This window comes from Chiloscyllium plagiosum, unplaced genomic scaffold, assembly GCF_037043375.1.
Source record: "Chiloscyllium plagiosum isolate Xiang-an unplaced genomic scaffold, Cpla_swu_hap1 HiC_scaffold_38, whole genome shotgun sequence".
Lineage (NCBI taxonomy): Eukaryota > Metazoa > Chordata > Chondrichthyes > Orectolobiformes > Hemiscylliidae > Chiloscyllium > Chiloscyllium plagiosum.
This window is the reverse complement of record NW_028270176.1, coordinates 48,220,472-48,364,650: the sequence shown is the minus strand read 5'-3', so window position 1 is coordinate 48,364,650 and position 144,179 is coordinate 48,220,472. Positions and strand designations below refer to the sequence as shown.

General features: G+C 43.1%; 1 non-coding gene across 1 annotated transcript; it reads left to right on the top strand.

Moving 5' to 3' along the window:
- Window positions 1-6,937: 6,937 nt before the first annotated feature.
- Window positions 6,938-7,010, top strand: trnar-ucg (transfer RNA arginine (anticodon UCG)). The gene has a single exon. It is a non-coding gene; the product is annotated as a tRNA-Arg (tRNA).
- The last annotated feature ends 137,169 nt before the right edge of the window (window positions 7,011-144,179 follow it).

The following is a 144,179-nucleotide window of genomic DNA, read 5'->3' as shown; positions in this document are numbered from 1 at the left end:
TGTCTGTTTCTCCGATATAGTGTTTCGTGCAGTCCCTGCGTGGAATCTTGACAACCACATTTGTCCTGCATAAGATGGGCATTGAATATTGTTTTCTGGTGAGCTTTCCCTCAGCGAGGCTGTTGGTTTATGTGCTGTCCTAAATCCGTGTGTTCAGAGGAGTCTGGCTATCAGTTTCCAGAAATGTATTTTATTAAAGGGAAGCAAGGTGTTTCAATTGCTTTATGGTATATCCTAGTTGACAATTTAGTGTGCCAGACATCTGGGAATGCAGTTGTGGGATACATATTCTTGGCAAAGAATTTGTGTGGCCGTCACTAATTGGCACGGCCAGCTGTCCCGAGTAGCTATACGTACAGACTGAAAGCATCCTCGAGAGCAGCACAACAGTAATAGAACATGGCAATCAGAAGGCAGCCAGAGATTTTCTAGAAGCAGGGCACCCATCCATGGATTCCATCAATAAACACATTGATCAGGATCCAATCTGCAACACCAACAACTGGACCCAGCGGCACTGAAACTAAATCAATTCCAACCGCCACAGGACAGTAGGCTTCACAACAGGCTCTGCAACCCTGAGGATGTTACCCAGAACTGTGAGGATCCCACTTCCCAGCACCGCAAAACATTCCAACAACATCTCCATGAAGCACACGAGCTTCGCATCTTTCTGCTCCAAAGCACTCCGATTTTTCACAGCAGAGAATTGTACACTGAACTCCCGCGTGCAAGGTGAGGATGCCAAACCCAACACGATCAATAACGGCAGTGAGAGCGAGGGCAACAATTTCCATTGTCATATGAAAAGCCACAAACACTCTCTTTGAAAGGTACCTTTAAATATGAAAGTCTGTGCAGCAGTATAATCAGGGAACCTAGCAGCCTGCGCTGGGTATTCATATTTCAGACAATTTCCTTTGTTCACCGTTTTCACTGAACGTGAATGGATATTACTATTTCATTGCTGATACGAAACCAGATTCTGCATTGTATCTGCTCGCCGTTTTTGTTGTTGCAGTGGCGAAAAGGTTGGCAATCGCGATGAGAAATGTTTTTTGTATTTCTCGCATTTCCTTCATTACTGTCCTGGTGAAGGGGGCTGGTGATTGGTCCTCCCGATCAGATGGAGTCATCAGCGCATTGTTGACCTAATTTCATCACGAGTGCAATTGGTAAACTTCATTTTTCATGGATTATTGCTGTTCCGTATTGTTTTATGTTTGTTGAGCACTTCCTGTGACTTGGCAATGCACTAAATCTCCAGTATGTCCTGAATTGCCTCGCTGCCGTTTCTCTGAGCAGTTCATGACATAATCGGATTGCACTGTAACAAAGGCAGCATGCATGCTTCGGTGTGTCTGACAATGGTCCACCCTTTCTGTTTTGCTTCTGTTCCACATGAAGAGCTGTCAGTTTCTGGATTCGTTGGAGAGCTGAGGGGGGTAACATTATCCGTGCGGTATTATTCTTCAGCCAAACTCTTTGATGGCAAAGTTGGGAAGGTGCCAAACGAATGGTCATTGGCAGCAAAAGTCCGGAAAGACCCTCATCGCTGGGTCAACTCGTCCCATCCACCCTCCAGAAAGAAAGGCAAACGCGCTTACTGCCTAACAAACAGAGTGCATTTTTTTGCAAATGGTCCATTAAAACTGGTATTTGCTGCGGGAGCACATCAACGATGCCGAGCACGAAAAAATACCCTACTATCGAAAATGTCCCTGCTGAACAGATAACCGAAATTAATTGAACCATATTTGCCAAAATGTGTTCCTTATCTCTCCGAACGCTTCCTGTGTATACACCCATTCGGGATGCCATTGAATTTGCCTTAAATGTGGCAAATCATTCTGCACACACAAAAATGTCTGAGTGAACTCGCTGAGTTTCTGCATGACACCATGGCCAAACTTTGGGCCAAAGTTGGAAACTACGACTAGAATAGATGGCTCTCTGATTAGCCGCAATGCACAAAGGGCGGAATGGCCATTCCCCACTTTGTAAATCTTCGAAGACAAGTTGAAAATAATCTGCAACGAAAATGTTCGTGTGAGGATTTACTTGTGAGGATTCGGTACTCTCAGCACCGTGGCCCGGATCGTATTCCCGCTCATGGAATGGTTGTATTGTTCAGCAAACGTATCGGTGTACCAGTACTTCTGCCGATTTTCCGATGCTGGCAGGTCATTGGTTTTGTCCAAAACATTATGAAGGTTAACATAAAACAAATAGCTGCAGTAGCTGGAAATCTGAGCCAAAAACGAAAATTGTTTGCGGAACACAGCAAGACTGGCAACAGAAACGTCGACTTTCCTGCTCCTCGGATGCTGCCTGACCTGCTGTGCTTTTCCAGCATAACTTTGATCTAAAATCAGGTTCCAGCATCTGTCGTCCTCACTTTTACATCGTTCCTTCAGTGTCGCTGGTTCCCTATGCAAGAACTCCATCTCTAGCGGTTTCATGTCTGTACCTCCACGCTGAGGATTTGAAGCGTGAAGAAAAGTAACTCACCCCCTCCATCTCTGGGGTAATTAGGGACTGAAAAAGAATCGTGTCACATTGAAATATATCGAGATGCGACTTAATGTTTGTCTTTTATTGGGAACCATCTCTTTCATTGTAACCATCAGGAAAGAACATTTCGTTCGCCAGAAAAAAAGAAATGAATATGTCACTATTTGTTTGCTTCAGGTCCAAGAATACTCAGACCAATAGCTCCCTTGCTTACCTCTGCTGGTCATGTTCGCAAAGAGATCTAGCAAATTGCCAAGTGTGATTTTCCTTTCAATAAATAATTTTGACTCAGTTTGGCTGCAAATATATTTTCCTACCTTTGTGCTTTTCTTCTTTTACATTGGTGTCTCGCACCTTACAAATGACAGCAAAGGTCTGAAAGGAGATGGAAGCATTTAGCTCATCATGTCAGCCAGAGCTTTCAATGAGATCACGGCTGATTTAGTCAATTCTCAACCCAACTGGGCTGTCTGTAGTCATGGCCGAGTGGTTAAGGCGATGGATTAGATATCCATTGGGGTTTCCCCACGTAGATTCGAATCCTGCTGACTACGTACGAATACTTTCCTGCTGGAATAATTTTTGCTCAAAGTTCAGAAAACCTATTTTGCAAACCAGCCCAGTAATTTGATTAGACTTGGGAAACTCGAGTTCTTCATCAGAAACGTTCCATATTTAAATCATTATCTCTGTTTCTCTTCCCAGACACATTGCTCGACACATCGGGTTTCTGCAGCTGTTATTGAACGTCCTAAGCAGAAGTGCTGCTTTTCATTAGATTCCTTTAATCCATGTCCTCTGTTCTCTGACTCGGGTCAGTGGCAACACTTCCTCCTGCTCTTCAAAGTGCTCATTCCCCACCGCTCCCTCTCCCATCATTACAAACAACCGCAGGAAATTGCCACTTAACCATCTTTGTTCCAAAGTGAAACTCACCAGCCTCGGGAATCTCTCCACCAAACGGGACTTCTCATCCCTGGACATGGTGCAAGCCAGAGGATTGTGAAGAGATACTGTGAAAATATATTCAGTTGGCAGTTGGAAAAATGTTTAAGAAGCAAACCATATAATTTAGGCTCCAGCTTTGGAAATCTTGAGAAACTCTTTGGGAAATGGAATCAGAGGAGGATGATGAAGTGTGAACTGTCGGACCGAGTAGAGGACGGGACATTGACTCTAATGTTATAGGGACAGGAACTGATCTGAGACATTGAAAGAATTCTCGCTCACGTACGTGAGGAATGCAAACTTCATCTGGACTCTGGGACAATGAAAAACTCTGGAACACTCAAGAAAAAATCCAAATACTGACTGGGATCACGACAGTACGAGTACTATAGATGGGTTAGTTTTTGCCCAGTGTGTGCAGGAGGGCCTCCTGACTCAGTATGTAGACATGCCTTCAAGGGACGAAGCCACTTTCGATTTAGTACTGGGTAACGAGCCTGGCTAGGTTTTAGATTCGGAAGTAGGTGAGCACTTTGGAGACAGCGATCACAATTCTCTCAGGTTTACTTTCGTGATTGAAAGGGATAGGTGTACTCCACGGAGCAAGAGGTTCAGCTGGTGGAAGGGAAATTACGATGTATCGAGGTAAGATTTAGGAAGCGTAGAATGTGGTCGGAAACTGCAGGGGATGAGCACATTAAAATGTGGAGCTTATTCAAGAAAAAGCTCCTGTGTGTCCTAGATAAGTATGTACCTGTCAGGCAGGGAGGAAGATATAGAACGCGTGAGCCGTGGTTTACTAAGGAAGTGGAATCCCTGGTCAAGAAGACCAAGAAGTCTTATGTTAGGATAAAATGTGAAAACTCAGTTAGAGCGCTCGAGGGTTCCAACGATATCAGGAAAGACCTATAAAGAGAGCTGAGAAGAGCCAGGAGGAGACATGAGAAGTTGTTGGCAGATAGGATCAGGGTTAACCCTAAGGCTTTCCATAGGTATGTCAGGAATAAAAGAATGACGAGAGTTAAATTTGGGACAATCAAGGATAATAATGGGAAGTTGTGCGTGGAGTCAGAGGAGATAGGGGAAGCACTAAATAAATATTTTTTGACAGTATTCGCTATTGAAAATGAAAATGTTGGCGAGGAAGGTATAGAGATACTTGCGTCGAGACTAGAAGAGATTGAGGTTCACAAGGAAGAGATATTCAAAATACTGCAGAGTTCAAAGTTTGTGCGAAGATTTATAGCTCGGGTGCTCGTTGTTGTGGTTCTGTTCGCCGAGCTGGAAATTATTGTTGCAAACGTTTCGTCCACCTGGCTAGGCGACATCATCAGTGCTTGGGAGCCTCCTGCGAAGCGCTTCTTTGATGTTTCCTTCGGTGTTTATAGTGGTCTGTCCCTGCCGCTTCCGGTTGTCAGTTTCAGCTGTCCGCTGTAGTGGTTGGTATATTGGGTCCAGGTCGATGTGTTTGTTGATGGAGTTTGTGGATGTATGCCATGCCTCTCGGAATTCCCTGGCTGTTCTCTGTCTGGCTTGCCCTATGATAGTAGTGTTGTCCCAGTCGAATTCATGTTGCTGGTTGCCTGCATGTGTGGCTACTAAGGATAGCTGGTTGTGTCGTTTCGTGGCTAGTCGATGTTCATGTATGCGGATTGTTAGCTGTCTTCATGTTTGTCCTATATAGTGTTTTGTGCAGTCCTTGCATGGTATTTTGTACACTACATTAGTTTTGCTCATGTTGGATATCGGGTCCTTCGTTCTGCTGAGTTGTTTGTCTGTGCGTGGTTGTTGGTTTGTGTGCCGTTATGAGTCCTTGGGGTCGCAGTAGTCTGGCTGTCAGTTCTGAGATGTTCCTGATGTATGGTAGTGTGGCTAGTCCTTTTGGTTGTGGTATGTCCTCGTTCCGTGGTCATTCTCTTAGGCATCTGTTGATGAAGTTGAGTGGGTATCCGTTTTTGGCGAATACCTTGTATAGGTGTTCCTCTTCTTCTTTTTGCAGTTCTGGTGTACAGCAGTGTGTTGTGGCCCTTTTGATTAGTGTCCTGATGCAGCTTCGTTTGTGTGTGTTGGGGTGGTTACTTTCATAGTTTAGGACTTCGTCTGTGTGTGTGGCTTTCCTGTATACCCTTGTAGGGGATTCTCCATTCGGTGTTCTCTGTACCATCACGTCTCGGAATGGGAGTTGGCTATCCTTTTCTTCTTCTCTCGTGAATCGGATTCCTGTGAGTGTGGCGTTGATGATCCGGTGTTTTTTTTTCTAGTTCCGTGTTTTTAATGATTACAAACGTGTCATCGACATATCTGACCCAGAGTTTAGGTTGAATTTGTGGTAGGACTGTTTGTTCTCACCTTTGCATGAGTCCCGAGATTGGTGATCCCATGGGTGTTCCGTTGATTTGTTCGTATATCTGGTTGTTGAATGTGAAGTGTGTTGTGAGGCACAAGTCCAGTAGTTTAAGGCCCGATACCCAACATGAGCAAAACTAATGTAGTGTACAAAATACCATGCAAGGACTGCACAAAACACTATATAGGACAAACAGGCAGACAGCTAACAATCCGCATGCATGAACATCAACTAGCCACCAAACGAAACGACCAGCTATCCTTAGTAGCCACACACGCAGACAACAAGCAACATGAATTGAACTGGGACAACACTACTATCATAGGGCAAGCCAGACATAGAACAGCCAGGGAATTCCTAGAGGCATGGCATTCATCCACAAACTCCATCAACAAACACATCGACCTGGACCCAATATACCAACCACTACAGCGGACAGCTGAAACTGACAACCGGAAGCGGCAGGGACAGACCACTATAAACACCGTAGGAAACATCAAAGAAGCGCTTCGCAGGAGGCTCCCAAGCACTGATGATGTCCCCTAGCCAGGGGACGAAACGTTTGCACCAAAAACTTCCAGCTCGGCGAACAGAACCACAACATACTGCAGAGTGTGAAAATAGATAAGTCAGCTGGGCCGGATGGGATCTATCTGATGTTGTTTCGCAAAAGCACGACAGGAAGGTACAAATCAAGTTGATGCAACAACGGCTCGTTTTGAGCCGCTAATTTGCAGTGAAGTGGCGGCGCCAATAAAAGGTGTCACGCATCTCGTCTAATTCCACATCCTGAGCTCGAAATGACCGGAGGTCTCTCGCTGAGTATCTGCAGGGTCTTGTTTGGACGACACCATGACACTTTTTCACTGGAGTGGATCATGAAATCGCGTAGTGACTGTGAATAAAACGATGGAAACTTCCAGCAGAGAAGGAGGCGACCCTGAAGCAGGCAGATGAGGACAAATGTTTCTCCTTTACCAGTGAAAGGCACTGCTTCGCAAATTGGAAACTTCGAAGTGAAGCAATGTTGGTGATTATCTTCGCTGCTTGTTCACCTTTTTAATTCTGATTCCGTGAAAGTCCATGACATTACATATCGACATTCTGCCAAGTGCAGGCTTGTCTCTTGGGCCAGTGGCGTAATGGATAACGCGTCTGACTTCGGATCAGAAGATTGTAGGTTCGAGTTCTACCTGGCTCGAGGGGGAATGTTTTGCTTTAACTGTGGTATACGTTGACGCTCCCCTGTTAAGTTCTCTCGGGACATCGCCTCTGTGCTTCCGCATGTAAAGCTTGCATTTGTCCTATTGTCCATTTCAAATTCCAGCTCTCCACAACGGACACCTCCGTCAGTTTGGCGGTATCTTCTGGTGTGTCTCCCTCTGTGGGTGAAAATGAGCATGAGTTCCTCAAAAGAGTTACAATTCGTTATACTTCTGTCCCATTATTGTGCCATGTAAGAACATAGGATAACCTCATTGACATTTGACCTGGAAACATTAGAACACACGAGACTTTGGGCCAAAGTTCGAAACTGCGACTAGAATAGATGGCTCTCTGATTAGCCGCAATGCACACGGGCGGAATGGCCTTTTCCCACTTTGTAAATCTTCGAAGACAATTTGAAAAAAATCTGCAACGAAAATGTTCAGATAGAGTGTTTTATTTACACCAAGTACGATAGTATCTATCGCCTTGTCTTGTTATTTACTTGTGAGGATTCGGTATTCTCAGCACCGTGGCCCGGATCGTATTCCCGCTCATGGAATGGTTGTATTGTTCAGCAAACATATCGGTGTACCAGTACTTCTGCCGATTTTCCGATGCTGGCAGGTCATTGGTTTTGTCCAAAACATTATGAAGGTTAACATAAAACAAATAGCTGCAGGTGCTGGAAATCTGAGCCAAAAACGAAAATTGTTTGTGCAGCGGAGCATGACTGGCAACAGAAACGTCGACTCTCCTGCTCCTCGGATGCAGCCTGACCTGCTGTGCTTTTCCAGCATCACTCTGATCTAAAGTCAGGTTTCCAGCATCTGCAGTCCTCACTTTTGCCTAGTTTCTTCAGTGCCTCTGGTTCCCAATTCAAGAACTCCATCTCTAGCGGTTTCATGTTTGTATCTCCGTGCTGAGGAGTTGAAGAGTGAAGAAAAGTAACTCACCTCCTCCATCTCTGGGGTAATTAGGGACTGAAAATGAATCGTGTCACATTGAAATATATCTACATGCGAATTAATCTCTGTCTTTTATTGGGAACCATCTCTTTCATTGTAACCATCAGGAAAGATCATTTCGTTCGCCAGAAAAATAAATGAATATGTCAATAAACTTTGTTTGCTTCAGGTCCGAGAATACTCAGATCAATAGCTCATTTGCTTACTTCTGCTGGTCATGTTCGCAAAGAGATATGGCAAATTGCCAAGTGCGATTTTCCTTTCAATAAATAATTTTGACTCAGTTTGCCTGCAAATATCTTTTCCTACCTTTGTCCTTTTCTTCTTGTACATTGGTGTCTCGCACCTTACAAATGACAGCAAAGGTATGAAAGGAGATGGAAGCATTTCGCTCAAGTCACCGGTAGCTTTCAATGAGATCACGGCTGATTTGGTCAATGCTCAACCTGAGCTGTCGGTAGTCATGGCCGAGTGGTTAAGGCGATGGATTAGAAATCCGTTGGGGTTTCCCCACGTAGGCTCGAATCCTGCTGACTACGTTGTGAATGCTTTCCTGCAGGTACAATTTTCGCTCAAAGTTCAGAAAAACTATTTTGTGAACCAGGCCGGTAATTTGATTAGACTTGGGAAACTCGAGTTCTTCATCAGAAATGTTCCATAGTTAAAACATTATCTCTGTTTCTCTTTCCAGATACACTGCTCGACACGTCCTGAGCAGAAGTGCTACTTTTCATTAGATTCCTTTAATCCCTGTCCACTGTTCTGTGACTCGGGGCACTGGCAATATTTCCTCCTGCTCGTCAAAGTGCTCATTCCCCACCGCTCCCTCTCCATCATTAGAAACAACCGCAGGAAATCGCCACTTAACCATTTTTGTTCCAAAGTGAAACTTATCAGCCTCGGGAATCTCTCCATCAAGCGGGACTTCTCATCCCTGGACATGGTGCAAGCCAGAGGATTGTGAAGAGATACTGTGAAAATATTGTCAGTTGGCATCCTCCGTGCTTGGGATCCTCCTGTGAAGCGCTTCTGTGGTGTTTCGTGTGGCATTTATAGTGGCCTGTCCTTGCCGCTTGCTGTTGTCAGTTTCAGCTCTCCGCTGCAGTGGCTGGTATATTGGGTCCAAGTCGATGTGTTTATTGATGGAGTTTGTGGATGAGTGCCATGCTTCTGGGAATTCCCTGGCTGTTCTTTGTTTGGCTTGCCCTATAATAGTAGTGTTGTCCCACTCGAATTCATGTTGCTTGTCGTCTGTGTGTGTGGCGACTACGCATAGTTGGTCGCTTCGTTTCGTGGCTAGTTGATGTTCCTGGATGCGGATCGTTAGCTGTCTTCCTGTTTGTCCTATACAGTGTTTTGCGCAGTCCTTGCATGGGATTTTGTATACTACATTTGTTTTGCTCATGTTGGGTATCGGGTCCTTAGTTCTGGTAAACTGTTGTCTGAGTGTGGCTGTTGGTTTGTGTGCTGTTAAGAGTCCAAGTGGTCGCAGTAGTCTGGCTGTCAGTTCGGAGATGTTCTTGATGTGTGGTAGTGTGGCTAGTCCTTTGGGTTGTGGCATGTCCTCTTTCCGTGGTCTATCCCTTAGGCATCTGTTGATAAAATTGCGAGGATATCCGTTTTCGGCGAATACCTTGTATAGGTGTTCCTCTTCCTCTTTTTGCAGTTCTGGTGTGCTGCAGTGTGTTGTGCCCCTTGTGAATAGTGTCTTGATGCAACTTCGTTTGTGTATGTTGGGGTGGTTGCTCTCATAATTCAGGACTTGGTCTGTGTGTGTGGCTTTCCTGTGTACCTTTGTGGTGAATTCTCCGTTAGGTGTTCTCTGTACCATCACGTCTAGGAATGGGAGTTGGTTGCCCTTTTCTTCCTCTCTCGTGAATCGGATTCCTGTGAGTGTGGAGTTGATGGTCCTGTGTGTTTTCTCTATTTCCGTGTTTTTAATGATTACAAAGGTGTCATCCACGTATCTGAACCAGTGTTTGGGTTGAATTTGCGGTAAGACTGCTCTAACCTTTGCATTACTGCTTCTGCTATGAGTTCCGACATCGGTGAGCCCAAGGGTGTTCCGTTGATTTGTTCGTATATCTGGTTGTTGAATGTGAAGTGTGTTGTGAGGCACAAGTCCCACGATTTAGGAAGATTAGGTAAGATTTAGGAAGCGTAGAATGGGGTAGGAAACTGCAGGGGGTGAGCACATTAAAATGTGGAGCTTATTCAAGGAAAAGCTCCTGTGTGTCCTAGATAAGTATGTACCTGTCAGGCATGGAGGAAGATATAGAACGCGTGAGCCGTGGTTTACTAAGGAAGTGGAATCCCTGGTCAAGAAGAACAAGAAGTCTTATTATGTTAGGACAAAATGTGAAAACTCAGTTAGAGCGCTCGAGGGTTCCAACGATATCAGGAAATATCTAAACAGAGAGCTGAGAAGAGCCAGGAGGAGACATGTGAAGTTGTTGGCAGATAGGATCAGGGTTAACCCTAAGGTTTTCCATAGGTATGTCAGGATTAAAGGAATGACGAGAGTTAAATTTGGGACAATCAAGGATAATAATGGGAAGTTGTGTGTGGAGTCAGAGGAGATTGGGGAAGCGCTAAATAAATATTTTTCGACAGTGTTCGCTATAGAAAATGAAAATGTTGGCGAGGAAGATACTGAGATACTTGCGTCCAGAGTACTGGAGATTGAGGTTCACAAGGATTAGGTGATAGAAATACTGCAGAGTGTGATAACAGACAAGTCCCCTGGGCTGGATGGGATCTGTCCTAGTATCCTCTGGGAAGCAAGGGAAGAGATTGATGAGCCTTTGGCATCGATCGTCAAATCATCGTTATCTACAGGAATAGTGCCTGTGGAATGGAGCATAGCATACGTTGTTCCCGTGTTCAAAAAGTGTCGTAAAGACAACCCTGGTAATTACAGACCAGTGAGTCTCACTGCAGTTGTTCGTCACGTGTTGGAAAAGGTTATTATGGATAGGATTTATGACCATCTGGAAAAGAATAATCTGATCAGGTACAGTCAGCACGGTTTTGTGATGGGTCGGCCTTGCCTAACGAATCTTATTGACTTTTTTGACAAAGTGACCAAACAGGGAGATTACAGTAAACCGATTGATGTGGTGTATATGGGTTTCACAACGTTGTTCGATAAGGTTCCCCACAATAGGCTATTGTACAAAATGCGGTGGAATGGAATTGTGGGAGAGATTGCAGCTTTGATCAGTAATTGGCTTGCCAATAGAAAACAGTGTTGTCGTTAATGGAACATGTTCTTCTTGGTGTCCATGTACTGGCGGCGTACCACGAGGGTCGGTGTTAGGTCCACTGCTGTTACATGAGATCTAACCTTGCCAATCAGTCTCCCATGGGGAACATTGTTGAACGCCTTACTGAAGTCCATATAGACCACATTTACTGCTCTGCCCTCATCAATCTTCTTTGTTACTTCTTCAAAAAAACTCAATCAAATTTGTGAGACATGATTTCCCACGCACAAAACCATGTTAACTGTCCCGAATCAGTCCATGCCTTTCCAAATACATGTACATTCTGTTCCTCAGGATTCCCTCCAACAATTGGAGTATTCTTGGCAGATGCAGTTTCATGTCGGGATTGAGTTTTTTGAAGAAGTAACAAAGAAGATTGATGAGGGCAGAGCAGTAAATGTGGTCTATTTGGACTTCAGTAAGGCGTTCAACAATGTTCCCCATGGGAGACTGATTGGGAAGAATCAAAAGACACGCTACTATTAAAATCGATAGAAACACAAAAGATGTGCAGTGCAGAGGAGTCTCAGTGTTCTTATATATGAAACGAACAAAGGTTAATCACATATTTATTTCTTGCTGGCAAAGGAAAGCCTTTTCTGATGCTCACAATTAAAGAGATGGTTTCCAAGAAAATAGGAAAATTAAGTCACCAGTAGAGTAATCAATTACCAAGATATCCCTCGTGATGTTTTATGGGACATGTGGAATTATTTGATTATTGTTCTGCAAACGTTTTTACAATGGAACCGAGAGTTTTAGATGGGAAGTTAAGATCACGCATGACTATTGCCATTTTTGTCACTCACACACAATATTTTTTCCTTGTACGATTTATTTCGCTTTGTGGTTACTGCGAGTGGGCTTGTAAACTACACATGCTTGTGAGTTCATGCCTCACTGTTCCTCAAATCCAGCCAAACAGACTTTACATCCTTACTTCCTGAATCAAGGTAATCTCTAACCATTGCATAAATGTCATTAAAACTTCGGTATTTCACACGCCTCTGTATATTATCTTACAATATTAATTGATCCTTTACTGTATTGCAGTTGCGCATAAGAAGAGAAAAATTGAATAGAGAATTGTGGACCTCCGCTTCACACACCCGTTATTGAAGCGAAAATGCAGATTACTGCCCATAATACGATCGTGGAAGCATGTGCCAAACCCTCAGGAATCACAGAATAAGTGTAGTGCCACAGGGCATGTCAGGGACAGCACCAGAAAGACAACAGAAATGCTGCTCTGAGCTCCTATTTTGGATATATTTCTCAATGAGCAATAGAGTGTCACATGTGTTCCATCAGGAGTTACCTCACACAAGGAAGTAACCAGTGCTGCAGATGGTCATATCATCCGAGTTCCAAGCCCTGGAATCAGAGACATTCAATATTCTGTGCATAACTGCAAGGAACAGCTGTCGGAGGCGTTTATAGTCCATGTGAAATTATGAATGCAGCTCTCTAGTTGTCAGCCTCTTTCTCCTTTGTCGTGTTTCGTGCAGTCCCTGCGTGGAATCTCGTCAACCACGTTTGACCTGCACATGATGCGGATTGGGCCTTGTTTTCTCGTGAGTTGTTGTCTCAGTGAGGCTCTCGGTTTCTGTGTTGTCATAAGTCCGAATGTTCGGAGGAGTCTGGATATCGTTTTCCAGAATTTGTTTTTAATACAGGGAAGCATGATTTAAAAATTACCTCAAAGCATATCCTCGCTGCGAACTTTGTGTGCCATGCATCTGCGAATGAAGGTGTGTGGATATTGGTTCTTGTCAAAGAATTTGTGTGGACGTCAGTCCAGCAGTCCCTTGTAGCAATACATAAAAACGGCAAGGGCCACACATTCGACTAGAATAGCACAACAATAATAGGACAGGGCAAGCAGAAGACAGCCAGACAATTCCTGGAAGCAGGGCACTCATCCACGGATTCCATCCGTTGGACCCAATCTGCAATCCCAACAAACGGAAGCAGCGAGAATGAAACCAAATGAATTCGTAACAAAACATGAGAGCAGCGCTTCACAGGAACCTCTGCAGCGCTGAGAATGTCACCCAGACAGGCGAGGAAAAGTCTGCAAACCATCTTCCTCGCGTCACCGAACTTTTCAACAAGATCTCCAGAAGCATCCGAACTTCACATCTTTCTGCTCCAAAACACTCCGCTTTTTCACAACAGACAATTGCACACTCAACTACCGCGTGCAAGATGAGAATACCAGCCCCTACACTACCAAGGGCGGCAGTAAGAGCGAGGGGAAACAGCTGCCACTGTCATTCCACAGCTACAGACGCTCTTTTGGAAATGTACATTTTCGTATGAATGTCGGGGCAGCAGTAGAATATGGGAACTAAACAGCCTGCGCTGTGTCTTCATATTCTGGACAATGTGAGTTGTTCACAGCTTTCCCTGAAAGTGAGTGGACGTCGTTATTTCACCGCTGTTGTGAAGCCAGATCCTGCACTGAATCTGCTCCCTCGTTTTTTGTTGTTGTTTTGGGTAAAAGGTGGGCAACCGCAACGTGAAACGTTGTTATATTTCTCTCATTTCCTCCATTACTGTTCTGGTGAGGGAGGATGGAGATTAGCTGGCTCGATCAGATGGAGGCACCAGCGCCTTGTTGACCTAATTTTATCCAGAATATAATTGGTAATATTCACTTTGCATGGTACAGTTTTCTGTTATGTTTTATGTTACTTGAGCACTTTCTGTTACTTGGCAATGCACTAAATCTCCAGAATGTCGGGAGGCTCCGTTTGGAATAGTTTCGGTGCTATTTGTGTGAGCAGTTCTTGACATACACGTCTCGCACTGCCTCACAGACAGAAGTAATGAGTTTGTGTGTCTGATAATGACTCTGCCTTTTGAGTTTTGCACCTTGTCCACGTTAAGAGCTGTCAGTTTTTGGATTCACTGGAGAGTTGAGGGGATAACACGATTTGTGAGGTTTTTTTAGTCAACAAATTATTTGATTGTATCAAGGAATGTATCAAGGAGAATGGTCATTGTCTGTAAATGTCTGGAAAACATTCCTCTCTATGTCATTTCAAAACATTACGCCTCAAGAAAAAATAAAATTCAAATGCGCTGACTTAGTAACAAACAGCATGCGTTTTTGCAATTGGTCTATTGAAACTGTTGTCAGGTCCTGGAGTATCACAGAATTTCCGAGCACGGAAGCAAACCTTCCTATCCAACTTGCACCTGCTGAACAGATGACCGTAACTAATCTAAACATATTTGCCAATATTTGTCCCTTATCTATCCGAACACTTCCTGTCTGCATACCCATTTAGATGCCTTTGAAGTGTTGTGAGCGCACAAAACTCTGCCACTCAATGTGGCAACTTATTCCACACGCACAAAAATATCTGTATTAAAAACAAGTGTCGCTCACATCCCTTTCAAATTGTACTGCTCTCACATTAAACCTCGCTTTAAACTCACGTGACTTCTGAAAAAGTGTAGATTGACTATGTCCTCTGCTCGTCTACCTCATGATTTTGTAAACTTTTCCAAGGACATCCCTCAGGCCTGCAGCTCCGGGGAAAACTGTCGAAGAATATTCAGCTTCTCACTAATGTCCACACCGTGCAAACCTTTCAAATCATTGTAAATATTTTTTTTAATTATGCGAAGGTATTCGTAGAAAGCGCCAGGGGAAATTGCCTGAAGTGAAGCGATGCTGAAACATTAGTCTTGACAGGTTTGGCGCTTAGTAATCGTCAGGGAGCGTCGCCGAGTGGTTTAATGTAGGTAAAAACAATGAATGCAGATGCTGGAGACCAGATTGAGGATTAGTAGTGCTGACGAGCGCAGCAGTTCAGGCAGCATCCGAGGAGCAGTAAATCGACGTTTCGGGTGAAACCCTGTATTCCTGATGAAGGGCCTTTGCCTGAAACGTCGATTTTACTGCTCCTCGGATGCTGCCTGAACTGCTGTGCTCTTCCAGCACCACTAATCCAGAGAGGTTTAATGTGCTGGGTTTAGGGTCCAGTCTCTAGTGCGTCGTGGGTTTGAAACCCAACTTTGCAATAGAACAGCAGCAGGCAGCTTTTTATGACAGAACTACACAGGTCCTGATATTGTTTTATGGGTGTGTTTGTTACTCCTCGGGTCTCTCACTCTCTCTGCGATAAACACGGGTACATGAGCAACTGATTCTTAAAATAATGAGAACTACTGCTGTCCACATCCTCTCGAGCACTGTGTGTTTGGATGTGCACACGCACAATTTTGCTGCCAGTTGCTGTGTCTCAAATGGTCAGTGCATTTGGCTGAAATGTTGGTTCTCCTAGCCCAAAAAGAGCACAGAGCTGTACATCTCTATGACTCTATGACTCTAAGTATTGAGACCGACCATGTACTGACAATACAACCACGAGAACTCATCCATGATTGACCCTGAGTCCGCAGTGAGTGAAACGGTCACGTGCAGCAGAATGTGACCCCACTCTCTACAAGCCCCTGCTGCCACCAGAAAGGAGCCACTGCTGTTTCAATCAGCGGCTTCCTGCCCAGACCTGGGACGCAGCTCATGGAAACTCCTTCCTCAGGAACGGCTGTTACCGTGTGAAAGGGTAAAAAATTCTAATTCAAATTGGAAATGGCTTCAGAAGATTGTTCCTGTTCTTAAAACATTTTATAATCAGAATTCCTGTCTCGAATTTAGAAGTGGTAAACTTTGTAGGCAGGTAGATCAAAGAAAGTGTTGATGGTGAGGACTCTGTCTCTTCAGCAGATGGGATTCCCTACACTCTAATCAGAAATGATTTGGTTTCCTGAGGTATTTTCCCGATTGATTTGCAGTCTGCCAGATTGTCTAGGAATCACTTCGGCGACCTTAGGATCATGGTCGAAATATGAAAATATTAACAGAGAATCGTAAATCCCGGGGCAAGGCCTAAATGGATTGCAATGGTCTGAAGGAATAAATCTGAGAATTGAAAAGACTTGAATAATGTTAGTTGCAATGGGGAGGAATGAACGAGATTTTTGAAAATTGCCGTGTCAGCTGAATTAAACTCAGTATGAAATGATAAATTAACCAACACCAATCCTGTCCTGGCTCGCTCAGTCGGTAGAGCTAGAGACCTTTAATCTCAATGGCGTGGGGTCGAGACCCACGCAGGGCGCTGTTGTTTGTTAATATGTTTGCCGCTCTCCATTAATGTTACAAGAGCGAATTCGCTCACTGAGGCAGGTTTTGTTGACACATTTTTCCTCCGTTTTTGATCATCTCTTGGTTTCTGAGTGAAAACTGTCTCCACTCTACTGCAGGTGCAAGAGACAAGGTTATCAGTTCAGCCGAATATACTATAAACGATGTCCCTTCCAAAACGCGAGGTACCATTCCAAACGTGCCCCAACCAATATGTCCAGAGACGTCGAATGCGAATGGCCACATGAGAGTGACAGCTGCGTGTCAAATGGTGCTGCAAAAGAATTAACTGAATGTGAATGCTCTGATGGAAACCGAATGGAACTCTTGCAGAAATTTTCCTAATTCACTCGGTAAATGATGCTGTTGTGTACCGATATGGGTTTACATCATGAACAGCTTATTATCAGTAACACGGGTGGGGGTGATGCAGGATCATGAGGGTTCTGTGTGAGTCAGAAGTGATTTGTTCGAACAGGGAATTCAAACGTCCACAGAGCAGACATAGCTGAATGGTCCAGGTTCACACTACTCCCTTCTGTTTCAGTACCAACAAAAGAAATTGCGGGAAAATCTCAGCAAGTCTGGTAGAATCTTGGAATGGAAAACCGAGTTAAGTCTTCAAGACCAGTGACATTTATTCCTCCATGTCCATCTCCGTCTACCTTTTTATTGAATATGTCCTGACTCCCAACTTTATACTCAGTTTCTCTTTTATTACTCCGTCTCCAAACATTCTCCCAGTCTCCAAATTTAATAGCAGAACTGTTTCATCTCTCACCTCGCCGAGTTATGAGAGGAGGACTTCGAAATGCACGATTAACTCTGTTTCTATTCTATGAAGATTTGTTTCTCTTCTTGTGGCTAATCTGAATGAAAACCATTTTCTGCTTCCACAGAGAGCACAGACCCGGTTCTGCCAGAAGGAATCCAGTGATTGATTGCTGGAATCTTAGAGTCATAGAGATGTACTGCAGGGAAACAGACCCTTCGTTCAATACTGTCCATGCTGACCGGAAATCCCAATCCAATTTGGTCCGTCTTTCCAGCACACGGCCCATATCCCTCCAAACCCTTCCTACTCATATACCATTTAAAATGCCTCTTAAATGTTGCAATTGTACGAGCTTCCACCACATCCTCTGGCAGCCATGGCAACACATACACGAATAAATTGTCACTGCAAATCCACTCTAAGGATCTCGCCTTTCTGAGCTGAAACTATCTCGCTGTTCATTCAATGTCGCTATGTCTAATTCTTGGAACTCCCTCCCTATCGACATCATGGCTGTATCACTGTGTTGAGTACTTCGAGGACGAAGTAAAGTAACTTACCATCTCAATCTCTTGACTAATTATGGTTGGGCAGTGAAGCCTATGGCAAAGAGTGACGTGCATTCTTCAGAATTTCGTTTGAAAAAGCTGCAGTTTCCAACTGGAAACCCAAAAGTGATCCGGAACAAATGTAAAGTTTCGAAGGGAAAGTAGGATAACCTGAAAGTCAATTATGACTGGGATGAATGAGGCAGAAAGTGAGTGAGGAGCTGTTGGCACAAGGATGAATGTCAGTGCTAATGGTTTAGCCCTTACTGCCCACTGTTAACACCGACTCACACACCACTCCTGGTAAATTCACCACAATTACCCTGGTCTCTTGGTATGAGTTTCCCTCTGTGCATATTCACGCGGTAAATCGGCCCAGGGATGATGAACGCATTCTGTTTATCCTGTCAGGTTAAAGAGGTGAAGGCATCAGTTTGAAATCAAAGCAAGAAGAGATTGCATCTTCCTGTACATTTTCATTGGAGAGTCACGAGCTGTGAACTTCTTTCCTGCACAAGCGGACGTTGATATAAATTCTCATCGATCAGCTTTATTACAGAAAGGTGGTCCGATTAACTGTGATCAAATACTTCATTAAATGCCATTATTGATTTGAAGAACAGTGTCTGTGGTTTCGTCAGTTAAAGCATTTGATAATAACTAGGCGTTAATGGTGTCAAATGCTGTCAAATGTTCTGTACATTGAAAGTTCATTGTTTAAACTTCTTGTAAAAGCCGTATTGTTTATCCAACATCGCGAAAGTGACGGCTCAGCATGCTTCTTGTGTTTGAGCTCAGACCGTTGTTATTTCGTGCTACCAAGCCCTACCGTCTGATGTGGACCCATTAATCTATGTTCTATCCTGCTAATTCAACGCAGAGTTCTTTTTACTCTGTTCGACAAGGATTTGTCTATCTCTTCTACTATTATTCTCTGTCCGTCTTTTCAAGTTTTTTGGGAATAATAAAGAGACGCAGGAGACACTGCAGACTTGCAGGACAATGTTGTAGTAATAACGCATCCAATGAGATAATGGCTCTCATTGTCTGCTGTCACCATTCATTGATTTTAGGAAAACAGCAATGGCATCATAGAAATCCTACAATTGTAGTGAAACTGCTTTTTTTCTGGTCTATTATGAATACTATTTAGAATTGTAAAAGCTCATAACGTTTTGAGTGAACAAATGTTACCTGATCTCATACCCAAGTAACACAGACATTACTTGGAGACTGTGAGCCCAGTTCTACACATTCTGGCCGAGGGGGCGGAGAAAGCCACGGAACAGCCTGCGATCTTAACACTTTTCCAAGAGTAGAAATGAAAAATGAGGGATATTGACAGACAGCGAGTGGGAGAATGTAGAAGAGAGTGAGGTTGTACAGAGAGACAAAGTGAGACAAACAGAAATTCTCCATTCACCATGGTGGCTCATCGACATAAAGGAGAAGAACAAGACAATGAAGGCCAGCCTTTCACCAACTCAGGGCAACAGCAACAGCATTACAGCCGATAAAGGAATTTTGCATTTTTACAGATGACGTCTGTCAGCTAATGAGAGATTCTGGTAAGTATGCTGTATCGCGAAGTGAAATTGACAATTACCCCGGCAATAAAACAATAAAAAGCATAAGTAGCCTGAATCTGTGATATGATACATTAAATCTCTTTGTCTCCACAGATGCTGTCAGGCCTGCAGAGTTTCTCTGTCAATTCCTGTTGTTGATTCAGATTTCCTGGATTCGCACTTCTTTGTTTTATGCTAGTCTGAATCCTGTTTGTGAGAATACTCGATAAATTGCCAGCTCCACACAACATTCCCTGCTTTGGGAAGGTTGTCAACAACAAAAACGGTCAGAGGAAATCCCCCATTGCTACAGCAGTGAGAGCACTGAGTCCTTAACAGTAGACTTCCATGGAAAGTGAATCATGGCGCTGTAAGTTTTCTCAATGAATCCACTTTTACTTTTTTTCATTTGTGATCATTTTCGCTGCACATCAGTTTCTTTTTTTCTTCCATTTCTGTCAGCTTGTAAAAGGCCTTTCCGCCCATCTGCAGTGCGGGTCATTGGACATTCATCTTTTATATTCAAGGGGCCACTATTTCTTGGAGGACCTTCTGCACTGCATCTCGGGTGGGGTGGGTGCGAGACTGTACCACTATATTCATCTGTCTCTAGATATCGGAGAAGGGTCTATCTATTCCACACCACGAGGCTTCCTCATCACTCTTCTGAATCTTGGTTATTATTACCCTTGCCCATGGCACCTCCTTCTTTGATAACAGGAAACCGATATCCCGTGTCAGGTGTACCTGCAGCCATGGTGAATACTACTCAGTGCCAGGAACTGGGTACACAAGGATCTCTGCGTAAACATTTATTGCCTTATTTATAGTCGTCCTGGGAACCAAACGGGCATGGTTGGCATGTAAAGGTCAACTTAACATCCTTGGTTAAGATTACGTCTGCGGTTGTATCCCAGACACTCCTGCCTTCACGACTCGTCCTGCCATGCAGGCCCATATTTCTATGAGTCTTCTAATCACTACTTACAATTATTTGGATCCGGTGTTGTCCAATGTCTCCTCAAGGTCAGCTACACGTTTGCAATGGCTGGCGCGTATCAACGTGGCTCTTTCGGCGATCTTAACAGCTGTCTGTGTTGTCGGGAGCACTTGGAACGGTCCCAGCCAGCTCTTCGCCTTCCTGCTTTTGCTCCTGAAGTCTTTCACCACTATCCAGTCTTCAGGTTCTAGATTGTGCATCTTCCCTTCTGCTGGTTGGGGTAGTGCTGCCCTTCTTTTGATTCTGTATTTGAGACAGAAGTGTGGAGAGTTTTATACCGTAACATAACATCTCGTCCTCACAGTGGTCTGTTATCTGTCTTACAATCGGTCTTGGCCAATTGCTGTATTGGGCGACCTTCCAAACAAAATCTCAAACGTCCTAAGATTTACTCTTCCTCTCCTTCATATACATTAGCACAATTGGAAATGCTTTTGTCCATGTCACCTCTAGTTCCTCACAACATTTTGCCAATTTATTTTTAAGGGTAGAGTTCTCTCTTTCCACTGCCCCACCGCTCGCTGGGTGATAGGCACAATGTTGCCTCACCTTTATTTCCATGTAATCATTGATCTGATGTCGGGCAATATTTATAAATGGCTTTCCATTGTCGCTGCTTAGCCTTTCAGGGATGCACCATCTCGGAATTATTTCAGTTAGCAAAGCCTTGGCTACTGCATTGGCATCCTGTTTAGACGTGGGAGCACTTCTACCCCTTGGGAAAACATCAACTATTATCAGACAATGCCTTTTCCCCTCGCTGGGTGTTAGTTCAATAAAATCCATCTGTAAATGTTCAATGGGTCATTGGGATTGGGGGTGTTCTGCCTGATTCATTTGTATTCCCCTCCCCACATTATTAGTGGCACAGAAAACACATTATTCACTTTTTTTAAATGAGTAATGAGTAAATCCCTTTCTGTACCAGCGTGCTGAAATATTGTCGAACATCCCCACTTTTGACACATGGTCCTTACCGTGTGTTACTTTGGCATAGAAAGGGAATAAAGATCGTGGCAGACAGGGATTACCATTGGGGCCACACTACACCCATTCCCTCATTCTGCACCCTGCCCTTGTCCATTCACGCTTCTCCTTCGATGTGGCCTGCGACTGTAACTCCCATCAGTCTGCTTTGGATTACAAATATTTGACATACACATGACAAACTGATCACTTGGCGGCTGATTGGCTGCCGTCCTTGCCGCTGAGTCTACATTTTCATTGCCTTGAGAAATTGAATCATAATTCTTCCTGTGGGCTTCACATGGACACACAGTGATTGATTTAGGCAATCGGACTGCTTTCAGGAGGTCAGAGATCTGGCCATGTTATGTGATTGACTTTCCAGTGGAGGTCAAGAAGCCCTTGTATTTCCACAAGGACCCAAAATTATGTACAACCCCGAATGCATATCTGCTGTCGATGTAAATATTCACTGTTCTGCCTTCGGTCAATTTACATGCCTCAATCAAGGCAATCAGCTCTGCTGCTTGCGCTGACAGATGAGAAGGAAGTGATCCCGCTTTGACTACCTCGTGGGTAGTTGCTACAACATACCAGACATTGGCCAATCTCTTTGCTTCTGAATGCTGACCTATCCACAATAAAACGTCGTATCCAGATTCTAAATTGGTGAATCCTACACGTCTGGTCTCGGGCTTCCAACCTAAGAACTTCAACTGTTGTTCCACAAGTTGTTGTTTTGCGAGACTAGATGGCAGAGCATCGCAAGCCTACCTTTCTCACATTGTTTCTCTGTTGATGCTGCGATTAAGCATTCGCTTCCATATTGCCGAAGCGCTGAGCCCCCCCCCTCCCCCCCCCCCCCCCCCCCGGTTAAAACAAGAGTCTCCAGACTCCAGTGCCGAGCCTCTTGAATTATGGTGGGGACTCACAGTAATCTTGAAAATGTCACGTGAAAGTATACTATTTGCCTTTGAATGGAAATGTGAAGCAGAATTGACTGTCGGCGTGTAACGGTACACAAAACAATGCATTTGCTAAATCCACAATAGAGAGCCATTTACATCCGGTGGAATTTGAGCCAATATAATATAGGGGTTGGGAACATTTGGAGTGTGTGGATCAACAGCGTTCTTTATAACCTGCAGGTCATGAACAAACCTCCATTCCCCCGATTCACATGGAATGTTTGCCTTTTTGAACGAAAGAAATGGGTGTTCTCACCAGTGATTATTCACGGGGGATTATCATTCCAGCCTATAAGAGAGATTCAAAGACTGGGGTAATTCCTTGCACAGCCTCGGGTTTTAACGGCTCTTTTGCTTTGCAAGGACGATACTCAGACTTAGGGGTTATTCTTAAGGGTTCGTATGAGCCCCACATCGTGTTTGCCCTTTGCCCTGAAAACAGTTGGGACCCTTCTTAATCTTGTGTCCGAGACATCTACCATAGGTAAACGCCAGACGACACTCCTGGTGGGGATTACCTGGACAGCCCTGTCTGCCTGAGTTAGCCGATTTAGTATCTTCCTATACGTCCTTATAACTGCATTGAAGCAGATAACCACACCGACCCTGAAGTTACAATCTTTCGTTTTTTGTGCCTGTCATACCCATGGTCCCAAATTCTGACACCTGTCGCTGGATGCCTTCGCCAATGATCCGTGAGGAAAAGTTGTGGATGCAAATCTCATCAGAGTCGAGTTTTAGTTTATGGTTTGAAAGGTGTTCAGACCAGACTCGGCTGCTCATCTGCAAAACCTTTAACATTCATGCAAAAATCCAACTGTCTTGAAATGCAACATTTTCCTCTCAGCGATGAATAACTTCGATGTATATTTATGGTAGAGATTGATAAATACGTGTTAGAGACTTAGCAACACGATGATATGGATACGCTGGAAAAAAGACATAAAAGTGCTTTGTGAGCTATGATGGTCCAGAATGGCGTGGCGGGGCAGGAGTCGTGTTAAGAATGGCCTACTTCTGTTCCTTTCTGCTTGGGTCTTTCCTGGCCCAGGTTTTTAAACAATCACAATGAGAACAATGTGAAGCTAAACCAATTAATATGTTCTGTCTCACCTCCACTTCGCTACCCTCCAAGCTGGAATAGATAGCTCCTGTTTCAGCTTTAGGTCAGACAGTGGAGGATTCTCACAAGTTCTCTGACAGGCTGAACATCCCTTCACATAGGTTTCAAAGTGGACACCTGGAGCAAGCGATTACATGGATTCTGGGGATTCAGGGACAGATTTCCCTTTTGCTTCGCTAGAATTCTGGTCAAGGTAATGAAAGTGAATTTCTGATATTTTGAAACTTACTCTGGATTCTTGCGACTTTACTAATTAAACTAAAATTCAATTTACCCTTGCATAACATGATTAATTTTTCACTATTTATAAAAAAAAAACATGCGACGTGTCCTTGGATGTAGTAATGCAGAGGATTGTTGACGTTGTGTACAGTGTGGGTCATTGTGCCAAAGGATGCTGGTGAAGTACCAGTGAATCGAATTCTCTGACGAATTGATACCGATAGAAGGAAAATCCCAGTACAGTGGCGACATGACTTTGCCTGTGATCAACGCAGGAAGCCACGGTAAACGAATTCAATTATGCCTATTTTCACCAAATTTTACTATGTCATTTTCCTGAACCTGATGCTCCATAATCGATGATCCATCATCAGTATAACTTTCTCTGCGCTGTGTTTCATTTCAGATCTTCAGCAAAAAAGGAGTAATTGGTTTGAGGGGCCCAGTGGTAAGATCAGTAGCCATTGGTCATCAGTACACGGCAGCTCCAGTGGTGCAATTCGTCAGTTTGATGTAATTGCACGACAGACTGGAAGTGAGTCAGGTGCCAAAGCTGCACATTCGGTTCTCGCCAGGTGTTGGTTTTACTGATAGTGACCAGAGATGATTGCAACTTCAAGCTGAAGAACAGTTCAAACACCGAATATTACACCGCAATAAAGTTCATTTTGGCCCTAACGTTGCACCGACCTGTGATACCAATCTGACTAGTATTTTACCATCATAATCCGCAAGTTTATACATTGACCATTCATTGACCTGAAAGTTGTTGAGTCTACGAGTGTTGAAGGCAAGGCGTTCAGCACCCTTACTCCTCACTGTTAAAGGAACCTACCTCGGTATCTATCACCCTCAATTTACATCGATGTGCCCTTCTGTCAAAATTATCATTTGAGGAAAAATGCCTTCACTGTCCACCTTATGGCAACTTCTGATCATCTTCTATGTCTCTCTAAATTCAGCCCTCAAAATTCTTGTCGCTATCAAAAACCGCCTCAAGTCCCTCAACCTTTCCTCGTAAGACCATCTCTCCATAGAAGGGAACATCCTAGAAAATGTCCTCTGCACCCTTTCCAATGCTTTCACATCCATCGTATAATTTGGCGACAAGAAATGCACGCAACTCTACTAGTGCGGCCACACCAGTTTATTTCTGGAGCTGCAAAGTGATCATTTCGATCTGAAACTGAACCACTCTCCCAAGAAAACCGAACACACCGTACTCCTTGCAAACAAACCTGTCAACGTGGGTGGTAACTTTCCGAGTTTTATATACAAGGGGAACGAGATCGTTCTGCACATCTACACTTCCAAGAATATTACAATTAGCCAAGAACTCTTTATTCTTGTGTTCCTCCGAAGTAAATTATCACACACTTTTCCACATTAAAATCCATTTGCCACTTCTGAGGTCAGCTCTGCAGATTATCCATGCCCCTCTGTAACCGTCAGCAGATATTGGCACTATTGACAACATCGTCGATCTTAATGTCATCTGCAAATTTACGGATCCATCATTCCATGCCCTAATCCCGGTCATTTATCAAAATGACAAACCAACAGCGGACACAAAAAGGAACCTTGTAGTACACTATCAGTTACTGAACTCCAGGATTGTCATTTCCCATGAACTGCCACACTCTGTCTTCTTTCAGCGAGCCAATTTCTGATCCAAACCGCAAAACCATGCTCTATCCCATGACTCTGTATTTCATGCAACAGCCGACAGTGCCTTACTGAAAACCATATCCACCACATCAACCACTTTACTCTCATCCACCTGTTTGCTCACCTTCTCAAAGACCTCAATGAGGTTTGTGAGGCACAACCTGATATTCATAAAATCGTACTCACTATCCCGAATCAACTTCTTCCTTTTTCGATGATCATAATTCCTATCTCTCATAATCTGTTCCAAAAAGTTAGCTGCAAGAAAGCTAAGGATCACTGTTCTATAATTACTAGCATTGTCTCCACTCACCTTCGTGAAGAAGGGGACAATATTTGCTAAACTCGGGTCTTCTAGCACTAATGACATAAACACTGACGAAATAAAGCTTATATTCAAAACGTCCTGCAATCTCCTCCCACGATTCGCAATGAATCCTCGGATACATCCCATCAAGTCCAGGGGACAAACCTATTTTTAGACTTCCATGAATTGCTAACAATTCCTCTTTATGAATGTCAATTTCGTTTATTCTAATAGGTTGCATCTCAATATTCACTTCGGCAACATTGTCTTTTTCATTTTTGATATGATAAAAAAAATACATTCAGCGTCTCTGATATCCTTGGACCCCGCTGACAACTTCGTAATTCTGTTCTTGACAGGCCATAATCATATGCCAGACATTCTTTTATTCTTGAACTATCAATTGAAAGCTTCAGGATTCTTCCTGCCAGACCAAGACTTCTCATGCCTTCTCTTCGCTCGAAGTAGCTCTCTCTTTTGGCCCTTCCTGGTTAGCTTTTAATACACAAGCGTCCTACCTCAGCCTTCCTATCTCATGTTTACATACGCCTCCTTCTCCTTCTTCTCAAGAGATTCAACTTTTTCAGTAAACCCAGCTCCTTGTGTCGACCTCATCTTCCCTGCATGATGCATACATACTTACCAAGGACATGCAGTAGCTTTTCCCTGAACAAGCTCCATATTTCAGGTGTGCACAACCCTTGAAGTTACTTTCCACACGCGGTGCATCTTAACTCTTGCCTAATCGCATCATAATGGCCTTTCTCCCCGCGATACCTCATGCTCTGCAATAAATACCTATTCCTATCCATCACTAAATAAACATAACCGAGTTGTGGTCACTATCAACAAAGTGCTCACTTACCTCCAAAGAGAACAGCTGGCTGAGTTCATTACCCATAAGCAAATCCAATGTGGCTTTGCGTCTTGTTGGCCTGTCTACATGCTGCGTCAGGAAACCCTCCTGCACACATTGGACAAAAACTGACCGATCTGTGGTGCTGAACCGATAACATTTCCAATCAATATTTGGAAAGTTAAAGCTCCCCATAACAACTACCCTGTCACTTTTGTTCCTATCCAGAATCATCTTTGCAATCTTTTCCTCCAGAAATCTAGAGCATTTTTGTGGTGAGCTCTCCATTCCTGATTCTATTCTCAGTCCATTCTACTTCAGCAAATTCAGTCGCGTCCTCACCAATATCCTTTTTGCTACCATAATACTGTCCTTGACGAATAGTGCCACATCTCCCCCTCTGAAACGACTCTCCTATTCTGACTGAAAAATCGAAGCTGAGGTACCAGGAACAACCATTCTCTTCAGTCCTCCGTTCATGTTTCTGAAATGGCCACAACATCGAAGTCCCAGGTAACAACCCATGGCACCTACCTTATCCCAGATGTTTCTGGCGTTGAAGCAAACACACTTCAAGACACCTTCATCCTTGCCAGTACACTCTTGTAAACCTGAAACGCTATTTATGACAAAACCACTCACAACCACTTGCAAACTGGAGCTACAATTCAGGTTCCCACTCCGCGGCTAAATTCATTCAAACCCTCATGAAGAGCTTTGGCAAATTATCCCCTCAGGGTATTGGAACTCTTCTAGTTCAGGTGAAGACCATCCTGTTTGTAAAGGTTCATCGACTCCAGTATGAGCCCCAACTATCCAGGTATCGGAATCTCTCCCTCCTGCACCATCCTTCAACAACATTTTTCAAATGCTCTCTCCCTACACTTCACCTCACTATGACGTAGAATGGGCAACAAATCAGAGAGAACAACTCTGTTTGTTCTAGATTTAATATGTCACCCTCGATCCCTGAAATTCTGCCATCCGTCCACATCGCTTTTATTACCGATGTTGGTGCATATGTGGTCAATGACTTGGGGTTGCCCACCCTCTCCGTTAAGGATCCTGAAAACACGATGCGAGATATCACAAACCCTGGTAGCTGGGAGACAACACACCAATCACGAGTCTGCCCTATATCCACTGAATCGCAATCTGTTCCAATCAATATGGAGTCCCCAATAACAAATGCTCTCCTCCTCCTCCCCCGCATCCTTCTGTGAAAAAGGTGCAAACTCTGTGCCAAAGAACTATACCCTATGGCTTTCCCCTCGGAAGTCATCCCACCCAAACATAACAAATATGGTATACATGTTACTGAGGGGCACGGCCACAGCAGATGCCTGCACTGTCTGCCTGTTAGCGTTTCGGCTTCCGACTGTATACCATCTATCTATTTCTTGTACCTGAAGTGTTACTGCCTCCCTATAACTTCGCTCAATTCCACTCAGACTCCAAATGATCTGACATCAAGCTACGGTTCCTGAACGCAGTTGCCGAGGAGCTGGAGTTGGGTGCACTTCCCGCAGATTTGGAAATCTGGGACATTATTGAAGACCCTTACCACTCATGTTCTACAGGAAGAAATTTCAAATGTCCGGCAATCCATTCCTAATATTGTCCACATACACACACACACACATATATATATATATATATATATGTGTGTGTGTGTGTATATATGCGAACATATATACATGTATATAAATATGTGTGCATACTTGCATGTATGCGTGTGCGCATATATATTTAAAAATTGCAAAAGAAAGTTGATTGAAACGGCATTTATTTAAAAAAAATGATTTTGTGGAGTGTTCTGTCCTTGGAAAATACCTCAGTTACTTACAACCAGCAGAATTACTCCCTGAGTGAATATCCATCTCTCGATAGAGATACAGAAGTGACGTTTGAAGATGTTGACGTTTCTCTTATCGCTGATCCTGTGCTTTGTTCAATTCTGGAAAGGATGTTTAGTTCGTTTCATGTTACTTATTTTGTTGCAACCTCGCACAGGCCATTAAAACAATCCAAAATTATTAGATTTATCTCATTGGACAATGTTGTCGGCAAAACTGGAACCAAAATGATAAAGATGTTGAAGTTCTACTTTAAAGATTATAGGATTCAAACAGGAACATTTTTCGAGTCTTGTCACTGGATATTTTGGGGGGGAGATGTGTGAGAAGCAAATGGTCTCACTCCCTTCTCTGTGATTGCAGCCAAATGTCCATGGCAATAGATGAAAAAAATGGTGCATTCCATCGACAGGTCTTTTCCCACTCACTATAGTAAAATTTCGCTTTGATTGTCGCCATCGTATAAAGGGTTAGGTGAGTGAGGAGATCGGGATTCTGGTGGAAAGCTGAGACATTGCGATAATTAATCCCACACTGTTGGCATCACTTTATATCATAAACCAATTATGCAGTGGACTGAGCTTACCGACTTCACTTTAATGCTGAGCTAACAGAAACAGCTCAGTTCTTTTACAATTTATGGAAGTTCACGTAGAACAAGCTGCTAAACTTTTCTTCACAACCAGCACGTTCTACACTTAGTCGTACTCAGTTGGAGGTGATATGTGGTGTATTTCCAATTAACGTTAACCAATTAGAAATTGTGCACGTAACGCTTACCCGACCAGGCCGACCAGACTCCCTGTCTTGGTGAAATTCACTCATTATGTTTCTGCACGCATTGTTACAAATACTTTAGAATCAGCTTCTGACACATTGTTCCTGAAAAATAATCATTTTCGATTTCAATTACTGTAGAATGAAATAAAAAGTGCTCCAAACTTTTCCTTATCATTCTTCGCTGGTTTTGAAGTTCGAAAGTCTAGTTATAGATCCATCTGAATGAAAGATTTTCCCTTTTGTTTACTCTCAGCAAATTCACATCATCAGGGAAACTTCCATATGGACGCAACTCAGTTTTACCTGGTGTCACGCCACATGATCTATTCATCTGTTCCACCATCCCATGAAACCCCGCCTTATCTTCTCTAATGGCGTTATGCTGCTGTACTTCGTTGGCTTCCTTTCCATTTTTTTTGTTTCCCAGTAGACACTGTCCATTCTTCCTGACGTCTTTTGATTCCAGTCATCGGCATCCATGTCTTTTATCATCTCTTTTATATTCCAGGGAAGTCCATCTAGAGAAAGAATGCTGTTCCAATGCAACAAATGAAAACCCGCTCGAATGGTGTATCCTGTCATTACCAGTATAGGGAAGATGGGAGTTAGTTCAGTTACAGGTGAATCGGTTGGTTGTCACACAATGGATCAACCATTGACTGGGAAATGTTTGTTTTTCTTCACTTTTCTCCCCTCTCTGAACATGTGCTAAAACAACACAGTAAGGTATCATAGAATGCCGACAGTTAAGAAACTGGCCATTTGATGCAAAAAATTCACACCGACCCTCCCGGGATTAACCCTCACAGAACAATTCCTTACCCTATTACTCTTCATTTGTTCCTGAATAAGGCACCTTACTGACAGTCGACCCATTTGGATTCATGCCATGTCTCAGGTCTGTGAGGCAGCAGTGCTAACCAGTGAGCCACCTTGCGGCCCTGCAGCAATATTTCAAGGCACATGCGAACGCGTGTACAATGAGTTTCCTCTCAAAGATGCTCCGCTTTTATTGTTGTCCTTATCAGGAACAATAATCCTGCTTCCCTGACCAGGAATTGAAACCAAACCACAGCGGTGATAGTACTGAATTGTAACCACTAGCTGACATTTAGCTCGGCAATTGCATCTTCTCTTAACAGCATAGTGTTTTCTTTCCAGCAATGAGACGTTTCTTCCAAAATACTATTCGTGACACCGAGATTTTACAGCACAGAATAATGCATTATGTCAATCTCAGTCCATCAAACATCCATCCATTCTCATTTCCAGCTTCCAGTAGCCCGCAGCCTGACTTACGAAGTGTTCATCTCAAAGAGACGTTCCCTCCAAAGGTTTAATCTCAAATGAAGAAGCGAATGAGACTGAAGTCAGATACCATTAAATTTGATCATGAGCTGCGGGAGAACTGAACCGCATTTTCAACCAAAGAGGGAAATATACAGACACATCTTTTGAGAATGACAAAGGCCTTCGGAGAGGCCAACATTCAGAAAATGAGGAATTGAACTGTTTGCCTCTTCTTTCTTCACTTCGGGCTTGAAAACCCGATTCTGTTTGCATAAGCAAAGGGGTAAACAGGCAGGCGACTGTTCTTCGAGGGCTGGCACAGTCGTGAATAATTGGTGCATGCTAATCGTTGAATTATCCACCTGTTGTGGTAATCTGGCTAGCTGTGCACTTCCAGCCTCCTACCTGTTTCATTTGGATTCCAGCAGATTCCTGCCTCTACATAAGGAATGGAAGCATTCAGCCGCTTCGCTGTATGTTTTTCTCCCCCACTATTTCACCGTTACTTTACTGCTTCGACTGTATCACGTTGTTCTTCCGGCTAAACTAGAGCATTCTTGGCATCAGATGCTTGTCGTCCTGATGTTCCTCGAAGGAGAAACACAGATGGGGATTTCGAAAGTCAAGCAGATGAGGCCTAGTCCATGAGGAAAATCACTTCACGATGTTCTCTCAGAAATAATTCCAAGCAACACGGAAAATGCTTCTGTGAATGTCTGTTGCAACATTTGTAAACCAATCGCGCCTCGAACACACGACCAATGGTTGTTAAGACCAATGGCCTAGTCTCTGAGCTATGGAGCCACGGGCGAGCAAAAGCCTTTTTTCTGACTAACAGAAAATGATGAACTCTAGCACAGCAAATTCCGTCGTCCGAGGTTCGTGATGCAAGCTTCGTTTTCTGTTTTAAAATACGACTTGAAACCCATTTCATTGATCACTTGTTTGATATAACACTTTGCCAGCTTCCCAAAATCTCATAATGTGACTGGGATCAAAAATTGTTTAAACTCCCTCCAGAGGAACAGCTTTGAAGTTTCCATTATGTGAAAGGCACGATGTAGTATTGATAGCAATTAATTGCCCTTCATTTCAACAAGTTTACAGCTTTTCTTCTTCCGTTGTTGACTAATTCGTTTCCTATAGCATTGTGCAATTTACGTAGTGAAGATATTTCACAATTTATGAACTTGGTAGATGAACATTAGGCACCAAACGTGGAACAGTTCAAATCGAACATACTCCGGAGACATATGCAGGTATCTGAGAGTGCGTTTTAAAACAAAATCTTGGGTATCGTGTTCACTGACTGGGTTGGCATTTATTGAACAACATTAATTGCTCTAGAGTGGGCTGGAGGACATGACAGAGATAGACAGAGCAAAGACAGTCAAGAGATTTGCAGAAATGATAAAAACGTTGGAATTTCGCTGCCCGGTAATGGGTGAACAACCCTTGTTGTTAATACTCCCACGTGCAGCAGATTTGTTGAAAGATCACAGGACTACATCTTTGGGTGAATAACCCGCAATCCCTGCCCTTCCAGCATGTGGGAGCCCGTGTGGAAAGATAAAGCTGCGAAGGCCGCAGTGCACGTTTGGGAAAATGTGCAATGGTAAAAATATCATTCAGGTAAGGAGCAATGAAACACTGAACAGATCGCAAGTACACCCTTGAATAGAGGCCGAGGGAGTTAGGCCAGAGCAGAGGGGGAATTTGAGAGGACGGATGGAAGTGTGTTACCACCGTTTAATCCAAACGAATGGATGAGAGTTTGAACTGCAGTAGAGCGGAGACGTGGAAGAGTTAATGATGTTAATGAGGTGCAAGTAGGCTGACATGGTGACGATTGCGATATGTGGTTGAAAGCACAAAACGCGGTGAAGGATGTCACTATGGCTATGACGTGACTCGTTCAGACTCAGACAGTTGCAAGGGAGAAAATTGAGTCAGTGGCGATGCATTTTCTTCTCGCACATTGTCAATGATGCTTTCCAGCTCATCTCCTCCATTTGTCGCAACACCACTCTCAAAACCCATCCCTCCAACAAGGACAGAGCTCCCTTATTCATCACTTTAAATTCCAGCAACCTCCGCAGACATCATGTCATTCTCCGACATTTCCACGACCCGAAAATGAACCCCACCAGCTAAGATGTGTTTCCCTCCCCACCCCATTCTCTTTGTATAAAGATCATTCCCTCTATGACACCCTTGTCAAGTGCACGCCCCTCACCAAACTACCCTCCACTCCCGCTCCATTCTCATTCCATCACGGGATTTGCAAAACCTCCACCCACACCTCCACTCTGTCGCAGGTCCCAAAGGAGCCTTCCACATCCATTAGAGTTTTACCTGCACTTCCACACATGTCATTGAATGTATCCGTTGCTCCTGATGCAGTCTACCTATACTGTGGAAACAGGAGACCTAATTACAGTTCGCTTCAGAAAACACCCCCGGACACCCGTAACAAACAACATCACTGACCCGTGGCTGAACACTTCAACTGTCCCTCCCAATCAGCCAAGTTCATGCAGGTCCTGGGCTTCCATCGCTCTCATGAACTGACCTATGTATCAATCTTCCTTCCCACCTATCCGCTCCGCACTGCTCTGTGACCAAACACCACTGCACACACCTCCATCCACCTATCACACTCTCAGCTACCTTGGCCCAGCCCCATCCACTCCAATTTGTCTCTCTACCCCCTCGGTTTACAAGCTTATTTCCTGATGATGGCTCTTGCCCGAAACGTCGATTTTCCTACTCCTTGAATGCTGCCTGCCCTGCTGTGCTTTTCCAGCAGCACAGTTTCGACTCAGGAGCGAGGCAGTGGATTTTGATTTCGGGACTGAAGACAGAGGCCTCAGCTTTGCCATGATGCAATTGTAAGAAATGTCTGCTCCAACAGAACTGCATGTCAGACAAGGCAGGACAGCGTTTGACCTGGAAGGAACAGGGAGGTGATCGTGATTATATCCAGCTGCAGATCTATTTGTTCTCTGTGGTGGATGCTGTGTGCATGAAAGATTCTGACGAAATTCTGGTCACGTTCTAAGTGTCGAAAATCCCTCACCCTCAGACCATATCTTAGAAAGTATCCAGAGTCTTGTGAAAGTTCCTTTCCCACTCTCATTTTTGGATAACATCAATTTCGCAGGATATTAGAAGAGGAAGATTTACAAACCAATCTCTCCGCCGTGATCTGATAAAGTCGCACATTTTATCACAAGTTGAATTTGATCACATAGAGAACATGAAAGGGAAAAAAAACCCTCTAGTTACAGTGAAAGAGAAATCGTTCTCTTATTGTATGTGTGGACAATGGTTCTTCCGAACATCAGAGCTCACAACCCACAAATGCAGTCATACGAAGAAAAGTTTATGGAAATGTGCGTATTCATTTCCTTGTCTGAGCTGAATTCCCATGGAGACAAAGATTCCAGGATAAAGTGATTCACCTGCTCAGAGTGTGGAAAGGGATTCACTCTGTCTCTGACCTGCTGCAGCACCTGCTCGTTCAAAATGAGGAGAAACCATTTCAAAGTCTGGACTGCCGAAAATGCTTTAAAACGTCCAGCACAACGCTCATACTAATTAGAATGCTTTCATCTCGCCAGACTTTGGAAAATGTTATCAAACCTCTGTGTGCTTCATCTCTGAGAAATATGCTCACATGAATGAGAGACGTTTAAGAATTCTGGAGAAGTGACGTCTGATCTACGTGCTAACCCGGGAGGAGAGACATCTTTGTTTCCAAATCGATGGGACCTGCTGTAAAAGTCCGAGTGACCAGATGGCTCATCACCTTTCTCACAATATTAACGTGTTTTTCTCAATGCCCTGATTGCAGGAAGTGCTGTACAATTTCCTGGAGACAAACGTGTCATCAACGTGTTCACACTGTGGAAAGACATTATTCACTCTAAAAGTTCCAGGGGGCAGTTTATCATTAACGTCTTCACGTAGAAGAGAGACCTGTGAAATGTATAGTCTGTGGGATGTGCTTCACAGTCTCTGTAGAACTGATGTCCCTTCGACATTTTCACAATGTGCGAAACGTTTCAAGTGTAGTTATTCGAGGAATAGGTTCAAGCGTTCATCTCAACTCTCAGTACACCAGCAAGTTTGCAGTGGGCAGAAAGCATTTATTTGCTCCATGTGAGAAACACTGTTAGCTCACTCATCGACCCTGCTGAGACAAAAGAGGGATCCCACTCAGGGAAAGAATTCACTCACTCATCGACCCTGCTGAGACAGTGCAGAGATTACATATCTCAACAGCGAATTAACCTTGTTAGTGATCATATTCAGATCTTAAAGCAAAGTTTTGATATTCTGGATAAAAATCAAATAAATCAGCTTTGTATTGAATTCATTGCCAAATGTCGTTGGAAGGATGGGTTTATCGAGTACTTGAAGCATCAGCACAGGTTCTCAAGGGGATATAATGTCTGACAAATATATTAGACATCTGTGAGGAGGTATTGAGCAAGTAAGATGAAGTCTAGCCTGTAGAGGTGACCAGCTGGAATTTCCAAAAGGCTTTTGGCGAGGTGCAGTATGACAAACTGCTCAATAATGGGCAACTTCTACTTTAGACGACGGTGTGTTTGGAGTTTCCACATCCTCTCCGATTCTGCCTGGATTTCCTCCCCAGATGAAGGATGCGTCGGTGACCTTCTTTGGCCATGGGGAATGCAGAGTTACAGGAATTGGGTAGAGGTGTGAGTTTGGGTGTGATGTCCGTTGCAGGAATAAAGGAATCTTTCTGGGACGAATGGGCTGTTTTCACATTATAAGTATTATCTTAGGACAAGGTTGATCGCAGGGATAAAGGCTTTTGTTATATGAATTTCTTTTTTTAAAAAAGGTCACAATTTCCATATAAACATATGCTTTCAGTTGAATCTGTTGAACGATATAAGGAGGGGAGGGGCATTCTTAAAGAGGACATCATAAAGGTCAAGCGAGAATGTCAGATCGCCTTAGCAGTAAAGTTAAGGATACAATCTAAAGAGATACCACAAGTACATTAAGAACTAGAGACGAAATAGGACTACTTTAAGATGAAAGAGTTCACTTTTGTTTTTAACCTCAGCAAATGGAGAGATATATAATGTTCACTTCGTGGAGAACGTATTGGACGCTACAAATAAATGTTGATGTTTATAAAGTCGTTTCCATTGTAAAGGCCAAGTGTTGGAGCACTTGGAAAATATGAAGATGGATATTTCTCTGGGATTTGATCTCATGTATCTCAGAACTTTTTGGCAAGTTAGGGAATGAAACTGTTGGGCCTTTCGTCGAAATAATTGTGTAAGCTATTACTATGAGTGAGGCGCCGAAAAAATGGGGAGTGGTACATTTTGTGCTTTTGTTAAGAAAGGGTTACATGGAGAATCCTGGAAACGATAGACCTGTGTTTCTGACGGTGGTCTTAAGTAAGTTGTTGGATGTAATTATAAACGATAGGATTTAAATGCATTGGGAGATACAAGGAATAAATAGGAATAACAAGAATGTTTTTGCGCGAGGGAAGTTGTATCTCACAAACATGGCTGAGTTTTCGGGGGCATCACTAATATGATTGATCCTGACAAAGTGGTAGATATTGCTCACTTGAACTTTAATAAAACCTTTTTCAAGGGTCCACATGTTTGCCTGATTCAAAAAGTGAGATCACAGAGGGTTCGTTGAGATTTCCAATTCGATATAAATTTAGATTAACAGCAGGAGGCTGGGAATAACCGTGGAAAGTAGCTTTCAGATTGGAGGACTATGACCGATGGTGTCCCACAAGGATCGATGCTGAGTCCACATTCATTTTTTCATTTAAATAAATGATTTAGGTGAGAAGAAAAAAAACATGGTAATTAATTTGCAATATTTGTCGGAAAAGGGTCAATAAAAAGTTGATGGAATATTGTGAAGAGATTTCCTCGTCAGGTCAATTTCTCTCTCTGTCCTCGAGTTTTTAAAGCGTGGGGGAGTGGGGTTGGGGAGGGACAGTGAAGGGCCATCCGTCCATCGTACAGAGCAGGTTATCAGACGTCCATCTATTCTCGTCCCAGTTTGCAGCATTTGCCCCTTAACTTTGAGTGTTCTGACTTTCCAGGGAAAATGTCAATGAGATTCGCTCTGTGAGATTAAATGACACAACAATGGTACTGACGGTTGACTGGGTTGCAACACCTTTGAGGAACGTAATCTCATGTTCACACACAGAGGCAGACACGCAGGCACATTCCCCGACAGTGACAGAGTCCTCATCATTATACGCACTCCATGTGCTTTATTTTCGCAAGTTTCTCTGGTGAAATGCGGCTTTAAGTGGAATACAAGCCACTTCTGCAAAAAATGTGAACCGTTGCTGTGAGCTGCGATATGAAGTGGATATTGAGCTGAAATAGTCCCACACGCTTCGCATGTGTAACTTTCAGTAACTTAAATCCTACCAAATCAAGGCATCTTGCTCCTGGGATCTGACAGGATATGCCCAGCCACGGCAGAGCAATAAGGCACCACGGTTTCATGTCCTGATTATTGTATAGACTGATTCCACCAATGGGCACCGTACCAGTTATTACCAATTAAAATCTTCCAATGAATACCGTGACTGACAGAAAGTAGCTCGACCGCTTCCTCACCGAGGGGCATTTTGCAAATAATGTCCTGTTCCTTCACAATCCAATCCCCTGAACTGTTCTTATCTCATTTGGCAGAACTTTGCTCAAAGTCTCAAACGAATTCAGCACGGTAAGTGTTCGACTATATGGGTCTTTCATGCTTTGGAGGTTTCTGCCTTTTCAATCATGGCAGGTGGTTGGTTGCAGATTCCCAAGCTTCCTTATCTGGGTTATATGCATTTTATTTCATCCTGCGATTTGAATTTCAAACAAAAAAAAAACAGAGAACAAACACACTTCTAGTTCACTCTCGACTCTCAATCACAGTCAGCAAAATGCTTAACTGCATGAGGAACTAACAGTGTATTTAACGCCCATCGCCTCAATCACTTGGCCACACCTGCAGAAGTACGCTACTAAACTGGTTTCAAGTTCTCCCTCCCTGTGGAGCTGAGGGATAGGCAATCATTGCTAGGTTTGTTTGAATTGAATCACCACAGCTTCGACTGGGTAAAATGTCAGGATAAGTTTGGTCTGTGTAATCAATCTCGATATTTCAAATTATCATTCTTTGGGAAGCAAAGACAGAGATTGCAGGAGAAACTAAGCATGTCTGGCAGCATCTGGAGATAGAGAAACAGAGACAATGATTCAGAGCTTCTTCAGGAGTTTCTCAGAACTCTGTTTTTTCTCACAGGGTCTTCCATTCCTGCCAAGTTCCTTGAGCAGTTTCTGTTTTTGTCAGAGATTCCCAGCATCCGCAACACTTCACTGGCCATTAAACAATAAAGAAACACATTTGTCGTTCCTCACTGGATAGGTTTTCCGATTGGGAGCATATTCCCGAACCTACTAAAAACACGAAACTGCACAGCAAAGTATTCGGATGGATAAGAACAGCGACCACTCCATGCGTGGGAACACCCTATCGGTTAACAGCCGAACGAGAGAATTAATTGCTCCACAGATACTGGGGAGTTCCTTGTAGCAAGCCCCTTGCAGGATCTCATAAAGAAGACTGTTAGCGAATTCAAGAATTCGCCTGCCTTTCGTTGAATGACAATTGCCCTCGATTGGTTTGACGTTTCCAAAATGAATTCTGGGGCATTCGTTGTGGACAATGTGAACAGTCTGATCCCACGCCTTGCCGACACATTCATGTCACCGGGAACCAGCTCTCCTAAAACTGGGACCTACTCCCTTCGTGCCTCATGACGAACATATTCCTGACCACGGTAAAAACCCGGAACTGTGCAGCGTAAGAACAAAGGATGGTGTGATTGTCGCGTCCTTCCTGGGTCGTGGGAGAACAGCACCTGTTAGTGAAGAGCCGAACACACTGACTAACATCGCCACAGAGACTGATGAGTCAACGGCGTCAATGATCTCCGAATGCAAGCTTTAGTCTGCTCCTCCCCCATGGAAAATACTACTTAATTAGCTTTACCTTTCGAAAATAAATCCTTGGAAATTCATTCTGAAGACAAGGGAATAATCTGCTCCCACCCTCTAAAGACACAACCATGACACAAGGAACCAGTTCTCCTCCAACCGGGACCGTGTCTCTTCCAGCCTTTCAGTGTCTTGTCTGTGACCATGTTTTCTCATTGTCCCGGAGCTGAAATGAGATTTGACGTCCTGACGTGCAGGAACGAGAATCTTTTCAATGTCACAGATTAGTCCATGTCCGGAGAGCATCAGAGTCTGGCCTCCGCAAGCACGGAAAGATTTCTAACCTGTCTCTGCTCAGTCGAACAGTTCATCGTTCATTCGCCTCTGGATCCGCTTCCAAGGAATATATAAAGATTCAAAACACTCGAGACGCGGATTTCTGCTTTGCTTCTTGACGGTTTCCCCACCTGCCACTTGGCAAAATTTTCCAAGAATCTCTTCACAACCCTCTGCTTTGCACTATGTCCAGAGATAAATAAATCTCACTTTGTGAAGAGATTCCCGACTCTGGGAATGTTTTGTTTGGAGCAAAGACGTTGAATGGGAGATTTCTTGGGAATGTTTATAATGATGTGGGCGAAAGAGTTGTGGATGGGCGCGTTGATGGTCAGGAGGAACTGCTGCCCCTGACCAGGACAACTGACCAAAGGACGAGGAGTGAAGACGTTGAATGCAAAACACTACTTGTATCAAATAAACTCAGTAAAACCTACTTATACACCATGTGTTTGTTATTATCTGTGGATAGAGGAACAGAGCTAACGTTTTGAGTCAGATCCGTTTCTCGTTCAGAACACAAGTTTCCTGCATGTCAACAATTGAGCAGACCTGAGAAAATGTCGAGGTGTTCAGACGGGTTTTCTGGAGTTGCAGGGATAACTCCCATTGATGAGAGATAGAGTGGATGGGAAGGATCGATTTCAATGAGCAGAGAGATTAAAAATACGGCAATGGTAGAGTAACAAAGATGTTCTTGTATTTTTACAGCGCCTTCCAGCACGACGTCAGTCACAGGCACTGAAGTAACTTTGAAGTAGATGTGTCATTTTCAAAACTAAAGTTTTGAATCAGGGCAGTTTGTTCAACCAGAGGTCAAAAAAGAGCACTCAGAACTGGCCCTGGAGACGCCAGTGAGATTATGCTTTACTTTAAGCGTTTGTTCCTATCTGGTTTATATCCAGAATAGTGCAGGATTGAAGGTTGTAATCTCAGGGGAGGTTGTTACCCACTAAGACACAGATGAGGAGGATGTTCTCACGTTCAGAGGGTAGCAAGTGTGTAGAAGTATTTACAGCATATGTCTGGCAAGTCTCAGTATATTTAAGCCTTCAATTATCTCTCTATTAATATCATGGAGCAAGTGGCAGAGTGAAATGTGCACAAATGTGCTGACAATTCACACTCCTGGGAGCGCATATTATGTTGAGAACGTGGCATTTCGCACAGACATATAGATAGGTTGAATTAATGGGGAATAACTTGTCAGATGCAGTTTCATGTCGGCATTATGAGGTCATACACTTTGGTCGGAGAAGTCAAAAGAAACAACACTATTAAAACCGAGAGAAAGTAGAAGAAACGTGTGAGACAGAGGAATCTCATGCCTGACACAAACATGTTTAGTATCATATTCTTTCCCTAACAAGATGGATGGCTTCCTTTCCGAATGCTCACAATGAAAGAGATGGTTTCCAAGGAAAGTAAAAAACCCTGAAACAAATAGCCTAATCGAAAACAAAGGAAAGAATTGAGTCGTTCCAATGGACAACCTTGATGCTTATGGCTCTCTAAAATTTGTTTATAATGGAGCTGGAAGTGGGAATTGGGGGAGCTCGTGAGTGAAAGTCAGGTCACCCATGATTACTGTCATCCTTCGTCTGTCTTCCTCATTGTTTTGTATGTTATATTTTTCATTGTGGTTACTGTGAGTGCGCTTGTAAACCACACCGCTGGTGACTTGTTTCCCAGACAGTTCTTCAACACGACTCGTAAGAATTCAACATTCTTTTCTCCTGAATCTAGGTAATCTCTAAACACTGTGCAAATATCACCAGAACCTCGACATTTTCCACGCCTGTCTGCCTCCTTGCAATACCAATTGATTCATCACTGTGCTCCTGCTGCACAAATCAAGAACGACCCAAACCGCATCAATTGTATCGAGGCTGCGAGCGCATGCCAGAAACGTCCATTCTCCTGCTTCTTGGATGCTGCCTAACCTGCTGTACCTTTCCAGCAACACCGTCTCCATTGCTGCAGTATGTCATACAATCCAAACTTCCAACCGCAGAATCAGCAACACTCAGTGTAATGAGTCAACCTATTGAGGACATCTGGCAGTGGTGTTTAGTGTCAATTAGATCTTCATGAATGCGTGTCCTGAATTGTCTGTCCTGTACAATGTTCCCTGCTCTCACTACGTGCAACATTGTTTGACCACATTTGCATCGTACATGATGGGTATTGGGTCCATTGTTCTGGTGAGTTGTTGTCTAAATGTGGCTTTCGGTTTATATTCTCTCACAAATCCGAGTAGTCAAAGGCTGTCCGTTCCGTTTTTGCTTGATGTGTTGGGTCTTGCATGCCGTTCTAACGTTGTTTGTCTGCAACGAACTTGCGGGAATATCTATTGTTGCAAAGCATTTCTGGAGGATCCAGTAAACACCACAATCAGTTGTACAGAGTGGCAAAGCACAGACATGACGAGGTCAATAAATTCGACCAGAACAACACAACAATAATTGGACAATAGTGGGCAGCTAGAGATTTTCTAGAATGACGAGACTCATCCAATGACTCCATCAAAGAACATGTTGACCTGGACATAACATACCAGGACCTGCAATGAACGACAAGAAGCAGCACCTGAAAGCAGTGGGAAGGAAATCACACAAATTCGAAGCGCTACAGGACAGCAGAGCTACATAAGAGTCTCATCAGCCTTGAGGATGTCACCGAGAAAGGGCAGCAAACTGCTGCAAACCAACTTCCCAACACGTCTTTGAACATCCACACACCATCTGCAAACTTCACTGGAACTACAAATCTTTACACAAACCTTGAAACCCTGAAACAGACAGGGCCGCTCCAGCGGAAAATGAACCCTTGCATCCCACATGACAGCTGAGGATACGAAACGCCATACTCCAGTGGACGTCAGAGCGAACTGCTCTTGCAAGCTACTTGTGCGTGCTCTTGTCAAAATAATTGCTTGATTATCCTCAGCCATTTTTTCATCGTTTGACGTTGTGTGCTTTTAGCATTACAAATTCACATCTGAATATCTCTGAATTTTCTGAGAATTTCTGCCGTTCCAACATTTCGAGACAGTGAGTTCCAGATTCCAACCACTCGTTGTCTGATAACGTTTTTTTATGTGCAGCTACCCAAATCTTTTTACTCTTATCTTAAATCTATGGCTTCTTGGTGATTGATCCCTCCATCAAATGTTAAGTGTACATAATCCATACTGCTCATCATTTCGTACATCTCAATACAGTCTCATCTTAATTTCCCCTGCTTTCAGAAAAACACCGCCAGTCTGTCTAAACTCTTTAATAGTTGAAGTTCTTCAATCCAGATAATATATTGGCAAATCACTTCTGCATCGTTTCCACAGTTGTCATATCACTGCTATAATGTGAATTGCAAAATTATACACAATACTCTCGCGAGAGACAAATGATGACTTGAAATAAATGTGGCGAGACAAGAGACATTGGCCTGTTCCAATAAAGTAATTCCCTCGAAACTGTTCTGTGCCCTTTTCATGAACCCAATGCTCCAATAATATCTGATCCATGCAAATAAAATACTTTTCATGAGGATTCAAAACCCAACCACATTGTCTGATAGCATTAAGCGGCTTCATGGTCCTAATGGTGATATTGGGTCACGTTCACCTAACAAGAGTGACAGCTACAGCACAGACCTAACGTTGTCAATGCAAAAGTGAATGTTAATTTTTCCAATGCCCCAGTGACATGGGAGGAGGGATGGAAAGGGGGAATATTGATTGTTAAAAGGAGAAAAATCTCCGAGATTGGGTGCTGAGAGTGGCGGCTTGAAACATTAAAACCAACACCTGAGTGAGTGTTTTCATCTTACAATTGATTGTGCCCTTTGTGCGTTTGTTTTGCACAGGTTATGTGGAGTAACATGGAACAAATGCTCATTACAGATACTCGGATTTGAATGGAGGTAGCTTGACCACAACGCAGAGGACGAACCATCATTCGATTACATGAGAAACCACAATACAAAAAGCATTTAATGCAATGGCAGAGACAGTCGAGGAACCGCATCACATGCACAACCGGAAAGCCCACTGAGATTGGCTTGAATCGTCACCTTCAATGTCCCCAGTGGCTGTGGAGATTCCATCTTTGAGGATGTTGAAGACTGAATTCGATAGGTTTCAATAAAAGATACCGTCGAGAGTTCACAAATATTGTTGAAATATCGGTTTCAATAAACATGAAGTTTCACATCGTAACTCTACCAGTGCCTTGAGACAAGGAAGAAACTATTATTGCACACTCACATCACACCGGTTCCCAGGTCTGGACTCAGTGAAACTGTGTACGCAGTGGCGAAGATCTGATTGGAAAGTGAGAGTGCAATGAACGAGTGGATATCTACTTTGTCTGCCAGTGACAAACTCCATGAGCATGCAGTCCTACTGTGAAGGTAGAGAGGCGCGTGAAACGCCGAGGCTGGGAGCTCCAAACTCGCTCAGTGAAACTTCTGTTGACATGCCGCAGAGGGCATTGGTCGTGGGAAAAGATCCTGAGCTATTTTAATCTGAATTGAAATGATTATTTTAGATTCCCTGCAGGATGAAAACAGGCCCTTCCCGACAACCCTCCGAAGATCAACCCATCCCAACACAATGTTTACCCCTGCCTAAGGCACTTAACATTATGGACAATTTAGCATGGCCAATTCACGTTATGTGCATATCTTTTAGATTGTGGGGGGTACCGGAGTACACGGACGAAACGCATACAGACATAGGGAGAACGTGTAAACTCCACACAGACAGTCGCCCGAGGCTGGAATCAGACCTGGCACCCGGGTGCTATGAGGCAGCCGTGTGAACCAATGAACCACCGTGCCACACATTTGCTCACTGAATTGGCGCCCGCAGCCCTCTACAGCAACTATCTCCAAAGAATCACCACTCTCTGACTGATGATATTCCTCCACTGTCATTTCCAAATTGTTATCGCTTCACTTTGTCTCTGTGCCCTCGGGTTCTAGTGTGTCATAGTGGTTGAAACATCTTTGCCACATTGGCTCTGCACAGGCCTCTCAGCACTCTGTAAATTTCAAGTAAATTGAGTCATTGACTCAGACTTCATTGAAACAGACCGCTGTTCCAAACAGTCCATGCTACCATTTACCGAAACTGAAGTAGTACCAACTACGTGTATTGGGCCCATATCTCTCTTAACATGTCCTATTCATGCACTTATCTAAGTGTCTTTTAAATGTTGTAACCTTATCCACATTCCTACTTCCTCTAGAACTTTGCACAGGAAACATACCCTGTAAAGTAAAACAAAGTGAACCTCATGTCCTTTTTTCACTTTTGTCCTCACACCTTAAAAATACGCCCACTAGTCCTGAAATCCCCAAAGAAGGAAAGCACCGTTGCAGTTGAGCTAATCTCTACCCCTCAGGATTTTAAAAAAACATTTATACGGTAAACGTCAACCTCCTATGCACCTTTGAAAGAAGTCCCAGCCTATCCAGCCTCCCCTTCCAGCTCAATCCCTTCATTCCAAGCAACATGCTGGTAAATCTCTTCTTAACTCTGTCCAGCTTAATATTCTTCTTTGTCTGACTTGGAAACCAGAACATAGACACAATACTACAGAGGATGCCTCGCTAACATCCTGTACAACCTCAGGATAACGTCCCAACTTCAACACTAAAAACTGAGCAACGCATGAAAGCATTCTAACAGCATTTTAATGAAGCTGACGATATGTGACACGACTTCCAAAGTCCATTGCGTGATCTATTCACGTGTCTATTGCGCAGGACTATTCAAAGCAGTACTTGTAATTGTACAAGTGCTACATCCTTTTATAACTCAAACTGCAGTACGTTACATTTGTTCAAGATAATTTCTCTTTACCATTCATTTAATCATATACCCAAATGATCAATGTCTCTTTTAATCTTCTATAACCTCAGATAACCTTCTTCTCTGTCGACTGTACCACCATGGAGAGTTGTAGCGTCCCTCAGCACAGAAACAGGGTCGTTTGGTGCAAACTGGTACACACTGATCATAATGCTGGTCCACATTAACCGCATTTCTCTGCACTTGGACCATATCATTCTAATCCTTTGTTATCCATGTATTTGTCCAAAAGCCTTTTTAAATGTTCTTCGTGTGCACACAAAGACTTATGCTGTCATCTCATGAAATACATGTCGCTCATATTGGTGTCAACCACAAACTGATGATCCCTGCCTTCCATATTGTCATCTAAAACATTTACATCAGTCACAAACAAAGGAGCCATCACTGATCCCTGTGGAACACTGCCGGTCACAAGCCTCCTGTCTGATAAACAACACACCAAAACCTCACCCTTTCTCTTGTTTTTAAATGATTTTTGTATCCAATTTGCAAACTCACTGTGAACCACATCTGATCTAACTTTACTCGTTAGTCTTCCATGTTGAATCTAGTTAAATGGTTTCCTAAAGCCTAAGTAAGCAAAGGTATTTGTTCATGCCTCATCAATCCTCTTGCCTACTTGATCAAAACCTCACAATTTTGTGAGACCCAGTTTCTACCTCATTAAACCATATTAATGATCCCCTATATTGCCTGGACTCTGAGAATGCTACCTTCCAAAACCGCCTCAAAAAACTTGCGAACCATCAATTTCAAACTCACAAGCCTGGAGATTCCAGTCTTTTCCCTGTATCCATTCTTCAACAAGGTTCCTCAATGTCCAAGGAGAAAGTGAGGTCTGCAGATGCTGGAGAGCAGAGCTGAAAATGTGTTGCCGGTAAAGCACAGCAGGTCAATCAGCATTCAAGGAAGAGGAGAATCAACGTTTCAGGCATCAGCCTGATGAAGGGCTTATGCATGAAACGTCGATTCTCCTGTTCCTTGGATGCTGATTGACCTGCTGTGCTTTACCAGCAACACATTTTCAGCTTCGTCAATGTCCAGTCATTTTAAATCACACCCATATTTAGAGATGACACAATTATTTCGGCAAGGAGTCTTGCAATTTCCGCGCTTACCTCCCATAATGCTTTGGGATTCAGTACTAACACAGGGTAAACCTCCATGCTAATTGAAACCAGCAACACAGAAAAATATTTACCCCGTGCTGTAATCTGTGAAAATTCAATAGTCAAAGCGTTTCGCAAAAGTCACGATTTAAAGGGAAAATATCAACTTTTTTCTTCATGTCTAACAGAGTATGAAAACTTACAACTATTTACAACTAGTTCCTCTTAAACCCATCTTTTACTTTCCACTCCGGAATAATATTCCGATTCTAAAAGATTCCCAGTAATGGTTTAAAAAGTAATCACGGTTCAAAACCACTCAGCTTTTTCAAATCTCATTTTGTGAATTTTTCTGGCAAGATTCTCTCTAGGTTTTCCTCGATGTTCTGCCATGCAAACACATTTCCAGGAAGGTACATTTGAAGAATCTCTTGAGTTGGACATCTCTGACGCAGTCCTAGCTGTTGAAAATGTCCTGATTTATACACCAAAACATCGGATTATTACATTGGCTTTAATATTATCAAAATGTGAAGTTCACACCTGACTTTGATTTCGGATCTTGATTCATAATTTAAGCTGATGGCAATCCAGCTCTGCTGGCTGTTTCGAACAAATGGCACATTGTTCCCTTGGTCAGAACAGGTTGTTCTGTGTCCTTGCAAGCTTTTCAACTCTTTATTTCACACCACGTTCATAGCAATATACTAGTCCAGGGTCTGGAGTTTTATGGCCTTTTAGATTTTCTGAGATGTCCAGCAATTATTTTCCTGTAATATGAAATGTTTATCAGTATGTATTTCCATGATTTCTGTAGCCTCCTTATGTCTAACATATCCTTGGCAAACAGACTTCACAAACTGAGCTGTTCCACCTTGCTTGAATCCCTCTAAACACTTTCTCTTCGTCTAAACGTCCAAATGTCTTATAAAATAATGTAACAGTACCTCTACGTACCAGTTGCTCTCGCAGTTGATTCCATGTGCAAACCATCCTCTGTGTGAAAACGATGTCTTGTCATTCGGTGTAAATCTTACGAGGTCTGGACTCCCGGGTCCAAGGGAAAACGAACTTTGCTGTTCGCCTTATCGACAGCACTCGTGATTTTATGAATCTCTGTAAAGTCATCTTCGACCTCCGATGCTGCAGTACGACAAGGCAAAGCCTATACAGTCTCTGCTCGTTATATTAAAAATCCAGTCCTGAGAACATGTAGACTCTTTGTTGCATGAGGCCAGACAGAGTCGAATGTAATCCAGCCGCTAGAACCATCACCGAATCTCAAATCCTTGATGCTTGGTCAAATAGTTTCGGAAAAGTATCGTCCTCTTCACATATGGAGAGTGAACATTTGGTCTCACTGTCTCCACAATAAAAAAATGACGTTAAAAGTTCTTTTTTTGCCTCTTCTATCTGCTGAGCTCAAAAGCAATATCAACCTCCTTGACCTTTCAGGTAATATTTCTCGCACTGTTCTCTTGACAGATATGTACTTGTCGACCCTCTTTGGATTATCTTCAGCCCTGGCAGATTAAATTATTTCATATCCCCTCTTTCCTTCCTGGTCTGCACTTTATTGAAGTCCCTACAAGAAATTCACTTGAACCCTGTTGTCTGTCTGATATAGGATACTCTTTCGTTTTGATTTGTTCCTCAACACATTTTTTTCAACAATGGTCACGTCTTGTGAGTGTCCAGCCTGACAAATTCAGCTCAGGCTGACAACATATCTGCCACTGGGAAAATGTTAGTCTGTTATTAAAGTTGGAATAAAAGAGCATTAGAAATGCATTACAGAATAAAGTGGATTCCGCATAGCTTTGTGAAGACGAAATCAGACCTAACACGTTTACAAGTATTTTCAGATCATAACAAGCACAATACATAAAGGGGAATGCAGTAAATGGAATATATCTGAATTTGTAAAATTATTAAGAACGGTGTTTTATACGATAGCACTTCACAAGCATAGAAGCATGAACCCACACAGTTGGGGGTATGAATTATTCGAGGATTGGGGAATGAATGGAGAGGCGAGGTAATGAGGGCATTTTTATGATAGTAAATCGTAACTTGCAGATTCCCGGAGCCAACAATATTGGTGCCACAGCTGTTGACAACATGTACTTATCACCTGGACAACATAAGTTAATGTACTGTTGCTCAGTATGGAGATGACACAAAATAGATATGGATGCAAGAAATGAAGGTGGCACAGCAACATTGGGGACGGACAGAATCAAGATAAAACGTAGCAGCATATAACATGCAAAAAGAAGAGGTTTATGCGTTTTGGCAGATATAAATATTAAGTGGGGAAATACACAGCACAAAGCATCAGCATACAGATCACTTCGCTTCCTTGTACATGAAATATGAGAAGTTAGCATCCAGTTTCAGCAGGTAATCGGGAAGTCAAATAATTTTGATTCACTTTATTTAAACGGAATGGGGACATATGGTTTTTTTTTTTCAAAATACACATGGCATTAGTCAGATCAGAGCTGGATTAATGTGAACAAATTTAGTCCCCTTATTTTAGGAACAGCAGTTCAGGGAAATTTAACACAAATCATCCTGGATATGGGAGGATATTCTCGGGAGATGAAACTGAGAATATTGCCCCTGTACTCATTGGAGTGTAGAATAATGTAACAAGACTTTGGTGAGATACATTAGATTATGAGGGACATGATAGGATAATTTAGGAGAGAATGATTCGCCTTGTCTGAGAATCGAACACCAGAGAACATAAACTCAGAGTAAGTAGTAACCTATTTAAGAAAGATGTGAAGGAATTTCTTTCTCTTCGAGCCGACTGATTATGTGAAAGTATTTACTGCAGGCTGCTCTAGAAATTGGCAGCGCATTGTATCCAGGATTACACTGAGATTAGGGAGGGTGGTAAAAAAAGTAGGGGGTGTGGCGTTGCTAATTAGAAATTGTATAATGGCTGCAGAAAGGCAGTTCGAGGGGGATTTGCCTTTGGAGGTAGTATGGGCTGAAGTCAGAAATAGGAAAGGAACAGTCACCTTGTTGGGTGTTTACTATAGGCCCAGCAAAAGCAGTAGAGATGTGGAGAAACAGATTGGGAAACAGATTTTGGAAAAATACAGAGGCCACAGGGTAGTAGTCATGGGCAATTTCAACTTCCCAAATATTGATTGGAAGCTCTTTAGATCAAGTGGATTGGACGGGGCGGTGTTTGTGCAGTGCGTCCAGGAAGCTTTTCTAACTCTGTATGTACATTGTCCGACCAGAGGGAGGCCATATTGGATTTAGTACTTGGTAACGAACATGTGATGGGCTTGTTTGTGGGTGAGCATTTTGGTGATGGTGATCACAATTCTGTGACTTACACATTGGTTACGGAGAGAGATAGGTGCATGCAACAGGGTAGGTTATTCAATTGGGGGAAGGGTAAATACGATGCTGCAAGACAGGATCTGAGGAGCATAAGGTGGGAGCATAGGATGTCAGGGAAGGATGTCATTGAAATGTGGAACTGTTCCAAGGAACAGATACAAAGTGTCCTTGATATGTATGTACCTGTCTGGCAGGAAAGAGATGATCGTGTGAGGGAACCTCAGTTGACGAGGGAGGTTGAATGTCTTGTAAAGAGGAAGAAAGAGGCTTACATAAGGTTGAGGAAACAAGGTGCAGACAGAGCGTTGGAGGGATACAGGATAGCCAGAAGGGAGCTGAAAAAAAGGATTAGGAGAGCTAAGAGAGGGCATGAAAAATCTTTGGCGGGTAGGATCAAGAATAACCCCAAGGCCTTTTATGCGTATGTGAGAAACATGAGAATGACGAGAACGAGATTAGGTCCGATCAAGGACAGTCGTGGGAGACTGTGTATTGTGTCGGAAGATACAGGAGAGGTCTTGAATGAATACTTCTTTCTTCAGTATTTACAAATGAGAGGGACCGTATTGTTGAAGAGGAGAATATGAAACGTACTGGTAAGCAAGAGGAGATACTTGTTAGGAAGGAAGATGTGTTGAGCATTTTGAAAAACTTGAGGACAGACAAGTCCCTCGGGCCTGACGGGATATATTCTAGGATTATGTGGGAAGCAAGAGAGGAAATTGCAGAGCCATTGGCAATTATCTTTTCGTCTTCACTGTCAATGGGGGTGGTACCAGGGGACTGGAGAGTGGCGAATGTTGTGGCCCTGTTAAAAAAAGGAATAGGGATAACCCCGGGAATTACAGGCCAGCTAGTCTTACTTTGGTGGTAGGCAAAGTAATGGAAATGGTACTGAGGGATAGGATTTATGAGTATCTGGAAAGACACAGCTCGATTCGGGACAGCCAGCACGGATTTGTGAGGGGTAGGTCTTGCCTTACGAGTCTTATTGAATTCTTTGAGGAGGTGACCAAGCATGTGGATGAGTGTAGAGCAGTGGATGTAGTGTACATGGATTTTAGTGAGGCATTTGAGAAGGTTCCTGATTGCAGGCATCTGCGGATAGTCAGGAGGCATGGGATAGAGGGAAATTTGGCCAGTTGGATAGAGAACTGACTAACCGCTCAAAGTCAAAGAGTGGTGGTAGATGGTAAATATTCCGCTTGTAGCCCGGTTACAATTGGATTGCCGCAGGGATCAGTTCTGGGTCCTCTGCTGTTTGTAATTTTTATTAATGACTTGGAAGAGGGAGTCGAAGGGTGGGTCAGTAAATTTGCAGACGATACGAAGATTGGTGGAGTTGTGGATAGTGAAGAGGGCTGTTGTCGGCTGCAAAGGGACTTAGATATGATGCAGAGCTGGGCTGAGGAGTGGCAGATGAGTTCAACCCTGTCAAGTGTGAGGTTGTCCATTTTGGAAGGACAAATAAGAATGTGGAATACAGGTTTAACGGTAGTGTTCTTAGCAAGGTGGACGAGCAGAGGGATCTTGGGGTCTATGTGCATTGATCTTTGAAAGTTGCCACTCAGGTGGATAGAGCTTGGAAGAAGACCTATGGTGTATTAGCGTTCAATAGCAGAGGGATTGACTTCAAGAGTCGTGAGGTGATATTGCAGTTGCACAGGACCTTGGTAAGGCCACATTTGGAGTACTGTGTACAGTTCTGGTCGCCTCACTTTAGGAAAGATGTGGAAGCTTTGGCGAGAGTGCAGAGGAGATTTACCAGGATGTTGCCTGGAATGGAGAATAGGTCGTACGAGGATAGGTTGAGAGTGCTAGATCTTTTCTCATTGGGAAGGCGAAGGATGAGGGGTGACTTGATAGAGGTTTATAAGATGATATGGGGAATAGATAGAGTAGACAGTCAGAGACTTCTTCCCCGGGTACAACAGAGAGTTACAAGGGGACATAAATTTAAGGTGAAGGGTGGAAGGTGTAGGGGGGATGTCAGGGGTAGGTTGTTTACCCAGAAAGTGCTGGGGGCATGGAATGCGCTGCCTGTGGGAGTGGCAGAATCAGAGTCATTGGTGACCTTTAAGCGGCAATTGGATAGATACATAGATAGGTGCTTAAGCTTCGGTACAACATTGTGGGCCGTAGGGCCTGTTCTATGCTGTAATGTTCTATGTTTTATGTTCTATGTTCTAAGACTGTGAGAAACAGCTTTTAATTAGCAAGATATTCAAAGGTTAGGTGCTATTGCAGGAACGTGAATCTGAAGATTATTAGATCAGCTGTAATCTCACTGAATGGTGAGAGCCGATTGCACAGGTTGAATTGACGACTTCTGCTCTTGCATCTTATTCTCTTTTCTTTCTGGACTTTCAATTGCTTCTGTTTTTCGTTTACCGGGCATTAGAAGAAGAAGATTTACAGTGCGAAGGCTTAAAACCAAATATCACTTCAGTATCTGATGGTGTTGTCCAGTTGATTGTTGCCTGAATATGATTCGCTTTTGAACATGAAAGGGAAAAGCATCATTTACAGTGTGGAGAAACTGTACACGTGTTTGACGTGTGGGCAGGGCTTCACCAGATAATCTGCCTCGTCAGAACATAAATACAGTCAGACAAGGGAAAGGCTATTCGTCTGTTTCGAGTCTGGGACAGATTTCACTTGATCCACTCCGTTGTTATAACAACAACAAGTCCGCATAGCGGAAATGTCTTTTAAATGCCCTGAACGTGGGAAGCGGCTTAACATCTCTGAGAATCTGTTGACCCATCAATATGTTGACACTGATGATAAACTCCCAAACTGGGCCTGGATTAAAATGGTTAATTGGACTTTCTGTGCACGCGCCATCTCACTGTGGGGAGAGGCTGTTCACCTGCACTAGTGTGGGAGGAGATTTGGTGTGAAATCCAACCGACTGAAACAACAGCAAGTTCACAAGTGAACAAAGTGCCTGGTTTTTACTGTGCTTCATCGTGTGTCAAAGTCTCAACCAAAAGTTTTGGTTTGAATTCCAGCTTACTGTGGAGCTGTTCCAAATAGTTTAATGTATAGGAAAGGATTAGAAGGATATCGGGGTTAGTCTGATTGCACATTTTGGTCGGAATGGGCCAGTTTGGACCAAAGGGTCTGGCTCTGTGCTTTAGGACTCTGTGACTCTCACAACCATTGCTTGTCTCCCACTGAATGTACTTTCCCAATTCACTGGAGCAAACTTGACCCTCGACCCTGTAGGCTTCCCTAATGTTTGACAACCATGTTCAACATTCGATATTATATGCAGATGCCGTGTAAAATGCAACACATTAATGTCACATTTCCTGAGAACAAGATTATTAGTTAGTCCTTCTGAGCACACATCACCAAATCCAAACTAACCTTGTCTCTAGTTTGGATTACAACATACTCTTCCAGCTACCTGATACACGCTTCTGTAATTTACTTTTCACAACATTAGCAGTCACTTAGTTTACGCAGTTTAGATGTAACGTGAGATAATTCAGAATTACTGCAGAACCAACAATACCAAGTTTCCACTCATAAGATATACAAAATTTGCACGAAAAATTTGCCTGGCAGAACATACCAATGCTTGTTAAGATCATTGCTAAGATCCTCCCAAACCGATTCTGTGGGATCTGAGGGACAGGGTCGGTAGCATTATTAGTGACAGACTTAGAGAAGACGTTCATTGAGGCTCACCTCGACGCTGAGATGATCTGAAGAAATGTCCAGGACGTTCTGTATCCTCGTTCTACCAGGATAAGTATCACCGTATTCTCTCTGCTCCCTCACAATCACTGTGTATCTGTTATAGCACCTACCCCCGAACAAGGCTTATGCTCTATCTCCAAATAAAGTTCATGTACTTCCAATCTCACTGTTGAATTCAGCACCTTCCTTCCATCATTTTGTCTGTCGCCTAAGCAATACACCCACACCAATAACACCTTATGGATTCTGCACTGTGGACTGACTCCGTCCAGACACCTCACCATTCAGCAACCCTCCCCACCCCCACCCCCCACCCACCACCACCTACAACAGTACGAACAGCTCATACCTCCACTTCCCTTTCTCCCATTCCAGGATAAACAGCCTGGAACAAGACAGAAAGGGCCAAGCCGGGTGGTGGAGTCTCCGATATCTGTTCCCTTTTCCCCCTCCCCTTTCCCCGCTATGTTGGTAGGACCCTTGCACGAGCCGGAGAGGGCCGAGTGAATTGTATGGAGATTCTGTAATATCCACCTCCGACCAACTGAGTAAGAAGCAATGTTTTGTGGAGGGAAATACTCACTTTAACTGCTCTGTCTTTTACGCTACTTCTTTCCCTCCCAAAACAACAAATATCTCATTGCAGAAATATGCAGAAACAGAAATACTGAAAGAAATATGTAAACGCCACAATATACTGACACTCACAGCACATGCAATGAGATGAACCCGCACACTCATAGATGCATACAGAGACATACACAGTCACACACAAACAGACTTAAACAGATAAAATAAAGAGGGTAATACACGGAAGAACAAATGTATACACACAAATACGCAGACACACAAACACTTGAACAAACACACACACACGCATGCAGGTACACAGAAACACGGGCACTTGTGTCTATAAGCCAAAGATAGATAGGTTTTTGATGAATAAGGGTACGAAGGGTTACCGAGAGAAGTCACTAGAATGATGGTGAGAAACTTCTAAGCCAATATTAAATGACATTCAGATTCGATGGGCCGAGTTGCCTAATCCTGCTCCTTTTTGTTTTAATGCTCGTGTGGTGTTATGCTATCTGGTATTCTCTTCCTGGGACAAGAGCAGAGAATGAGTTTAATACATATTTGATTGGAAAGAGTCAGTGTTAATGTTGGACAGGTTTAGGGGGCTGTATAAGTCTATTCCTAATTATTCTGTCCTTATGTTTCAAAAAAAGTGACAATTTGATGTTAGTTTAACACAGTTTTAAAACAATGGGTCCTGCAATGAAATAAGGACGTTCCTTTCCCTTTCGTGTTGTGCGATCTGTGGTGCCCTTTTCCTCAGGGAGCAGTAAAGACGCGTTTTTTTAAGATATTCAACGCTGACCTCGACTGATCTTTCCTGGATAGGAGGGTCAATGTTTATTGGGAACAGACCAGAGACAGATGGTCAGAATATTCGGATCAGCCATGAGTATTCTGAATGGTGCAGCCGAATGGCCAACTTCTGCTCCGATCCATTAAGTTAGTCTGCAGATGTAGCAAGTGGTATGAAGTGATGTTGTTTCTGGGAAAAGGTAGCGGGTTTAATCGTAGCAATGATTTCCTGCATCTGGACAGCGAGACTGCAGATACAGGAGGTCAGAGTCGAAAAGTGTTGCCCTGGAAAAGCACAGCAGGTCAAGCAGCATCCGAGGAGCAGGAAAGTCAATGTTTCGGACAAAAGCCCTTCATCAGGAATGTACCCGAAACATGCCTCTCCTTCTCCCTGTACACACATTCCTGGGAGGCCTTTTGATAAGAAGCATTGCCATTTTAGGTTTTGGATGCGAAATCTTTTTGAACCATACACAATTTTGTGAAAAATTAGGTGGACACATATTTTGTCTTGTTAGCGTGTTTGAAACTGCAGAATAAATGTTAAGAATAAAATGTGTTGATTGATAAAAATGCATAGGCGTGTACTGCACCTTTTATAGAGAGTAAGAGTTGGCAAGGACTTAAAAAAAGTAACATTTGACTGAAAGAAACAGTTGAGCTGACTGCTATGTTATACAAAAAATTCGATTTAGGCCAATCAGTTTAACTTACGCCCCAAGAAACCAAAATCCAAACGAATTTGAATTTTAATGCTATAAAACCAATGAGACAATCTGGTGTTTTGTGGTATAAAATCGGGCATTTTGAACAGTTAGCCAGGGCGGCAAAAAACACGAAGAAATGCAGACTGCCTGCAGAATCGCTCTTTGAAAGATACCTGTTTCTATGAAATCTGTGCAGTAGAAGACAAAAGAAAAGACCCGGGAAAACCGACAGATGAAGATTCACAGGAAAATCGACATAACTCGCTGGGGATTTTGAAATTCATTTTTTTTTGTAAAAATTAATCGGGTGGTTTTATTCGATCAGGACATTGCTGTAGAGTGGGAAGTAGATAAACTGATCAGACCGGGATGAGTACTGTGTAGAAAGTTGTTGTTTAATATTCTCTTTTTTTTTCTTTGAGTTAAAGAATAAACTATTCTTGCTTTCTATAGATAGTGGGATTTGGTCGTTCTTTGTCACTCACACTTTTACAGACTATGAGGCGAGGTGATTTTTTTCCTGTGTGTCTGGTTTAAATGAGCAGAAGGGCTTCGCATTCTGTCGTAACATTGATTTTAACGCAGAGAAAATGAAGACATCAACCGATTTCTTAAAATTATGCAGACACAGGTAAACATGCCATGAAATTATGCAGCTGGGATTTTGTTTTTTTTTTGCTCAGAAAAGGCACTGTGTACAACAGCAGTAATGATGCATTTGTATATAGGATCTTATCATCCATTGCGGAGAATTTTCAAGGAAATCACACGTGGTCCTTTTTGGTGTTCAGTTGGCATTGTTGCATATTTTAACACAGGGAGGCATAAAAATGTTACCTGCCACAGAAGCAGCAGCCTAGTGCCCCCCTCTCTCATTTTCTTCCACCTGACAAGAGAAAAAAATCCTGCGTCACCGTTATCAATCGTGTAGGTTTCCTGATGAAAGTGTCTTTGGCATCTTTCCACTATCTGACGTAAAGTGAATTGAACCAAATCCAATTGTTCCGGGGAGATTGCCCATTACAAGCAGCTTGTGTGAGCGGAAGAACTTCAGAGGACCGAAAAACATTTGGGACATTCTATCATCTTTCCATTTGTTAAGAGTTCAGCTATTAAAGAACTCTGGATAGCTTTCATTTATTTGTTTTGTATTAAAATGTGTGTGTTCACGTGTGCATGCAGCTGCAGTCACATTTTTTTCTAGAAGATGAGCCAGGCTGACACTTATATCATTGGCCTTATCACTAAACTTTGAAATTTCTTGTAACCAGTGGAGGAGTGTGACTGCAAAAGGAATCAGTGACCCTGTAACATTGGTTGGAACACGAATGAGAAATTCTGAAAGAGCTGTAAAAGTGGGAATTCCCTTTCCCAGAAGTATGTGATGACTTAGTGTTTGTTTTGGCCAGAGAAATGAATGAATGGAAATGGTGCATACAGAAAAGTGCTGCTAAGAACACAACCAGATCAGCGACGAACTTAGTGCCTGGTACAGCAGTGGCCAAGTGGTTAATGACCCACTCCAGCTCACACTCAAATGTTCCAATGTTCTATTCAGCCCCGCACAGGAGCAGATGGAGGCCACTTGCGCCAAATACCTGGTCCATCGTAACATAGGCTATCATTCAGTTCCTCCAGACTGATACACACAGTATGGTGTGGGTTGGAAACTGTTATCGGGTAATACAAGCTGGTTTCGAAAGACACCTCTGGTCTCTTTACAGAATGTTTCCGCTCTGCAACCTGTGGTTCATTTGTTGGTCATGTAGTGGACCCAGATTCACTGTGAATACAGCCCACAGAGATGATACACAAAATAATTTGCGCTCTCTGACTGCAACATTCAGGAAAATTACAACCATTAACTTTCCAGATACAGGATATGAGAACATAAGGAACAGGATGAGTTATTTCGGCCAGTCAATCCTGCTGAGCCATTGTATACCATGATGGCTGATCCACTGTTGGTAACAATTCCATTCAATTCCCAAATATTTATAATTAGCTAAGAACTCTTTATTCTTGTTGTTCCTCCGAAGTAAGTTATCTCACACATTTCCAAATAAAAACGCATTTGCCACTTCTGAGGTCAGCTCGACAGATTATCCATGCCACTCTGTAGCCTTCAGCAGATATTGGCACTATTGACAACATCGTCGATCTTAATGTCTTCTGCAAATTTACGAATCCATCATTCCATGCCCTAATCCAGATCATTTATAAAAATGACAAACAACAGCGGACACAAAAAGGAATCTTGTAGTACACAATCAGTTACTGAACTCCAGGATTATCATTTCCCATGAACTGCCACACTCTGTCTTCTTTCAGCGAGCCAATTTCTGATCCAAACCGTTAAACCATCCTCAATCCGATGACTCTGTATTTCATGCAACAGCCGACAGTGCCTTACTGAAAACCATATCCCTGAAATTCTGCCATACATCCACATCACTTTTATTTGTGATGTTGTTGGTGCATATGTGGACAATGACTTGGGGTTGCCCACCCTCTCCCTGAAGGATCCAGAAAACACGATGCGAGACATCACAAACCCTGGTAGCTGGGAGACAACACACCAATCATGAGTCTGCCCTATATCCACAGAATCTCAATCTGTTCCCATCGATATGGAGTCCCCAATAACAAATGCTCTCCTCCTCTCTCCCCCACCCTTCTGAGAAAAAGGAGCAAACTTTGTGCCAAAGATCTATACCCAATGGCTTTCCTCTCGTAAGTCATCCCGCCCAAAAATAACAAATATGGTATACATTTTACTGAGGGGCACGGTCACAGCAGATGCCTGCACTGTCTGCCTGTTTGCGTTTCGGCTACCAACTGTATCCCATCTATCTATTTCTTGTACCTGAAGTGTTACTGCCTCCCTCTAACTTCGCTCAATTCCACGCAGACTCCAAATGATCTGACATCAAGCTACAGTTCCCGAACGCAGTTGCCAAGGAGCTGGAGTTGGGTGCACTTCCTACAGATGTGGATATCCTGGATATTATTGAAGACCCTAACCTCTCACATTCTTCAGAAAGAATTTTCAAATGTCCGGCAATCCATTCCTAATATTGTCCACATACACTCACACACACATATATATATATATATATATATATATATATATATATATATATATGCACGAACATATATACATGTACATATAAATGTGCGTGCACTTGCATGTATGCGTGTGCGCATATATATTTAAAATTTGCAAAAGAAAGTTGATTGAAACGTCATTTATTTTTTAAAAAATGATTTTGTGGAATATTCTGTCCTTGGGAAATACCTCAGTTACTTACAACCAGCAGAAATACTCCCTGAGTGAATATCCATCTCTCAATAGAGATACAGAAGTGACGTTTGAAGATGTTGAAGTTTCTCATATCGCTGATCCTGTGCTGGGTTTATTTCTGGAAAGGATGTTTAGTTCGTTTCATTTTACTTATTTTGTTGCAACCTCGCACAGGCCATTAAAACAATCCAAAAATTATTAGATTTATCTCATTGGACAATTTTGGCGGCAGAACTGGAACCGAAATGATAAAGATGTTTGAAGTGCTGCTTTAAAGATTATAGGTTTCAAACAGGAACATTTTTCGAGTCCTGTCACTGGATATTTTGGGGAGAGAGGGTGAGCAGCAAATGGTCTCACTCCTTTCTCTGTAATTGCAGCCAAATGTCCAAGGCAATAGATGAAAAGAAAATGGTGCATTCCATCGACAGGTCAGTTCCCACTCATTCTCGTATAATTTCGCTTTGATTGTCGCCATCGTATAAAGGGTGAGGTGAGTGGGGAGATCGGGATTCTGGTGGTAAGCTGAGACATTGCGATAATTAATCCCACACTGTTGGCATCACTTTATATCATAAACCAATTATGCAGCGGACTGAGCTTACCGACTTCCCTTTAGTGCTGAGCTAACAGAAACAGCTCAGTTCTTTTACAATTTATGGAAGTTCACGTAGAACAAGCTGCTAAACTTTTCTTCACAACCAGCGCTTCCGACACTTAGTTGTACTCAGTTGGAGGTGATAGGTGGTATATTTCCATTTAACGTTAACCAATTAGAAATTGTGAACCGAACGCTTACCCGACCCGGCCGACCAGACTCCCTGTCTTGGTGAAATTCACTCATTATGTTTCTGCACGCATTTTTACAAATACTTTAGAATCAGCTTCTGACACATTTTTCCTGAAAAATAATCATTTTCGATTTCAATTACCGTAGAATGAAAAAAAAGTGCTCCAAACTTTTCCTTATCATTCATCGCTGGTTTTGAAGTTCGAAAGTCTAGTTATAGATCCATCTGAATGAAAGATTTTCCCTTTTGTTTACTCTCAGCAAATTCACATCATCAGGGAAACTTCCATATGGACGCAACTCAGTTTTACCTGATGTCACGCCACATGATCTATTCATCTGTTCCACCATCCCATGAAACCCCGCCTTATCTTTTCTAATGGCGTTATGCCCCAGTACTTCGTTGACTTCCTTTCCAATATTTTTTTGTTTCCCAGTAGACGCTGTCCATTCTTCCTGACGTCTTTTGATTCCAGTCATCGGCATCCATGTCTTTTATCATCTCTTTTATATTCCAGGGAAGTCCATCTTGAGAAAGAATGCTGTTCCAATGCAACAAATGAAAACCCGCTCGAATGGTGTATACTGTCATTACCAGTATAGGGAAGATGGGAGTTAGTTGAGTCACAGGTGAGTCGGTTGGTTGTCACACAATGGATCAACCACTGACTGGGGAAATGACTGTTTTTCTTCACTTTTCTCCCCTCTCTGAACATGTGCTAAAACAACACAGTAAGGTGTCATAGAATGCCGACAGTTAAGAAACTGGCCATTTGATGCAACAAATTCACACCGATCTTCCAGTGATTAACCCTCACAGAACAATTCCTTACCCTATTACTCTTGATTTGTTCCTGAATAGGGCACCTTACTGACAGTCGACCCATTTGGCTTCATGCCATTTCTCAGGCTCTGTGAGGCTGCAGTGCTAACCAGTGAGCCACCTTGCGGCCCTGCAGCAATATTTCAAGGCACATGCGGACGCGTGTAAAATGCGTTTCCCGCCAAAGATGCTCCGCTTTTGTTGTTGTCCTTATCAGGAACAATAATCCTGCTTCCCTGACCAGGCATTGAAACCAAACCACAGCGGAGATAGTGCTGAATTGTAACCATTAGCTGACATTTAGGACGGCAGGTGCAATTGCATCTTCTCTGAACAGCATAGTTTTTTTTCCTGCGATGAGACGTTTCTTCCAAAATGCTATTCGTGACACCGAGCTTTTACAGAATAATGCATTACGTCAATGCCATTCCATCAAACATCCATCCATTCTCATTTCCAGCTTCCAGTAGCCCGCAGCCTGAAGTGTCCATCTTATAGAAACGTTCCCTGCAAAGGTTTAATCTCAAATGAAGAAGTGAATGAGACTGAAGTCAGATTCCATTAAATTTGATCATGAGCTGCGGGAGAACAGAACCGCATTTTCAACCAAAGAGGGAAATATACAGATACATCTTGTGAGAATGACAAAGGCCTTAGGAGAGGCCAACATTCAGAAAATGAGGAATTGAACTGTTTGCCTCTTCTTTCTTCACTTCGGGCTTTAAAACCCGATTCTGTTTGCATAAGCAAAGGGGTAAACAGGCAGGCGACTGTTCTTCGAGGGCTGGCACAGTCGTGAATAATTGGTGCATGCTAATCGTTGAATTATCCACCTGTTGTGGTAGTCTGGCTAGCTGTGCACTTCCAGCCTCCTACCTGTTTCATTTGGATTCCAGCAGATTCCTGCCTCTACATAAGGAATGGAAGCATTCAGCCGCTTCGCTGTATGTTTTTCTCCCCCACTATTTCATCGTTCCTTTACTACTTCGACTGTATCACGTTGTTCTTCCGGCTAAACTAGAGCATTCTTGGCATCAGATGCTTGTTGTCCTTCTGTTCCTCGAAGTAGAAACACAGATGGGGATTTCGAAAGTCAAGCAGATGAGGCCTGGTCCATGGGGAAAATGGCTTCATGATATTCCCTCAGAAATAATTCCAAGCAACACGGAAAATGCTTCTGTGAATGTTTGTTGCAACAGTTGTAAACAAATTCTGCAAGGCCCAAGCGAGATTCGAATACACAACCAATGGTTGATAAGACCAATGCTCTAACCTCTGAGCTATGGAGCCATGGCCACGGAAGCGTATTTTCTGACTAGCATAAAATGATGAACTCGAGCACAGCCTATTCCGTCGTCCAAGGTTCGTGATGCAAGCTTCGTTTTCTGTTTAAAAATACGACTTGAAACCCATTTCTTTGATCACTTGTTTGATATAACACTTTGTCAGCTTCCCGATATCTCATAAAGTGACTGGGATCAAAAATTGTTTAAACTCCCTCCAGAGGAACAGCTTTGATGTTTCCATTATGTGAAAGGCACGACGTCGTATTGATATCAATTAATTGCCCTTCATTTCAACAAAGATTACAGCTTTTCTTCTTCTGTTGTTGACTAATTCGTTTCCTATACTATTGTGCGATTTATGTAGTGAAGAGATTTCACAATTTATGACCTTGGTGGATGAAGTTAAGGCACCAAACGTGGAACAGTTCAAATCGAACATACTCCGGAGATTGGAATTGCAGGCTATGCAGGTATCTGAGAGTGTGTTTTAAAACAAAATCTTGGGTGTAATGTTCACTGGGTGGGTTGGCATTTATTGAACAACACTAATTGCTCTTGAGTGGGCTAGAGGACATGACAGTGATTAGACAGAGCGAAGACAGTCAAGAGATTTGCAGAAATGATAAAAACGTTGGAATTTAGCTGCCCGGTAATAGGTGAATAACCCTTGTTGTTAATACTCCCACGTGCAGCCGATTTGTTGAAAGATCTCAGGACTACATCTTTGGGCGAATAACCCGCAATCCCTGCCCTTCCAGCATGTGGGAGCCCGTGTGGAAAGATAAAGCTGCGAAGGCCGCAGTGCACGTTTGGGAAAATGTGCAGTGGTAAAAATATCATTCAGGTAAGGAACAATGAAACACTGAACAGAACGGAAGTACACCCTTGAATAGTAGCAGAGGGAGTTAGGCCAGAGCAGAGGAGGAATTTGAGAGAACGGATGGAAGTGGGTTACCACCGTTTAATCCAAACGAATGGATGAGAGTTTGAGCTGCAAAAGAGCGGAGACGTGGAAGAGTTAATGATGTAATGAGGTGCAAGTAGGTTGACATGGTCATGATGGCGATATGTGGTTGAATGTCCAAAACGCGGTGAAGGATGTCACTATGGTTATAACGTGTCTCGTTCAGAATCAGACAGTTGCGAGCGAGAAGATTGAGTCAGTGGCGAGGCATTTCCTCCTCGCAGATGTTCAATGATGCTTTTCAGCTCATCTCATCCATTTGCCGCAACTCCACTCTCAAAACCTATCCCTCCAACAAGGGCAGAGCTCCTTTATTCATCACTTTAAATTCCAGCAACCTCCGCAGACATCATGTCATTCTCCGACATTTCCACCACCTGTAAATGAACCGCACCAGCTAAGATGTGTTTCCCTCCCCACCCCTATCCGCTTTCTATGTAGATCATTCCCTCTACGACTTCCTTGTCAAGTGCACGCCCCTCACCAAACCACCCTCCCCTCCCGCTCCATTCTCATTCCAACACGGGATTTGCAAAACCTCCACCCACACCTCCACTCTGTCGCAGGCCCCAAAGGAGCCTTCCACATCCATGAGAGTTTTACCTGCACTTCCACACATGTCATTGAATGTATCCATTGCTCCCGGTGCAGTCTACCTATATTGTGAAACAGGATACTTAATTACAGTTCCCTTCAGAAAACACCCACAGGCACCCGTAACAAACAACATCACTGACCCGTGGCCGAACACTTCAACTCTCCCTCCCAATCAGCCAAGTTCATGCAGGTCCTGGGCTTCCATGTCTCATGAACTGACCTATGTATCAATCTTCCTTCCCACCTATCCGCTCAGCCCTGCTCTGCGACCAATCACCACTACACCCACCTCCATCCACCGATCACACTCTCAGCTACCTTGCCCCAGTCCCATCCACACCAATTTATCTCTTTTCCCCCACGGTTTACAAGCTTATTTCCTGATGATAGCTCTTGCCTGAAACGTCGATTCTCTGACTCCTTGAATGCTGCCTGCCCTGCTATGCTTTTCCAGCGGCACAGTGTCGACTCAGGAGCGAGGCAGTGGATTTTGATTTCTGGACTGAAGACAGAGGCCTCAGCTTTGCCATGATGCAATTGTGAGAAATGTCTGCTCCAACAGAACTGCATGTCAGACAAGACAGGACAGCGTTTGACCTGGAAGGAACAGGAAGGTGATCGTGATTATATCCACCTGAAGATCTATTTGTTCTCTGTGGTGGATGCTGTGTGCATGAAAGATTCTGACGAAATTCTGGTCACATTCTAAGTGTCGAAAATCCCTCACCCTCAGACCATATCTTAGAAAGTATCCAGAGTCTTGTGAAAGTTCCTTTCCCACTCTCAGTTTTGGATAACATCAATTTCGCAGGATATTAGAAGAGGAAGATTTACAAACCAATCTCTCCGCCGTGATCTGATAAAGTCGCACATTTTATCACAAGTAGAACTTGATCAGATAGAGAACATGAAAGGAAAAAAAACCCTCTGGTTACAGTGAGAGAGAAATCGTTCTCTTATTGTGTGTGTGGACAAAGGTTCTACCCATCATCAGAGCTCACAAACCACAAATGCAGTCACACTAAGGAAAGTCTATGGAAATGTGCGTATTCATTTCCTTTTCTGAGCTGAATTCCCATGGAGGCAAAGGTTCCAGGATAAAGCGATTCACCTGCTCAGAATGTGGAAAGGGATTCACTCTGTCTCTGGCTCGTTCAAAATGAGCAGAAACCATTTCAACGTCTGGACTGCCGAAAATGCTTTAAAACGTCCAGCACAACGCTCATACTGATTAGAAACCTTTCATCTCGTCAGACCATGGAAAATGTTATCAAACCTCTGTGTGCTTCATCTCTGAGAAATATGCTCATATTAATGAGAGACCTTTAAGAATTTTGGAGACGGGACGTCTGATCTCCGTGCTCACCCGGGAGGAGAGACATCTTCGTTTCCAAATCGATGGGACCTGCTGTAAAAGTCCGAGTGACCGGATGGCTCATCACCTTTCTCACAATTTTAACGTGTCTTTCTAAATGCCCCGACGGCAGGAAGTGCTGCACAATTTCCTGGAGACGAACGTGTCATCAACGCGTTCACACTGTGGAAAGACATTATTCACTCTAAAAGTTCCAGGGTGCAGTTTATCATTAACGTCTTCACATTGAAGAGAGACATATCAAATGTATAGTCTGTGGGATGTGCTTCACAGTCTCTGTAGAACTGATGTCCCTTCGACATTTTCACAATATGCGAGATGTTTCAAGTGTAGTTATTCCAGCAATAGGTTCAAGCGTTCATCTCAACTCTCAGTACACCAGCAAGTTTGCAGTGGGCAGAAAGCCTTTTCTTGCTCCATGTGAGAAACATAGTTAGCTCACTCATCGACCCTGCTGAGACAAAAGAGGGATCCCACTAAGGGAAAGAATTCACTCACTCATTGGCCCTGCTGAGACAGTGCAGAGATTACATATCTCAACAGCGATTTAACCTTGTTGTTCATCATATTCAGAATTGAAAGCAAAGTTTTGATATTCTGGATAAAAATCAAATAAATCAGCTTTGTATTAAATTCATTGTCAAATGTCATTGGAAGGATGGGTTTACCGAGTGCCTGTAGCATCAGTGCAGGTTCTCAAGGGGAAATAATGTCTGACAAATATATTAGACATCTGTGAGGAGGTAATGAGCAAGTAAGACGAAGTCTAGCCTGTAGAGGTGACCAGCTGGAATTTCCAAAAGGCTTTTGGCGAGGTGCAGTATGACAAACTGCTCAATAATGGGCAACTTCTACTTAAGACGACGGTGTGTTTGGAGTTTCCACATCCTCTCTGATTCTGCCTGGATTTCCTCCCCAGACGAAAGATGCGTCGGTGACCTTCTTTGGCCATGCGGAATGCAGAGTTACAGGAATTGGGGAGAGGTGTGAGTTTGGGTGTGATGTCCGTTGCAGGATTAAAGGAATCTTCCTGGGCCGAATGGCCTGTTTCCACATTGTAGGTATTATATTAGGACAAGGTTGATCGCAGGGATTAAGGCTTTTGTCATATGAATTTCTTTTTTTAAAAAAGGTCATAATTTCCATATAAACATATCATTTCAATTGAATCTGTTGAACGATATAAGGAGGGGATGGGCATTCTTAAAGAGGACATCATAAAGGTCAAGCGAGAATGTCAGATCGCCTTAGCACGTAAAGTTAAGGATATAACCTAAAGAGATTCCACAAGTACATTAAGAACTCGAGACGAAATAGGACCACTTTAAGATGAAAGAGCTCACTTTTGTTTTAACCACAGCCGATGGACAGATATATAACGTTCACTTCGTGGAGAACGAAATGGACCCTACAACTAAATATTGATGTTTATAAAGTCGTTTCCATTGTAAAGGGAAAATGCTGGAGGACTTGGAAAATATGAAGATGGATATTTCTCTGGGATTTGATCTCACGTATTCCGGAACTTTGTGGCAAGTTAGGGAATGAAACTGTTTGGCCTTTCGTAGAAATAATTGTGTAAGCTATTACTATGAGTGAGGCGCCGAAAAAAACGGGGAGTGGCTAATTTTGTGCTTTTGTTAAGAAAGGGTAACATGGAGAATCCTGGAAACGATAGACCTGTGTTTCTGACAGTGGTCTTAAGTAAGTTGTTGGATGCAATTATAAACTATAGGATTTAAATGCATTTGGAGGTACAAGGAATAAATGGGAATAGCCTGAATGTTTTTGCGCGAGGGAAGTTGTATCTCACAAACATGACTGAGTTTTCGAGGGCATAACTAATATGATTGATCCTGACAAAGTGGTAGATATTGCTCACTTGAACTTTAATAAAACCTTTTTTCAAGGTTCCACATGTTTGCCTGATTGAAAAAGTGAGATCACAGACAGTTTGGTGAGATTTCCAATTCGATATAAAATTAGATTAACAGCAGGAGGCTGGGAATAGCCGTGGAAAGTAGCTTTCAAACTGGAGGACTATTTCCGATGGTGTCCCACAAGGATCGATGCTGAACCCACATTCATTTTTTTTTCACTTAAATAAATGATTTTGGTGAGAATATAAAAAGCGTGGTAAGTAATTTGCAAAATTTGTCGGAAAAGGGACAATAAAAAGGTGATGGAAGATTGTGAAGAGATTTTCTCATCAGGTCAATTCCTCTCTCTGTCCTCGAGATTTTAAAGCGTGGGAGAGTGGGGTTGGGGCGGGACAGTGAAGGACCATCCGTCCATCGTACAGAGCAGGTTATCAGACGTCCATCTATCCTCGTCCCAGTTTGCAGCATTTGCCCCATAACTTTGAATGTTCTGACTTTCCAGGGAAAATGTCAATGAGATTCGCTCTGTGAGCTTAAATGAAACAACAATGGTACTGACGGTTGACTGGGTTGCAACACCTTTGAGGAACGTATTCTCATGTTCACACACAGAGGCAGACACGCAGAGACATTCCCCGACAGTGACAGAGTCCTCATCATTATATGCACTCCATGTACTTTACGTCCGCAAGTTTCTCTGGTGAAAGGCGGCTTTAAGTGGAATACAAGCCACTTCTGCAAAAAAATGTGAACCGTTGTTGTGAGCTGCGATATGAAGTGGATACTGAGCTGAAATAGTCCCACACACTTCGCATGTGTAACTTTCAGTAACACAAATCCTACCAAATCAAGGCATCTTGCTCCTGGGATCTGACAGGATAGCGCCCAGCAAACATTGCTCACTAAAACTACTGACACACGGCAAACTCTAGACACTTTCACGTCTCGTCTCGTCTCGTTCTGTTTCTGTCCCTGTCACACCTCCAGATTCCTCTTCATGTCTAGTCCCGAGATCAATGAGCTGTTTGATACAAATACAGACATATTGAGAAAGTGATCTTTATTTAAAAAGCAGAATCAGGGAATGTAAGCTGCGATGGCTTGCTCACGGCAGGGCAATAAGGCACCACTGTTTCGTGTCCTGATTATCGTATAGACTGATTCCACCAATGGGCACCATACCAGATATTACCAATTAAAATCTTCCAATGAATACCTTGACTGTCAGGAAGTAGTTTGAACCCCTTCCTCGCCGAGGGGCATTTTGCAAACAATGTCCTGTTCCTTCACAAACTGAGTTTTTCTCAGCTGGCCATGGATGCGTCAAGCACAGAAAATGCCATTTGGCCCACTAAGTCTGCACATTCCAATACAATCCCCTGAACTGTTCTTACCTCATTTGGCAGCACTTTGCTCAAAGGCTCAAACGAATTCAGCACTGTAAGTGTTCGACTATATGGGTCTTTCATGCTTTGGAGGTTTCTGCCTTTTCAATCATGACAGGCGATTGGTTGCAGTTTCCCAAGCTTCCTTATCTGGGTTATATGCATTTTACTTCATCCTGCGATTTGAATTTCAAACAAAAAAGCAGAGAGCAAATACACTTCTAGTTCACTCTCGACTCTCAATCACAGTCAGCAAAATGCTTAACTGCATGAGGAACTCACAGTGGATTTAACGCCCATCGCCTGAATCACTTGGCCACACCTGCCAATTACGCTATTAAACTGGTTTCAAGTTCTCCCTCCCTGTGGAGCTGAGGGACAGGCAATCATTGTTAGGTTTGTTTGAATTGAATCACCACAGCTTCGACTGGGTAAAATGTCAGGATATGTTTGGTCTGTGTAATCAATCTCGATATTTGAAATTATCATTCATTTAAAAGCAAAGACAGAGATTTCTGGAGAAACTAAGCATGTCTGGCAGCATCTGGAGATAGAGAAACAGAGACAATGATTCAGAGCTTCTTCAGGAGTTTATCAGAACTCTGTTTTTCTCACAGGGTCTTCCATTCCTGCCGAGTTCCTTGAGCAGTTTCTGTTTTTGTCAGAGATTCCCAGCATCCGCAACACTTCACTAGCCATTAAACAATAACGAAACACATTTGTCGTTCCTCACTGGATAGCTTTTCCGATTGGGAGCATATTCCCGAACCTACTAAAAACACGAAACTGCACAGCAAAGGATTTGGATGGATAAGAACAGCGACTGCTCCATGCATGGGAACCCCATCGGTTAACAGCTGAACTATAGAATTAATTGCTCCATAGAGACTGGGGAGTTCCTTGTAGCAAGCCCCTTGCAGGATCTCATAAAGAAGACTTTTAGCGAATTCAAGAGTTCGCCTGCCCTTCATAGAATGACAATTGCCCTCGATTGGTTTGATGTTTCCAAAATGAATCCTGTGGCGTTCGTTGTGGAAACTGGGAACAGTCTGATCCCACGCCTTGCCGACACAGTCATGTCACCGGGAACCAGCTCTCCTACAACCGGGACCGACTCCCTTCGTGCCTCATGACGAACATATTCCTGACCACGGTAAAACCCCGGAACTGTGCAGCTGAAGAAAAAAAGGATGGTGTGATTGTCACTCCCTTCCTGGGTCGTGGGAGAACAGCACCTGTTAGGGAAGAGCCGAACACACTGACTAACATCGCCACATAGACCGATGAGCCAACGGCGTCAATGATCTCCGAATGCAAGCATTAGCCTGCTCCTCCCCCATGGAAAATGCTCCTTAATTAGCTTTACCTTTCGAAAATGTATCCTTGGAAATTCATTCTGAAAACATGGGAATAGTCTGCTCCCACCCTCGAAAGACACAACCATTACTCCAGGAACCAGTTCTCCAACCGGGACCTTGTCTCTTTCAGCCTTTCAGTGTCTTGTCTGTGACCGTGTTTTCTCATTGTCCCGGAGCTGAAATGAGATTTGACGTCCTGACGTGCAGGAACGAGAATCTTTTCAATGTCACAGTTCAGTTCATGTCCGGAGAGCATCAGAGTCAAAGCACTGACCTCCGCAAGCACGGAAAGATTTCTAACCTGTCTCTGCTCTGTCGAACAGTTCATCGTTCATTCGCCTCTGGATCCCCTTCCCAAGGAATATATAAAGATTCAAAAAACTCGAGACGCAGATTTCTGCTTTGCTTCTTGACAGTTTCCCCACCTGCCAATTGGCAAAATTTTCCAAGAATCTCTTCACAACCCTCTGCTTTGCACTATGTCCAGAGATAAATAAATCTCACTTTGTGGTGAGATTCCCGACTCTGGGAATGTTTTGTTCGGAGCAAAGAAGTTTAATGGGAGATTTCTTGGGAATGTTTACAATGATGTGGGCGAAAACGGTGTGGATGGGCGCGTTGATGGTCAGGAGGAACTGCTGCCCCTGACCAGGGCAACTGACCAAAGGACGAGGAGTGAAGACGTTTAATGGAAAACACAACTTGTATCAAATAAACTCAGTGAAAACTACATATACACCACGTGTTTGTTATTATCTGTGAATAGAGGAACAGAGCGAACGTTTTGATTCAGATCCGTTTCTCTTTCAGAACACAAGTTTCCTTCATGTCTACAATTGAGCAGACCTGAGAAAATGTCGAGTTGTTGAGATGGGTTTTCTGGAGTTGCAGGGATAACTCATCCAACAGGAAATCATTTAAAATCAACAGTGAGGGGAACATGTTCTGTATTGATGAGAGATAGAGTGGATGGGAAGGATCCATTTCCATGAGCAGAGAGATTAACAATACGGCAATGGTCGAGTAACAAAGATGTTCTTGTATTTATACAGCACATTTCAGCACCACTTCAGTCACAGGCACTGAAGTAACTTTGAAGTAGATGTGTCATTGTCAAAACTAAAGTGCTAATCAGGGCAGTTCGTTCAACCAGAGGTCAAAAAAGAGCACTCAGAACTGGCCCTAGAGACGCCAGTGAGATTATGCTTTACTTTAAGCGTTTGTTCCTCTCTGGTTTATATCCAGAATAGTGCAGGACTGGAGGTTGTAATCTCAGGGGAAGGTGTTACGCACTAAGACACAGATGAGGAGGATGTTCTCACGTTCAGAGGGTAGCAAGTATGTAGAAGTATTTACAGCAGATGGCTGGCAAGTATCAGTATATTTAAGCCTTCAATGATCTCTCTATTAATAGCATGGAGCAAGTGGGAGAGTGAAAGGTGCACAAATGTGCTGACAATTCACACTCGTGGGAGCGCATATTATGTTGAGAACGTGGCATTTCGCACAGGCATATAGATAGGTTGAATCAATGGGGAATAACTTGTCAGATGCAGTTTCTTGTTGTCATTATGAGGTCATGCACTTTGGTCGGAGAAGTCAAAAGAAAGAACACTATTTAAACCGAGAGAAAATCGAAGAAACGTGTGAGCCAGAGGACTCTCATGCCTGACACAAACATGTTTAGTATCATATTCTTTCGCTAACAAGATGGATGGCTTCCTTTCCGAATGCTCACAATGAAAGAGATGGTTTCCAAGGAAAGTAAAAAACCCTGAAACAAATAGCCTAATCGAAAACAAAGGAAAGAATTGAGTCGTTCCAATGGACAACTTTGATGCTTATGGCTCTCTAAAATTTGTTTATAATGGAGCTGGAAGTGGGAATTGGGGGAGCTGGGGAGTGAAAGTCAGGTTACCCATGATTACTGTCATCCTTCGTCTGTCTTCCTCATTGTTTTGTATGTTATATTTTTCATTGTGGTTACTGTGAGTGCGCTTGTAAACCACACCGCTGGTGACTTGTTTCCCAGACAGTTCTTCAACACGACTCGTAAGAATTCAACATTCGTTTCTCCTGAATCTAGGTAATCTCTAAACACTGTGCAAATATCACCAGAACATCGACATTTTCCACGCCTGTCTGCCTTCTTGCAATATCAATTGATTCATCACTGTGCTCCTGTTGCACAAATCAAGAACGACCCAAACCGCATCAATTGCATCGAGGCTGCGAGCGCAGGTAACTGCAGCCGCTCCCCAGAGTCCGGGCAACTGTGTGATCACAGAAGCACACATTGAACAGCCAGGAAACTCAACATAATTACAGTGCCAGAGGCCGTGCCAGGAACGGCACCTGAGAAACAACAGAAACACTCTTTTGAGCTCCTGACCTGGTGATATTTCTCAATCAGCAATCGAAGTTTACATTGGTAATATCAACTGATCCCTCACTCAAGGAACCAATAACTGCTGCAAACGGAGGAGAAAATGAGGACTTTACATACTGGACATCAGAGTCTAGAGTGCGGTTCTGGAAAACACAGCAGGTCAGACAGCATCTGAGGAGCAGGAGAATCGATGGTTTGGGCATGTGCCTGATGACTTGCTCATGCCAGAAACGTCCAGTATCCTGCTTCTTGGATGCTGCCTAACCTGCTGTACTTTTCCAGCAACACCGTCTGCATTGCTGCAGACTGTCATACAATCCAAGCTTCCAGCCGCAGAATCAGCAACACTCAGTGTAATGAGTCAACCTATTGAGGACACCTGGCGGTGGTGTTTAGTGTCAAGCAGATCTTCATGAATGCGTGTCGTGAATTGTCTGTCTTTATAATGTTCCCTGCTCTCACTACGTGCAACATTATTTGACCATATTTGTATTGTACATGATGGGTATTGGGTCCATTGTTCTGGTGAGTTGTTGTCTAAATGTGGCTTTCACTTTATATTCTCTCATAGATCCGAGTAGTCAAAGGCTGCCGTTCCGAGACATTTTTGCTTGATGTGTTGGGTATTGGCATGCCCTCCTAACGTTGTTTTTCTGCAAGGAATTTGCGGGAATATCTAATGCTGCAAAGCATTTCTGGAGGATCCAGTAAACACCACAATCAGTTGTACAGAGCGGCAATGCACAGACATGACGAGGTCAACAAATTCGACCAGAACAACACAACAATAATCGGACAATAGTGGGCAGCCAGAGATTTTCTTGAATGACGAGACTCATCCAATGACTCCATCAAAGAACATGTTGACCTGGACGTAACATACCGAGACCTGTAATGAACGACAAGAAGCAGCAACTGAAAGCAGTGGGAAGGAAATCACACCAATTCGAAACGCTACAGGACAGCAGAGCTTCATAAGAGTCTCATCAGCCTTGAGGATGTCACCGAGAAAGGGCAGGAAACTGCTGCAAACCAACTTCCCAACACTAACGAACATCCACACACCATAAGCAAACTTCACTGGAACTGCAAATCTTTACACAAACCTTGAAACCCTTAAACAGTCAGGGCCACCCCAGCGGGAAAATTAACCCTTGTATCCCACATGACAGCTGAGGATACGAAACGCCATACTCCAGTGGTCGTCAGAGTGAACTGCTCTTGCCAGCTACTTGTGCGTGCTCTTGTCAAAATAATTGCTTGAATATCCTCAGCCATTTTTTCATCGTTTGACGTTGTGTGCTTTTAGCATTACTAATTTACATCTGAATATCTCTGAATTTTCTGAGAATTTCTGCCGTTCCAACACTTAGAGACAGTGATTTCCAGATTCCAACCACTCGTTGTCTGATAACGATTTTTATGTGCAGCTCCCCAAACCTTTTTACTCTTATCTTAAATCTATGGCTCCTTGGTGATTGATCCCTCCATCAAATGTTTCGTTAAGTGTACATAATCCATACTGCTCATCATTTTGTTCATCTCAATACTGTCTCATCTCAATTTCCTCTGCTTTCAGAAAAACACCGCCAGTCTGGCTAAACTCTTTTAAAGTTGAAGTGCTTCAATCCAGATAATATATTGGTAAATCACTTCTGCATCGTTTCCACAGTTGTCATATCACTGCTATAATGTGAATTGTAAAATTATACACAATAATCTAGCGAGAGACAAATGATGACTTGAAATAAATGTGGGGAGACCAGACACATTGGTCTTTTCCAATAAAGTCATTCCCACGATACTGTTCGGTGCCCTTTTCATGAACCCAATCTTCAATGATATCTGATCCATGCAAATAAAACACTATATGTGAAGATTCAAACCCCAACCACATTGTCTGATAGCATTAAGTGGCTTAATGGTCCTGATGGTGATATTGGGTCACATTCAACTAACAAGAGTGACAGCTACAGCACAGACTTAACGGTGTCAATGTGAAAGTGAATGTTAATTTTTCCAATGCCCCAGTGACATGGGAGGAGGGATGGAAAGGGGGAATAGTGATTGTTAAAAGGAGAAAAGTCTCCGAGATTGGGTGCTGAGAGTGGCGGCTTGAAACATTAAAACCAACACCTGAGTGAGTATTTTCATCTTAAAATTGATTGTGTCCTTTCTGCGTTTGTTTTGCACAGGTTATGTGGAGTAACATGGAACAATTGCTCATTACAGATACTCGGATTTGAATGGATGTTGCTTGACCACAACGCAGAGGACGAACCACTATTCGATTACACGAAAAAGCACAATACAAAAAGCCTTTAATGCAATGGCGGAGATAGTCGAGGAACCGCATCACATGCACAACAGGAAAGCCCACTGAAATTGGCTTGAATCGTCACCTTCGATGTCCCCAGTGGCTGTGGAGATTCCATGATTGAGAACGTTGAAGACTGAATTTGATAGATTTCAATAAAAGATTAAATGTACAGGCGAGAGTTCACAAATATTGTTGAAATATTGGTTTCAATAAACATGAAGTTTCACATCGTAACTGTACCTGTGCCGTGAGACAAGGAAGAAACTATTATTGCACACTCACATCACACCAGTTCCCAGGTCTGGACTCAGTGAAACTGTGTACGCAGTGGCGAAGATCCGATTGGAAATTGAGAGTGGAAGGAACGAGTGGATATCTACTTTGCCTGCCAGTGACAAACTCCATGAGCATGCAGTCCTACTGTGAAGGTAGAGAGGCGCGTGAAACACCGAGGCTGGGAGCTCCAAACTCGCTCGGTGTAACTTCTGTTGACATGGCGCAGAGGGCATTGGGTCGTGGGAAAAGATCCTGAGCTATTTTAATCTGAATTGAAATGATTTGATTAGATTCCCTGCAGGATGAAAAAAGGCCCTTCGGACCAACATGTTCACGACAACCCTCCGAAGATCAACCCATCCCAACCCTATGTTTACCCCTTCCTAATGCACCTAACATTATGGACAATATAGCATGACCAATTCACGTGATGTGCATATCTTTTAGATTGTGGGGGGTACCGGAGTACACGGCGGAAATACATACAGACACAGGGAGAACGTGTAAACTCCACACAGACAGTCGCCCAAGGCTGGAATCGGACCTGGGACCCGGGTGCTATGAGGCAGCCGTGTGAACCAATGAGCCAACGTGCCACACATTTGCTCACTGAATTAGCGCCCACAGCCCACTACAGCAACTATCTCCAAAGAATCACCACTCTCTGATTGAAGATATTCCTCCATGTCTCATTTCCAAATTGCTATCGCTTCACTTTGTCTCTGTGCCCTCGGGTTCTAGTGTGTCATAGTGGGTGAAACATCTTTGCCACATTGGCTCTGCACAGGCCTCTCAGCACTCTGTAAATTTCAAATAAACTGAGTCATTGACTCAGACATCATTGAAACAGACCGCTGTTCCAAACAGTCCATGCTACCATTTACCGAAACTAACGTAGTACCAACTACGTGTATTGGGCCCATATCTCTCTTAACATGTCCTATTCATGCACTTATCTAAGTGTCTTTTAAATGTTGTAACTTTATCCACATTCCTACTTCCTCTAGAACTTTGCACAGGAAACATACCGTGTAAAGTAAAACAAAGTGAACCTCATGTCCTTTTTTCACTTTTGTCCTCACACCTTAAAAATACGCCCACTAGTCCTGAAATCCCCAAAGAAGGAAAGCACCGTTGCAGTTGAGCTAATCTCTACCCCTCAGGATTTTAAAAAAACATTTATACGGTAAACGTCAACCTCCGATGCACCTTTGAAAGAGGTCCCAGCCTATCCAGCCTCCACTTACAGCTCAATCCCTTCATTCCTAACAACATACTGGGAAATCTCTTCTTAACTCTGTCCAGCTTAATATTCTTCTTTGTCTGACTTGGAAACCAGAACATAGACACGATACTACAGAAGATGCCTCGCCAACATCCTGTACAACCTCAGGATAACGTCCCAACTTCAACACTGAGCAACGCATGAAAGCGTTCTAACAGCATTTTAACGAAGCTGACGATATGTGACACGACTTCCAAAGTCTATTCCGTGACCTATTCACGTGTCTGTTGTGCAGGACTAGTCAAAGCAGTACTTGTAATTGTACAAGTGCTACATTCCTTTATAATTCAAACTGCGGTACGTTACATTTGTTCAAGATAATTTCTCTTTACCATTCATTTAATCATATACCTGAATGATCAATGTCTCTTTTAATCTTCTATAACCTCAGATAACCTTCTTCTCTGTCGACTGCACCACCATGGAGAGTTGTAGCGTCCCTCAGCACAGAAACAGGTCGTTTGGTGCAAACTGTTACACACTGATCATAATGCCAGTCCACATTAACCGCATTTCTCTGCACTTGGACCATATCATTCTAATCCTTTGCTATCCATGCATTTGTCCAAAAGCCTTTTTAAATGTTCTTCGTGTACACACAAAGACTTATGCTGTCATCTCATGAAATGCATGTCGCTCATGTTAGTGTCAACAACAAACTGATGATCCCTGCCTTCCATATTGTCATCTAAAACATTTACATCAGTCACAAACAAAGGAGCCATCACTGATCCCTGTGGAACACTGCTGGTCACAAGCCGCCAGTCTGATAAACAACACACCAAAACCTCACCCTTTCTCTTGTTGTTAATTGAATTTTGTATCCAATTTGCAAACTCACTGTGAACCACATCTGATCTAACTTTACTCGTTAGTCTTCCATGTTGAATCTAGTTAAACGCTTTCCTAAAGCCTAAGTATGCAAATATATTTGTTCTTGCCTCATCAATCCGCTTGCCTACTTGATCAAAATCTCACAAATTTGTGAGACCCAATTTCCACATCACTAAACCATGCTGATGATCCCCTATTTTTCCTGGACTCTGAAAATGCTATCTTCCAAAACCACCTCAAAAAACTTGCGAACCATCAATTTCAAACTCACAAGCCTGGAGATTCCTGTCTTTTCCCTGTATCCATTCTTCAACAAGGTTCGTCAATGTCCAGTCATTTTAAATCAAACCCATATTTAGAGATGACACAAATATTTCAGCAAGGAGTCTTGCAATTTCCGCGCTTACCTCCCATAATGCTTTGGGATTCAGTACAAACACAGGGTAAACCTCGATGCTAATTGAAACCAGCAACACAGAACAACATTTACCCCGTGGTGTAATCTGTCAAAATTCGATAGTCAAAAGGTTTCGCAAAGGTCACGATTTAAAGGGAAAATATCAACTTTTTTCTTTATGTCTAACAGAGAATGAAAACTAACAACTATTTACAACTAGTTTCTCTTAAACCCATCTTTTACCTTCCACTCCGCAATAACATTCCAATTCTAAAAGATTCCCAATAATGATTTAAAAAGTAATCATGGTTCAAAACCACTCAGCCTTTTCAAGTCTCATTTTGTGGATTTTTCTGGCAAGATTCTCTCCAGGTTTTCCTCGATGTTCTGCCATGCAAACACATTTCCAGGAAGGTACATTTGTAGGATCTCTTGAGCTGGACGTCTCTGACGCAGTCCTAGCCGTTGAAAATGTCCTGATTTATACCACAAAACATCGGATTATTTCATTGGCTTTAACATTATCAAAATGTGAAGTTCACACCTGATTTTGATTTCGGTTCTTGATTCATAATTTAAGCTGATGGCAATCCAGCTCTGCTGGCTGTTTCGAACAAATGCCACATTGTTCCCTTGGTCAGATCAGGTTGTTCTGTGTCCTTGCAAGCTTTTCAACTCTTTTTGTTTTCACACCACGTTCATAACAATACACCAGTCCAGGGTCTGGAGATTTATACGCCTTTTACATTTTCTGAGAAGTCCAGCAATTATTTTCCTGTAATATGAAATGTTTATCAGTATGTATTTCCATGATTTCTGTAGCCTCCTTAAGTATAACATATCCTTGGCGAACAAACTTCCCAAACTGAGCTGTTCCACCTTGCTTGAATCCCTCTAAACACTTTCTCTTCGTCTAAACGTCCAAATGTCTTATAAAATAATGTAGCAGTACCTCTACGTACCAGTTGCTCTAGCAGTTGATTCCATGTGCAAGCCATCCTCTGTGTGAAAAGGATGTCTTGTCATTCGGTGTAAATCTGATGAGGGCTGGACTCCCGGATCCAAGGGAAAACGAACTTTGCTGTTCGCCTTATCGAGAGCACTCTTGATTTTATGAATCTCTATAAAGTCATCTTCGACCTCCGATGTTGCAGCACGACAAGGCAAAGCCTGCTCGTTATATTAAAAGTCCAGTCCTGAGAACATGTAGACTCTTTGTTGCATGAGGCCAGATAGAGTCGAATGCAATCCAGCCGCTAGAAACATCACCGAATCTCAAATTATTGATGCTTGGTCAAACAGTTTCGGAAAAGGTATCGTCCTCTTCAGAGATGGAGAGTGAACATTTGGTCTCGCTGTCTCCACAATAAAAAATGACGTGAAAAATTCGTTTAATGCCTCTTCCATCTGCTGAGCTCAAAAGCAATGTCCACCTCCTTGACCTTTCAGGTAATATTTCTCGCGTTGTTCTCTTGCCAGATATGTACTTGTAGACCCCCTTTGGATTTTCTTCAGCCCTGGCAGATTAAATTATTTCATATCCCTTCTTTTCTTCCTGGTCTGCACTTTATTGAAGTCCCGACAAGAAATTCACTTGAACCAGTTGTCTCTCTGATATAGGATACTCTTTCGTTTTGATTTGTTCCTCAACACCTTTATTCAACAATGGTCACGTCTTGTGAGTGTCCAGCCTGAAAAATTCAGCTCAGGTTGACAGCATATCTGCCACTGGGAAAATGTTAATCTATGATTAAAGTTGGAATAACAGAGCATTAGAAATGTATTACAGAATAAAATGGATTCCGCATAGCTTTGTGCAGACGAAATCAGACCTAACAGTTTACAAGTATTTTCAGATCGTAACAAGCACAATACATAAAGGGGAATGCAGTAAATGGAATATATCTGAATTTCTAAAATTATTCAGAACGGTGTTTTATACGATAGCACTTCACAAGCAGAGAAGCATAAACCAACACATTTGGGGGTATGTATTAGTCGAGGATTGGGGAATGAATGGAGAGGCGAGGTAATAAGGGCATTTTCATGATAGTAAATTCTAACTTGCAGATTCCCGGAGCCAACAATATTGGTGCCACATGTACTAATCACCTGTACAACATAAGTTAATGTACTGTTGCTCAGTTTGGAGATGACACAAAATAGATATGGAAGCAAGTAATGAGAGCGGCACAGCAACGTTGTGGACGGACAGAATCAGGATAAACAAGTGGACAAAAACGTAGCAGCATATAAAATGCAAAAAAAGATGTTTATGCGTTTTGGCAGATATAAATATTAAGTGGGGAAATACATAGTACAAAGCATCAGCAACCAGAGCACTTCGCTTCCTTGTACATGAAATATGAAAAGCGAGCATCCAGTTTCAGCAGGTAATCGGGAAGTCAAATAATTTTGTTTCACTATATTTAAACGGAATGGGGACATATGTTTTTTTCAAAATACACATGGCATAAGTCAGATCAGAGCTGGATTAATGTGAACAAATGTAGTACCCCTATTTTAGGAATAGCTGTTCAGGGAAATTTAACACAAATCATCCTGGAGATGGGAGAATATTCTCGGGAGATTAAACTGAGAATATTGCCCCTGTACTCATTGGAGTGTAGAAGAATGTAACAACACTTTACTGGGATACATTAGATTATGAGGGACATGATAGGATAATTTAGGAGAGAATGATTCGCCTTGTCTGAGAATCGAAGACCAGAAAACATAATCTCAGAGTAAGTAGTAACCTATTTAAGAAAGATGTGGAGGAATTTCTTTCTCTTCGATCCGACTGAATATTTGAAAGTATTTACTGCAGGCCGCTCTAGATATTGGCAGCTCAGTGTATCCAAGATTACATTGAGATTAGGGAGGGTGGTTAAAAAAGATGCGGGTGTGGGGTTGCTAATTAGAAATGGTATAACGGCTGCAGAAAGGCAGTTCGAGGGGGATCTGCCTTTGGAGGTAGTATGGGCTGAAGTCAGAAATACGAAAAGAGCATTCACCTTGTTGGGTGTTTACTATAGGCCCGCCAATAGCAGCAGAGATGTGGAGAAACAGATTGGGAAACAGATTTTGGAAAGGTGCAGAAGCCGCAGGGTAGTAGTCATGGGCGATTTCAACTTCCCAAATATTGATTGGAATCTCTTTAGATCAAGTAGATTGGACGGGGCGGTGTTTGTGCAGTGCGTCCAGGAAGCTTTTCTAACTCAGTATGTAGATTGTCCGACCAGAGTGGAGGCCATATTGGATTTGGTACTCGGTAAAGAACCAGGACAAGTGATGGGCATGTAGGTGGGTGAGCATTTTGGTGATGTTCGACCAGAAGTCTGTGACTTTCACATTGGTTATGGAGAGAGAGAGGTGCATGCAACAGGGTAAGTTTTACAATTGGGGGAAGGGTAAATTCGATGCTGCAAGACAGGATCTGAGGAGCATAAGTTGGGAGCATAGGATGTCAGGGAAGGATGTCGTTGAAAGGTGGAACTTTTTCAAGGAACAGATATGACGTGTCCTTGATATGTATGTACCTGTCAGGTAGGAAAGAAATGGTCGTGTGAGGGAACCTTGGTTGACTAGGGAGGTTGAATATCTAGTAATGAGGAAGAAGGAGGCTTACATAAGGCTGATGAAACAAGGTTCAGACAGAGCGTGGGAGGGATACAGGATCACCAGTAAGGAGCTGATTAAAGGGATTAGAAGAGTTAAGAGAGGGCATGAAAAATCTTTAACGGGTAGGATCAAGGATAACCCTTTTAAGTGTATGTCAGAAACATGAGAATGACGAGAACGATGTGAGGTCCGATCAACGACAGTAGTGGGAGACTGTGTATTGAGTCGGAAGAGACAGGAGAGGTCTTGAATAAGTACTTTTCTTCAATATTTACAAATGAGAGTGAGCATATTGTTGAAGCGGAGAGTGTGAAACGGACTGGTAAGCGAGAGGAGATACTTGTTAGGAAGGAAGATGTGTTGGGAATTTTGAAAAACTTGAGGACAGACAAGTCCCGCGGGCCTGACGGGATATATTCTGGGAAGCAAGAGAGGAAATTGCAGAGCCATTGGCAATTATCTTTTCGTCTTCACTGTCAACGGGGGTGATACCAGGGGAACGGGGAGTGGCGAATGTTGTGTCTCTGTTCAAAAAAGGGAATAGGGATAACCCCGGGAATTACAGGCCAATTAGTCTTACTTCGATGGTAAGCAAAGTAATGGAAAGAGTACTGAGGGATAGGATTTATGAGTATCTGGAAAGACACTGCTTGATTAGGGAGAGCCAGCACGGATTTGTGAGGGGTAGATCTTGCCTTACAAGTCTTATTGAATTCTTTGAGGACGTGACTAAGCAGGTGGATGAGTGTAGAGCAGTGGATGTAGTGCTCATGGATTTTAGTAAGGCATTTGATAAGGTTCCCCATTGTAGACTTATGCGGAAAGTCAGGAGGCATGGGATAGTGGAAAATTTGGCCAGTTGGATAGAGAACTGGCTGACCGCTCAAAGTCAGAGAGTGGTGGTAGATGGTAAATATTCTACCTGGATACCAGTTACAAGTGGAGTTCCGCAGGGATCAGTTCTGGGTCCTCTGCTGTTTGTAATTTTTATTAATGACTTGGAAGAAAGTGTCGAAGGAAGGGTCAGTAAATTTGCAGACGATACGAAGATTGATGGAGTTGTGGATAGTGAGGAGGGCTGTTGTCGGCTGCAAAGGGACTGAGATATGATGCAGAGCTGGGCTGAGGAGTGGCAGATGGAGTTCAACACCGTCAAGTGTGAGGTTGTCCATTTTGGAAGGACAAATAAGAATGCGGAATACAGGGTTAACGGTAGGGTTCTTAGTAAGTTGGAGGAACAGAGGGATCTTGGGGTCTATGTTCATAGCTCTATGAAAGTGGCCACTCAGGTGGATAGAGCTTGTAAGAAGGCCTATGGTGTATTAGCGTTCATTAGCCGAGGAATTGACTTCAAGAGTCGTGAGGTGATGTTGCAGCTGTACAGGACCTTGGTAAGGCCACATTTGGAGTAATGTGTGCAGTTCTGGTCGCCTCACTTTAGGAATGATGTGGAAGCTTTGGAGAGGGTGTAGATGAGATTTACCAGGATGGTGCCTGGAATGGAGAATAGGTCGTACGAGGATAGGTTGAGAGTGCTAGGCCTTTTCTCATTGGAAAGGCGGAGGATGAGGGGTTACTTGATAGAGGTTTATAAGGTGATCAGGGGAATAGATAGAGTAGACAGTCAGAGACTTTTTGACTGGGTAAAACAGAGTGTTACAAGGGGACATAAATTTAAGGTGAAGGGTGGAAAGTATAGGGGGGTTGTCAGGGGTAGGTTATTTACCCAGAGAGTGGTGGGGGCATAGAATGCGCTGCCTGTGGGAGTGGCAGAGTCAGAATCATTGGTGACCTTTAAGCGGCAATTGGATAGGTACATGGATAGGTGCTTAAGCTAGGACAAATATTTGGCACAACATTGTGGGCCGAAGGGCCTGTTCAGTGCTGTATTGTTCTATGTTCTATGTTCTAAGACTGTGAGAAACAGGTTTTAATCAGCAAGGTATTCAAAGGCTAGGTGTTATTGCAGGAACGTGAATCTGAGGATTATCAGATCAGGTGTAATCTCAGTGAATGGTGAGAGCAGACTGCACAGGTTAAATTGACGACTTCTGTTCTTGCATCTTATTATCTTTGCTTTCTGGACTTTCAATTGCTTCTGTTTTTCCTTTATCAATGAATTTCACGGGCATTAGAAGAAGAAGGTTTACAGTGCGAAGGCTTAAAACCAAATATCACTTCCGTATTTGATGGTGTTGTCCAGTTGGTTGTTGCCTGAATATGATTCGCTTTTGAATATGAAAGGGAAAAGCATCATTCACAGTGTGGAGAAACTGTACACGTGTTGTACGTGTGGGCAGGGCTTCACCAGTTAATCTGCCTTGTCTGAACATAAATACAGTCATACGAGGGAGAGGTCATTCATCTGTTTCGAGTGTGGGACAGAATTCACTTGATCCACTACGCTGTTGGAAGAACAGCAAGTCCGCAAAGTGGAAATGTCTTTTAAATGCCCTGAACGTGGGAAGCAGCTTAAAATCTCTGAGAATCTGTTGACCCATCAATATGTTGACACTGATGAGAAACATCATTTGCTCCCAAAATGGGCCTGGATTAAAGTGGTTAATTGAACTCTCTGTGCACGCGCCATCTCACTGTGGGGAGAGGCTATTCCCCTGCACTAGTGTGGGAGGAGATTTGATGTGAAATCCAACCTACTGAAACAACAGCAAGTTCACAAGTGAACAAAGTGCCTGGTTTTTACTGTGCTTCATCGTGTGTCAAAGTCTCAACCAAAAGTTTTGGTTTGAATTCCAGCTTACTGTGGAGCTGTTCCAAAGAGTTTGACTGTTTCTTAATTGTTCGAATGATACCCATTGTGACTTCCTTCCGATGAAGTTAATAAATTCCTGCAGAAACGAAATGTGTTTCATGTTCTTCCTGATCTACACCAGCTAATATATGCAATACAAATTCTTCAAACTTCATAGAAGTGCCTGATTTTCTCCACATTGTCCAGACAGGAATGTGTGTGTGACTGAGAAGTCTCAAATGATGCTAAATAATATGCAGTCAGGTGTGGCATGTTGGCGCAATGATCACCACTGCTTTCTCACAGGCCAGGGCCTTTGCTTCAATTATAGCTTTGGGTGATAGTGTGTGTGGCGTTTGCACAATCTCTCCATATCCGTGAGGGGATCATTCCACGGCGCAAAGACGTGCAGGTTACGTGGATTTATCATTGCTAAATTCTTCAGGGAAGACTGGGTACGATAGTTAGCCTTGGGAAATGCAGTGTTACAGGAAGAGGGTGAGGGATTATTCCAGGTAGGATGGCATTTAGAAAGTAGGTGTGGAATTGTTCGGTAGATTGGCCCGTTTCCATACTTCAGGGATCCCATGATTCTGTGAGACAAATATCCCACTCTGATTTTATGATTGAATAACACTAATTGAAACATGTCAGAGTGGTTGGGATTAAGACAATGACCTGCGAAATCCGTGCAGTGATGTGGTGGTCTTGGGCTGATTGACATTGAAAATTTGTAAGCATTTGTGCTGAACGATTACACCCAGTGGAGAGTGTTATATTGTTGAAAGCACACGTGTTCACTTTCAAATTGTGTATTTTCTGAATGTTGAAAGAACAAACAGTGCACGCATTGCTCCCTGACTGAAAGGGCTGGGGGACAGGCTGTTCCAAAACAGATAGATGTAACGTGTGTTGGTGAAAACCTGAATTTTGCTAGCTGTTTCAACAGCAACTCAAATTTAACCAATTACATTAAGTTACATCCAGGATCCCAGAAGCTAATGGAATTTCAATTTTCGTTTTGCTTTAGCATCTGGAATCTAATCAAATCATACAAATTGAATGCATCATTGGTGTGTATGTAAAACCAGCATTTGAAAACTAGAGTGAGAGCTATTCCTGGAGAACTAACACTATCCTCTCCAAGAAATTAGAAGTCACTCTGTATCAAAAGGTAACTTTTTTCAGCAAAACATACATTTTAAAAATGAAAGACGTTGAAACAATTGAGATGAACAGATATAAGTGGAAGACACGGGAGCACATGCAAACTGGGTGGACTTGAGATTACGTTGATATGATGTTAAACAACTGTGTTATTGAAACAGCATGTTATAACGATTCGGTTCAGTTAAAGGAAAGAATGTTTAGTTTGTTCATTGTATTGTTTAGTCGTCGCAATAGAGTCAAATAAAATGTTGTTTTTCTTTATGTAATGGAAATTAGAAATTCTTTGCCACTCACTAATGTTTAAATAGATTCGGAGGTGAGGACATGTTTTCCGAGTGTTTGCTTTTAATTAACGAGGGGTTCGACGCCCTCGTTGCAACAAGGGTTTTATTTGATTCCTATTGATTGCAGTTTTGCAAAAGCTCTTCAATGTCTTACTCAGCCTTAATGACACGGGCAATCAGTCTCACCTTGCCTTTTGATTTCAGTATTTTATCCATGTTGTTTCAATACTGCAATGAGGACAAATGCTAAGTGCCTCTGTTGAAACACACAGCATCAGAGAGCTGCTTATTGATGACAGAGTACAGCCACAAAGCACAGTTATTATTCGCTTCCATCATGTTGCTGATGGTTAAGCGTTGATTGACTGGAGTAAGGGTTGGATTTGTCCTGTTTTTGTGGACTCGACACAACTGGACATTTTTGAAAAACCTGTATCAGCATGAATGCCATGGTTACACTTCGCTGTTGTGAAAGCGGGAGTCGGGCATTGAGTATGATGATCATCAATCATTGTATCAAATGAAAACACAGGCTGGAAGGCCCAAACAGCCGCCCGCTATTCCGATATATCAATGCTGTGGATCTTCGGGGGAGGGAGAATTTATGTTGAATCTTCCAGAGTCCACATCATTTCTTACTTCTGCCTGGACATTATTGACAATGTTTAAGAATTGTATTCGCGTTGTGCTGGACGCCACCGTCTGCACCATTCCAGAGACAGTCTTTGAGAAGAGTAGTTCATTTCCAGTCTGGCTTGTTATGAGTGAGGACAGTGTGAACTTTCTCCAAAGCCTGTCTGCCTGAACATCTGTGACCGCACACATGTGCACTCAATTCTCACAACTGGGAGGAAGATCAGATACGAATCCAATCCATCTCATTTGAGTGTTTTTTTGATCTGGATGGGTTGCATTTGATTCATGTAACATTTGACCATTCTAAATCTGTGATTGAGTCACGTATTGGTGTCAGGACGTGATTATAAGTGGTCAAATTTAAAGTGCCCCCGGTCAGTCAACATTAAGCCACATCTACAAACGTGCCTCTCATTCACTCCTTTTTGGACTTTGAACCAGCAACTGAGGCATTAGTAAGCAGAACAGTATTCAAGCTCACTTCGAATAGGATGACACTGCCAATGGAATGAAAAGCCAAATTTCAGCTCAAAACACAAATTTTCAATGGATCATTATGCAATGAGGGTGTCAAACTTACGACCTGAGACTAAAACTCTCTTATTCTCCTGACACTGGCAAGAGGACAACACAGACAAGGTACAATTACATCTCTTGTCAATGCCAGGTTACCTTTTAAAAACCATACACTGAATTTAATTCAGAGGCATCAGCGGCCAACGGCATAAATGCTTCCTCATCAAAAGGCCAGTGGAATCTTTGAGATATATGATAAGGAGACAGTAAAGATTGAGGAACTTTGAGCCCTTCGATTCCGCTCCAACATTTAAAGAAATCATGGCTGATCGGAGGCCAATATCCATTCCCTGCCTTTGGCCCATATCCCTTAAAACGTCAGCTGAAGAAGATAAAATCTCAGCTTTAACGTGAACAAATCGTGCTGTATCCGCTGCCACTTGTAAATCTGACGAATTCTGTGGGTGAAAGTGCTTCTGAGTATGCACCGTGAATGGCCTGGCCCTAATTTTAGATTATGAACCGTATCAACTCAGAAATATCTTTCTGAACAGCCGAAGATGCTGCCTAAATGCAAAAGACAGTCTGAGGTTTAAAAAAAGTGGAGGATTATAAAAACTTGGTGTCAGCGATTTCCAGCTTCAGACTGCATTTCGTGTAATAGCAGTTGTCCTTGATTAGGGTTCCACTTCCAAAGTATAGGCTGGGACCTTCATTGTCGAAAGGTGGGGGCAGTCTTATCCCAGCAATTGCATACCCATCTATGTCACCAGGAATCAGCCCTGTGTACGGATACATGCAAAATAATTCTGCAGTTTGTCTGCCATTGTCTTCCTATTAATTAGTGTCATTTGTCTCTCTCTTTAGAAACACGGACAGACCAAAGCGAATGCAATCTATCCCTATGTAACGACACCGTGGTGAACCTTTCTGCGAATTAAACCAAACACACAGAAAATCTCGCCTCGCCTAATAATCTGTTCATGTATCTGTGACAAATAGTGACCCAAATTCCAAAATTTAACAATAATATATCAATTTTATTCTTTAACTCTAAAACTGAACATTACCAACAAATATTGAAAACTCTAAGTCTCCTTCGATTGGGTTTTAATAAATCGGGGCATAATTTAAACTGACTGGTTAAATTGGAACTGATGTGAAATAGTGGTTCTGGATTGTTATTAGACAGAGGGAGAACTGGTGGTGATCGACACTGAGGGATATCACACCACAGACGTTTTGTGAAGGAGAGTCGTTACTGGAAAGCTGACGGATTTAAACCCACACTGGTGGCGTCCTAAGGAAAACTGGCAATCGGTTCTGAGAATGTGTTTCGTTTTCAGAAACATCTTTAAGGAGGATACCATAGAATGTTTTTTCGAACAATCAAAAACATTTCGTGTTAACGATTAAATGAGCTGTTTTTGCTCTATTGAAATAGTCAAGACATGGAATAACTATTTAGATGAGCATTTAAAACGCGATAGAACACACAAGATCAATTATTGGAAACTGGGTTCAGAAGTGCGATGTTAGATGACTGTCATTGATATAATGGACCGAGGGAACAGTCCCATTGCTGCTAAAACTTAATGATTCCCTATCATTTTGCAACTGAAAACAAAGCCAATCGTGTTAAGAAGTAAAGTTGCAAGCATTGCATGCGCCTTCGCTTCTGCTATGATTGTTGGGAATCAGCACACACTGCTATTTCTTGGGTTTGATTCCAAGACAGGAATCCGGATTTGGCATTCTTCTAAAAACTGTGAACATGAACATGAATTCCTGACATGAAGAACAGCAAAGGGAGCAGCACTTCAAGACTCAGTGAGCGTTTTACTTCGGTGAGTAAACTAAATGGGAGGAAGCGGTGTTCTACATTGTCTTGGCCTTCTCAGACTCAGTACTTCAAGAAAAAATACTCCTTAGTAAACATACACGTTCGTTGAAGGTTTACCTTCTTGCATTCAGAAAGTTTGGTTCTCTTCTTGGACAGCCGAGGAACAGTGTGCCTCATATCAGAATGGGATTCACACATTTAAGACAGGCGTGAGAAAGAATTTCAGAGCAAATTACTGCAGATGCTGAAATTTGTACCGAAAACAATTTTAAAAAATCTGGAAATCTCAGCGGATCAAGAAGCCACGCAGACATAGGAAGTCAATGTTTCCAGTTTCCGAGCTGATGGGAAAGGAGGAGGTGGCAGTATTTATGCAATAGTTGGGAGAGAGAGTGCCCTGCTGTCTGAGAAAGGATATTACCCTTTCGGGTTAAGCAATTGGCAACTGAGAATAACAGAACGATGGTGTGATTGTGAACCCACTCCAACTCCTTCCCTTTCTTTTCGTTTTACCTGTTACAGTCTCTCTCACCATGACTTCGCCCTTCCCCTACTCCAATAGGACTGTCTGTTCTTTCCAATCTGGCAAGTATACACACTATTGCTCTGTCATTCTCGCGTGCCAGCCGAATTATGTACAGCATATGCTGTCGGCTCTGGCTCATTAAGTATATCTGAGGCTAAGAGAGACACGGTTTTAATCAAAAATGTTATGAAGAGTTTTGGAAAAGGCCAGTTGTGCAGTTCAGAATTATCCAATCAGACATAAGCTCGTTGAATAGCGGAACAGACTCGGGTTGAATGGTCTCTTTCTGCTTCTAAAATTAATTCTGTTTGTCTGAATCTGCAAAGATGATCTGGGTAAAGTTTGCCAAGTTAAAAATCTGTGGATCCACTCGTGGCACTGAACCGACATGAGACGTGCAAAGGTCAAGACACAAAGAAGAGTCAATTAGGTGATTGATCCGGAGTGGTCAGTATACCAGAGTAAACAGGATAACTGGTCTTCAGGGTTCACATTGATCCAGGCTCCAGTTAGCACACGGTCGCTTCTCACAAACCACCATTGGCCTTCCACATTCCTGTTCTCTCCTCTGTTCATGTTTTGAGCCAAATACACGACAGGCAAAACCTACTGCTTTGCGTCTGTAACATGTCGGGAAGTGATTCTGAATGTTTCACAGTTTCATGATACTTCTAAAGATCAGTAAGTATTTACCATTGATTACTATAACTGGTAACAATTAACAGACCATGACATTGAAAGTCATGAATCCTGATGACCTACTAAGATGGAAGATATCTATTTATATCTCCGGGACACAGTGTGATTCAGCATTGCATCCTCAAATCTTTTTGGGCATGATCCCTTCTTTGCTCTGTGTTTTGTTACACTGACTTGCTTTATGTGATACAGGCTGACAATTCATCTATTAGCTGGCAGTTGCTCATGCATGAGACCTTCTCTCTCGCATGGAAATGTATTGGCTCTGTCACTCAGTGGTTAGAACACTGGTCTTGTAAAGTATAAATGCGCTTGAAATAGCACATTCCTGTCTGTCTTTGTAGGAATTTCAGGAAGATCATTGAGAAGGACATTAAACAGTTGGCTTTAGCAATGTTCCAGTGAAGCAGAAAGAGCCAGATCAGTCAGCATAAACTGCAGAGTGACAGGGAATTAATAGGGGAGGTAAATCGACAGGGGAGTGACCAGTTGCTTCCTTTTGCCACGTTAAACAGACTCTGCTTTTGAAGTCTAACATGGGGCAATATAAGCCAAGTGGGTGTTGTCCTAATTACAAGTTGTTGGTCTGTTATCATGCATTGATTACACTCAGTGGAATGAGTTTTCTTGTTTTTCTCTGTGGGTGAAAATGCGGTTCAACTCCTCAAGGGGGCGTTAACACAACTTACCCATCACAAACTTCACCCCATTATTTGTGTCGTTTAGATTAAAGTGTTCGGGCGGGCGGGGGGAGGGGGGGGGGAATTGTAATTAAGATGAAGAATTGGAATGTCAGAGCATAAAAGGTCACAGCCCAGGGCTGGAAAACTAGGATAACGTTGTCATTATGAAACGATGCGACGATAACTGTTGTCATCTGTACTGATGCATTCGTTGTGACTGAGCGGTTACAGAACCATGGTCCGAGTTCAATTCCCGGTCAAAACCCTGGGTGATGTTTGATCCTGACTTGCAGTAGATATCCAGAAATCATTTATCAACAAGCGGGTGTTTGAATCTGCATTGCACTGACAGGGTCCGCAGCGGCAGAAACCCACATAACCCTCGAAAGTATTCAGATGTGAACTTGTGATGTAAATGCATAAAAGGCCAAGTGATGGAAAATGGGATGACGATCGTCAAACGGTTGTTTTTGACAAGACCACGTGGAGGAGCTTGAGTGCTGTCGACCCCCCAGTACATAGTACATCTCTGCTCGACAGGCAACATTCATAGTCTATTGGCTCGGATTTGGCGCTTTAACGACCACTACGCAGTTTCAATTCCTCACCAGTTAATTATCTTCCACTGCTGTGGTGAAGCTGGGATTAATTCTGATATTTTCATGGACATTTATGGAAAAGATTCTTGCTCTTGCCTATCAGGAATGAAATCCTCCTCTCATTTCCGAGTAACTTTGCATAAGTTTGCGAAAGCCCATTTGCCTTGCAGTCGAGCGAGGTAGGATTCGAATCTCCAAACTCTTGATTCGTAGTTAGGGGTGTGTTATCCAGTTGCTTTGTGCATGCAGGCGGAAAGATTAAGGATGTTAACCCGGATATGTACAACAGCGTTCATGTTCACAAGTTGAGCAAGTAGCAAAGATAATTACCGTCACTGCTTCACGCCAATCGTCCCCACTTTTTGACGCAGCGAGTTTCGCAAAGGAAACAGGTATGTACTCATGAAGCTGACATTCACTCTCTGTCTGCTCCACCATTCAGTGGGATCACTGCTAATTTGATAAATTTCAACTTCAGTTTCCTGTGTTTTCGACCATAACTTGAGGTAAACTCAAGTTTAATCACAAAAATGGATGTTCCCGTTAATATTCAGAGATTCTGACTACTTCAAAGTTTGTGAGAAGATTTGTAGCTCGGGTGCTCGTTGTTGTGGTTCTGTTCGCCGAGCTGCGAATTTGTGTTGAAGACGTTTCGTCCACTGTCTAGGTAACACCTAGACAGTGTATGTCACCTATACAGGGGACGAAACGTGGGCAACACAAATTCCCAGATCGGCGAACAGAACAACAACAATACTTAAACGAACTGTGCGAGATTGCAGGAAATTGAATAATATGAAACGAGCTAAATTTGCATTTGTAAAGTGCACGCAATGCAGAGTCCACCATATGAGAAAGGTCACAGAGAGAAGACATTGCCTCCGTTTCTCTCTGCACAGATGAGATAACGTACAGAGTGGAAACATTCCAATCGATCCATCAAGTGCATATCGAACGTTCAAACAGTAACCCAGAAGACCCATTACCCTCGAAGTAATGCACTTAATACTATTGGCAATTTAGCATGGCCAATACAACTGACAATATTTGAATTGTGGGAGGAAACAAGAGCACACGGAGCAAATCCACACATATTCAACTAGAATGTTCCAACTCCACAGAGACAGTCGCGCCACCCTGGAATCGAATCTGATCCATGGCGCGATGAGGGTGTAATGATAACCAGTGAACGCTTCCACGAGTTGAACCTTTGCAGGATTTATCTTTATAACTGAGACATTTACCTTGGGAAACACATTCCCTCAATCTTCAAATATGTGTCCTGCGAAAAAGTTTTCACATCAGATTAAAATAGCTGAGTAACCTTTTCCTCAGCCAGATGTCTCAATGTTCCCTGTTCCATGGCAACAGAAACTGCTTCAGGTGTGTTTGAATCTCCAAGCCTGATTTCCAAATGCTACCTGCTCCATACCAATGTGAGCTGCAAAGGTGAGGTTGGAGATCAGAGCCTGATATTCCAATAATCCCTGCTCCTACATGGCAAAGGAAGTTGTTCCACATGAAGTTCAAACTCTCAGCCTGATGTTACAATGCTCCCTGCTCCACAACAATAGAATTTGCTCCAGGTGAGGTTGGAGCTCCCAGCATCGGCATTTCACGCGACTCTGTATTGTCAGAGAAGCACCTAACCCTCATCGATTACATCACTGGTGCCATAACCGCGTGCTCTACCCCGTTCCATTTACAGTTTGACTTTTGGGGCTGCACCACTCAGTTTCACTGATTCTGGGCCTGTGGACTGGGATTACATGATATTACGCAGCTGTGGTTACTTTCCCTTTTGTGCAAATTTGTGATATAACCGATATAAAGCTACATTCTTTTCAGGAAATGCATTTCAATAATACCCTGCAGTATTCACTAAATCTTGGAAGATTTAGAGAAATCTATCGAGCTTAGACTTCAACAAACTCTAACTTAAACATTCAGCCCACTCGGAGTACCCACATCTCAGTCACTGTTCGGCAACTATTTCTGTTGTGCCTGTTTGCTGACATATCCTCTGTCACGATCCCTATTGGCTACTTGCATAGTGATTTTACTTGTGGCGCCGGGACCATGCTTTACCTTGTGGCCACTGCAAGTCCAGTTCCAATCTGAGTTATGGCAAAGGACAGCTTTCCCGATTTCTGCCAGATAATGCATGCTTAACAAACACGGGTAGAGATTTGTATATTACATGAAAATATACTTCGAGGCGATGGTTTTGCGCATTCGAATACATGCTTTCTCCTCATACAGCATATCAGGATTCATACTCACTCTTTCTCGGCGAATTCTCTCCCTCTATGATCACTAACCAACCGTTAAGCCCCTCCTGCAATTTCACTGAAGCACTGCATAATCTAACAATCACATTGCGCCTTGCAGTCTTTGATGCTGCGCTGTGAAAGTAGATTGGAAAATTGGGACACGTCCTGGAGAATAGAAGGCTGCAAGCTGGTCTTCCATTACCACTGCAAGAGGTGAAAAATCTGAGAGGTACAAGTGACAAAGAGTCGCCGTGGAATGGATGAACTGTCTTCCTTCTGTCTGCGTGGCAATGATGCCGGATGCATATGCCGTCCCTTGCGCATTCTCTGGGACAGAGAGTCAAACAATGGCTCATTTCCAACCCTCATTTCTGCGTTGGTCTGTCAGCACGGGCGGAGCTCAGGGCCATAGCCTTGCAGTCTTTGATGCTGCGCTACTGTTGGTGCGTGAAGTTGCCCCTCCTCTACTGTCGGGAACTTCAAACCAGTCGAGCCATTGAGATGCAGTAGTTGTGAGAATAATTGTCATGTAGCAGCTCCTACTGACACAGACCAGAAATTATTGCAGCATCAGGCTCACGAATAGGACACAATACAGTGATAAGCAAAAGAGAATTTATTGCAAAATATCATTGCGTGTGGCTTTCTAAATCATTTATTCCATTTGTTCATTCCCCTCTCGTCAGATTGAGCAGTTCTGCAATTCACATTACGGCAGGGATATGGCAGCACTGGAAACGATGCAGAAGAGATTCAACAGGATATTGATTCGTTGAAGAGTTTGAGTTCTGAAGAAAGATTGGACAGACTGGGGTTATATTTTTTACAGAAGAATAGATTTTGAAAAGCCATGATTGAGATACAAAATAATGAGAGATTTGGAAGGGGTCGACTGAAAGATCTGGAAGGGGTCGACTGAAAAAAAGGTTTCCTCCAGATCGATCACCGATGACATAGATTTAAGGTAAAAGGCAGAAAGCGTTGAGGAGTTAGGCAATAAAATTTAATTAACCAGCAGTTGTTTGAATCTGGATCTCACTGTGTGTAAGGGTCGGAGAAGCAGAAACCCACATAATATTTCCTGGTATTTCGATGTGATTTTGTGATGCTGAGCCATACAAGGCCAAATGATGGAAAATAGGATGAGGATAATCAAGCGGTTGTTTCTGACAAGGGGCTTGAGAGTTTTCACGCCAGACATGCGCTCGAATTGTGAAATCATACTTGGTGGTCGAGTGGTCAGGATTCAGCATTTTCATTGCTGTGATCTGGGTTCGATTTCCAGCCATGGAAACAGGAATGTACTTCTCTCCAAATTGCGGCAACAACAAGAGTGGAACGCCTGTCACGCTAGTCCTTTGAATACCTCCGATCAATTAATGTAATCGAAAACTTCAGAGACAATCTTCCATCCTGTAGAAGAAGGGGAAAGTTCCTCATTAATCCCTGCTCAGTCGAACAGTTCACTCTTCATACTCCTCTGAAACCATTTCCCAAAGAGATGGTAAAGATTCTTAATGCTACGACTTGGCGACTCATTTTATTTCCTCGCTATTCCAAAGAACGAAGTGATTGGGTCAGTGAGTTATGGAAAAGGGAATGTGCCTACAAGTAGCATCTGGGACAATTTCAGCTTCTGCTCCTGTGATGAAGTTTGAACATTGACTTCAGCTTTCTGCAGATAGGCTTCAGAGCAACGAGGGCGATTGGTTTGGAAATGTGATAAAAAATGCATTGCTCCCACCCCAGGCACGACTCGAACCTACACACACCTGACGTATCATCTAGCGCATTATTCATTGCTGGTTCAGGCACGAATGGCAAGAGATCAGCATGTGGGAATAAGTATTACCACACAGACAAATTAACTCAATGTTAGGACATATATAGCTGACTATAAATCAAATCTGAGAGGTACAAGTGACAAAGAGTCGCCGTGGAATGGATGAACTGTCTTCCTTCTGTCTGCGTGGCAATGACGCCGGGTGTATATGCCGTCCCTTGCGCATTCTCTGGGACAGAGGGTCAAACAATGACTCATTTTCAACCCTCATTTCTGCGTTGGTCTGTCAGCACGGGCGGAGCTCAGGGTCATAGCGATGACAGTCAGTGAGTGAGTGCTTCTTTTGCATTCTCTTCATCTGCGACAGTTGTGGTTCAGATATTACCTGCTGTCCGGTAGCAGCAAAGAACTGGACGCTCATGTTAAGTTAGACTTTCTGCAGGACTGCTGTGAGAAGACAAATACTAAACATCAAACGAGATGTACACAAGAAGACTCATTTTATTTACCTGAAGGAAGAATCTCCAGTGTCCATTTCTTCCTTTCCCGCCAGCTCAGCATCTTTCTACTTCTCAGGTTCGGACAAAGTCAAGAAAGAAAATTGCTGATTTGCTGACGTGTAACTGGCTCCTTCCAGGGCAATGAATGACACTGAGCCGAAGAGCGAATGTGCAGTGCACCCTCCCAGCACAGCTTGCAAGAAGAAACAAAATGCTTTAATGTTCTGCCAGTGGAGACAGTCCAGTCTCTTGTTACAGGACAAACAGTAGTGTCAGGGAGCAGGGAGACAGAATGGGAAGCAGATATTCTGGAAACACTTTGCTATTTGGAATTCCTGGAGTAAAGTGGAATGGAATTTACACTGAGAAAAAGTCTGCGCTGGCAGTGTGGGCAGTGCAACCAGGTTGTGGCTCGTTGCTCAAGAAATGTCGTTTACTTTTGAGCATTCAGGGATTTAACTATACTGTTCAAATTCCGGAAGGCCCCATTTTCCCTGTCTGCACTTACGCAAAAATGTTCAATCGATTATCTCAAAAAGCAGCTACTCTCAATGAGGTCCGACTGCCTGAAGTCGGGATGGGGAAAAGAGACTATTGCAGGAAACATGACAAAGGGAAGCATTTTGAAAATTAAAATATGGGTTTCAGATTGTTCGCTTTGTCAGTCCGAATCTGAATGAATCTGCCAGCTCCGTATTGCTCAGTTCTGCACCTGAAACTTAAGTAACTGGGGAATTGAATTGATTGTCGACAGCGCTGAACCGATTAACGTGACTGGTATGGTGCATGTACAATGTCAGCTGTGAAAGTAGATTGGAAAATTGGGACACGTCCTGGAGAATAGAAGGCTGCAAGCTGGTCTTCCATCACCACTGCAAGAGGTGAAAAACCAGTAACTTCACCACCCCCTTACGCCTGTCCATCACCGGATAGGTACCTTCTACATCCAGCAGAGATTTTCCTGCAAAAGCAAACACCTTTTCTACTGTGTCCATTTTTCTCGACGTTGTGTTCATGACTTTGAGGAGACAGGACACGAATACGCAGAGCGTGCAGAGAATATGTCTGGTACACACGCACCAAATAATCCATCGTCCTGGAGCCAACCACTTCATCTCCCGCTCACACTCCACCAAGGGCAAGCAAGTCCCAGCCTTCCTTCACCATCAAATACAAACTACTAGAAGAGTAGAGGAAAAACATCTCATCCTGCTCATTAGGACACTCCAACCACTTGGCATCAACATTAACTTCGCCAGTTTCCTCATCTCCCCTCCCCTTCCCCAATGCAGCTCATATCCTCCATTTCAGCACCGCCCTCGTGAACTGTGCTACCTGTGCATCTTCCTTCCCACCCATCTTCTCCACACTCCACTCCGAACTATCACGGTCTCCCCTCAATGTGCATCTACTGATTGAATTCCTAGATCCCCGCTCCACTCTCACTATAGCCCCATCAACCGTCCTATTCACCTCTCAGTCCCCTTCCAAGTCCACCATTCATGATGAAGTGCTAATGTCTAAAACGTCGATTTTCCTTCTCCTGCTGCTGCCTGACAAGTTGCGCTTTTCCAAACCTTCACTGTTTGAATCTGCATGAACTTTTCCGTATCATGACCGGTCTGGACAGACGAAATAACAACGTGAAAATGCTCCAACGCTGGAAAGCATCCAGAACGAATCGGCAGAAATGGAAAGTCATGGGGAAAAGAATTAAAAATGACACGAGAAACAATGTGTTCGCAGAGGGAGTGGCGCATGTACGTATATCACTATGTGAGAGTGACAAAGAGTCAGATTCCATGGGTTCAAAAGCGAATTCGATGTTGATGTGAGAAGGAGCAATGTTCAGAGTTATATGTAGAGAGCAATAAAATAATACCATAGAGCCAGCGGAGACAAGATTGGCTACAGAGCCTCTGTCTCTGCAATGACACATTTTGTGATTCTGAATGAAATCGGATGAAACAACGGAAAGTGGGACTTTTGACAAAATGTGTATTCTGCCCAAAAGAATATATCCCAATAGAAATGAAGGAATTATTACATCATTCTCAAAGTTACATTGTGCATGCCAGATGGAAAACTGAGTATTTCTCTAAATCACTGAGATCTTTCTTAACAGTCATTTAGCTCATGTGAGTAGAGTGGCGCATTTGGAGCTTAAACGTGTGCAACTCTGCGGTCAATCTATCAAATCAGACTCCTTCTGTGTGGCATTTCCGCGAACATTACAATTTGCTGTGCTTGCAGTAAGTACATACAAACGCATATTGTGTGAAATATTGGCGAAATGTACACAGAGGATGTGATACGCTTTTGAAGATCTGAATGCCCTTTTCTTGATCTGCGTCAGTATGCTGTGTTCTCAATCGTACACATTCTCTTCTCGGAGATGAGAATAAACTAATGAAAGTGTAAGAAAAAATAATTGTATTTCATGCACAGGACGCCTTGCAGTAATTCCCCACTCCGTTTCACACAGCAGTGTCCTCCCCGCCGATTAAATTTAACAAATAGCGCACTTGAGCAAATAAATACCGCAATTGTATTTTACCAACACAGTGTGAAATTCAGTCGCACCGTTCATGCGGAGAGGGCCGTCAGACAACGGTTTCCTTTCCCTTCTGTTGAATAAAGATTACGTTAACTGTGTTCAGTGAGAGGAAATAATTGCTGTGGCTGGGAAATATTGCTTTCTGAACCTACTGCCACTCAGGTGTAACGGGAGAAGGTGGAATCTCCTAATTGATAGAAGCATAAAACTGGTGTCAAAAATTCAGAAATAAAACATCAGTATGTGTAATTAACACTACTCTGTCACCAACTAAACAAAGCGGCTGCGAAGAGAGAAGCTGTTGTGTGCTTATTGCCCATGTTGAACAGTTCATATTGTAACTCTCACACTGGGTGAAAACGATGGACATTCCAGTGTTATCCATCGATGAAATATTGTTAATAAATAAAACTGACAGCAACACATTTCATGTGATCCAAAGGAGCTGGAAAGATCATTTTGACCAATGAGTATTGGCACAAGATTCTCTGTTGACATGTAAAGCTCAAGGATGTGATGGATGTGATTGCAACATGCAACCTACGAAATCGATGCGGTCAAAGCCCACAGCTACACTCTTGCGACTGTGATCGATAAAGGGAAGGTATTGTACGGCGATAATTGTACGTTATGACCAGTAACAGAGGCCAACAATTAATGCCTGTTCTGTGTCGCACGATCCCTGTTCCTCTGTCTCTCGAAACAATGACCCCTTCTGTCTGTCTGTTTTTTTTTAATCATTCTGACATTCCGCTATTTTCTCCCTTCTACAATTCATTGTCTCCACATTTCTCTCCTCAGCCTTGCACCTCCTGCTTCATAGATTCGGCTGTAAACTTCTCTATGCGGAGTCTGTACATCACAGAGTGGATTCTGGACAGAGACAACGGGAGACAAAGAATCTGCGAGGAGTAAAAAAAAAAACTCGGACTGGATTCCATTCCCATTTTCCCGTTATTGTCCAGTATATTCAACCATTAATATACAATATTTCCCGAACTTCACCATGGAAAGCCATCATGTTTATCAGAAATTTAAAAAAATCGCAGCTGAATATCGCATTTGATTAGCTTTAAGCCAGCCCCGGAAATGCCTGTGAGTGACATATACAACTGTAAGTTCCTGTCGATGCAATAACATTCCGCGGAATGGTTCAGTATCACGTGTCCCATGACCAGTTCATATTCATGTTGCAGGGGGCAGATTCTGCAACTGTGCAACTGGAAGCTGTCGGGCAGAGTTCTTGAAAGAAACTTCCCTGAGGTTCAGGCAGCCTTGTAATGGGAAGAATTGATTTTTCATCCCAACATAAGTTTACGTGGGGACATACCTCTACATTAAACAGACTCTAGACACACTTGCCTTCTTTTACTTAAAGCTCAAGCCACATCAAACCGAAATCCTTCGGGTATTTTTGAGAGCAAGTGGCTTTGCATTTATCCAGTTTGGACACCATCTGCCATTTCTCAGACCAGCTCTGCATCCAGTCCATGTCACGCTGCAGCCTTCAATTGCACTCGATAATATCGAGGGTACCTCCAAGCTCTCTGTCATCTGCAAATGTACTAACCCAACCCTCAACCTCCTCATCCAAGTCATTTTTAAATACTACAAAGAGCAGAGGCCCAAGAACAGTCACCTGCAGGTCATGACTCAACATTGATCTCCAGGCAGCATATTTTCCATCGACAACCACACTCTGCCTTTTGTCCTCCAATCAATTCTGTAACCAGATCGCTAAATCTCAGTGTACTCCATACGTCCTGACTATATGAATGAGCCTACCATGCGGAAGCTTATCAAAAGCCTTGCTGAAGTGCATATACACGACATCCACTCCTCGACTTCGTCGACCTGTCTTGGCACTTCCTCAAAGAACTCAACAAGGTTTGTGAAGCATGACCTTCCGCTCGCAAAACCATGTTGACTGCCTTTAATCACGCTATACGTTCCAAATAAACATCAATCCTATCCCTCAGAATTCTTTCCAAAACTTTGCTGACCACAGACGTAAGACTGACATCTTGTTAGTCTCTAACAATCCCCTCTTAGCTTTCTCCTTTCCATTGAGAAAATTCAAGTCTCTCAGACCTTCCACCTAAGACCTACCCTTCAGACGTCCTCCTTACTACACTCGATCATTTCCAGTCTAATGTTCCGTTTTGTCCACTACAATAATCACTATTTCCTGAGTGAAAACAGTTGCAAAATATTCGTTTCGCCTCTCTCCGATCTCTAAAGCGTCCAACAATACTTTCCACTTCTGTCTTTGACTGGTCGTATTCCTACCCAAGTCATCCTTTTATGCCTCAAATCCAGAAGACATGTTTCGGGTTTTACGTTGTTCAACTCGATAAAGACTACTCGTGTGACCACATTGTTCTTTTTATGTCTCTTTTGAAATCCTTATGAGCTAACCTGTAACTCTCCATCGATTCATATGAACCATCTCGTCTCCACGTCACATAAGCCTCCTTCCCCCGCTTAACAAGAGACACGATTTCTTTGTAAGCCACTTTCTCCCTGCCTTATAGGGACATAATTATTAAGGACATGCCAAAAAAATTTCTTGAAGCAGCTCCACATTTCGATTGTTCCAATTCCTGCATTTTGATGCCCCATTCTATACATTCGAAGTCTTGCCAAATCGCATTATAATTTTCCGACTCTCATCGATTACTTTTGCCATTTGGCATTAACCTATCGCTTTCTCTTGCGAAACTAAATGTAATTGAATTATGGTCATCTTCTCCAAAGTGCGCAGCTAACACTAAATGAAACACCTGGCCAGGTTCATTACTAAGTACCAGATCCAGAGTGGCCTCTCCTCTTGTTGGTCCTTCGACATATTGTGTCAGGAACACCTCCTCCACACATTGGACGAAAACTGAACTATTCGACGTACTAGAGGTATAGCGCTTCCATTCAATGCTGAGGACGTTAGTGTACCCCATATTAAACAAAAATTTCCTTTCACTCCTACCCAGAATCGTTTTTCTGAACCTCTCATCCACATCACAGGAAGTCTGCGGAGGCATAGAAAAAACGCCAAGCAGTGTGACCTTGTCTTTCTTCTTCTTAACTATATCCCATGCCACCACAATAGACGTGTCTTTGACAACAGTTTTTTCAGCCACCGTTATGCTGTCCTTGACTAACAAGGCCACACCTCCCCCATTTTGCTTGCTTTCCTGTTCATAACGAAGATTTAAATCCTGGAATCTGCAACACCCATTCGTGAAATTGCACTATCCATGTCCACAAAATGATCACAACTTCGAAGTCCTAATTACCTGTCCTAATGTCAATTTCACACACCTTAATTCGGATTTTTCTGGCGTTGAAGTAGACACACATTAAAGCAGTTTGCTCCCGGACTGCACATTACTGTGACCGTGAAGTCCTCTCCACGCCCTCCCTACTCTCATACTCCTTTGCAATCGAACGACACCTTAGGATTCCATTCTCCTGCTTTGATAGTTTCAACCCACCCAAATGCCACTGAAATGTTTCCCACCCAGGACTTTCATACTCTTCTGGTTGAAGAGATGTCCGTCCTGTTTGTGGAGGTCTGAACTTCCACAGAATGAGCCAAAATTATACATTTTCCTGAAACACTCCCTCCTGCAACATCCTCTCAGCTTCGTTTTCAGTTGATATTTCTCCCCCTGTTCATTGCGTCGCTATCACGTGGCATAGAAGAGAAACCAAAGATGACAACGCTGTTTGTTCTATTTCTTAGCTTCCACCAGAGCTGCCTGAAATTTTGCCTGACATTCCTATCTCTCTTTCTACCTATGCGGTTGGTAATTACATGGACCACGGTTTGGAACCTCAACTTTATGGACCGCAAAGACATGATCTGTCACATGACAGACCGTGGCACCTGAGACGCATCACACCAACTGTATGTCTCGTTCGTTCTACCTGACCGTCTCACTATTATGTCCCCAATGACTAAACCTCGCCTCCTTTCCCACCTTCCTTTCTTTGCAACAGAGGCAGACTCTGTGCCAGAGCCCTGCACCTCACTGCATGCATCTGATACGTCGTCGCCTCAGCAATAACCAAATGGTATTATTTTAATTTCCCAGCGGAACGACCACAGGAGAATCCTGCACTTACTCCTTCCCGCCATTTGAACAGTTACCCAGCATTCTAAGTGCTTATGAGAACGATGGTTGTGCGGAGGATGAGCAAACTGAGGATATAAATGTGGAGGAGTAGCCCATTGAAGGGGAGGGAGTGAAAAGAAATGTCGGTGTAATCGGGGATATTAAACGCCAGGAAACAGAGCCTCTTCCCTATTGCCCAAATCGAGTGTCCCAATGGCTGTGATGACTGCCTGCTGCCCGGTTTCAGGATATTCATCTGAGCTTCGGAGGAACTTGGTTTGGGAGAGAACCGATCCTGTTGTTGATATATGTAGAAAGCAGAAAAAGCTTTTTCTGATAGAACTTAGCTTGGTGCTAAATTAGGAAACAGATAAAATCAGGTATCAAATCTGGATCCATAAATAAATTGCCACGAGGTCAGCAATATTAACGATGTAAATGTGTGATTGAAACTTGCATGTGGGAATAATAAATGCTATTTCTTCGGATATTTGGTGCAGAATTGACGACGGATGGAACTGTTCCGATTGGACAATTTCCAGCTGAGTGATGTTGCGACCAGAGACCTTGAGAAAACGATAACTGGGGTCTGTCGATAGGACTACAAACGAAATCATGGGGGTTGGTTTCAACTGCAAGGAAAATTCTGGAAAGAAGTTCAAGAAATGGAGGGCTCTGCACGAGATAATGTTTCCACAACAAGTAATTGGACAGAAAGCATGTAAAGGGGAATGAATATGTTTCCAGCACAGCAGATCAGAGGAAAGCTCTGAGAAGAGGAGCAGTCACTGAATGTGTGAGAATGTTGTACCTAAATAGACACAGCGTACCAAACAAGATAAACGAGTTTGAAGCACAGCTTGAAATGGCAGGCATGTTATTTTTGTGGGTATCACAGAGTCGTTGCTGCAAGGGGATGAGGGCTTGGAGACCGCAACGAGTGCAACGGATAGAGTGGATAGCATTTGTTACTGACGATATGGTCTCCTCTACATGGGCAGACAGAACACCCACTTGCACTTCATTTCAGGGAAAATCTCGGGGACGCCTGCACCAACCCCACTCCCCTAGAACTGAACACTTCAACTCACCCTCCCACTCCACCAAGGACATGTAGGTTCTGGGCCTTCTCCATCACCAAACACTGACTACCTGACAATTTGAGGAAGGAAGACTCATCGTCTGCCGTGGCACCCTGCAACCCCATGAGATTAACGTGGATTTCACCAGTTTCATCGATTCCACTCCCTGCAACTTATCCGGAGCCTCCAAAGCGACACCGCCGTCTTCAAGTGTCCATCATCTTTCCCACCTATCCGCTCCACCCTCCTCTCCACCAATCACCTTGTCCCGCACATTCATTTAGCTACTGCATTCTCAGATATATTGCCTCCAGAAATGATGGTAGTGTGTGTCGGTTTTGGCGCTTCTAAAACCGTTGCCTGGCTTCTGATTCCTGGTCCGAAAATTCGAATTCATTATTGCTAAATCAACGCTGATCTGACGGGAATCTGTATCTCTGAATAATTAATGCCGTCCAGAATATCAGAGCTCTACCTGAAAGAAGGGAAAGTTTCCAGACTGTCTCTTTCCAGTCGGAGAGTTCACTCTTCATTCTCCTGATTTTGCTTCGGAACGGGTTATGCAAGGTTCACAAAGCTGAGCTTACGTTTTGATATTTGCTTCCTTTCTGTTCCAAGGAGCCTCAATGATTGGGTCGGTGTGTTTGGGAAACGAAAGGAAATGAAGTGTGGGGATATTGCAACTTCCTTTCCACTGATAGCGCTGTGATATCGCTTCCAGTGTTCTCGTTGACATTCGATGATGTGAGGCAGTGAAAGGAATCCTCTTCCTGAATGTCAGCAATCCAAACCTCATCTCGGATTCAGTACAATGTGGAAAACGGGTTTGGACCTATAACGAAGCTGGGAACTGTACTCAAACCAAGGAAGAGCAAAACCTGTTCCTCCCCTGGTCCTGTGCATGTCAAAAACCACCATGCTACAGTGGTTTGATGTTCACACGGACATGAGCAGCAATGGAAATACTCACAAAGTGAAAAGCCAGGAAAAGCAACCAGACTCACTGCTTCATATCGAAAGTCTCCAGATTGTGAAGCAGTATCTTTCTGTCGCAAAGGAAAGTTATTTGGCCTCAGGTGCCGGCTTCTGTTTCACCTTCTTGTCGGTAGAAAGTTTCCATTGGTTTATCCACCGTCACGGTCCTATTTCAAGACTTGAGTAATGAATTCTTGGAGTCAACGAGACACCTCGGGCAATTTCTCGCCCCGAATCAAAAGTAGGATGAGTTGAACAATTGTCTTTATGGATATCCCCTTCACCGCAGATCAGCAACGCAAAATGAGCCCCTGTGAGCATCATCGTGTTCTTTACGTTCCTGCAGTGTGTTTGCTGAAAACATCAAATTGCCACAGGTATGATTTCTTGACAAAATAATGAGGGATTTGGATTGGGGAGACTAAAATAAATGTTTCCACTTGATAGATTATTGCAGGCGTAGACTTAAGAATAGAAACACAGTTTATGAGATGTGCAGTAAAACTAAATCAACCAGCAGTCGTTTGAATCTGGAACCACTTCCTTAGAGTCGGAGAAGCATAAGCCCACATCACTTTCAGAAGTATTCAGGTGTAATGTTGTGATTCTAAGCCACACAAGGCCAAGTGTTGGAATATGGGATGAGGACAATCAAGCGGTTGTTTCTGAAAAGAACACTTACAAGGAGTTTAAGGGCTATCACGCCTCCTGTGCGCACAATGACCAAAGTCGTCCATGCTGGTCCAGTGATTAGGATTCAGCACTTTCCCCGCTGTGGCCCGTGTTCGATTCCCGGCCAGTTAATAGGAAATTCGTTTTTGCATAACAGTGGTTCCAACAAAAGGAGAGTATCGATGACGGGAATAATTTCAATGCCTTTGATCAATATATGCCCTCGAGGGAACCAGAGACAATATTCAATCCTGTTAAAGAAGCGAAAGAGGTCGCGATAATTCATCGTCAGTCGAATAGTTCACCCTTCGCTCTCCTCGGAAACTGCTTTCCAAAGTGTTTCTAAAGATTCTCAAAGCTGCGACTTGACTGAGTACATAGTTTCCTTGCTATTCCCAGGAATCGCAATGACTGGGTGTGTGAGTTATTGAAATGGAAAGGGCCCATGAAGAGCATATGGGATAATTTCAGTTCCCATCCTGAGACGAAGGAGGCGCGTTGTCTCTGATGTTCTTGTGGATATTGACTGAAGGTTCCTGCAGATCAGGAAGTCAAAGACAATTCATCTTCAGACCAAAGAGGATGATTGGTTTGTAAGTGCAACAAACACCTGCGTTGCTCTCGAGCCAGGTCGGAGTCGAACCTACATTATCCTTACCACAATCAGGTGCGTAATTCATTAATGTTTCAGACATGAATGACAAGAGGATCAGCAGATGGGAGACACACAGACACATCTCCTCAATATTTGGACATGTATCACCGATTGTGAAAAACCTCAGAGAGATACACAGACAGAGAGTCGTCATGGGATGGATGGGCTGTCTGACTTCTGCTTGCGCGGCATTGACGCATGCCATCCATCTGACTGTCTCTAGGACAGAGGGAGAAACAGTGGCATACTTTTAACACTCACGTCCATGTTGGACTTTGTGCAGCGGCGCAGCTCAAGACCGTGGTTCCAATTGTCAGTAAGCGAGCGTTTCTCATCGATTCTGTTCATCTGGAATATTTGGGGCTCAAATGTTAAGTACTTCCTGGTCCCAGGAAAGAAGCGTGAGTTGGTGTTGCATTAGAATTGAGCAGAACATTCGGAACAAAAGGTGTGCATCCCCTTGATCAATGAATCAGAGCCTTCTCCTCCTGCCTGGAAGTTCCACAAGCACTGCAATGTGCTGTGCTTCCAAAAATATATTATGTATAACATTGGTGAAGTTCACACAGAGGTTGTGTTATACCTGTGAAGGTCTGAATGCACTCATGCTGTTCTCAGTCGGTCTGATACGATCTGTATCATACAGCAACTCTTCTGTGAGATGGGAATAAGCTCGTAAATTTGTTTTCAAAAACCAGTTCTGATGTGTTTCATGAACAGATCACCTGGCAGTAATTCCCCACGCACTTTCACACAGTCGCGTTCACCGTCCAATTAAATTTACCCCAACAGCAGACTGAATCACATAAATGTCCATAACTGGATTTTACCGACACAGTGTGAAATTCATGCTCAGCGTTAATGTGGAGAGGGGCCAAAAGAGTACAGTTTTAGCTCCTGTGTTTGAGATAAAGATCACTTTAACAATGTCCTATTACAGGAAAGAATTGCTGTTACTGGGAATCATTTCTTTCTGAAACTCCTTTTACTCTGCTGTAACTGGAGGAGTTTCAATCTCCCGATAGATTGAAGCATAAAATTGACATATGAAGTTATAAAACAGCAGTATATAATATTAACACCACGCTGTCACCAACTGAACGAAGACCTGCTCAGAAGGATGTGGCTGTGTGTTTACAGCACATGATGAACAATTTGTATTTTACTTATTACACTGCACGAACTGAGCATTTACACAAACACTGGGCACTCTACATCCCTGAAATGTTCTTGAAAAGTAAAACTGACATCAAAATATCTCGTGTGATCGAAGAGGGCTGGAAAGAACACTCTGTCCAGTGAATATCATAGACCGCAAACCCTGTTGCCATGTGAAATTCAGCGAGGTAAACTTTCTCAACCCACCGCGAGCTTGACGTCATTTGAACAGGAAACTTTTTGATCTGGAGTCAGACGCGCAAAAAGCCAACAGCCACGCTCTTGCTGTTGTACTCGATTCAGGGAAGTTAACGTTCTGCGATAATTTTACTTTATGTTCAGCAACAGAGGTCAAATATTAATGTCTGTTCTGTCTCGTTAGCTGTTACTCTATCTCTCGTCCTCTTCAGTCTGTCTGTTGTATTTCTCTCTGACTCCGTCATTCGTCGATTCTTCAATACATTGCAACAACTCCGTTCAAGTTGGTCTTTGACCTTCTACTTCTTGGATTCAGCTCTAAACCTGTCTCTGGGGAGACGGATTCGTCACAGAGTGGATTCAAGACTGTGACAACGAGAGAAAAAAGAATCTGCGTGGAATTAAAAAAAAAGCTGACAGTGTTCCATTCCCATTTTCCATTTATTTTCCTGGCGCAGAATTACGTTGTATGTATCCACACATAAAGTCGTATCCTGGTGACATGGATGAGTTTGCATTGGTTGGGATCAGGCTGTCCTCATATCTGCACAATACACGTCTCAGCTGGTATTTCGGTAAAGTAATACTGGTAGAGGACAAATGATGTTTCAAGAACTGAATTCTGAAGATTGGACTTGCTAACACAGGTTTTAGAATATTACATGCTTTTTTACACCTTAGACTCGGTGGTGCATTTAGTCAGCACGCTTGGCTGGTCACCAAAATATTACTGAGTTACTATGGCACTTTAAGTAAGCATTCAAGGTGCATCTTCCGAAGCACGTCTATACGCTGCGTTTCTTCGATGTCTGGGAACTCACTTGTACATGCAGCAGCGGATAGGTGATGATTTGTTAACTTTAAATCTGTGACAGACATTTTGATATTGCAGCGCAGACAGCCTAACACCTTCGACTAACACATCCAATCGGTCAGTGGTCAGTGACAGAAGGTTGTGATTATGAGTGAGGCAGGTAGAGGAAACCACAGGGAAGTAATGAAGCTGTCTCAGCCATTCAGCCACTGCAACGGTTTTGAGATAATTGATCCCTGTGTGGATGAGAATGCTGGCTGTGTGGAGGATGAGCGAACAGAGGATAGAAATGTGGTCGAAGTGGCCATTCAAGAGGTGGGAGAATAGACAAATGTCGGTATAATCGGGGATGGTAACTGCCAGGAAATAGACACTGTTCCCTATTGCCAGACTCAAGGGTTCCAAAAGCTGTAATACCTTCTTAGTGTTCGTTTTCAGGATTCTCATCTGGGCTACAGATGAGCTTGGAGCGGGAGAGGAATGATCAAGATATTGAGTTAGGTGGAAAGAGAATATAATTTCTGCTGATGGAATTTACGTTGGTGCTAAATTAAAAAAACATGCACAAAAGGAATAATCTCTGGATTACTACCTGGTCCATAAATTAATTGGTACAAGGTCAGCAAGATTAAAGCGGGAACTGTGTGGTTGAAAAGCTGGTGTGGGAAAAATGCGTACTATTTCTTGGATTTCGGGGTCAGAACTGGCAAAGGATTGTAATGTCCCATGTCTCCCTTAGAAAATCTGATAACTGGGGTCAGTCGATAGGCCTTTTAACGAAATTTTGTGAGTTGGTTTCAGTTGCAAAGAAAATTGTGGCCAAAGGTAAAGGAATCGGGACTCTGCAGAGCTTAAAGTTTGCACATCAAGTACTTGGATATAACAGATGGAAAGGGTTAGGAATCTACTTCCGGCATAACAGGTAAGGGGACATCTCTGAGAAGAGGAGCAGTACCCCGCCAGGAGTGAGAGTGTTTCACATAAATAGCCGCAGTGTACGAAACAAGTCAATGACCCTGAAATTGCCAGGTACGTAATTGTGGTTATCACAAAGAGATGGCTGGAAGGGGTCGTGAGACGACAATCTGTCACACGGACACAGTTGATGACATTTGTTCATTCGTTGCACTTCCACAAATGTCATCGATGGTGTTTTTCGCTTCCTGTGCGGTCTCCTCCACATCAGCAGACAGGACACCAACTTGCGTATCATTGCAGGGAATATCTCTGGGCTGCCTGCCCCAACCCCAACACCGTGTAGCTGAACACTTTAACTCCCCCTGCTACTTCACTAGGACATGCAGGTTCTGAGCCTCCTCCATCGTCAACCCCTAACCACGTGAAGCCTGGAGGAGTGAAGCCTCATTGTCCGCCTTGACACCATGCAAACCCATAGGATTAAAGTGCATTTCACCTGTTGCTGCAATTCCGTTCCCCCACCATATGCAAGTCCCAAGTCTCCAATTCGACACAGCACTCTTGGTCTGTCCATCATCTTTCCCATCGATCCGCACCACCCTCCTCTCCAACCCAACGCCTTCTCCACACCTTTGTCTCCCTATTGCATTCTCAGCTACAGTGAACCCGACCCAACTGCGCTCCTTTATCCCTCAGTTCCCTGTCAAAAACCTGCATTCCTGATGAAGGACTTATGCCTGATTCTCCTGCTCGTCGGGTATTGCCTGACCTGCTGTGCTTTCCAGGTAATTGTATGTTTGAAAGACTGGTGAGGGAGAAATGTGTGATATTTCATTGCATTGTGTGGTTAGAGGTGGCGAAGGATTGAACCGTCCAATGCGAGAGTCTCTACCTGAATGATGCTGGGGCCAAAGTCCTTGGAATTTCTGATAAAAGGGAACCGTCGATCGGACTTTAAAATAAATCATGTGAGTTGATTTCAGTTGTTTGGGATAATTGTGTGAAAAGTTGAAAAAGTGAAGGACCTCCCGGATCTGTGGTCCTCACTTTACGCCAATGTTTGCAAAGGACAACACAGAAAAGGCAGTCACTGTGGTTGACACATCCGGCCTGATGTGGGTACAAAGATAAACACGAAAGCCGGTCTTCGGCACCCATACTGAGTCTGGCTCCACTTGGCTCACTGAAACCTTGCACGAACTGCCAATGCGTTTCAATTTTCGAGATGTCCCATCCTTTCTTGTCTCAGGCCGATTGCCCATCCGGAAACTGCAGGTGACACTACTGATGTGGGACTTTAACATTCAGGGAAGTCATTCTGATGCTTTCCTTTATTGGTCAGAGATTAGACTATCAGATTTGAGAGGAAGTAGGTTCGGCCACTTTTTGGAATATTGTGTGCAATTGTGGTCTCCCTCCTCTGGAATGCATGTGGAAAAAATGAAAGAGTTCAGAAAAGATTCAGAAGGATGTTGACTGGATTAGAGTATTGGAGCTACAGGAAGAGGCTGAATCGGATGTGGTTGTTTTCGCTGGAGCGTCGAAGGTTGAGGGATGAACTTATAGATGTTTATAAAATCATGAGGTGCGTGGATAGAATAAATGGATAAGTTCTTGTCCGTGGAGTGGAGCGAGTCCTGAACTAGAGGCCACAGATTTCTGCCAAAATAGTAAAAATTGAAAAGTGATATAAGGTGCAACGATTTCACACATCACGTGGTGCGTGCATGGAATGAGCTTTCAGAGGAACTGTAGCAGTCTGGTAGAATTACGCCACTTAAGAATTTAAAAATCGCACAATACCAGGTTATAGACCGTCAGATGTACGTGGATGCACCTGCGTTCGGACCGCTGCTTATTCATCAGGTATTTGTGAAGGATAAGCTTGTAAGACACAGCACGTGCGTCCAAATAAACCTGTTGGATGATAGCCTGGTGTTGAGTGATGTTTCACTTTGTACACACCAGTCCCACACCAGAAACTCCAAACCATTAATAAAGTCATCTGGATAGGTCTAACAATAGGAAGTGTTCAGATGAATATGAGCCAAGTGATTACAAATTGGACTGTATTAGATTAGGAGAATTTGTCGCCATGTGAAATTTGGTCCGAAGGACAAGTTTATGTTGTGTAAACCTTTATGATTGATCCACTGCTTCATTCTACTGCTAATGCTCAGGCAATATTTCATCCTGATGACTGCAAATCTTAAGCATTCACAGGCCATGGCACAGAGGGGACTAAATCTTAATTATTAAACAACCAGGGAAGATCTCCATTGATATCACCATGGGTACGATCTGATTCAACATTGCATTCTCCCATCTTTCTGCACATGATTCCTTCATCTCTGTTGAAACTTACTTGAAATACTGCAGTATCTATTTCATGAGAACCCCACATTACAAGTGTGCTGCTGCAGCACAGTTGTTACAATGTTGCTCTTGTTAGTCTGGGATCGTGGGTTTTGTGCCTCCCTGATATACGTGTGAATTTTTGTACAACTGCCGTATCCAACACAAAAAGGAGCGATTTGCTGCAAACTCATGCTGCTGTTGAAGTCTGAAATGGGACAGATAAACCAAGCATGTCAAATCCTAGTTCCTGAATTTGGTCACTCCTGAGACCTCTGTCACTCTCGGGCAATGTGTCTGCATGATTGTCTTTGTCGGAGAAAATGAGGCCCTCAGTTCCCCGAGGGCGCATGAACACATTTTTTAATCTCAGGCAAAAGCAGATACTGCTGGAAGACCTGATTCCGAGAAAGGGTCAGCGAACCCATAAAGTTAGCTTTGATTTCTCCTCACAGATGCTGCCAGAACTGGTGAGATTTTTCAGCAAGTTCTGCTTTTGTTTCCCATCACCAACGTTAGTGCAATTTCTTTTATCGTTTGTGTTTAAAATATTATTGAAATGACCAGATGAAACGGCAGAACACTCAAGTATGCAGGCCAACTGCTGGAAACCGGAATGATGGGCCTCTATCAGTGGTGTTGTAAAAACTCGATGACTCCATCACTTTGTAGTAGAAACCTACCTACAGTGAATAATAAAAAAGCCTAAAGTTGTTTCCTTAAGTAACGATGGTGCCTCAATTGCCTCCATCCCTGGTGGTACAGTGTGTCGGATTCGGTGCTTCTACCAGCCTGAAAAGTGTGGTACTGGAAAAACGCAGCAGGCCAGGCAGCATACGAGGAGCAGGAGAATCTAACTAGCAGAAAGTGAGGACTCCAGCATCTGCAGTCCTCACTTTCTCCTAGCATCTACCAGCCTGGCCAGGTTCCAATTCCAGGTCCGAAAATGCGGAATGATTGTTCCTGACAGGATCAACTGCAAAAGCTTAGGAGGTCTGACGAAAATCAATATCTCAAAACAGTTAATGTCGCCAAGAACATCGGTTCTCCCCGGGAAAGAAAGAGTAAGTTTGCAGACTATCCCTATTCAGTCGGACAGTTCACGCTTCATTCTCCCGATTCCGCTTCCCTAAAAGTTCATAAATATTAACAAAGTTGAGATTGCGTTCTTGTGTTTGTTTCCTTTTAATTCCCAGGAGCTGCAATGATTGGGTTGGTGGGTTTGTGAAATTAAAGGTGTCCATGAGCAGCGGTTGTGGCTGTTTCAGCTTCCAACCCTCTGACAGCGTTGTGGGATTGACTCTGGTCTGGTCTTATCGAGGACATTTGTTGATGTGAGGCAGTGAAAGGATTCTCCTTCCTGCAGATCAGCAATCCAAACCTCATCGCGGCTTCAGTACAATACGGAAGATGAGTTAGGAAGGAAAAAGAAGCTGGAAAGTGCATTCAATCCAAACAAGAGAAACACCTTTTCTGCCTCTGGGCCTGTGCATACCAAACTACCACATACTGCAGAGTTCTGATGTTTACACGGACATGTGTTGCAAGGGGAATATTCACAGTGTGAAAAATCATGAAAGATAATCGCAGTCACTGTTGCGTTACTATAGTCTCCACTTTGTGAAGCAGTGCCTTTCAGTGACAAAAGAAAGGTTTTGGCATCACGGGCGGCTTCAGTGTCGTGCTCTTCACTATTGGAACTTTTCACCGATTTTTTCTCCTTCACTGCGCTATTTCAAGACTTCAAATAATGGAGCCTTGGAGTCAGCAAGAAACCTCTGCTCGTTTCTAGACGTGGATATTTCATCGGATAAGTTGAAATATACCTTTACAGATATCGCCTCGTCACTGCAGCTTAGCGCCTTAAAACGAGCTCCTGTCAACATCAGCCTGTTCAGTTCCCTCCTGCAGGACGTCTGCTGAATAACAAACATCAGATTATCACAGTTCCGTTTTCTTCCCCTTGAAAAGCAGCGGTGTAGAACCACCGAACTGGAAGCTTGGAGAGTGAAACATTGCAGTTGGAGGTGATTAGATAGTGACTAATAAGCTAAAGAATGTGTGCATGTTCTGTCAGTTTCTGTCAGCAAGACTGTGGTTCCGTGTTTTGTAGTAAGAGTTTGTATCGCCCAGACCTGCGTAAAACTCCCAGTCCGGGAATGAAGATTCATTTCTCTTCTTGTGAATTATCTGTATGGAAGGGAATTCCTAGGTGTATACAGAAAACCCACTCTCACCCCGCCAGAGCCAGCCCAGTGACTGATTGCATTCATCTGGAATGAAAATAGCAGCTTATAATGGAAAAACTACCACATCCAAAGTCCCTGCAATCACCACACCATTCTGCATTGGAAATTTGTCGCTGCTCTTTCAGTGTTGCCAGATCAAAATTCTGAAACCCCCTCCCTAGCGGCTTCATGACAGTACCTCTGTGCAAAAGACTTCGAGGGTTCACCGAATTAACTCATACTCTGCACCAGCTCTGGCGAGAGATGGGCATTGAATCGTATCCTACTGAGTGACATCCATTTCCCCGGAATCCATTTCTAAATGTTGCCGTTTCTAACCAGGAGCTGGAACCGATGTGTAAAATGTTGGGAAGGGGAGTGCAAGAGTGAAGTAAATGTGAAAGGCAATGATAACTCGGAGTCATGAGGGATGAAGTGAGTTTGGAGTTATGGTACAAGGGTCAGTGTCAGTGCTGTTGGTCAGCCTTTACTGCCCACAGTTATACTGGCACACGCCACGCCTGGGCAATTCACTACAAAGAACCTGCTCCTCTTGGCGTGAGATTCTCTCTCTCTGTCTGTTCACGCGGTTAATGGGCCCCGACAAGATTAACACGTCCTGATTATCCCGTTAGTTAAAACAGAAAAACCGATGCAAGAACAGTTGATCTGCTTCTGTGCACTTCAGTGGACAATGTTCTGCTGTGAGCTTTCTGTTTTTGCTGAAGTAGGGTTTGAATGCAATTCTCATTGAACAGCATGGATATAAACAAATCTTCCATTGCCTGAGATCGACTGGTTAAGGGATTGCTCATATGGATGTTCAAGGTGGCTGCCGTTTCGTTGTTGGTTAATGCACTGCCTAATAAACAAGGGCATCCTATTTTCTTCCCCGCTAGTGCCTGTCTGGGTTGACGTCTCCTTGTTCAAACTCCTCGCTCATGCTGTGTTACTGATTTAACATCCTGAACGTGACAACTCAACCGGTTGCCGTTGGTGTTACGGCCTCCGACTGCTTTTTCCTAATCATTTAATGCTGTTTTCCGCAGATTCAAGGAAGAATTTCATTCCTGTGTTCCAAAGGAATTTTGCTTCTCTTCGTTTCTTATTCTCACTACTTAATTCCAGGATTGGTCTGAATACCAAGGTGAATCTGGCGAGACTGCAGACTGGCCAGGGAATATTGTGGCAATGGCACATAAAGATCGAGCTTTTCACCCTCATTTTCTGCTGTCAGTACACAACAAAAGTGAGATTGTATTGCAATTGTATAAATATGGTGTTTTTTTCACCTGGTGAATTATGAATTCAAGGTAGAATTCGAAAATTGCATAATGTTTTGAGGGAAGAAATGTTTCCTTCCTTCAGGCCTAAATGACAGATACATTATCCAACGAATGTGGGCCCAGACCTACACATTCCAGCCAGGGAGAGTAGATATCCTCTCAGCAGCTCCATTCTCACACTGTCTCCGAAATTCATATTTGTCGTAAAGCAGAACTAGTAAATGAGTGATTAGGACAGACAGATAATCGGAGAATATGAACAAGGATGAGGTGGATTCACAGAGACAAACAGACATGAACAGAGGAACATTGAGTGAGACATTGAACGAACCAATTCACCATTGAACGTGGTTGTCAATTGAGAGAACAGAAAAGAAAAATAGTTACAATTGAAGCACAGACAGCCTTCCATACGCTCACAACAATGCAAGGAGCAATAGAGCCAACAAAGTACTTTTTCATGAGCAAATGTGACTGCTATCAGCTAAAGATAATTTTTTATTAAATATGCTGACTCCATAGATAAAGCTATTCACTTCCCTGGCATGATAATATAGAAATACGTAACTACACTGGTTCTGAACGTAGGTCTGCTGGTTGAGTCCGAAGGTTCATTTTTAGATGTTTCATCACCATACTAGGTGAGACTTTCACTGAGCCTCAGGACGAAGCACTGCTGATAATTTCTGCTCTCCATTTAGAGGTTTTGGTTTCTTTGGGTTGATGATGCCATTTCCTGCGGTGATGTCATTTGCTGTGGTGATGTCATTTCCTGTCCTTTTTCTCGGGGTGCTGAATGGTGTCCAACTCAATTTCTTTTTGCTACACTTCCGTTTAGAATACCGTGTCTCTGTTTGGCTTGTCTTAGGATGGATCTGTTGTCCCATTCGAAGTGGTATATTTCTTTATCTGTATGGGGATCATGTTGTTTTGTGGCCTGTTGATGAAAATGTATCCTGGTGGCTACTTTTCTGCCTGTTTGTCCAATGCAATGTTTGTAACAGTTCTTGCATGCTATTTTGTAAATGACATTAGTTTTGCTTGTTGTCTGTGTGGGATCTTTCGATTTCATTTCCTGCTGTAGTAGTGTGTTTGTGGGTTTGTGGGCTTGCGTATTGGCCAAGCGGCAACACCAAAGACTAAAACATTTAGCAGAAGTCTCACGTCACTCCATCCACTCCACCCAAGAATTCTTGAAGGCCAACAAAGACGCAAACATCCAAGAGGACGAAATAATGGTGTCCTTAGATGTAACAATCCAGTTCACATCAATCAATATCAACCTTGGCATGGAAACACTGACTACATAGGAAGACTCAGAGACATTTTCACGAAACACCATAAAGTTCATCAGCAAGGACAGAATCGTCAAGCTAATGGCCCTGTGCATTCCCACCCACTTCAACTTCAACAAACAAACCTATAGACAAACTAACGGAGCACCCATGGGATCTCCAATATCACGTTTATTAGCAGTGACAGTAATGCAGAGACACGAACAAGCAGCTCTGCCCACCATCCAACTCAAACTTTTGGTCAGCTCGGTGGATGACACCTTTGTCATCATTAAACCGAAACAAATTTGGAGGAAATCTTCAAGTCCATCCATAATACCCGTACCGGCATAATATTCATTAAAGAGGGGGAAAAAAACAACAGACTGACATTCCCAGCATGTCACAGTAGAGCAAACAGCAAATGGGGAAATTCAACGTCCACAGGAAAACAACACGTATGGATCAAAGATTGATCAAAAGAAGCAATCATCGCAAGATCCACAAACGAAGCTGCATCAGGACATTATTTCAAGAAGCCACCACACAATGCGGCACAGAGGTACAGCGCAGAACAGAGCAAAATATGTTATATAGGATAATGAAAACAAATGGGTACCCAATGAACACAGTCCACCGATTTTTCAGAATCAAACCCAAACAAGCAGACTGAAAGCGTCCAGAATCCCTCGCCAGTCTCCCCGAAATAAAAGACATCTCGGAAACGACTGCCAGACGACTCAACCCCTTGGCATTTTGGTTGCCCACAAACCCACCAACACACTAAAACAGCAACTAAGGGATTCATAGAGTCATAGAGATGCAGAGCATGGAAACAGACCGTTCAGCACAACCCATCCATACCCATACAAATGCCCTTTAAATGTTGCAATTGTTCCAGCCTTCAAAACTTCCTCTAGCATCTCATTCCTTACATGTAGCATCTTCTGTGCAAAACTGTTGCCCCTTAGGTCTCTTTTATATCTTTCCAGTCTCAATCTAAACGTGTGTCCTTTAGTTCTGGACTCCACCACACCAGGAAAAAATCTTTGTCCATTGATCCTATCGATTCCCCCAATTATTTTGTAAATTTTTTCAAGGTCACCCCTCAGCCTCCGAAGCTTCAGGGAAAACAGCCACAACCCATTCAGCCTCTCCCCGTTGCTCAAATCGTCCGTCCCTGGCAACATCCTTGTAAATCTTTTCTGAAATCTTTCAAGTACCAAAGCATCTTTCCAATTGCAAGGAGACCCGAATTGCATGGAAAATTCCAACATTGGCCTCACCAATGTCCTGTGGAGCCGAAACATGAACTCACAATTCCTGTATTCAATACTCTGACCAATAAGGGAAAGCATAGCAAACGGCGTCTTCACAATCCTATTGACCCGCGACTTTACTTTCAAGGAGCTATGAACCAGCACTCATAGGGATCCTTGTTTACCATCACTCCCTAGGACCTTACCATTGAGTGTGCAAGTCCTGCCAAGATTTGCTTTCTCAAAATGCAGCACCTCGCATTTATCTGAATTAAACTCCATCTGCCAATTCTCGTCCATTGGTCTATCTGATCAACATCCTGTTGTAATCTGAGGTCACCTTCTCCGATCTGCACTGCACCTCCAATTTTGGTGCCATCTTCAAAAGTACTAACTATACTTCTGATGCTCGCATCAAAATCATTTATATAAATGACAAAAAGTAGAGGCCCCATCACTGATCATTGTGACTTTCCACTGATCACAGGCCTCCAGTGTGGAAACAACCCTGCACGACCACCCTCTTTCTTCTACCTTTGAGCCAATGCTGTAACTAAAATGTCAAGTTCTTGCTGAATTTCGTGAGATCGAATCTTGATACTCAGTCTTCCATGGGGAACCTTGTCGAACACCTTATTGAAGTTCATATGGAACACACCTACCTCTCTGCTCTCATCAATCCTCTTTGTTACTTCTTCAAAATACTCAATCAATTTTGCAAAACAAGATTTCCTACAATCAAAGCCATGTTGACTATCCCAAATCAGTCCTTGCCTTTCCAAATACATATGCATCCTGTCGCTCAGGATTCCCTCCAACAACTAGCCCAACACGTCCGTATAGGCAAACTGGTCTATAGTTCCCTGGCTTGACCTTACCACACTTCTTACATAGTGGCAACACGTTAGCCAGCATCCAGTCTTCCGGCACCTTACCTGTGACTATCGATGTCACAAAATCTCAGCAAGAGGCCCAGCAATCACTTCTCTAGCTTCCCACAGAGTTCAAGGATACACCTCATCCTTAATTAATTAAATAACGACGTTCAATGTCCCTATACAGACAACAAGCAAAACTAAAGTCATTTACGAAATAGCATGCAAGAACAGTAATAAACATTGCATTTGACAAACAGGCAGAACACTAGCCACCAGGATACATGAAAATCAACAGGCCAAAAACCGACATGACCCTCTCTCAGTCGTATCCTTCGTTACAGATAAGGAGGTACACCACTTCGACTGGGACAACATATCCATCCTAAAATAAGGCAGACAGATACACGCACGAGAATTCCGAGAAGCATGGCATTCTAACCGGTACTCTATGAACAAACACATAGATTTGGACCACATTTACCACTACCGAAGAAAAGGACGGGACATGACTACACTACAGGAAATGTCATCACCACAGGATATGACCACTGCAGCAAATGAAATCACCAACCGAAAGAAAGCCAAACATTTAAATAGAAAGCAGGAATCATCAGCAGTGCTTTGGCTGGACGCTCACTGACGATGTTACGTTGTATGGTGATGAAACGTCTGAAAATGAACCTTACAGCTAAACGAGCAAAACTACATCCAGGTCAACTGTAGTTACGTATTTCTATATTATAATGCCAGTGAAATGATTAGTTTTATCTGCGGTATCAGCCAATTTATCAAAATGTCTCATGGGATGTCAACAGTCACGTTTCCAAATGTAAAAGTAAATTTTTGGCTCTATTGCTGCTTCTGTTGCTGTGAGCTTGTGAAAGGCTGTGCTTAAATGATTAGCTTTTCTCTTTTCCTTTCTGTCAATTGGCAACTGTGTTCAATTGGAGAACTGGTTCTTTCAAAATCTACCTCAATCTTCCCTGTTTGTCTCTCTTTGTCTCTATGAATCAACCTCACCCTCTTTCATATTCTCCTCATGCCTGTCCTCCATATCCTTCATTTCCCAATTCTGTTCTACAAGTAAGCCATTCGGAGGCAGTGTGAGAGTGTAGCTGCTGAGAGGCTATTTACTCCCCCTGGCTAGAATGTGCAGATCTGCGTTTACATACGCAAGATAATGTGTCTGCCACTTCGGCCTTTGGGAACGTAACATTTGTTCCCTCAAAACGTTATAAAGTTATCGAATTCTAAATAAAATTCGTAATCCACCAGGAAAAAGAAATAATGATTTGAATTACAATAATGTCGACACGCTTGGTGTGTAATGAATGACTTTGACAGCAGAGAATGAGTGTAATAATATCGTTATTGTCTGTGCCTTTGCCACAATATTCCTCTGCCAGTCTGAGGTATCTCCAGACTCACCCTGTTATTCACATCAAACTTGGAATGAAGTAGAGAGAATAAAAGTGGAGGAGAAGCGAAAGCTCCTGTGGAACACAGGAATGAAGTTCTAATTTGAATTTGCTGAAAACAACGCTCACTGATGGTGCAAACCCGTTGAGGGGAGTAACACCAAACGGCAAGAGGTTGAGTTGTCACATTCGAGATCTTGAATCAATAACACAGCATGAGCGAGAATTTTGAACAAGGAGCCTTTGACGCAGACAGTCACCATCGGAGGATAACGTAAAATGTCCTTGTTTATTAGGCAGGTGCTTTAATCAACAAAGCCACGACAGCTCACCACCGGCTCACTTTCCTGTCCATATGAGCATTCGCTTCACCAGTAACCTGAAGAATTGATTGGATCAATGTTGTTTAGCGAGAAATGCAATCAATCCCCGTTTCTGCAAAAACAGAGAACTCACAGTTGAACATTCCCAACGAAAGCACACAGAATGAGACAATCTGCTCTTGCATTACTTTTCACCTGTTTCAACCAACGGGATAATGAGAATGCGTTCGTGCTCACACGGCCGATTAACAGCATGAAGAAACAGAGAGAGAACCTCACGCCAAGAGGATCATGGTCATTGTGGTAAATTGACCAGGAGTTGTGTATGTCAGTATAAATGTAAGCAATAAAGGCTCACCCATTAGCACCGGCACTGACCCTTGTAGCACAGCTCCACTCACTTGCTGAGCCATGCCTCCTAGCTACCATTGCTTTTCACTTTTACTTCACATCCTAACCTCCCATCTCAACATTTTACCAACCGATTGCAGGGACCGGTTAGAATCTGCAATTTTGAGAAATGGATTATTGGGAAATGAATGTTTCTGAGAGGAAAAGCACTCACTTCGCATCCCTCGCCAGAGATGGGATAAGGGATGAGGTAATTTCCTGAACCCTTCAAGTCCTTAGCACGGAGGTACTGTCATGAAGCTGCCAGGGAGAACCTTTCGGGTTTAAAACATTGAAGGAACAGCGATATATTTCCAACACAGAATGGTGGGGTGATTCGAGGGGCATTTGTTCTGGTAGTTTTTCCGTGTATTTGCTGTCATTGTCCTTATTGATGAATGCAATCTGTCTCTGGGCTAATTCTAGCAGGATGAGCGTGGGTGCTCAGTGTTTAAAACAGAATTTGGTTCCACTCAGATGCCTCACCAGCAGAGAAATAAATCTTCATTCGCTGACTCGGAGTTGAATGCAGGTCTGGGCTATGCAAACTCGTACTATAAAGCAGGGAACCCAGTGGTGCTGACAGGAACCCTTGCGACCTGACATGCACATTCTTTTGCCTGTTCTTCACTTTGTAACCACTTCAAGCCGCAATGCTTTCCACTCAGAGCTTCCAAACAGTTGGTTCTATCGCCCTTGTTTTTAATGTCAAGAAAGCTGACCTGTGATAATCTGATGTTATTTTTTTTCAGCAGACGGCTGCAGGAAGGTACAGGATAGGCTGATACTGACAGGGACTCGTTTTGAGGCGCTGAGACGCGGTGAAGGGGCGATATCTATGAAGGTATCGTTCTACTTATTGGATTATAGATCCAGGGCTAGAAATGACCAGTAGTTTCTCGCTAACGCCAAGGTTCATTTCTCCAAGTCACGAAATTGTGCAGTAACGGCGAATAAAACGGTGGAAAGTTACAACGTAGAAGAGGATGACTGTGAAGCCGGCACCTGAGGCGAAATTCATTTTCTTTGTCACAGAGAGACACTGCTTCACAAAATGGAGACTATTGTAGGAACGCAGTGACTGTGATTATCTTTCAGGTTTTTCCATGTTGTGAGTATTCCTATTGCTGCTCATGTCCGTGTCAACATCAGAACTCTGCAACATGTGGGCGTTTGGTATGCACGGGACCAGGGGCAGAACAGGTTTCGATTATGGTTGCTTTGAGTGCAGTTTCCATGCCTCGTTATACTCCCAATCTCATCTTCCTCCTTTACTGAAGCTGAGATGAGGTTTGATTTTTCTGATCTGCAGGACCGTGAATCGTTTCACTGCCTCATATCAGCAAATCTTCCCGAGAATACAAGAGTCAATGTCACCGCGCTTTCAGTGCAGTGGAAGCTGAAATAGCTCCAACCGCCTCTCATGGACACCTTTAATTTGCCAAAATCCATCGACCCAATCACTGCAGCTCCTGGGGATAGAAAGGAAACAAATATCAAACGAAATATCAGCTTTGTGAATCTTTAAGAATTATTTAGGAAGCGGGATCAGGAGAATGAAGCATGAACTGTCTGAGTGAACAGAGCCTGTCTGTAAACTTGCTTCTTCTATCACAGGGAGCAGTGATGTTCTCGGCGACATTAACTGTTCCGATACACTTATTCCCATCGGACCTGCTCTGCTTTTGCAGTTATGAGCGTCAGGAGCAATAAATCTCAATTTTGGACCTGGATTCGTAACTCGGGATGTAGTGGTAGAAGCGCCGAAGCCAACACACTGTCCTACCAGAGATGGAGGCAAGTTAGCCTCCAGTATTAGTTAAGGAACAGCTTTAGGCTGTGTTATTATTCATTGGAGATACGTTTATCATCCAAAATGATGGAGTCATCGAGTTTTTTACAACACTGATAGAAGCCCATTATCCTGGTTTCCAGAACTTGGCCTGTTTCCTGGAGTGCTCTGTAGTTTGAATTGGTCATTTCAATCATGTTTTTCCTGGAACATTTTGAACTCAAATGACACAACAGATTGCACTGAAGTTTGATACGGGAACTGAAAGTACAAGTTGCTCAAAAAGCTCAACAGTTCTGACGGCATCTGTGCGGAGAAATCAGAACTAACGTTATTAGGTCTGTGACCCTTCCTCAGAACTAAATCTTCCAGCAACATCTGCTTTTGTCTGATATTGAAAAAAATGTATTCATGTGCCCTCGGTGAACTGAGAGAAAGAATTATGAAAGCACATTAGCCCGAGAGTGACAGAGGCCTCAAGGGTGACCAAGTCCACGAAGAACGATTTGACCTGCTTGGCTTATTTGTTCCATTTCAGACTTCAACAGCAGAATCTGTTTGCAGGAAAGTGTTCCTTTGAATGTTGGATGCGGCAGTTGTTCAAAAGTTCACATGTGCCTCAGGGAAGCGCAAATTCACATTCCCAGACTTACAAGAGCAATAGTGTATCCACTGTGCTTCAGCAGCACACCTGTAAGGTTGAGGTCTAATGAAATAAATGCAGCAGTATAATAGATGCCTGAATAGCCTGTGTATTTCAAATAAGCGGCAACAAAGCTGAAAGAATCATGTACAGATAGATAGGAGAATGCAATGCTGAATCAGGTCGTGCCCAGGATGATATCAACAGAGATCGGCCCTTGTTGTTTAATCATTTGATTTCAAATCTATCTGTGACATGGCCTGTTAATACCTAAAATCTTCAGCATCAATATAAAATGCTGCCTGATCTTTAGAAGCAGAGTGAAGCAGTAGATCAAACGTGGAGAGTTATACAACAGAAACATATCATTCAGACCAAATTCCCCTTACCGACCACACATCCTAACTTAATCCCGTCACATTTGCCAGCATTTGGCTCATCTTCCTCTGAACGCTTTCTATTCATATACCCATTCAGATGACTTTTTAAATGGGATGGTGTTGCCGGTGTAGGATTGGAATGTCCAAAGTTAAAAACACACAACACCAGGGTATAGTTCAACAAGTTGATTTGGATGCACGAGCAGTGTCTTACAATCCTATTCTCCTCAACCCTCTGATGAAGGAGCCACGTTCGGAAAGCGAGTGTGTCCAAACAAACCTACTGTACTATGACCCGGCGTTTTGCGAATTTTGAACTTTTAAATTTTGTAATTATACCAACCTCCACCATCTCCACTGGCAGTTCATGGCATACTCGCACGATCCTTGCTTGAAAAAGTTGACCCTTAGCTCCCTCTTATTTATTTTTTCCTTTTCACCCTAGATCTGTGCCCTCTAGTTCTGCACTAGCTCTATTCCAGGGATAATAACTTATCTATTTACACTATCCATACACCTCATGATTTTATGCATATCTATGAGTTCATCCCTCAGCCTCCGACATGCCAGGAAAAACAATCACATCCTATTCAGGCTGTCCCTGCAACTGGAATCCTGGTTCCTCTGAACATATTTGTAAATTTTTTCTGAACTCTTGCAAGTTTTACAATATCTTTTTCAGAGGAGGGAGACCAGAATTGCACACAATATTCCAAAAGGTGGACGAACCTGTTTTCTGTACTGCCTCAACATGACCTCTCAACTCCGATACTCAGTGCTCTTACCAATGAAGGAAAGCATCAGAATGACTTCCCTGCATGTTAAAGTCCTACATCAGTCCTACATTGTAGGTGTCCGCTACAATTTCCTGATGTGCAATCTGCTTGAAACACGAACAGATGGGACATCAGGAAAATGGAAAGACATTGGTAGTTTCTCAGAGATGGCTGTGAGCAGAGTGGACCCAGTTCAATTTGGGTGCTGAAGACGGGTTTTCCTGTATGTAGTGGTGCACATATCACTCCGGATGTATCAAACACACTGACTGTCTAGTCTGTGCTGTCCTTTGCAAACCTCAGGAGAAAGTGAGGACCATAGATTCTGGAGATTTGAGTCGAGAATATGGCGCTGGAAAAGCACAGCAGGCCAGGCAACATCCGTGGAGCAGGGAAATCGACGTTTTTGGCGTAATTCATTTATCAGGAATGATGCTTGTTGGCTGTGGAGCTGAGAGATAAGTGGGAGGCGGTTGAGGCTAGGTGCAAGATAGGTTGATGAAGGTGGGGAGAAGATGATAGATTGGAGAGGAATGTGAAGCGGAATGATGGGAAAGATGATGGACAGGCCACGAAGGAAGTGCCGAGTTGGAGGCTTGGGACGAGCATAAGGTGGCGCAGAGATTTGTGGCAAAAGGTGAAATCCACGTTCATTCCGTAGGGTTGCGGGCTGCCAAGACTTCACTCCTCCAGGCTTCAGTCGGGAAAGGTTTGGTGAGAGAGGAGGCTAAATACCTGCATGTACTTGTTAGAGTGGGAGTGGGAGTTGAATTATTCAGCTACACGGTAGTGAAGTTGGTGCAGGCGGCCAGAGATTTACCCTGAAATGATTCGCAAGTTGGCTTCCTGTCTGTCGATGTGGAGGAGGGCACATCAGTTGCAATGAACATAGTAGATGACATTTGTGATTGTGCAACAGATGCACAATGTCATATACTATAACCATTGGACCGATTGTGCTCTCCCAACCCTAATCCCCTTGCAGTCACGTCTCTGTGTTCCTCACAATTAAGTACCAGCCAATTCCAAAGTCGTTTACATTATTTCATACACTACGTCTAATGAGGTGCAACACCCTCACTCCTGCCGGGACTGCTCCTCTTCTCAGGGATGTCCCATTGTCTGCTGTGCCGGAAGTAGTTTCCTCATCCTTTCCATTTGTTCTGTCTAATTACTTATTGTGGAAACTTTAAACTATGCAAAGTCCCCCTCTTCTTTAATTTTTTTCTGCAGTTTTAAAACAAACGAGTTAACAAATTTTCCAAGGACCTTGGCCCCAGCATCATTAAATCGCAATCCCGAGCTTATTCCTGTTTCATTTGCTTTCCAATTTAGCACCAAGTTGAATTCCATCAGCTGAAACTGTTTCGACCTACATCAACATCTGGGTGTCATCGAGGTCCACCTTCAGACCACAGTTACTGGAAGAGCAATTGTCCTTTGCCAATTTTACTTTATCAAAATACAGGCTGAGGCTTTCATTGTGCCTTCCTGATCCCAGTCACTGCAAACTCATCCATGTCACCAGTAAAGGTCTATGTATGTGGATTAGATTAGATTAGATTACTTGCAGTGTTGAAACATGCCCTTCAGCCCAACAAGTCCATACCGACCCTCCAAAGGACAACCCATCCAGACCCATTCCCCTACATTTACTCTTTCACCTAACACGATGTGCAATTTAACTTGGCCAGTAATACAACGTAAATCTGCGGCCTGGACAATAACAGGAAAAATTCGAATGGAACCCTGTCCGTGTTTTCTTAACCCCACGCAGATTATTTGTCTCTCGTTGTCTCTGTTCTGAATCCACTCTGTGACGTACAGTCTCAAATGAGTCTCCGCAGAGACAAATTTAGAGCCGAATCTATGAAGCAGGAGGGGAAAGGCCAAGTAGAAATGAGCAGAGACATTGAATTGTAAAAGGGAGAAACGAGGGAGTCAGAGGGCAAGTAAAAACAGACAAACAGAAGGTTGCATTGTTTTGAGAGACAGAAGAACAGAGAGCGAACGAGACAGAACATTCATTAATATTTGACCAGTATTGCTAGTCTTAATGTAAAATTATCACAGTACGATATCTTCCATGAAGGAGCACAGCAACAAGAGTGTGACTATTGGCTTGTGGCGTGTCTGACATCAGATCAGAGAGCTGTGTGTTCAAACCACACCTGGCTCACGATGTGTTGTGAAGGTTTCACTCCCTGAATTTAACATGGCAACAGAGTTTGCTGTCGGCGGTATTCACTGGTCAAAGTGTTCTTTCCAGTTCCTTTCCAGCACACGAGATGAGTTGCTGTCAGTTTCATTTGTGAACAATGTTACTTGTCGGTGGATGCGCATTGTTTGGGTAAATGTTCAGTTTTCCCACTATGATAATGATAACACAAACTGTTCATCATGGGGTATAAACACGCAGCCGAATCTCTCTGGGCAGTCGCTTCGTTCATTTGCTGTCAGCGTGATGTGAATAACATGTACTGACATTTTGTTATTGAATGGTCCCCAATTTATGCTTCAATATATCAGGAGACTCCAACTCCTCTTGTTACAGCAGAATGACAGGGGTTTCAGAAAGAAATAGTCCCCAGCAACAGCAATCTTACCTCTCACTGGACGCAGTTAAAGTGATCTTTATCTCAACAACAGGAGCGAAAACTGCAGTCTGACAGCCCTACTCCACATTAACGGTTAGCCTGAATTTAAGACTGTTTTAGTAAAAGCCAATTATAGACATGTATTTGGTTCAGACTGCTATTTGTTAAATTTAATTTGCAGGGAAGACGCGGATGTGTGGAACAGTCCTGTGCATTAACTATATGACGACTGATTTGTTTCTTTGTACCAAATTCACGAGTTTATTTCGATCTCATAGAAGAGAGGCTGCAAGGTTTAGATAATCGCAGACCAACAGAGATGGGGTACGGGCATTCAAACTTTCACAAGCGTATCACCTCCTCTGTGCTAACTTCACCAATGTCTTACATAATATATGTTAGCATCTACTTACTGGAAGCACAGCAAATTGCAGTGCTCGTGGAACTGCTACACAAGAGGAGATGGCATTGATCACGGGGTTACACACCGTTCGCTCCGAATGCGCCATTCCACACACCTGAGGTCAATATCTGTGAAGAACATTTTCAATGATTCAGAGAAATATTCAGTTTTCCATCTGGCATGGAACATGTAACGTTGAGAATGATGCCATAACTCTTTATTTGCTGTTGTGTAATATGCTGTTGGGTAAATAAACACGTTGTCAAACTTCCTAGATTCTATTCCAAATCTGGTTTCACACAGAATCACAAAGTGTGCCGTACCACAGAAGAAGGTCTTGCAGCCCACCTTCTCTCTGCTCGCTCTCCATTACCATTCTATTGCTCTCACTATGTCACTCTGAAATGGATCGTTTTCAAGTAAGCATCGAATTCCCCTTTATGTCCATCGAATCAGAACCTTTGCCACAGTGATTTATGGATATGTGCCACTCCCTGTGCGAACCCATTCTTCCTTATGTCACTTCCACTTCCTTTCCTGATGACTGTCAATCGCTGCCGAGCTGTTCTAGACACTTTCATACTTTGGAGCATTTTCCTTCCTTATTTCTCTCTTTGGACCCTTCATGATTTTGAAAATGTCAAGCTAATTCAATAAGTTTTGGTCTGGAAAAGCACAACCAGTCAAGCAGCATCAGGAGCAGGAAAATCGACATTACAGTCAGAAACCCTTCATCCGGAATGAGGGGAGGTATAAGGGTGCTGAGAGTTAAATAGGAGGGTGGGTGGCACTGAAATGGGCGTGGTGCTGGAAATCAATCAGTTTATGCAGGTTGCAGGTGATGATGATAGCTTGAAGCGGAGTGGAGCTGATTCTTAGCAAGGAAGATAGACACAGGTGACAGTCAAGAGGGTGGAGTCGAGTTGGAGGGTTTGATCTGCGATGGGAGGATAGGGAGTGGAGATGAGGAAACTGGTGAAGTTAACATTGATGCCGATTGTTTGATGGGTCCCTTCGAGGAAGGCGAATTGTTGTTGTATTTGATGGTGGACGAGACCCAGGATTTGCATGTCTTTGAAGTGGGAGGGGGAAGATGGAGAAGTCAGCTACAGCACGGTGTGATTGCTTGGTACTTGTCTCCCAGAGATTTCCTCTGCAACGCTCTGCGAATTAGGGTCGTATCTCCCCAATGATAAGGAAATCCCGTCCAGAACAATGGACACAGTACATGGTTACATGTGCAGGAAAAGCTCTTCTGGATGTGGAAGCATCCTTTAGGACGGTGGAGAGAGTTGAGCTGGATGTTGATGGTGAATTTGTTCACCTCTTTCGATAGCAAGTGAATACCAGCTTTCAGCCTTCTGCTCTCCTCGGAGAACTGCCCAAATTTTACAGTCTACCTTCATAGGTGACATTGTATTTCCGCTGCACCATTCACATCACCCTGTTCAGTGCTGTCTCAAATTATTTAATTTCCCCATTTTCTGAAGTTTCACGAGCAGATTGGACAGACATGCAGCTGGAGGTTTCATTCAGAGTCGGATTGACGATGTGAACAATCTGAAACACATATTATCACTTTGAATATATGTTTCGCTTTGTCGTGTTTCTCTTCCCCATGCCGATTTCTAGCTGTCCGACCATATTTACAGAAACGATCTTTTGAGAAATTCGATTGAAATTTTTGCCTAAGTACAGACTGGACAGATGGCCTGTCCTCGATTTGAACCACATAGCTAATCCACTGAAAGCCCAAAAGAAAAATTGACACTCAAGGAGCAATGACCACTGTCTGTTTGCGTTAGACAATGTGACAGCAGGTGATCGTTTCATAGGCTGAAATTCATTCCACAACGTTTCTGGAATTCAAAGCAGCAAAGTGTTTGCAGAATATCTGCTGCGCATTTTGTCTCCCTGCTCACTGAACTTGCCATTTGTCCCATATCAAAGAACCAGACAGTCTCCACTGGCCGACAATAAAACCATTTTGTTTCTACTTGCAAGCTCTGCTGGAAGAAAGGCAGAGCCCGTTCGATTTTCTGCTCAGTGTCAATCACTTACAGTGGGTGGAATCAGTTACACGGCATGAAATCAGCAACTTTGATTGTGGATTTTCTCCGAATCTCTTTTATCCGAGAAATGGAAAGTTGCTGAGATGGCGGGTAAGGAATAAATGGACACTGGAGATTCTTTGTCCAGGCAAATTAATATGAGTTATCTTGTGTGCAGCCTGTTTGGTGTTCAGAGTTTCTCTTCACATATATATCCTGCAGAAATCCCGTTTCTTTCCTGTGTCGGAGTAGCAGTTAACATGTGAGCACCAACTTTCCCAGATGAAGAGAAGCCAATAGGAACGCTCACTTACTGACAGTTATCACAACAGCGCTGAGAGTGCAACGTGGCAGTGACGTTTAAAAATGAGCCATTGTATCTTCCTCTGTCCCAGAAATAGGGGGAGGGACGGCATAACCTGATGGTGTCATTCCCGTGCAGATTGAAGCCATACAATCCATCCAGTCCGCGACGACGCTCTGTCACTTGTAACTCTTTGAGGTCATTCACAAACGGTGATACATGTCCAAACATTGAGGAAATGTGTCTGTGCGGTGATGCTGTCTCCCAAATGCTGATCCTTTTTCAATTCATGTCTGAGCCAGTGATGGATAACGCGACTGATTACGCGTCAAGATAGTATAGTTTCGACTCCTACCTGGCTCGAAACCAACGCAGGCTTTTATTGCACTTACAAACCAATGGTCCTCTCTGTTCTGAAGCCGAATTGATGTTTGATTTCCTAATCTGCAGGAACTTTCTGGCAATGTCCTTACATCATCACAGGAGGGGAATTCAAATTACACCACACGCTCTTCATGGACACCTTTCCACTTCCATTACTCACTGACACAATCACTGCGATTCCTGAGAATGGCAAGGAAACAACATGAATGCACAAGTCGCAAATTTCAGTTTCATTCGAAACTCTTTGGGAAGCGGTGTCAAAGAAGAATGAAGGGTGAAGAATTCGACTGAGCAGGGATTACCGAGGTACCTTCTGCTTTTTTTAAACAGGACGAAACATTGTCTCTGATTTTCTCGAGGACATTAATTAATACGAAGCATTGAAAGCAATATCGTCACAGGTGCTCCCCTTTTCTTGTTACTGCTGTTGAAGAAGATGCTTTGTTCTTTTCCCAACCGGGAATCGAACACAGGCCACAGCCGTGAAAGCGCTCAATCCTTGCCATTAAATCACCAGCCTCCAACTGTCAGCTGCATGGGGTGCTTGGAACCCGTCAAGCTCCATATAAGTGTTCTTCTCAGAAAAATACCGCTTGGTTATCCTCATCCTATTTCCCATTCACTGGCTGTTTATGGCTTCGCATCACAAAATCATATCTGAATACTTCTGAAGGTTATGTGGGCTTCTCCTTCTCTGACTCTGACAGACAGTGGGCTCAAGCTTAAAACACCTGCCGGCTGATGACGTTTTACTGCATATATCCTCAAATCTGTCTGCCTCTAACCTTAAGTCTGTGGCCCACGGTGATCAATCAAGAGAAAACATGTATTTTAGTCTACCCAATACATATCATTTTTTTTATTTCAATCACGTCATTTAAAATCTCCTCTGCTGTAAGAAAAATAACCCAAGTCTATCCCATGTTTATTTAAAACTCCAACTCTTCAACCAGTCAATATGCTGTTTATTGGCTCAGTGCTTAGCACTGCTGCCTCACAGCGCAAAAGATCTGGAGTTTGGGCATTCTGTCCGTGACTCCGTGGGTTCCCTCCGGATGCTCCGGTTTCCTCCGACTGTCCAAAACTGTGCAGATTAGGTGAATTGGCCATGTTAAATTGCCCGTAGTGTTAGGTGCATTAGTCATGGGTGAACGTAGGGGAATGGGCCTGAATGGGTGTCCTTCGGAGGGTCAGTGTGGACTTGTTGGGTTGAAGGGCATGTTTCCACACGGGAGGGAATCTAATTTAATCTAAATCACTCCACGGTTTTTAGTGATATCATATCCTTAGTGTAATGAGAATTGCAGAACTGCGCAATACTCTGGCTAAAGCAGAAAGAACAAATGAAATAAATGATGCAGAAAGCCACAAAAACTGTTCTTTTCCAATAAATTCTCTTTTGCTCAATACTGCGTTGTGTCCTTTTCCTGAGTCTGATGCTCCAGTAATATCTGCTGTATGTCAGTTAAAGCTGCTGTATGAGGATCAAACTCGCAACCGAGCATCTAAATGTATCGACTATTGGAAGTTCCCGACGGTGGGACTTGCGTGCATTCAACCCAGCAACAGTGACCGCAGCAGCAAAGACTGAATGGTGTCAATGTGACTGTAAGATTGTGAATGCCTCATTGAAAGTGGAGAAGTGGCGTAAATGTTGGTTGCTGGTTGTGGAATGGAGAGAAATCTCCGAGAAAGTTTGGGTTTGAAACCTGATGAACGAAACGCTGAGATGTGCGAAGCGGGTACTTGAAGGAGTAAACTCGTCACCTCGAAGAGTATTTTCATGTAAAATATGACAGATTCCTACACGCATTTGCTACGACCGCATTACGTGCCATAAAACGGGAAAAATGCCCGTTGCGTAACTCAGATTGGAACTGAACTTGCGGTGGCCACATGACAAAGCAAAACAAGGTCCCGGCACCACATGTCGAGCAAGATTTGAAAAGCCATTAGGGGAGCATGAGGGGACATTTCGGGAACAGCACCACATGCACAACACAAATAGTTGCCAAACACTGACTGGGATGTGGGTGCTCAGAGTGGGCTGACTCTTTAACTCAGACTTTGATGAATGCAGATATTAATAAATTTCTTAAAAACATCAAAGGATTAGGGTATTTCTGAAATCCATTCCCAACAAAAATGTCGTTTGAGATCGGTTATTTCACCAAATTGCTCACAAAAGCAACTAACCGCTGCTGCTAAATATTCTATAATTCCCGTTCACAATCCCACAATCAGTGCAGCTCCAAAGACTCAACTGGAAATGCGGATGGGGTAGAGCCGCAGATGTGGCTCCCATGATGCGATCGAAGCGCGTGACGTCCATCCGAGATGGTAAGGATGCCAGTGAAATCCCGAAGCTGGCTCCAACGTCACCTGGAGCAGCTTCTATTGACATGGATCATAGGGGTGTATTGGAATATCAGGTTGGAAGCTTCAAACTCAACTTTGTCAGTTTCTATTTACATGGAGAAGGGAGTGTTGTACATTAGGCTGGGTGTTCCAACCTCACCCACAGCAGCTCCTATTGATAAAGAGCAGGGAGCGTTTGGACATCAGGCTGATGGAAAGGATTTTAATCTGAAATGAAATAATTTCTGGCAGGACACATGTTTGTGGATTGCGGGAATTTCTGCCCGAGGGACATGTCTCAGTTATAAAGAAGAATCCTGGAAAGGTTCAAATCGTGCTCAGTAGTTCGCACTGCAGACTCACAGCACTATTGTTTGGGATCGATTCAGCATCGCGTGACCGGCCGTGTAGAGTTTGCACATTCTCCCCCTGTCTGCGTCTGTTTCCTCCCACAGTCCAAAAATGTGCAGGTTAGGTGAGTTGGCCTTGTTAAATTGCCCCTGGTGTTAGATGACGTGGTAAATGTAGGGGCATGGGTCTGGGTGGGTTGCGCTTCGGAGGGTCAGTGTGGAATTGTTGGGCTGAATCTTATCTAATCTGGTTTCCTTCTCCAATCCAAAAATGGTCAGGTGGATTGGCCATGCTGAATTTCCCAGAATCTTACGTGCATTAGTTAGAGGGAAACTTGTTTGTTGGGTAACTCATTGGTAGATCGATGTGCACTTGTTGAGCCAAATGGCCTGTTTACACACAGTGGAGAACCTAATCTGTGCAGAAAATTTTATAGATCAGGTTGAGGTTCTGGATGTAGGTTTTCTCACTTCATGTGAAGTGACAATTTTCCTTTTCGAGACTTGCCACTTCATATCATTGGGGCCATTGGAGTGAAGCATGACTGCCATTGTGTACTTCCATGCGAAGTTCACAACTCTGGAGAATGCTGAAGCTTGGAGGAGTTTTGAATTCCTGACATGCAGGTGTGTGATTCTCTTCAGAAAATGACCCAGAAAACATCACAATCATTTTACCAACGCTATCACAGAAGAGTAATGGAGTTGTGTGTGTATATTGAGAGACTGAATGACTAGGGAAGTACACTGACTGCTGGACATTTTACAAAGTAACATTTGATTCAGAATAAGCAGCAGTCACTGAGTTTGGTATGAGACAAAAACACAAATTCGAAATCTGCCAATCAGTTTAAAGTACACCTCGTAAAATATCAAACACAAATCCAAATTGTATTGAGTATATAGACAAGCTTAAAGGCCAATGGCACAATCTGTAGCCTTGGGCAGAAAGGCACGGGGAATATTTAGGAGGAGAACTACCAAGCCCAACATATTAATGCGCTGCTTGAAAAATAGCTCTCGTAAAGGTACCTTTTCGATCAGTAAACTGGACATACAAATTCCGAAGAAGAAGAAAAGAAGACACAGGAAGATCCGAATAATAGCACGAAAGCTGCCTGGTTCATAGAAAAGAAGTGTGATTTTGGAAATCTTAATTGGGAGTTTTATCGGACTAGTATGACAGAAGGGACTGTAAATAATAGTTTAGAGGAAGAAATTGGAAATTGCCACTTTTATAATTTTTCTGTTATATTTTAAGAAATAAAGTTGCTAATTTTTAATTTAAATAACTCTTGGCAACACGGATCTTTACGGATTACTGCAAGGGATAAATCTGATCCGTGTTGCTAGATTTTAGTTAAGCATTTGACCCGTGTCGAAACAAATGGGGAAGCTGAAATAGTCTCACAAGCAATTCATGGCGGCCTTCCCTTGACCATACTAACCTCCCAATTGCTGCAGCTCCTGGAAATGAAAAGGAAACAAAAAATACCCTTTCTTAGCTTTCAACCTCATTAGAATCTCATGGGAAGCGGAAACAGAGGGAAATGAATTGTAAAATTTCCGACTGAGAAAGACCATTTGAGGCACCCTCACCTCCTTTAAGAGGCTTTGAATTTGTCTCAGGTGTTCCTGAGGACATTAGCTGATTCGGGGCATTGAAAGAACTTCTGTTATAGATGCTCTGCATTCGTTTTTATCTCTGTCAGGAATGAATAAACCCTCATTCCCTGATAACGAATTGAAACCTGGCTACAAAGCTGAAAATACCGCATTGTAAATTTTAGACGACGAGGGTTAAACTAATGAGGGTGTCGCCTGGTTGGCCGATAGCCTTCAAACTCCTTTTTGGTGCTCTTGTCAGAAACAACCACTTTACGATCCTTATCGCATTTTCCAACAGTTGACTCATGTGCCTTAACATCACAAATTCACATCTGTATACTTCTGAATTCAAGAACCCGCTGGCTGATTTCTTTTTGTACATCGAATGCATGCCAGTAACAAAAAAGACTGGGTTTTCGTAGCGTAAAATGAAAAGTAAACGAAGAATCGCAATTGCACCACCACCAGCGATGACGACAGTGATCGTTGCATCGTTTCTTAATGACACAGCTTTTGTGTTTTTTCACTGCAGGTAATCTTCTTCTCCAATATGAATGGGTCATTGAGTGTTTACAGCACAGAAAAAGACACATCATCTCAGTTGTCCAACGCTGCCCTGCAGCCTTTTGTGCTCTGACATTCCAGATATTCATCTCAATGCATGTAGGTTCATTCGCTGAGCTGGAAAATTCGTTTCCAGACGTTTCATCATCACAATAGATGACATCTTCAGTGACCTTCCAAGTGAACCATTAGTGATGTAGCCGCTTTCTATTCATATATTTGGGTTTACTTGGTTTCGTAATGCCATTTCCCGTGGTGACATCATTTCCTATGTTAATGCCAGTCATTGTTTCTTTTCTCAGTGGGTGGGAAATGCGATCAAAATCAATGTGTTTGGCGACAGCGTTTCGGTTAGAATGTCACGCTTCAAAGAATTTGTTTGCTTTTCTCTCGTGCGTATATAAATAGAAAGCAGGCTATACCACCAGTTCTTATTTCGGAGGCTTACTGAAAATGTTACCTAACAAGGTGACGAAACGCCTGGAAATGAACCTTCCAGCTCCGCGAGAAAACCTACATCCACAACCTCAACATGAGCTACAAAGCTTCTGAAACCTAGCTCACCTGAATGATATTTTCCCCGTAACGTTTTAATCTAAAGTAACACAATGAATGGAATGAAGTTTGAGATGGCAGAACTGTGTTCCTGCCTCTGGATGAACTGAAACTCATTTTCAACCACAGAGCCAAACATACAGACACATTCTACCTCGAGAGACAAACACTCAGACAATATTTTATCACCCACTTGACATACATTGTCCCATTTCAGAGTTCAAAACCACCGTCTGGTTCCTGCAGTGAAAGTCAGCATCTGTTCAGTCCTCTGTCAAACTGCCTCCCCAATTGTTTCCCCATCACTCTGCAGTTTATACTGCCTCAACTCTTTCACCATGCGAATTTGACCATTTCTTATGTCAGCTGCTTCCTGTCGTTCAGAATGGTCTTCCTCAAATTCCTGAAAAAGACAAATAGGGATGTTGCAAGAGCATGTTTTGTTTTATCAGGGCCAGTGATATCACCACTGAGCAACAGAACCAGTGCATTACCATATGAGAGAGATGCTGTCATGCATGTGAGGCTGCAAGGTAACACATAGCTCGTTAGCTTGTTTGTCACAAACCAAGCAAATGTGACAAACCGAGGCAGTGCTGAAGGGATCTACCGAAAAGTTGGAGAATGCAATGCTGATTTAGACAGCATACAAGATGATATAAACGGATATCTTCCAAGCTAGTCCGTTCATGAGGATTCTCTGCTTACACTGCCATGGTCTGTTAATAGTTACCATTCATAATAATCTTTCGAATACGAATTATGCTGTGGACCCATCAGAATCACTTCCCTGCATGTTACTGACTCTGACAAAGGCAATGTCAGCTGCTATTGCCTGACCTGCAGTCGGCTTAAAACAAGAACAGAGGGGACGACAGGAAAAGGGAGGGAAATTGTTTGTTTGTGAGAAGTGAGTGTGGACCCATGGAGCCACGCTCATTGTGAGTGCTGAATGTGGGTTTCATGTTGGCCCTGGTACACTGATCAATCTGGATCAATCATCCAAAACGTGGGTGCTAAAGGTGGGTATCATGTTTATCCTAATACACTGATCACTCTGGATCAATTACGCACAATGACTGCACTTTGTGTGTCGTTCTTTGCACATCTCATCTTGGTTCAGTGCCTCGAGGGGATCCTCGCATGTTTAACTTGGCAAACCTTACAAAAGTCAGTTTTGCAGATTCATATTATAACATAATTAATTTTAGAAGCAGAAAGAGTTCATTCATCCCAAGTGTGCTCCGCGATCCCATGAGCTCACATCTGAAGTGATAATACTGAACTGCAATTTCTTGCCATTCTTCATAAGCCTTGATAATTTTACGGAGTAAATCTCTGTCGCTCCCAGCCTTGAATGTACTTAATAAGCCAGACCCGACAGTCCATGTAGTACACAATTCCATCAGAATATAAAAATGGCAGAACAATAGTGTGTCTACCTGCCAGATTGGAAAGAACAGGCAATCCCACTGGTGTAGGTGGAGGGGCAAGAGAACACTGTGACATAGAATGCAACAGGTAAAGCTAATGTAGGGGAAGGAGTGGGAGTGCATTCAAAATCACACCGTTGTTCAGCCCTTCCCACATTCCAATCACTTAATCAGAATAATTAACAATATTTCTTCTTCAACAAGCCAACCTCTCTCCTCACTATTGCATAAATAATGCATCCTCCACACTTCACTTCACACTGCACACGTGATAAGACATCATCCAGATTCAACGCGTGCTTACTTTCTCTCCTTGGCTGCTGGCTGACCCGTTGTGATTTCCAGCATTTATTGTTTACAGTACAGATTGCGGCATCTGCAGCGATTTGCTCCGATGTTTTGTCTCAGTGCTCTAACCACAGCAGTATTGTTTCTATCCTTGTTAAGAGAATGAATGTTTTGTTATGGAAATATGTCGTAGTACCAATACTTCTGACTTCTTTTCCAAAGCTGGCAAGTAATTAGTTTTGTGTCAAACGTTATTCAAAATAACAGAAATATAAAAGATACAGTTTTTGGAAATCTGACGTAAAAACGAGAAATTCAGAACGCCTGACAACATCTGAAGATGGGAACAGATTTTTTACATGGAAAGACCAGGTTATTTATACGTTTCTAGATTATAATGTCGGAAAATGATCAGTTTTATCTGTCGAATCAGGATATTTATCAAAATCTCTCTTGAGATTACAACTGCAGTAGTTACAAAATTAAAAGGACTTAATCGGCTGTAATGCTGCTTTCATTCCCCTGAGCTTGTGGAAGGCTGTGTTTGAATTGTTACCTTTTCATTTTGCTTTCTGTCATTTGGCATTCAAGTCGAATTGAGAATTGTTTCCTTCAGTGTCTACCTTAGTAAGTGCATCTGCTCATGCCTATTTCTCTCTTTCACATTCTCCGACTCTTTGTCCATGCATATTCCTCATTGCAAACTTCTGCTCTTTGAAAAGCCGGTCATTCAGAGAAAGTCTGAGAGTGGTACTACTTCGAGGCCTTCTGTCTCCTGCCTGGGGTCGGTCGAAATCGGCTCGCATTCTCGGATAATGCCTCTGTGACTTCGACTTCAGGCAAGGAGACATTTCTTCCTCAAAATATCATGACCCTTTCGAAGTTAAAGTTGAATTTCTTATCCAATAGAATGAAGTAATTACCTAACAGCTACAGGAGAACAAGGATGTATTTACTGTTGGTATACAACAAATGAATGGTGAAAGCAGAGAATGAGGGATATCAGCTCGTGGCGTCTTTGCCATTACCACAACATTCCCCGGTGATTTTGCAGTGACTCTTGCCTCACCTCTTTATTTCCACGAAACGGGGTATGAAGGAAGGAGAATCAAAGGAGGAGAAGCAGAAGTGCTTGTGGAACAACCGGGAAGAATTTCCATGAGGAAATAGTCGTTAGAAAGAACAGCATACACTGCCAGAACTACGCCGGGAAAAAGAAGCGGGGAAGCCAAATCAGAACAGGCTGGATCTCAAACAGAACGCTGAGTTGCATCATGAACAACACTGCAATTGTGAGAAATAACGAGTTTTCAAAACAATGAGAAGTCGCCACTGTGATGGGAGGTGCATTAACCAACTAAACCATGGTGCGACGCTAAAAGTGAGTATTTTCGTCCATATGTGCAATTCCCTAACCACTTGTTCATGGGAATTCGAAAATGTGTTTTCTGTATCAATGTTGCTCAGTGAGAATTGCAATGAAAACCGCTTTTGCGAGAACAGACATTTTACGGACTAGCATTCTCCACTGAAAAGACACAGAAAAAGTCAATCTCCTCTTGCATTGGCTTCCAATTGATATTTTCAGCTGTTTAAACTGACAGAATAAAGAGGATGTGTTCATCCTCTCGGAGCCCATTAACCGCGTCAATACACACGCAGGGATCCTCAACCAAGAGGAACGGGCTCATTGTGGTGAATTGACCAGCAGTGGTGTGTGAGTCATTGCAAACAGTGGGCAGTAAAGGCTGATCAAACCACACTTACACAGAGCCTTGCACCACCAGCTCCACACTCATATCTTGCCTCATGTCTCCCAGTCATCAATGGCTTTGACTTTTATTTCGCTACCCTGCGCCAACGTCTCTACTTACTCCCGACTGCTTGCAGATATCGAATTAGAACCTGCAACATTTAGAAATGCATTTCTTAGACATAGATGCATTTCAATGTGATAATATTCACTTTTGTACCCTTAATTACCCCAGAGGTGTAGAGGGTGAGTTATTGTTGTTCACTCTTCAACTCATTAGCATGAAGGTACAGACATGAAACCTGCAGAGATGGAGTTCCTGGATTCGGAACTAGCGACATTGGACGAACACAGGGACATTTGCAACTCAGAAAGGTGAGATATTGGAGGTGGATTTGCCGTTGTAGTTTTCACGTGCATGTGTTGCCAATGTCCTTGTGAATAAAATACAACAATTACTGGACTGATCCTGGCAGGACCCGGGTGTGTGTTCTGTCTTTAACGAGGAACGTGCTTTCATTCTGATGAAATGATATAAGTCTTCATTTCCTGACTGGAAATTGCATCCATGTCTGGGCGATGCAAACTCAGACTCCTTCGCAGTGGGGCTGAGAATAGACCTTGCGAGCTGACTTGTACACACTCTCGCTCCTGTTCTTCACACCATAACCAACTTTGGCAGCAATATTTCTCTCTCCAAGTTTCCAAACAGTTCACCTTGGGTTTCAAATTGAAGAAAGCAAGCTGTCAAAATCTGATGCTGTTTAGCAAATGCACTGCAGGAAGATACAAATCAAGCTAATGCTAACAACGTCTTGTTTTGAGCCGCTCGTTTGCACTTAAGGGCGGCACCAATAAAAAGTGTCGCTCATCTCATCTAATTCCACATCCTGAGCTAGAAATGATCAGAGGTCTCTTGCTGAGTTTGTGCAGGGTCTTGCTTGGAAGACACCATGACACGTTTTCACTGCAGTAGATCATGAAATCGCGTCGTGACTGTGAATAAAACGATGGAAACTTCCAGCAGATCCAGGCGAAGCAGGCAGATGAGGACAAATGTGTCTCCTTTGCCAGTGAAAGGCACTGCTTCACAAATTGGAAACGTCGAAGTGAAGCAATGTTGGTGATTATCTTCGCTGCTTGTTCACCTTTTTAATTCTGATTCCGTGGAAGTGCATGACATTACATATTGACATGCTGCCAAAACTGAGCGTGACGCTTGGGCAAGTGGCGTAATGCAAAACGCGTCTGATTTCGGGTCAGAAATGGTAGGTTTGATTCCGACCTGGCTCGAGAGTAATGCTTCTATTTAACTGTGGTCCATGTTGACGCTCTCCTTTGAAGTCCTGTCGGGACGACGTCTCTGTGTTTTCGAATTGCATTTGTTCTATTGCCCATTTCAAATTCCAGCTCAACACAACGGAAACCTCTGTTACTCTCGGAGTATCTTCCTGTGTGTCTCCCTCTGTGGGTTAAAATGAGCACGAGTTCCTCAAAAGAGTTACAATACGTTGTGAAAATGTCAACCTTCTGTCCCATTGTTGTGTCATATAAGAACACAGGATAACCGCATTGACATTTGCCCTGGAAATATCAGAACACACAAAACTTCGGGCCAAAGCTGGAAACTGCGACTAGAATAGATGGCTCTCTGATGAGCCGCAATGCACAATGGGCAGAATGGCCTTTTTCCCACTGTGTAAATCTGCGAATACTATTTGAAAATAATCTGCAACGAAAATATTATCAGAAAGTAAAAGATAAACAGTGTTTTATTGAGAATAAATACGATAGTATCTATTGCATTGTATTATTTACTTGTGACGATTCGGTACTCTCACCACCGTGACACAGATACTATTCCCAATCATGGAATGGTTGTTTTGCTCAGAAAACATATCGGATGTACCAGTACTTCTGGCTGATTTTCCGATGCTAGTAGGTTATTGGTTTGTCCAAAACGTTTTGAAGATTAACATAGAACAAAGGGCTGCCGTTGCGGGAAATCTGATCCAAAAACGAAAATTGTTTGATGAACTCAGCAAGCCGAGCAACAGAAACGTCAACTTTCCTGCTCCTGGGATGCTGCCTGACCTGTTGTGCTTTTCCAGCACCAATCTGATATAAACTCTGGTTTCCAGCAACTGAAGTCTTCACATTTGCCTAGTTTCTTCAATGTTGCTGTTTCCAAATTCAGGAACTCCATCTCTCGCGGTTTCATGCCTGTACCTCCATGCAGAGGAATCGAAAAGTGAACAAAAGTAACTCACCCCCTTCACCTCTGGGGTAATTAGGGACTTAAAAATGAATCTTAACACATTGAAATATAGCTATGTCCCAGTGAATCTTAACACATTGAAATATATTATGTCCCAGAAATGCATTTCTAAGTGTTGCAGGTTCTAATTCGATACCTGCAAGGGGTTAGGAATAAATTGAGAAGTCGAGCAGAGGAGTAAAATAAAATTCAATGCATTGATGACTGGGAGACATGAGGTAGGATGTAAGTGTGGTGGTGCAAGGCTCAGTGTCAGTGATAATTGGTCAGCCTTCATTGTTCATAGTTTGCAATCACTCACACACCACTGCTAGTCAACTCACCACAATGAGCCTGATCGTCTTGGTTTGAGGATCCCTGCCTGTGTATTAACGTGCGTAATGGACGCCGGCAGCATGAACACATCCTGTTTATTCTGTCAGTTCAAACAAATGAAAATTTGTTAGAAGCCAATGCAAGAGGAGATTTCTTTTTGTTTTGTATGTCCTTTCACTGGAGTAGGCTCCGGCGTGAAATGTCTGCTTTCGCAAAAGCGCAGATTGATTGCAATTCATACTGAGCAACATTGATCCAGAAAAAAAAAACATTTTCGATTTCCTGTGATCTGGTGGTTAAGGTATTGCACGTATGGACGATGAAAATCACTTTCAGCGTGGTGCCGTGGCTTAGCTGGTTAAAGCATCTCCCATCACAGTCGTGCGTGCTCATTGCATTGAAAGCTCTTTATTTCTCACAAGTACAGGGTTGCCGATCACGGAACCCAACGTTGTATTTGAGATCCGGCCTGTTCTGATTGGCATTCCGCTTTTTTTTTCCTGGTTCAGTTCCAGTAGTGCATGTTGCACTTTCGAACGACATTTTTTTTACTGAAGATTCTTCCCGCTGTTCCAGAATGACTTCTGCTTCTCCTCCTCTTATTCCACTTCCTAAAGATGTGAGGCAGGAGACATTGCAGAATTGCCGGGGAATATCGCGGTAATACTATAGAAATCACAAGCTGATCACCCTCATTCTCTGCTGTCGCCATTCATTTGTTGTATACAAGCAGTAAACACATCCTCGTTCTCCTGTCGCTGTCATGTAATGATTTTTTTTATTGTTGGATATGGAATTCAACTTTAACTTCGAAAGGATCATAATATTTTGAGGAAGAAATGGACCCTTGCCTCACTTCGAATTGACCAGAGACATTATCCGGAGAATGTGAGCCTACTTCAACCGACTCCAGGTAGGGGGCAGAAAGCCTCTAAGCAGCTCAACTCTCAAACTGTCTCTGAATGTCCGGCCTCTCAAAGAACAGAAACGTGAAATGAGCGATATGCATAAGCAGAGAATCGGAGAATGTAAAAGAGGCACTGGAGGATACACAGAGACAAATAGGCAAAAACAAAGACACATATTGAGATGGAAGCTGAGAGAAACGTGACTGCCAATTGACAGAAAGGAAAATGAAAAGGTAACAATTTAAACACAGCCTTCCACCAGCTCAGGGAAATGGAAGAAGCATTACTGCTGATTAAGTCCTTTTAAATTCTTAACTCCAACGGTTGTAAGCTCAAGAGAGATTTTGATAAATATCGTGATTCGACTGGTGTAACTGATCATTTTCCCGACAGTATAATCTAGAAATTTTTAACTAACCTGGTTCTGTCCATCTTAAAAAAAATGTTTCTCTCATCAGATGTTGTCAGGCATACTGAGTTCAGATTTCAAAAACTTGCATCTTTTTGATTTGTTTTAATCTGATTAACGTTTGTCACAAATCCAGTCACGTGCCAGCTTCGGGATAGCGATCAGAAATGCTTGTACCATGATATATTTGCAAAACAAAACATTCATTCCGTGACCGTAAGTAGAAGCAATCCCACAGCCGTAAGGGCTCCAAATCCTATCAGCTAGATGACATGGGACGAAGACTGACGTTCTTGTACCTATTGTCAATGATACAGCTTTTGACTTTTCATTTCTGATCAGTTTCGCTGCAGATTGGTTTCTACTGGTCTTCAAGTTATGAAGAGTGGAAAAGCCCTTTCAGGCCATGGGGGAGTGCGGTTCAAACACGTTCATCTATTCTATTCCCCGTTTCCAGCTTTGGTCTATATATTTATGTGCTCTGAAGATCCCAGTACAAATTTCAATGGGTTTCTCGCTTTGGTCTTACATAACACAACAATGGGACTGAAGTTTGACATGGTCACTCTGTATTAAAAACCCCATCTCCTTTTCACTCAAAGACGGAGAAACGCAGACACATACCCTGGGACTGGCACAGATCTGAGGATTAGACCTTGTGCTTCACTTCGACTCTCCACTCCCCCACACAAGGTTATCTGCAAAACGGAAGCTTTTGATGAAACTTAAGGCAATTCAACGGACAATGAGCGATGTTGCCATGAAATGGAGTTTAAAATGGACGGAAGACGCAAATGCAACTTTAAATTCGAATACGTAATCCTTTCATTTTCTGGCAGACAGCTGGTCACGAGGACGAAGTTGCACGCTGCACCCTCGCGACGTTAAATTCGAAACTACACTCCCCTAACCCGAAGTCAGACACTTTACCCAAAACATCACTGACACTAAGACCAGGCGCAGCCAGGACAGTATGTCGACATTTAATGTAAACATGTACATCGGGGAAACAACATTCACAAAGTGAATAACCAGCAAACATAATCACCGTCACTGGTTCACTTGGAAGGCTCCACTCTGTGAAACATTGCCTTTCACGGTACTTTCCTATTTCGAATCTTTTATAGTCCAGACCCTGAAAATTTTCGGAAAGAAGCCTCTGGTCATTACGAGCTGAAAATGTGTTGCTGGAAAAGCGCAGCAGGTCAGGCAGCATCCAGGGAACAGCAGAATCGACGTTTCGGGCATAAACCCTTCTTCAGGAATCAGACATTTCGGGCATAAGCCCTTCAGAATTCCTCCTGCGCTTTTCCAGCAACACATTTTCAGCTCGGATCTCCAGCATCTGCAGTCCTCACTTTCTCCTCTGGTCAGTACGAGCCCGGCATCTATCATGAGACAAGTTCAACGACGTTGTTATTGCTGTCGACCCATTTGAAAAGCTCAAAACGAGCGCCTGTTAGCATCAGCCTCTCCGTACCTTCCTGCAATATATCTGCTGAAAAACGTCAGACTATCATAGTTTTGCCTTCTTCACATTGAAACCCAGGGCGATAATATAAACGAATTGGAACCTTGGAGAGATACACGCCAGATGAAGACGATGATGACTTGAAGATCCAGAACCAAAGTTTGTACATTTCAGGTCCCAAAGGCTAACCGCAGTATCAATTGAGATCCCTGTTAATGAGTCTGAGTTTGCATCGTCCAGACCTCGATATAATTCCCAGTCAGGAAACGAAGGCTAATTCTCTTCTTGTGAATTATCCAAATGAAAACTAATTCCTGGTTACACACAGAACACGCACACGGATTCGGCCAGAACAATCCAGTGATTGTTTGCAACTATCTAGAAGAACAATAGCAGCAGATACACGCGAAACTATCATCGCAAATCCGCCTCCAAGGATGTCGACATTGCGAGTTAAAAATATCTCGCTTTTCCTTCAATGTCGCTGTGTCTAAATTCTTTCCTCATGGCATCATGGCTGTACCTCGGTACTGGGGACATCCAGGGTTCTGCAGAGTAACACATTATCGCAATATCTCTGGTAATTGGGGATGGGCGGTGCATGCCATCCCATTGAGTGATGACGGCATCCCAGTAATAAGTTTCTAAAGGCTGCAGTTTCTAAAAGAACACCTGCAAGCAGTCGGGAATAATTTGTGAAGTGGAACGGGGGTGTGGGAAAATGTGAACGGCAATGATAACTGGGAGGCATGAGACAGCAAGTGAGTGAAGAGCTGGTTTTGCAAGGCTCCGTGTCGGTGTCGGTATTTACTGCCCACTGTTCACACTGATTCACACGCCATTCCTTGGCAATTCATCAAAATGAGTCCACTCCTCTTGGTCAGAGGTTCCCTTTGTGCATAGCAACGCAGTTCATGGGTCCCGAGAGGATGGACGCATCCTCGTTATCCTGTCAGTTTAAACAGGCGAAGGCATCTGTTTAAACCAGCTCTTCACTCACTTGCTGTCTCATGCCTCCCAGTTACCATTGCCGTTCACATTTTCCCACACCCCCGTGCCTCTTACTGCGTTATTTCACTGGAGAATATCCAGCTGTGATGAATTCTGAAAAGCGGATGTTGGTTTAATTTTTCACCGAGCAACTGCGAAACACACAAAAAAAGAAATGTCTGAGTTACTGTGATTGAATAGTTAAGTAAATGCACATATGGTTTTGTAAAGCTGATTTTGGACAATCACTGTGGCTTTGTTATTTAAAGCCCTTCTTAATAGACAGACAATTATGTCATCACAACTTGTGGAGGTCTTTCATAAAGAGCAGGGTACCCTATTTTACCCGTGGTTCTGGTTCTGGTGTGGTTCAAACCAATGACTGGATCGAGAAGACAGTTCAAGTACAGCGCCTTTGACTGCAATGCTGCCTCACAAAAACCTGCAACCACGTTTTTTCCTGACGAGTGTTTCTGCATCGCCTCACCTCACGCACTTGGCACATACATTTTCAATGATGAACTTGGCGTAAGTTCGATAATATCTACGAGGATATTGCAAGGCTTTTCGAGATTTGACTGTAGCGTAAAGCTGAATAGGTTACGATAATTTTCCCTGGAGCTTCAGCGATGAGGGATGGTCTTACAGAAATTTATATCATCATGAAAGAGATGGGTAGAGTTAAATAGGCAATGAATATTTCTTCCCAGAGCAGACAAGTACAAAGAGAGAGCACAGTTTTAATGTGAGCGTTGGAAAATTTAAAAGGGATCTGAGGGACACTTGTTTTTCAAACAGAAAGTTTTGCGTGTTTGGAATGAATTGCCATATTTATGATAGAATCTGTTACACTCACAACATTTGATAGGTATCTAGATCGGTATATGGACAGGAAGGGTGAGGAAGGATAAAGGACAAATTCTGGCAAATGGAGGAGATGAATTTCAATTATCTGGTCAGCAGGGACGAGTTGGATCCGAGCGTCCGTTTACGTGCTCAGCCCTCTGAGCCACGGCAGTGG